This window comes from Solea senegalensis, linkage group LG6, assembly GCF_019176455.1.
Source record: "Solea senegalensis isolate Sse05_10M linkage group LG6, IFAPA_SoseM_1, whole genome shotgun sequence".
NCBI lineage: Eukaryota > Metazoa > Chordata > Actinopteri > Pleuronectiformes > Soleidae > Solea > Solea senegalensis.
In genome coordinates this window covers 21248322-21392500 of record NC_058026.1, presented here as the reverse complement: position 1 = coordinate 21392500, position 144179 = coordinate 21248322, and the positions used below count along the sequence as shown (strand labels likewise).

At 40.9% G+C, this 144179-nt stretch overlaps 2 protein-coding genes across 13 annotated transcripts; both read right to left on the bottom strand.

Annotated features, from left to right (window-relative positions):
• Window positions 1-26746: 26746 nt before the first annotated feature.
• On the bottom strand, window positions 26747-59167 carry mtnr1aa (melatonin receptor 1A a). The gene is made up of 2 exons (XM_044029400.1): window positions 58669-59167; window positions 26747-28313 (listed from the first exon to the last, which is right to left on the bottom strand). The coding sequence occupies exons 1-2, from the start codon at window positions 58850-58852 to the stop codon at window positions 27445-27447; spliced, it is 1053 nt and encodes a 350-aa protein (XP_043885335.1). The 5' UTR covers window positions 58853-59167; the 3' UTR covers window positions 26747-27444.
• Window positions 59168-70472: 11305 nt separating this feature from the next.
• fat1a (FAT atypical cadherin 1a) lies at window positions 70473-135631 on the bottom strand. Of its 12 annotated transcripts, XR_006360620.1 has the most exons (32): window positions 135463-135631; window positions 130684-133973; window positions 120306-120620; window positions 109693-109754; window positions 104558-104887; window positions 103331-103547; window positions 102300-102368; window positions 101522-101661; window positions 94870-95145; window positions 94449-94659; window positions 89851-93921; window positions 89067-89263; window positions 88800-88953; window positions 87357-87590; window positions 84196-84582; window positions 83479-83693; window positions 82458-82595; window positions 82114-82257; window positions 80504-80701; window positions 79204-79806; window positions 78498-78720; window positions 78276-78407; window positions 78027-78184; window positions 76895-77363; window positions 76281-76434; window positions 76077-76187; window positions 75307-75950; window positions 74613-74744; window positions 73989-74034; window positions 73315-73374; window positions 72822-72857; window positions 72073-72104 (listed from the first exon to the last, which is right to left on the bottom strand). XR_006360620.1 is itself a non-coding variant. In XM_044029236.1 (31 exons), exons 2-31 carry the CDS (start codon window positions 133943-133945, stop codon window positions 71425-71427), a joined length of 14022 nt encoding a protein of 4673 aa, XP_043885171.1. In that variant the 5' UTR covers window positions 133946-133973; window positions 135463-135630; the 3' UTR covers window positions 70473-71424. The 12 variants fall into 12 exon arrangements, 10 of the variants coding, with proteins under 10 accessions (XP_043885171.1, XP_043885161.1, XP_043885162.1 ...); XM_044029236.1 differs by lacking the exon at window positions 73989-74034 and having other exon boundaries at window positions 70473-72104; window positions 135463-135630; XR_006360621.1 differs by lacking the exons at window positions 73315-73374; window positions 73989-74034 and adding an exon at window positions 74287-74351 and having other exon boundaries at window positions 71877-72104.
• Window positions 135632-144179: the final 8548 nt, after the last annotated feature.

Below are 144179 nucleotides of genomic sequence, written 5' to 3'. Positions count from 1 at the left end.
AAGCACCATTTCACTCGGGTGTGACACTCTCTAGTTTGGTTCTGACCTTTGACTTTTACTCCATATCACTTTTCCCTCATTCTCTGGCTCCTTCCCATTTTCTTACTGGCATAAAGACAACAAACATATCTTGATGAAAAAAGTCTTGCTCGTCCAGGTTTAATATCAGTGAGAGGTGACTTCAGAAGTGGTCTCAGCGTCCATCCACAAGGCTTATCCATCCATGTCTGGACACGTGACCAGTCCACCACAGGGCCAACACATCACTCGAACACTCACACCTATGGTCACTTCAGAGTATCCAGTTAACCTCTGCATGTTTTTTTGGAGTAGTCCGAGAACACCCACACACGCACACAACATGCAAACTCCATGCAGAAAGGACCTTGTTCTGTCCGGGTCACAAACCAGGGTCCTTTGGCTACAAGGCAACAATGCTAACCACTAGTTCACCATGTTACCCCAATAGACACAGTTCACACCCAAACTCTCGCTACATCTATATTGTGGAACCTGTGTATGTGGCTTTCCATTACTGATTGTACGAGCATTAAACATTTACAGTCAAAGCCATTACAATACGACAGAACTATTTTGCTTTCCCTGGATAGCAGGTTGCGAGGTTAATTCAGGTTTCTAAAACCAGATCTCACGCTTCAGCTTGTGATAAAAGATCATTCAAAATGGAGGCATTTCGGGAGCATCTTGATTATTATAAAATATGACAAGAACACAACATATGTCGTTTGTGCTAGTAAACCATAGATGGACATATTCTCCTCCATCCCTTCTGAAGCCAAGCAACCAGGAAATGACAACATATTGAATAGCAACAGATGGGGTGACTCAACTGGTTGCAAAAAGACTAGTTTCAGGTCTTCTCAAATAGCATATGATGTAAATTGTGTAATTAATAATACAAAATTAGCAGTGTTCTAGCCAGGATTTTATTTTAGTTTAATGAAGTTGGTGTTGGTGATGTTGGTATGGCATGAAATTAAGTGATTTTGAATAGTCAGAATAACAGACAGAATAAAAACCTTACATTACAAGGTAGGAGCTGCAATCACTCTAAGCAAATTAGTATTTTACGGGTTGTGCTGAACTATTTAAGTTATACAAACAAGTAAAAAGGAATAGGTGAGATATAACCTGCCAAATATTAGCCCCATGAATGAAACATCGGCATGAGCGACTGACACATTTAAAGTAGTTAAAGGCGATATAATTAATAGACTTCAGCAAGCAGCATTCCAGGCCTTCCAAATATAGTTAATGTATACCTAACATTATATTACATCTTGGAATGTAATGGAAATTGCTACTGGGGATGGCTTGGCAGTTGCTATGCAACTTTTGTGGGGGAAACCTGGTGGCTGCTAATGTTGTGAGTTTTGTGGCTGAATTTGATGGTATTCCTGCCGATGGGTGCGCAATTTCTTGCAATAAGTGTGAGGAATATTTTAAAACTTTAAAATGTTCCGCGTCGGCCACAAATCTTAGCGCAATGGGCCAATATGCTACCATGTACTAGCTAGAACGCAGAGTATCATCCCATAGGTGCCTTTAGTTGCAGGTGATGCCTCTGAACTTCGGGTTGCAAATCATCAACATGGCGCTGGCCAAATTGCGATTTTGGAGGTTCATTATTTATTTTTTATGGACTGGATTTCTGCTGGCTGAAATGTAAAACGTTTTTGATGTACTTCATTTTTACCCTGTTTCAATGAAGACGGCAGCTGCACAAGTGTGAATGCACGACAATGAATGAAAAAAAAAACTGGTTCAAAAAGGAAAAAAAGCATGGGGCATTAGAAGTCCTTCTCTGTGGACTCTGGCCAACATCCCACAGAGCTGTCTCATCTAGGAATACTTCAAATTAGCATCTCTGTCCACAGGGCAGTGTCTGTAAAGTGGTGGCCAGGAGCTGCCTGACAAAGCCCAGAGGGCCCCAGCATCCCTCACCGCCCGCCTTTAGTTTGATGTTTCAGTGTGTGTGTGTGTGTGTATGTGTGTGTGTGTGGAAGAGGTAGAACAAGTAGATGGACAGTTTCACCAGTGTGAAGAAAGAGAGAACACCCAACTAGTTCTGGAGGGTGGCAACAACAATTAATGAAGAGGAGAGAGGAACAAGCACCACAACCCTGTTCCCCAACAAACATTCAAACTGACACACACGTCTCTGCATTCAGAGCGTATGAACTGTAAAATTATTAGAAACGTATCCGTCGAACATGCATGAGGTCGTTAGGTCGACATGATGTCCCGTTTCTAATTCGGCACATACATGATTTACGTTATTAAAAGTGTCAGGGCAGATTAGGCACAAATTGACCGTAGGTGTGAGTGTGAGAGAGGATGGTTGTTTGTCTCCATGTGACCCTGCGATGGACTGGTGTTGTGTGCAGAGTGTACCCACGCCTATCTCAGCATGTCAGCTGGGATTGGCAGCAGCCCATGGGGAGGATAAAGCGGTAGCAGATGGATGGATGAAAGTGTCGGGGCAGAAGTCACATTTTGAATCTTGTAAGTGTCTTTTTCGAATAATGATCATGATGTGAAACAGTTTTTACCTACAGTGGGTCATCACATCATTTGTTCAGATTTTTTTACATTTTTACACCAAAGTGTATGAAGAAAATACGAACTTGAACGTGGCAAATATGAACTGTATTTAAAGATGGACAACATGTTTTCACTTTTCCCCCAGAGGACAGAAATGAATCCAGGATATCTTGAATAGTACAGTGGCGTCATTTGGAAGCTACACAATCACAAGTCAGTTTTTACAAGATGTTTTTTTTCTTTTGCATCAATTAAATCATTGTAACCGGCGACAGAAGCTACTCTATGTTTGAAAAATAGAGGCCATATTAATGTGATGAGAAGGGACACAGTCAGTGCGGCACAAAGCATCTCTGCAAAGTCAGTGATGTGAGGACGCTTGTATAAATCATAACATAATCGTTTAAGCATTTAGTTTAATACATATTAGATATTTTTTATATAAAAAGCACCTCTAACAAAATGAGAATGGAAAGCTTTCATGCAGCATTTACACTCACAAACAGGGGAAACTGACAGGAATGTCATCACATGCTACACTCAGTGGAACAGGTGTGTCCTCAAGAGACATCATTAGAAAGTCTCACATTCTAATCCTGATTATTAGCTTGTTATTATAATTAACCAAAGGGCTAACATAGATAACACTCAGCATAATGGAAGACCATTAATCAGTCCCTTTGAAACAGGACAGCAATGTCATTTTAATCTTTTTTCCAGAGTTGGCAGACACTGTGCAGAGTTGAATATTAATAAAAACTCCTTCAGTTACAATTGGATCCTTCACCCATTGTGTGCTGGGACCCTAGTGATCAAAGAGTCCCAGCTCTGCCACCAGTTCTCAAAAACTGAAACCAAATATGATATTGTGAAGTAGCGATGCAGGGACAGAGATAATATTTAATACAGGATTTGTATTAAAACAATATATGATTTCTTATGACTGATGTGACACAATTGGAAATTAAGAATTCTTAATTTATCATAATAGAGGAACTATTCTTGACTAATTCTACCTATCACCACCATAAGTTTGCTATAACATAAAATTCAGCCGGCTCGATTTGAAGATAGTTTATTTGTACATGTGGTCTCTTCAATCAAGCCAGTAACTTACTTCTAATTATATTTACGATGCAAGATACATTATTGCCGGTCTACAGAGAACCAATTTTGTTCCAAAAGAACATTCATTTGTAACACATTGTTGTAATTGTACAATTATTGTGATTATTAAGAATGCTTTTAACAATGCTCGACTTTAAAGTACTGCTAACTATTAAATTCACATTATTTAAAAATGTTCATATACACAATGCTTAATAAATGTATTAAACCGCCACCCAATGTAAGGTTTATGCCATGACTGCCCTAAATTAACAGCGTTGGTAATTCTCCAAATCATTATTTTATGTTTCTGTGATGGTTTAAGCAGAACAATATTTTAAATGCAAAACTATTAATGTTAGTATTGAACTTTAAAACAAATCTAATAACACATTATTTCTTGATTAAAATGTCGAATTATAGTTATTTGCTTAGTTTTAGCAGTTGAATGTTATGCCTGATTAATTTCTGACTTCTCAAGTGGATTCAGTGTAAGAGTTCTAAAATATGTATGTTTTCTGGTCTTTATGACCGGTGGTACAATAAATTTGGTGTGACATGTGACATGAATGTTGCTGTGTATACAGTAATGTTTAACTTCACTCCATATAGCTTAAAGCCGTAAAAGAAAATAAATCTAAATATATATTCATGTTTATGTTTCGTTTCATCTGTTGATTTTGCAGGGAAATTGCGTCATAAATTCACCAACTACATAATGAATTTCAAATTTCACAAACTATTTGCAAAGAATCCTGTGTTTCGTCGTCAAGCTTTTCATTTCCATCTTCCCATTTCTATTTTAGGGCGAGCTCTGTGCTGTGCAGTCCAGCATAGCCTTTCCTTCCAGAGGCTTGTTACTTAGAGCTGGTGGGATCTGGGCACATGTGTCCTTGTTTGTTTCCGATGTATTTTCAAAGAGGTTAATGCGTGCTGACAACACATAAATGTCCTCTCATCCAGCTGAGAATATGCCAACCATGCAGCAAGCAAGCCAACTGCACACATGTACAGTCTCACTCTGTCCTTACCATCTTTTTCACCCTTTCATTACACTTTAGCTGTATCACTCTTTTCTACATAAATAAACAGGCTACGTTTCCTGCTTGATATTCCAACAAGTTCATGTGACAACAGGCACGGCATCATCTGCTTTTCATTCCTAAAGAAAATGTGCTGCAGGGTTTCATTACTACAACAATGCATTTGTATTCTAAAAGCTTAAAGCCCACATAGACCGGAAGCTCCAATTAACGCTGCGTTTGTGTGTGTATCTGTGTCATTACCTCGTTTATGAAATCCTAAAGTTTCAGAACAAACAGTTCAGCCACTGCTGAGAAAAGAGGGTTTTATTGTTTTCCTGGGCTCTGCGAAGCGGATCGGCACTTCCTTAATTTGATGTCGTCATCAGAAAACCTCACCACCGTAGCGCCTCCCGGTGCGGGCACTAGTCCGGGCACATCCGGTTGCGTACATTCAACCGCAGAAGAAGAACTACTCTCGTTGTAGCTGCTGAGATGCAGAGCATCCACCGTGCCAGAGGGGGAGCTGTGTATCTGAGAGCTGGCCTATCTATTACGACACTTCCAGGTACCTGGCCAATCACAGGACAGTGGGAAAGCTCTCGTTGGCTGGCCAATCACAACACAGTCCACGTTCTGGGGGTGTGGTTTTGGTCTGAAACAGCGCGGCTGACGAGAGCGTCAGTGAGGAGATATTTTGATCGGCTCGTTTGCAGCGACTAGGAGGATTTTGACCATGAAAACAAGTTAACATATGTAAGTAGACCTACATAACTAACATATATGTGTGATACAAGCATTCTATGTCGCCTTTGAAAAGCATGTCTCAGTTCAAATATGTAGTGTGAGTTAAAGTTCTTACTCCAGGTATTCAGAAGTGAATAATGACATGGAAAAAAAGGCTTAGAGGCACATTAAAGAAGCCATTTTCAGGGCAGATGTTCATTTGCTTGTTGCAAGAAAGAATTCTGTGACAGGGTCAAATGTTCTTGTGACACATTTATTCATTATGACTAGAAAAACGAGCAAACTATAAAACACAAAGCACTGAGGCACAACAAGGCTGCAAAGAGACCGATGTCTGAAAATGATAGCGTTTAAAGAACGCCTGAAGGTTCTAGGACAACAGTAAGTCACAATAGGCACGGCAAGTTGTGTGTGTCTATACTACATGTGATATCACAATTCAAAAGAGTCATATAGCTCTTGAAAAATGGAACAGAAGTCTACTTAATTAGAAATATATGCCTAATTAACTGGAAAGCCCACGTTTCTGTGGGTGAAAATAGTGATGTCACTCATAAAATCTTAATTAGCATTTAAAGGTAGGGTGGGAGATCTGCATTGCTGTAAAAACACCATCCAATCATATTTAATGGCCTGAGCGAATGAATTGTGATGCATCAATCAAACTTCATCCATCTTCCATCTGCCCCTTCCCTCCCCCTATTCCCGTTCCCCCCTTTGTTCACTAATAGTGCAGCATGATTCTTCGACTTTTTACAATACGGAAGCGACAACGCCAGAGCTTATGCTAGCTCTGCAACTGTCGGTTTGAACAAGTATCCAAAAACGTTAGCGTCACCGAAACATACCAAAGGTCACCAATGCTGAATCTGTGTTCATTGTGCGTTCCTGAACTCTGGAGGCATCACTTCGGAGGGGAGACTGAAGAAAGGGGCTTTTGAATTCAAAACATAGCCTGCTCTAACTGTTTTTCCATGATCTCCAACCCTACATTGCAAAGAAAAAAATCTCGTCTCCAGATTGAACCCCCTCATTCGTCAATTAATCTGTGTGTTAATAGGATTAGAGGCTGGGCGATATAGCGGTGGTAAGAGTTATACCTCGAGGTATATTTTTGAAAGCGATATGTAGCTGAGACAATATCGCCATGCTGGTATATTATTTTTATGCTGCCTTATGAACGCTATTTAATACGGCCGAGTGCTTCTCTCTGAGCCTACAAGCCAAGTTCAGCTGCTCAATCACGCCCCTTATATGTAATTACTACGTGCATTTATTGTTAAGAAGCCACAATAAATGTCATATTCTAAATTGTAATTGCTCACGATAATACTTTTAATTTTACTTCTAATACTTAAGTACATTTTATATCAGAAAATTACTTTTGATACTCAAGTACAGCAAATGTCAGGTACTTTAAACATTTTACTCAAGTAATATTGTAAAAAGGTAAAGTAATTTTCTGGTAAGATACTTATCACTTTCAAGTACTTTATACAAGATTGCCTGTGGTTTGTTATATTTCTCTGTTTTCTATATAATACTGTGAAGCTGTCGGCCTGTTTTTGTTTACATTTTTTGTTATTTGCACAATTATGCCTATAAGTGTAGGCTATTACAATAGATTTTCTTTTATAATACTTTACATGTTTCAAACAGGCAACACTATTGTTGATATCTTGAGCAAATAAACAAAACTAAACCTAAATAAATGGTTGATGGTGATTAGTTAAAAGTACACACTTTACCTGTTTTGTTCAAAATATCATTAAAATACCGTATATCGCCATTTGAACAAAAATATCGAGATATGAGTGTTGGTCCATATCGCCCAGCTCTATTGTGAATATTGGTATTGTTACTTGAAATGGCAAGTAGGGTGGGTATATGGTTGGAGCCATTGGGAAGTGGGACAGAGGAAAGGCAGCAGAAGGCATGAATTACTGTAACCCCTCCCACATCCATTAATTGTAAATGGTCTGTGTTTATAAAACACTTTACTAGTCTTGATGACCACTTAACGCTGCTTTACACTGCAATTTTGCCATTCACACCCTTCCACTCACACACTTTATGTGCTTTTTCTATCACACATCTTTCAAACCCATTCACACGCTGCCACGCAGGGTCAGGAGCAACTTAGGGTTAAGTGTCTTGCCCAAGGACACGTCGGCATATAGGCTCGCAGAGCCTGAAATCATACCCTCGACCTTCCAGTTGAAAGACGATTTGCTCTCACCACTCACTTCGTGAATGCCACTCAACAGCTTTGTCAAAAAAGGCGGCTTAAATCCGCAAATTAACCCTTTTAAGTGAAACTGCTACCATTATACGGTATATAAAACCGATCATTTCCAGCACAGTAAAACAGCCCCACATGACTTAATGAGTCCTCCCACTGTAAATTACGATCGAAAAGGCAGCTTCAGGTCAGGACTTATTTTTCATGTATGGTGAACATAAAACTATTTCACAACATGCCAGTCTTCCTATTGTTCACATATTTTTCCCCCCTGAATCAACATTGAATAGAAATACTCTGATTACAAAAGAAAAAATGATTTTGTCCCAATAACAGAAAGTCACAGACAGACAGACAGACTGACACACGTAGACACTTTTCAGAGTGTCACCATTCACAGTGGGAAACTAGACCAGTATCATGGCCGGTTTTAACCACTTGGACAAAAAGACAGGTGTTCCAAGAATGAGGACACATGTGTCCTGTGCGGCACAGTTCATTAACCCCATATGTTCCCTCAGCAGTGTGCAGTACAGCAAGTCAGTGCCATAACAACATGACAGTCAAACGTGATTCACTTTCATTTCATCCTACAGGGATATGAGGCCCCACAAAAACTGATACTAATCCAAACATTTGAAACAACGTTAAAAAGGTTTTTGCATTCTCTGGATATAATATTTAGTTTCGAAAAGATGTGGCTTTAAAGTTGAACACCAGAATAAACAAACTAAATTGGGTCATTCATAATAGCTATACTTTTAAAGGCCATAGAGGATATTCTAAATTAAGAATGCAATTTAAAGTATAATAATAGAAAACAATGTATGATTGTAGAATATACAATCATTATAAAGTGAACTTGTATGATAATGTATGAAATGTGTCACACTGCCGTTTCAGCAGCTCCTAAGCTTTGTTCTTGCTCATAATGAGACCTACGTGTCTGATTCATGCATTTAATTAACTGCCTTTATGGGTCTTCATTCATTGAGCCACCTACACGTTGTTGTCCTTCCACGAGTCTTCAGGTAGCACATTCACAGGTTATGTAGAAGCAGGCTTCATAGCCGATTGTCTGTTGAGGACAGCTGTGACGACACAGGTGGAATCGAGCGGACCCCAGTGACTATTGTCGTGACAACCAAAAAAATCATAAAGATATCACGGACGTGCCTCTGATTACATTTACATACACGGCGGAAACTTAACTGAAATAAGTAAACCTGAGTTGGTAGACATACCAAACTTGCTCTCCTCGTCGTCTAAAACATTCAGAACACACTCATCCATAAAGTGGACCAATCATTTCCCACTGACCCCAAAAATAAAAAATAAACTGTCAAGACTACTGTACTGTATAATATGACCAAGACATGGATGGATAGATGGATAGATGGATAGATGGATAGATGGATAGATAGATAGATAGATAGATAGATAGATAGATAGATAGATAGATAGATAGATAGATAGATAGATAGATAGATAGAAAAAGGTGTAATTATTTAACTAATGTAACTAAGCAGAAGCTGTTTGTATTTTACCTGATGCTGAAACTAAAATGCAGACCTGTGATATGGAACACCAAGGCTCTCACAGATCTGTGCTGCAGGTGCACCCATGGTTTACCAAGGAAATAATACACAACTTCTTATATGGACATCCTGTGGGTGTGTGTTTATAGGTCACATATTCAGAAACATGTGTTTTTTTCATCTTATGTGTTGTTGAGTCAACGTTATGATTCACTTGATATCACATTTTTAGTAGTGATATAAAGTAGCAATAATTGTGCAGAAGTCACAAAATAGACCATTTTTCTTTTGTTTTTGCTCATATAAACGAGCCAAGTGAACTTTGACTGTGATGCAGTTCCAAATTTCAGAAATTCAATCCAATCTTAAATATTTTTAAGTACTTTTCGCTCAGATGTGTTTATATAGTTGGTGAAAATGAAGAAAATTATGTTTCATCAGATTGTCTCGGTTGTGCTGAAAAATAGGATATAAGACACTAATTATTTACTGTATTATATACTGTATATAAGCAGCCGAAATTCTGTTGCATTATATTGTTATAATGTGATATGTATACACAGTCCAGCATTGTTAAAGAAACCCTAAAAGAGTAAATTTATGTATTTTTTATTCATTTGTTTTTTTGTATTACTAGAATAAGGGTAGTATTTGTGAAAAATTGTGCTTCACAACCTCAGTTTCCCCCGAGTCAAGAAATATCTTACACACACACACACACACATATATATATATATATATATATATATATATATATATATATATATATATATATATATATATATATATATATACACACACACATATATATATACACACATATATATATACACATACACACATATATATATATGTGTATATATATATATATATATAAGTAACATTGTTGCCCATAATTAGTCCACATATTCATTGATTGGGAGTGATGGGAACGTCATCTCAAACGCAGAGAAGAAGAGGAATGTCACACAATGAGAAATCGATGCGCAAGAAAGCTTTTGTACAGCATTGTCATCACTGTGACAGAATGCGGCAGACACTGGAAATGCAAAAGGCCAATGCTCCACAACGGGGTTCCGCTCCTCTGTGCACTGTGTGGGTGAGTGAGTGAGTTGGCGCCGCTTATGTGGGCATCTACTGTCGCCTGTAAGGTTTGCGAATGTTAGGAGCTCCTTAGTCGAAGGGGATTTGTTAAAAAACATAATGACCAAACCTTGAGGCCCAAGTGTGGCAGAGAGATCTGAGAATTCTCTCCCACTGAAGCCAAATAGCCTAACGGCGCCAAATAAGTTGTTTTGCATCGCTGCACATTGCAGCTACAATCCTTTTTATACCCTCTGCATTTAATTGAATCTGAAGAGCTTCCATTACAGCCGTTAAACTGACTGTTAAACTGCACAGTTCTGCACAATCGTGACAATAATACAATTGATTAGTATAGCACGTTATCTAAACACAGTTACAATGTTCTTCACAGTTCAAAAATGTGAAAAGAGGAAAAGGTTTTATAATGTGACATGAAACTCAACACCTGAAAATATCCTTAGATGCACAAATATAATTATTTGTGGAAAATTGACTCTGATCTTCTGAAGCTGAAGCACAGAAATCTATTGCAAACATAATCTACCCTCCTGTTTACCTCCCTGAATGTGTCTCATACCGCAAAAGAATTTCATAATTACAGCATTTATACCAATGTGTCAGTCAAGCAGGTATTCATTCATTAGTTTGTTGTGTGCAGTAATATTTATTTCACACAGCTGTAGCGTTTTAAACTGAAACGCAGTTTCACCACTCTCCCGTTTGTGCATACACACACGCGTGGGTCAGAGTTTACGCGAAGGATCACCATTTCCTGTGAAGTTTGTCCTTTACAAATTCCAAACCGTGGGTGGAAAGTGGCATATGCAAGCTTTTTAAATGAGGCCCCAGGGCTGTACCAGTACCTAGAAATTCCATAAAGCCTTATAGCCAAGCCAACATTTCAATCTGTCCCTTTAATCCAATCAGCACCAAAATATTTTGGATTCTTCACTGACTAACACCTCATCCTTATACATAGTGTTGTAAAAATACTTCAAGTCATTTGTCCGTGATCCTGCTATCAAAACAAACAGACACTATGGAAAACATAACCTCCTTCGACAGAGGTAATTAACATCCAAAAAAAAGGGACCAATCAGATTTGAGCTGGAGCCAGTGCTCGTTAAAACGCCAGAGTTTTCCCACTAGTATGGATGTAAATTTAGGCGACAGTTGTCACCTCAGCGCTGACCTTTGTTCCCACTGAGCCAACAGCACCGAGTCCAGTGGGGTATAGAAGCTTTTGCTCCTTTCATTTTTTGCATTAATCCCACACCAATGGACTCAAATGTGATCCGAGCACACACAAGTTTACTTTGTGCTTTTTATCTTTGGGAAGCCATTTTCGGAAAAGAAAAAAAATAATGGATATGAGCATCCACGTCAGCTTAAGAGACAGGAATCTGATTCCCCATTAAATCCAGGGACCGGATAGCTGACTGTTTATTGAAAAAGGGATCGAGGAACTTTCACAAGGACTTAGTTGTGAAGACTCTGACGAGTAAATCAAGGTGAAATGTCATCGCGACACGCGTTCAAACTTGGTCAACTCTGCACAGTTACAGAAGGAGATCTTCAGGGCTCAGTAGGGAGATGGAAAACAAATGACAATGAATAATGTTCTCCCCGAGCATGACAGATGGGTTGCAATTTAAGCAGCGGATATGGCCGCACCAGTGTGTCGCTCAAGGTATTTGAGGAAATCCTGTCACAAAACAGTGGAACACATCAGATCCAGTCAAGTTGGGGTAAGGTGACTTTGGATTTTCTACCCCCTTAAGAAACGCTCATTTGTGTGCAGTATGAGAACCTGGCAGGGACACAGCACTTGACATCATTTTGAACAGCTGTAAGTTCAGAAATGTGTCTTTGCCCAGCTCGGTTCCCTCAACAGTCCTGTGATTGATTGTAGATGCTGTGATGTCCTGTGTCGTCCTCAGGTCGTCTGGCAAGACGTCACGCAATTCTCATTATTTTTTAGCTTGAAGTAAAGCTCATGATGTGACTCAGGGTTCTAGCCAGGGTTTTATTTTAGCGTAATGCAGGGCTGGGGTTTAAAGATATGTTAACATGATAAAGAACAAAATTGGCCCTTAAGCAGCCTTGGTCATTGTGTGTGTGTGTGTGTGTGTGTGCGTGCATTGTAGCTTAAGAACAGTGTTGTGTGTTGTGTCTGTGGCAGATTTGATGCCTTGGAAAAAAGGCAAACATTAAGTTCATACTATTTACACTTCAAACCTGACTGTGTTTTCACTCGAAACCTATTTTCACACTTTCCCCAGTAACAAGAAACGCTATTTTCTGATTGGCTGACAGGTTGCTAATTCAAGACAGCCGTATTAATGAACTACACAGAGCAATCTGCCTTTGCATCATCGATTCATAGATTACTTATGGATGTGCAGTAAGTTTTATCACTTCTCAGCATAAGAAATGTCATGTGTGGCGTGGAATACGATGCAATACTAGACGTGCGTTTGTTGTTATTTCCACACTTCAGTGGTGGCAGGATTAGATCGAACACGGCACGGCACTTAGTCGCAGCACTGACGCGCAAAACTGAGGAGCATTGAAGCCACCACGCTAAAATGCACTTGCTAGAACCCTGTGACTAAAATACACATTCAAAGAATAAACGTCTCTAATCTGTTGAGTCACTTTGACTTTGGTAAGCTACATTAGCTGCTTTAATCCATTCATTTGTGTTAGCACCACAGTTTCATGGTGAAGTCACCAGTTCAGTTTGTGGCAAAACATTTCACAACGTGGTCACAGTATCGCCTCCTGTTTCTGAGTTTTAGATTCTTGAACAATAGCCAGGAATGCATTGAGTGAGCTGGGAGTTCAAAATGAACTTTGATGATATTCCCTCAATGTGTTCCTGTAGTATCATGTTCCAATAAAGGGTTTGGGCAAATTGACAACCCAGAAAACATCCACCGCTCTGATACGAAGCATAAAAACTTCAACATACTCCACAACAACAACAGTCAACGTCTGCAAGGACCCCTAATGCCTTGTTTGCAAAGTTATGGCAAATGGCCCTGAACAGTAGGCTTAATTAGAGAAAGATGAATGCAGAAAGTGTTCATTGTAAATAATTAATTGCGTTCACTGTAGGGAGGCGTGTTCAGAGTGTTTGGAAACCACACTGCCACGAAAAGTCAGCACAAGCCACTGAAGTTTAAAGTCACAGCTTTTATATGAGGACTATAGGACTGTTTGGCTTTGTTTATTCATTTATTATCAATATACAAATATTGATAGGTGATATTTCGGTCTAAATGGGATGTCCGCTCTGTGGTCACTTTGTTACTTAAATACCAGCTACATACTTGTGTTACAGAAGACAACATAATGAGGGACAATGATGACCTTAAGTGTCTTTAATTATAATGGAGTGGCTGTGCATAACAGATTCCACATCCGCACAGCAGCTGCTACTCTATAACTTTCAGTCAGAATTATTAAATCGAAGGCCACATATTAGTTTTAAAAAACAAAAACAAAAACAGAACTCTGACAGAAATGATAATGGTGGTTGTATAAATGACTTCCTCAAAGATTTAAACATGCTACCGTCACAGAGGTTGTCTTCTCCGCCAGCTATCTTAGTTACACTATCACAGCATGTCTACACTCGGTCTTACGCCCTCATTAGGAGAAAGAACCTTCACTAAAAAGGGACTCCTGCTGTGAACTGAAACAGAGCAGACCACTTTGTCTTCATGGGGCTTCCAGAGTCTGTCCGTCTCCCCTGTTCTCTTTAAAATCGTCCATCACCACTTTTCCCATTTTTGTCCAAAACAAAGGACTAGTTTTAGATCGGGCCAAATAACCCTCCTATCACCTAATAGCATTAATTGTGATGTGATGAGGAAATTGGCATTAAGACCCAAACTGGCACACTGCTTTGTTTCATTTTGATATCATGACGAACACCAGGGGAACATAACCTTGGAAAACAAATGACTGGTTTGTTACTGAAAAGAAAAACGACAACTCTGTCATCTTTGTTAGAGTCCTTAAAACAAATGTGTGAATGATTGTTTTACTGGTGGAAACTTGATGTTATGCTGCCAAAAACACAAAGCTGACTCACAGTGGTTTCAAAAGCAACCATGGCACTGATTTGTCCTTCATACTGATGACTTGTTAAAACAATAGAATGCCTGGCAACGCTATGATTGGTAACAATCTACTTTGTTTCCTAACTTTAGAAAAGTTAAAGTGGCAGAGCTTTTCTGTGGACTTTACTCCATAGTTGTAATTTGTTTCCCATAAAATTGTTCCTGTATCTGAACAACAAACGTCCCCTGAATGTTGGTACGCAACAGTCGAGAACTTTATCGCTCTCGTTTAAACGAGACGCGGAGTCTCTCGATTGATGATCACTGACCTGTTTAATCAGAGCAAGTGTACTATCTCATTTATTCATTGAACTGCACTTTGGTACAACAGTGTCAGCTCCACCCAACCATCACATAAACATACTCCTGGGTGCAACCAACCAACAAAATGTGCCAAGGCAGAAGGACCTTGCTGCCCTGCACTCAGCTGAACTCACACTTCAGACACGCTCGATAATCAGACACAGAATATGGACTCAAACAAAACCTGCATTCACCATTCATCAACGTTAAATGTGTCCATATTAAAGTTCTGATATGTCCTCTTCTTAAAGGCTAACATTATCGGGTTTCTTTGCTTCATATAACAAATAAATTAATAATATTGATTTTTGGACAACAGAGATTGAGAACACAATCAAGGCTTGGGAAACACTAATCAACATGTTATGGACCCAACAGATTAAAATGCAAATAACTGACAGATTAAGCCATTATGAAATTGTAAATGTCAGCCCTAATCTGATGCCCAACATTTACCATTTTTTATTATTTTTGGAAATGGTGTGACTACAAAAGGTTACAGCGAAGAGAAAGACGCTTTGAAATGGGACAGTCCTTGGCGACATGTGATGTATTCGTGTCTCATGAGGAAACTGCCGGTGAATTACCAAAGACATATTGAACAGACGGAAACTCATGACTGTCATGTTCAAGGAAACTCGTCTGATTTTAATGTGAGGGCTGTGAACATGAATTGATCCCAGAAACACAAATCCAATTAATTTTGCGAGTTATAACTTTTCATGTTGCATGTACCGCACCATGCTCTTGCTGTAACTGGACCTCATGCACATCCGTAAAACCTTAGCTTTTCTCTGACTCTCACATTCACAATAGTGGAACCCACACACACACACACACACGCACAGACTTGGGAGCACATGTGATCCCAATAACCTCTCTTGCCTACACCTCTCTCAAGGTTCTAAAAATAGCCCGCCAACATTAAATGAAATATGACTGCATTTCAATGTAAATAATGTATTGAGTGGTTAAAGACGCAGACATCTGTACTAGCATGGCGATCATACAGTACATTCACACTTCAGGCAATTACTGTATTTATTTCATGGCTTTGCTGTTGATTGTGAAATTATTGGACTATTACAGAACAGCACAATTATTCTCCCGATGAGGAGAGGTTTGCTCGACTGTGAGGACTCAATGCACCAAGACATCACTGTGTGTGTGTGTGTGTGTATACAGCATTCATACATTTAAATGTTGCACTACATAAAAGTTAAAGTTTGTTGTTGCATGCTTATGATTACGAGTGCATATGTTTGCCTGGAGGTAAACAATGCCTTTTGATTATGTGGAACACTTATTTTTCCTCCATGTAGAACTTTTTTTTTTTTATTTTGATGTGAGCTAAAGTTTTGTACGAGAGCCTGTGTGTGAAGTGGGAGAAAAATAAGTGCCAGTGCTTTTATCTGGATATAAACACTAAATGATTAGATTTTCTCCAGTAAATAAAACATACCAGAAGATGATAGTGATGGTCAAAATAACTAAAAACACATTTTGCCAATTTGTATATTTATAAACTTCAAGCACACAGTGCATTTCATTCGGTGTCCTCTTATGCTGTCCTCCAGGACATATCTCCACACATGAGTGAAACATTTCACTTCCAATAGATATTATTGTCCTTTAACCTTTATAGCTCACAAATTGCTGTGGGAATAATACACAACTCCTTACATGGACATCCTGGTGTGTGTGTGGGGGGGGTGTTTATAGGTCACATATTCAGGCTTTAAAAAATGTGTTGTTGAGTCAAATTTATGATTGCTTTTATATTGCATTTTAAAGTAGAATTACTTGTGCAGAAGTCACAAAATATTATTTTTGTTCATAAAAATCAACCAAGTGAAATTCAATCAGATTTTAAACACTTTGAGTACTTTTTGCCCAGGTGTGTTCACAGTATGTAGTAGTTTTCAGATTGCCTAGTTTGTGCTGAAAAAAAGGATATAAGACGCTCTATAGCGCACATTCTTATAGCCTCTGTACTGTATGTTTAAACAGTAATGGAATGCTCTGTGTTCTAAGGGTTAATAAAAATAAAACCTTCAGACACGAGAAACAAACACTAGACTCTCACGAGAACGGGTCAACGTCACATAGTGCAGCCTTGAAAATGATTATTCTGGGTCATTCAATCATGAATTGGACAGATAACCTCAGTAGAGTGTCAGCATCTCATGAGAAGTGCTGGTATGCAAAATAGTAAAATTGAGAAGTGCCAGTACTGGCCCAGTTCACCGGTGTCGGCTAAAAAACTGTCCACATACATCTACATGAAGATACTCCAGGCTCAAACTATGTCTGTGTCATATGTGAACGCCACGTTCCTACCTCATTCCACTTCAGTTGAGGGGAAATTGAAGACGGACTGGTCCCAATAGACCGTTACGCTCCAGAATCCTGTGAGAGCAGAGTCTGTGAAATCTAAGAGAAAACAAAGACATCACATTGAGGTTTCATGTCATTAATTGTCCTCTTAGTGCACCACTCCATGATTCCTCTGTGTATCATGATACTAATGTTGACCCATTAGCCAGCTGCATGTATATAAGAGTGATTCCACTACAGAAGGTGGCGAGTGACACGTTATCACACCGAGCGTGGGTTAGTCGCTCCTTATTATATGAGCATGCAGTCCTCCTGGTGTGTTAAGGCTTGAACCTTCGTGTTGCTAAGAGACACCTGTGGATTTCTCTTTTACAATTGCCTGGATTTAATTTTCTGTTTAGCCATCAAAATGTGTTTCCAGTGTGGCATTTTAGTGCTGCTTTGGACAATATGTGTGCTTAAAGGGCCACTTCACCCAAAAATAAAGAAAAATGTGTTATGTTATCATCAGACAGTGGATCTGAGATACATGTCTCATTCCCACAACAACAGAGGAAGTTGGGATTTAAAAAAACCAAACTGACAAACGTCAAAGTCACTTTATATATAAATAATATAAATATATAAATAAAAGCATGTGTTTCTGTCAAATTTTATGAGTAAAAGATACGGTGGCCTGGAAGTGCAAACCAGTATTACAAAACTTTATATTTACATTTTCCAAAACAAATGCAAAACACTTTTACAAATAAATTTTGTTAATTTGTTTTGTTGTTTGTAAAAGTGTTTTGCATTATGTAAATTAGTTTCTGTATTTGTAAATTTGTAAAGTTTTGTAATACTAGTTTGCACTTCCAGGCCACTGTAAAAAGATCAGATTTTTTATTTTATTTGGTCTTATTAAGAAAAATACCACAGCATGAAAATTTTAAGTTTCATCTTCATTTGACCAAGTGGGAAAACTTTAAAACTTTTATTAGCATATTAGACTGATATTTGTGGGGACACACTGAAATATTGCAATATTTCTGGGAAAATACACATACAAATGTGTATTTTCCCAGAATTATGTGTAAGAATGTATTTGTTTGTCAGGGACAAATTGAAGCTTTACACTGAAACAGTACAGTAACACGTACATAATCACCACAGCAACTTGATTGATGCATTTAGTAAAATGTTTTCTGCTCCTACAACAAGTCAAAAGAAAAAGCCTGCAGAGATAACTGACTTTGCAGCACGTGTGCCTGTGGGTGTCTGTGTGAGCGGTGAGCCTGGGTCACCGCTTCATGGCACACGATGGCATCGGCTGCAAATTGATTTTTAAATAACCTCTCATTATCTCAAAGTAAAAGTAGTATCACGCTAATTAGGGCGCTGACATGTCACCGGCGTTCTATTTAGATATCAGAATCAAACCCCCGTCCCGACTGTTCCTTGAAAACACCAAAGGTGTCCAGGCGCACACACACGGTACGTGTTCACAGTCTCAGTCGGGTCACAGTCTGAGAGAAAGCTGAAAAATAGTATACTCTGATTAAATACTGCAGGGGGGACAGTGTTGTACACACTCATACGAACAAGATCATAATGTCAAATACTCTTGAACCAATAGAGCTAGAACTTGACACCTTCAGTAATGTCTCAGTAAGTTTTCCTATACCTAATCACATTTAATGTCTCGACCTCTGCAAAGACCGACCACATCATAATTCATTCAGTGTTGCTTTTTGACTTCCCTGCAATTCAAGCCAAATGTCACATGTGTAGATTCTGTAGAGGAAAACATCTGAATGTGACGTGTTGCTGCCACTATAGGCTACATTCAGATTATCAGGCTGAAGAGACATATCTAATTTGCTATATTCACCTCCGAGTGACCAGATCTGTGTCACTTCAGTATGTCATTCTAGATCAGACACATTGTAATATGAGGCAAATACAACATGGACACTATCCATGCTGTGTTTTGCCTTGTCACTGACCTGCACCACAGAAGGGTGGCAAAAAGAAAAAAAAAAAAAATCAAATAAAGTTATTTATAATCAACAATTGAAGACAACAAACGCAGCTGGTAAATGTGTTCACTGGACACACACACACACCTCAAGTGAATATTATTATATTCCCCCCCCCCGCTGCACAAAGATAACCAACATGAACTCACGGCATTTTCAGCAGCAGCGATCTTGTCACGTCTTGGTGTCCAGGGTTCAGAGTCATCCGGAGTCCAGCCGGCTGCTGCATAATTAGAAACAAGCACCAGCTGTGTGTCAATCAGTGAGTCAATTATTAATGTCAACCTCATTTCAGCCAAAAAGCGCCACGAGAAGGCGCACACTTGTAGTAAATTGTGTTCATAGATGTGAGCTCACATGATACATACTTAGAGTTTGAACACGCCACTGTGGCCTCATTAAAACATGACGAGGCACAAAGTGTCATACAGGGGTGAAAGTGTTCACGATTGGCCCTCGCAGGTGTAAAATCTATATCTTCAGTAGTACAAGTCATGTTGCCATCATACTTTTTGACATAAGGAGCCCAAAGACATACAAAAAGTGCCTCGTTAGCCTAATATGGTGTTTTGAGTCATTTCTACGTCAATACAAGTTACACTAACACACAACACAATACACAAAATGTGTCGGGTTTGTCAACATGAGTTCATGTTACAGTCATTACCTTAACTTATTTTGAGTGAATGTGATTTTCTCTGTGTTAGGAGGAGGAGGAGGAGGAGGAGGAGGTTGGCTGAAGCAGCAGAGGAGATACAAGCATGTGAGCAATGGACTCAAGCCCTGATTGGACTGTACCATTCTCCCTCAGGATCAGGGGAAGAAGGCTGTTGTTTTGTTTTGTTTTCTTGAATTATTAAGTTATATTTGCAGTTGGTTACTTAATATTTGCTTTAATAATAATAACAATGAGTATAATTCAGTGTTATTTAGCAATGTTCTGACCTGTCTTGTGAGTTTTGTTGAGAGTTAACTTCATAGTTTGACTTACCTTTGTCTGGCCTGATCAGCCACATCTACAGTATACTTCCCTCATTTCTCAGTGGCCCTTTCTAAATACCCAAGTACGCAAGTATGTAGTTGCGTACTTGGGAAGTACAACTGGAGTACATGCTCTCCAAGTACGGGATCTCTTCAATTGGAACAGCAGCATACTTCCTTGTTCTACTGTTTGAATGGCGGATGGCGCCAAGTGCTTAAGTCTCATTACCGCCACCTACAGTGTTGATAAATAAACATATGAAATACTTTGTTATTATTTTCACAGTACAAATATTTCATTTATTAATTTACTTTTAATAAAATATACAGCACCATGTGGAAAATAGATATATTACAGCAGTGTAGAGTAGTTTATATACACAAGTATGCTCAAGTATGGACAGACAAGACACAAAATTACACCAGAAATCTTGGTGTAATTATTGACTCAAATTTGAATTTTAACAACCACCACTAAGTCTGACTGTTAGCGCCTGAGGAATTATTGCAAGGATCAATGGTTTCCGGTCCAAACAAGACACAGAACATCTTCAGCAGACTACGTTCTGGCTTAGGATATATTAGGATAGATTTTGAAATCTAAATCTTGGTCTACAGAGCACTTAAATGAAAATACAGCATAGACTTTTTAATTCCCTATGAAGCACCCAGAGCTCTAAGATCATGAGGAACAGGTTCACCCTGAATACGTGAGGTCTGCTCACATTGTCAGCTCAGGCCTTGTTTACTTCTTAAATTCTCAAATGAACATCTTAGTGTTCAAGTCATTCTTGTCTTTTAAATGATGTCTTGCTTTTATTTTGATCAATGTTTCTGATCAATTTAATGTCTTGCATTTACTCTATGATGTATTTCTATGTCATTGTAAAGCAACTTTGAGTCGCCCTGTGGATGAATAGTGCTATACAAATAAACTTGCCTTACCTCTTTTAAGGACACAATTTGTAACTTTTAAACTTATGGTTGTCAAAAATAAGCCCTTTATTCAAGAAAATATCTATGTGTCTAACATTATTGTGGTAAATAGTTACCATTAGGGCCTGAGCACTTTTCAGTTTATAGTTATAAAACACAATTTTTTGTTCCCACTTGTCACACAGCAGGCTTCCTCCCAGACAGATTCCATTTGCACCTTCATTTGATCTGTACACAAGTTACCACGGCAACCATAGTAGTGGCCAAAGGTGTATGTGCAGTAATAGCATGCAGCAGGCTTCCTCTCCTTTTGTATTCTTTTTTAGGGCTTTTAGATTGTGCTCTACATTTGCTTCACTCTGACATTACAAATGATTAGCGGCGTCTCTTTAGGGCCACGAATGTAAACATTCATTAAACATTTTAAATGAATTAAACACGTTTAAATAGAATAAAGGAAATCTAATTTCATGAATTTTCCAATAGTTTTTTAGTAAAGTTTTAACATTTAACTTTATACTATCCTTTTGTATCTTATACTTTTAATTTTTCCAACTCAAAATGAAATATTGTTTTAGCACCAACCCATTTAACATAAATCAATGCAGTCAATGCTGCAATGTGTTCTTTAAGCAATCTACACAGCAGTTAAACATAAACCTGAACATTTAAGCAGCATTTCAAACACCATGAAAGTAAATAAAACATTTCACCGACCATTGGCGTCTTTGGACTGAACCTATGAGTGAACTTGGAGGTCTTCTCTCTGAGGTTTGTTTCCCTGAGTCTCTCAGTGTCTTCCCAGGTGCTGATCAGGTGACAGGTAGCCAGTTTGCTGCTGCTGGTGAACTCTGGGAAGTGTAGTTCTCAAAGTCTCTGTGATGGACTGGTGATCTGTCCAGGGTGTACCCCGCTGTTTGCCCAATGTCAGCTGAGATTGGCACAGAAACCCCCCTTGACCCTCATGTGGAGGATAAAGTGGCCGAAGAATGAGTGAATGAATGAATGAATGAGCCAGAGTTCATGCTAATTGAGTTCTGAGCTAATTAGACCACAAAATCACAGCACTTTTCAATACTTTGATTACAATCCAAAACTTTGAGGCAACTTTTATGGAGTGGTTCAAATATTATAACTCTACATACATATCACATTAGCTGCTCACATGTTAGAACACAGGAAGTGTGTGTGTTGACCTGTCCTGAACTGATCGAAATCACACAACTGACCTTAAAATGTGAGCATTAAAGGGGCGAATATTGTCCGAGGACAGTTCACAGATTACATTCATGCTTCGAACATAAAGGAACAGGGAACAATAGCGGCTTTTTAGAGCACACATTTATTCAAACCTCTTCACTGTGTCACACGCTCTACATCTTCACACACCTACGAAGCACATTGTTTCCAGAGAGGAGAGCGTTCAACTTAAAATGAACATCGTTGTTTACATCGACAGGGCTTTTGTATTCTGGCTGTAATGGCACCTTCTGTGGTGACAAACCACAATGTCCTGGGAAAGATAATTAAACCGTCGTCATCTCTCTCACATCACCGTGCGCCAGCGTGTCCTCGATGGATCGCCCTCTTTACATGTTAGCACATAACAATGGGATGTTATGAAAACACCGTGTAATAGATTCAACTGTGTGCTGCCACTGCAGAGACTGTGCTCACTTTGATTTAGTCATTTCCAGTAATATGTTTGGTCCTAATCGTCGGGATTATTACAAATCACAATGCAGATGTCACACGACGATAGCGAGACATGAATACATTTAATCACATAATTCAAACAGACACGTTATAATTGACCACACAAAACAGTCGCACATCTTTTCAGCTTGTATTTGACATTGATTTCAGCTTTTCGTGAAGTTTTAGCGTGGATTGATACACGAAAGTGTGTCTCAATCTGATCCTTTTTACATTGTGGGACCAAAAATTCATCTTATTGGCTCATTCTACATGTTCTATAAGAGTTGATCTTTGAGCAGATTCCTGTTTAATTAAAATGTTAGAGTCTCTTTTACTACACAACATCACAATACTGGAGAATGATGTTGGTGAAGCTGCCCTTGAGTTGTTCAGAGACTGTAAAACAAATGATATTGATCAGATGAGTCTGTAGGGCAGTCGTAAATAAAAAAGTTAAAGGAACACAGCCTTGGGAGGGATTCCCACATTCGCAGAGAAGAGTTCTGTTGGTGAGAAACGAGGCATACCAGTGTATTAGACGGGGATTGAATTCCTGCTGAATCATCCTGGACGCCAGAAGACGTGTTTGTTTTCTGTTACAGGCCGAAGAAAGATCTCCGCTCTTGTGAATGTGTCGGGTTTGCCCAGATGTTTGGTCAGAATCGCCCATGCTGCCAAGTGTGATAGAGTCTCAGTGAGAGTTAAAGCAGTCAGAGGGAACGCGGGGTCATCTGGTGAGTGAAGCTCAGGACGGAGAGCCTTCACCCCAAAATGAACTGAGAATGAGACTCAACAATGGACTGTTTTTTCTAGTGAACCATGGCCTGTAGCAGAACATATCAAATGACGGTAAATGTTGACATATTTCCTGAACACTGTGAGCTTATGTGAGAAAGGCAAACTGTTACACAGAGACAACACGCTGCGACTTGTGCTTGAGGGAAGTAAAACTAAATATGAGCAAATGTGAAATGACTCTATTTTCCTTTTATGTCCGTGCCTTCGTTCTCTTTCTTCTTCTTTCTTTCTTTCTTGTTCTTCTAAGTCAGTTGAGGGGAAAATGTGGGAAAAGCTATGTGCAAAACAACGTCCATCACGCAGAAAAACTGATGAGAGCAAAGAAAGAAGACACACTAAGACTCATCATTTAGCAGAAAAGTAGAGGAACATGGAAATGATGCACACTGATGTTGTGTAGTAGATCCATGGTTGCATCTAGGTTGCTTATGGTTTTCCCCTCTTTTCAATACAACTCTAATATCATTTTGAGCTAAACGGCTGCTGCTGCTGCTGAGATCATTATGATCTCTTCATGGTCGTGTCTTTATAAAGCTGAGAAGTTGTTCCTTCTACCTCAGTTTTTCTCCACAGCTATAGGGAGATTTCAGGTGCCAGCGGTGATTCATCTTTGGGATTATTTCTCTGTAAGAGAACAGTGGGAGGACAGAGTGGCATTAACCAAGCATCATCTTTCACTGAGGCTCACAGCCGACCATAACAAACACTGATAACACAATGGCACCTTTCAGGAGAGAGACTTAAGCATGACCTCTTTATACAATATCAATTACAGTTTCACTGGGAATCGGAGAGGAAAAGTAAGAATTCTTCTGTGTTTGGAAACACTTTTCAAACACGTTTTTTTCCTCTTTTGTTCTCAGACAGAATAACAAACTAATGCAGTTGTGAGGTAAAACTGGAATAATCTTTTCAATAATCAACAGAAAGAAGTTTAAACGCTGTGATCGCACCCTCCACATGGCGAGCAAGTGGAACAAGGCCAGTTGTCACTAAGGGCTCTGTGCCGCTTCCGGTTCACGAACCTAAGGTCGAACTGGCCCGGCATGTTCAAACCGCAAAAAAAAAAAATTGGTTCCTGACCTGAAAAGTTGGTCCTCAGCTCATGAACCATGACATCATCAGTGGGCGGGTCTTATTCTGGGTTGTGAAGATGAGCAGGAAGTAAGGGGTTAGGGTTAAGTCGGTGTCGACTTCCCACTCTGGTTCCTCTTAAACTGGAACTGGTGTGAACGCGGACTGGTTCGCCGGGAAAGCACCAACGTTCTGAGACCCCAGAAGCAGAGCGGTGTCTGTCTGAACGCACCATGATTGACCTTTGTCTGTAACTTTGGTCACACGGTACGAGTTGGTTACGTATAAACCTTGAGGGGTATATCACAGTCACTGCTGTGTTAACAGTCAAGAATGAGGACGTTTATCGCAAAGCAGCGATTACGTTTGAAAAAAAAAAGAAACACAAGTCGTCTTTCTGGAAATAATGTGTCGGTTTCTCGGAATCAGTTCTTTATTTATTTGTTTTGCTATTATATTTTCCAGCACGTCAGACATATGGAACATATGTTGAGGCAGTGAGTGCACTGGGTGAACTGGAGGAGAACTTGACTTCAGTCTAATGAATAGATGTGTCCAATCTTTCCTCCAACAACAACATTTCTCAGAAATTTAGATCATTTGTGTCAAAGTTGACACACATTGGAGGGCTTAACTGTGGCAGCCGTGAGCTTTGCTTTGCTTTCCTTAAGATGTTATGTTGGCCCTCGTCTTGGTGGAGGATACATTCTGTTTTCTTTTCCTGGTATTAAATCAGTAATGGAATACAGGCTTGAATCAGTGCCATTGCTCATATAACGCCTGACTTTACTCTTCTATTTCGATGTCTGATTTCGAGGCTATAAAAATCTTGGGATTTTGGTACCACTCTGTTTGGGGCAGTGTAAATCCCTGGGATTTTTACATTTGCTCATCCCCGACCCATTCTGCCGTTTGCTACCACACGGAGCTCTCGGGATTAAACGGACAGAGAAGGGGTGGAGTGGGGGTGGGGGGAGGGGCCAGGGAGTCTGCGGAGAGCCGGCTCTTTCAGTTCTTGCTTTGGGGATGATGGTGAGCAGCCATTATGTAAGCCAAGTGGATTTCAAATGCACAGTTGAGCCGTTTTCCTCTGTGATGCACGATGCCTTTGTCTGTGTTCAACCAACAGGGCAGCCCACGCATGCCATGCAACACACATGCAAACACTGCTGATGTCGTCAGCTACACGCTATATACGCTCCCTGCCCCCCTATGCAATGCAGTCCTCTGCACTGTGAAGGACACCGACGCCTACCGACACTCACCTTGGAATTTTGTTTGCAGACAGAACCTGATCTTCATCACATCAAACGACAGACAGAGTCAAACAATAATTCATTGGTCGTGTACGCGGTTACTTCGACAGGACACATGACTAGAGCTGCAACTAACGATTATTTTCATAATCGATTAATCTGTCAACATGATGACGTTCTCAAATGTCTTGTTTTGTCCACAAACCAAAATGATTGATTTTTAATGATTTCTTTGTTATCCAGAGCAAAGAAATGAAGAAAATATTCACATTTAAGAAGCTTAAACAATCAGAAAGCTTCAAACCGATTATTCGATTATCAAAACAGTTGTCGATTAATTTAGTAATCAATTAATAATCGATTGATGACATCATTCAAAGGTGCAATCTCCTCAAACACACGTGTTAGCAGAAATAACTATTTTAATAACTATTCACATACAGGGTTGTTTTTTTTTTTACATACACTTATCTGAAATGAAAGCTGCTCATCAGCATTTTCTGAGATTGTAGCATCACATACTGTACAGTATATATATATATATATATATATATATATTCAACAATGACAGTCGACCCAATGCAAACATGAATACATTTTTACTGATCACATCATTTTTGATTTAAGATAGTTCCAGGTTTTGCTATCATTCGTCAGAGCAGTACAGCGTTACACTAATGAAGTGACCCTGAGCAGTCTAAGGTCAATTTTCTGGACTTAAGGAAAACAAGACCCATCACTTGGAGACATAGACCAACGTTGTTGTTCTACGTTATCTTACCAAGCCTGCTGCTATACTTAGTTTTCTTGTGCAGTGAGGAAAGCGTTTCTAAACTGGCCACTGGGATGACATTTGAACATTGCACATTACACTTGGCGTTGGTGATTAAATCAAATAGAGAGCTGAAGCAGATCCTCATCAGATTTTATTTTGCATATGAACTATTCCTGATATCCATGCATACAATATAATGAGCTCACAAAGTGGCAAAAAAAAGAGATAGATGAAGAGAACAAGAGAGAAAGAGATCTTTCGTATGAAAATATATAATCCACCTAATGATGGGGATACAATAAGACATCGGCAACCCACATTGCTTGCACTCAATTAGTGTTACAGTGTCACATACAAGGTTATTAAAATCACTTGATTTATAAACTTTGCGTTATTTAATTTAGTGTCAAAAGTTTGTCTTTCATTTCACCGGAAACCTGATATACCTTAATATTTATCTACATGACATTTCTTACAAAATAAATACTTATATATATATATATATATATATATACATATATATAATACATGATACATTTATATCTTCACTGTAAACATGAGAACAGAACCGGCATCATATTATTCACTGCACTACAGATACTGCAAAGTCAGACAAAAGTGCTTGATAAAACAAAAGCAAGAAAAAGACGATATGTGGCCCTGTTGTTCCCGTGATTGTTCAGAGGTCAAATAGCACCATATGAGTGTGTGGACAGCCCAGAGGAAAGAAGCTGTTACTATCAATATATTTGGTAATTTCATCAGATATATATATATATACGTCGCGTCATGTCTCTTCCATGTCCTCTTATGCTCCTCTGAGTTTCCTGGTCAGACAGAGTCCACTTTAACCTGGTTATTGTTAGTCATGAGTGGTGACGGTTTGCTTTTCAGCCGCTCCCCTGCGTCATTTGAGCTGTCCTGGAAGAAGATGCGAGCTGTGCACACTGAAACCACAATGCGCTTGTACTCCCGCCGGAAGTTCTGGTTGAGCACACCATACACAATGGCATTAAGGCAACTGTTGAAGTATGCCATGAAGTAGCTGGCCACAAACAACCACTCGGGGATGAGGGGGATCACCACCTCCGGTTTGATGGCCACCGCCAGGCCGATGAAGTTCAGCGGCGCCCAGCAAACAGCGAACAGCACAAACACCACGAACATGGTGACAAAGTTTCTCACGTCGTGTGGCGTCAGCTTCGGCCGGTTGTCCGGTTTGACCCGCCTCCTCACCTTAATGACCAGTATCCAGATGCGCAGGTAGCAGTAGGTGACAATCATGATGGGGAGAATGAAATGAAAGAAAACCACCGCGATGGTGTACGCTGAGCTGGCTGACTGTTCGAAAGTGCAGGAGTAAACCCGCGGGTCATACTGAAGTGAACCCACAAAGAGGTTGGGCACGATGGCCACCACAGTCAGAGCCCAGATCAGCATCACATAGCAGAGGGAGTTTTTGTCACTGTACAGCTTATCGTATTTGAGGCTGTGGCAGATGTAACAGTATCGGTTGATGGCGATGCCGGTGATGTTGAAGATGGAGCCGATGACACTGACACCCATGAGGAAGCCGCTGATCTGGCAGTGGACGTAACCCAGGTTCCAGCCATTGTGGAAGATGGACGTGAGAACAAGAGGGTAAGGATAGATGGCGACCACGAGGTCGGCCACTGCCAGGCTCACCACAAAGATGTTCCCTGCAGACACACACACACACACACACACACACACAAAGGACAGCAGGAGTCAGTGACAGCAGAGGTGGAACAAACTGGTCATCCGTATGAACGAGATAAAGAGAGCACAAATTATTGTGCACACAGAACCCTATCTGAAAAGGACTGAACCACCATCATAGCTTAGTTTTCTTTCTCCAACCTCTCCAGACAAAAAAAACCTAATAAGGCTAATAATAAAGCTTTCAAGCTTGGGAGGTTTTGTACCAAAGTAAAACTTGCACACTGAATGTGTTCTGTGTGATTAGCTAAACTTGTTGTACAAGGCTTTTCATGTTCCTACTACTCTTACATTTAAGGGAAAAAGAAAAACCTGCCTGGCAGGAGGGACCAGTCATTGGGAAAATAAAAGCTTGAGGATGTTTTGGAAGAGGGTTAGCAGTTCAGTTAAATTCAAGTGTATTCAATTTGTAAATATGCTAAAACATGCAGACACACCAGCACAAGTCCTACAAAGACATCCTTTTGTTCTTGTGACCGCTTTGTTACATAATCCACAGGAAAAAAAAGAAGAAGAAGCCTCAAGGCTGGATTTTTACAGGGAATGAATTTGCAAATTGTTGTACTTGTGCGAAAGGGTAAAAGACATTTGGCATGTTGTGTGAGTGTGAGTGTGTGTACAAACTTCAGCATCTCTGATGTTGATGAATAATGTAAGGCAGGGAGTCCCTGTCACTAAATAATACATGTTTGTAATTGACAGCAAGGACTCTCCATTGTTCTAACGTTTTCTTTGTCCCCAAACTGGTGGAAAATAATACATTCATACATTCATAGAGAACACACAAAGGTTCCCGTAGCTAAAATTACGCTTTCTGAAGATTTTACTTTGTAGATTGGAACTTTCTGGCCGAATCATAGACTTGGTGACACGGTGGGGAGGTGAGAAAGGTTCATCTATATTCCTCCCCCGTCTAAATGGGTTTTCTCCAGGTAGTCCAGCATTCTCCCACAGTCCAACGACATGTAGATTGGAGTCCCCATGGAAACCCTGTCACACTGACTGTTGCACAAGAGAAGTGACAGACTGTGATCTCCAGCCTCTCTACATATGAAATATGACACTTAATTTCAAGGAGCCAAGACAATATTATATCATTCTCTGTACAAATTGTCTCGCTTTGTGTCTACAATTTTCCATAATTACACAGAACTCTGCATTTTGCATGATTCACTGTCGAGTGGTCTTGTTTTTCATGACCCGAACATGCAGCTGCACAGCATTTTCCACAGCTGTCACTGAGACAGTCAGTGGAATGTTCTGCATGATTAGTCGCAAGTGCAATACTATGAAGTCCAACGACAGGCCCAGGTTCAGGTTTGCCTCAGCCGCGTGTCAGAGGAGAAGCAAATGTGTCTATCTAGATCTCTGCAATCACCTCGGTGCAAAAGGCAGATTAGTTGAAGCTCAGACGTCTTGTTTGTCAAAAACAGACATTGTCCCCGCAAACCTGCAGGCAGACCTGTCACTCTCACCTAAGCATCCGAAGTCCAAATCAGTTCTGCTCATTGGCCTGTTCTCTCCTTCAGAGGACCGTCAGTGAGACAGGTTAGTTTTACCCTACTGATGATGATGCTGTTACAATAAAACATCCATCAATCGATATTCTACCACTTTTATCCTCCACAGGAGGGTTGCGGGTTGGCGATAGGCGGGGAGCACCCTGGACAGTTCGCCAGTCCATCACAGAGAGACAAATAACCATTCACCATTCGGCATGATTTTTTTGCGATCTACCAACACGACCTTTGACGATTGACGTATTGGGCACCCCTGATTTAGAGTGTCCAATTTACCTCATCCCCACACCGCATGCACACATCGGGGAGAACATGCAGAAAGGCCCTTGTTCCACCTGGGGCTCGAACCCGGGACTTCTGGCTGCTAACCACGACCAACCATGGCCTCCTTTAGAACAGCGGTCCCCAACCTTTTTTGCACCACGGACCAGTTTAATGTCAGACAATATTTTCACAGACCATATAAATACAACAGTAAAAAATGATACGACCCGCATAAAAACTGGTATTTTCTAAATATAATAACAAACGTGAATCCACTGTGTATGCAACTTTATTAGCTTTTCGATCAAATGGGAAAATGTATCTTAAAAACATACTTTTAAGGCTGCCGTCAGCTGCGATCTCTTCTTGCGACCGTGACATGTGACCGAGGCAAGCATCTTGACATGCAGTAAGAGTGAGTCATAGACAGATGTGGTGGAGAGAATCCGGTAATTTTCCAAAATAAAACATCGTTCAGAACCAGATAATAAATAAAAGGGAAATAATCTAAAAGTTATGTATTCTTTCTGTGTGGCCCGGTACCAATTGACCACAGACCGGTACCAGTCCGCGGCCCGGGGGTTGGGGACCACCGCTTTAGAACACATCCACAACAAAATACCAGGGATCATATGCAATTAGGTTTGTCCGATCCGTTTATCTGTCATTCAGCTGCCCTCTGCAGGGAATTACTTGCACCTGCTGTTTTCATAGGATCTTGTGACTGAAATCCCACTGAGTGTCCCATTACCTTTGTGAGGAGTTTAGAAGGAAAAATAATACTGCTCTAAATGATTGTTGATAATTATACATCACATTGTACACATGTGTCAATTTATGTGGGGCTTTAAGACTTCATTCCAAGGTGCAAGAATATGTGAAGCTTAAAGATCCACAGGGTAAATGTTAAGCAGGAAAATGGCCCTGAGTGAGTTGCAGAGTGACCCCCTGTCACATTACTAATGATCATTTATGTGAATGCATCAATAGGTGTGGAGATTCACTAACATGTTTTTAGCTCTCCGGCAGAAACAAGATAGGCTGGTGACCTTTAGCAAATCTATTCTTGTTGCACGATTGGCTGTGTTTATACAGTACGATGCCTTGGTGTTAGTGAGGTTAGGATACGGGGCATGACTGAATGTCCTCCTAAGGGACAGTTATAAATATTTGTGGGGTTGTGGTGTGACGACTGGTCGGTGAAACTTCATTTCTGCCAAATGAGAAAATGTCATTTACTGTAACAACCTTGTTAAAGGACTTTTTAAAACCCCAACCACTCCTTTTTTTTCTTTTTTTTTACAGCCTTGACCTTGACAAGGTCATGTTGCGAGACGCCTTGACAGTCAGCTGGTTCTTTTACGTGTTGGATTCTCTCGCTCACCGTCTCCATCGCTGTGATTAGTCCTGTGGTTTTCATTTGGCTTGTGGGGAGATATGGGCTGAGCAATCCCAGGTAATCCCCACACTTTGAACCAGTTTCTGTCGGATTTGGGGACATGCGACGCCCATCCGGGCATTTCACCGCTGTAGCCCGCAAATGAATTCTGACTGACTGACAATATCTTCAAATTGTACACGGCCATATTGACTTTTTGAGATTTTATAAGATTGCAGCATAATCATAATTTTTTTTGACATGTATTTAAAAGAAATACTAGCATTCTCCAAAAGGACTTTTACCCATATATGTCAATAGTTCATAGCATATTTTGAAGCGGCGACACCTTTAAGACTTTATCAGCTTGAAACATCTGTATTAGGATTTGAGTCCCTCTTTGCGGAGCACAATTACTCTGGCTTAGTCGAGCTGAAAGTAAAGCATCTGCTCCACTGAGGTCTGTCCGCATATTTTCTAAAGGGATTTAAGACCTGGCTTTCACTGGGTCATACAAGGACTGTGACTTTCTTGTCCCGGAGCTGTTGCAGTGATACAGAAGGCCTGCGATTTGATATGGAGCTTAGTGTAAGGGCAGCCAGAGAGAGTCTTATTTTTTTTTATTCTTAAATCTCTTGCTTCTCCTCGTTCATTGACTACTTTCATTTAATCATTTAAGCTCCACCTCTTGGCTCTTGGCTCTTCTCCATTCACAAAATGTCTCCTCTTGTTTTGAATGAAATGTGGTAAAAAATAAATAAATAAAAGTCAACTCCTTGGCTCATATCATCCAGATGATTAAGGTTTCCTTTCATTATCCTCACCCACCAGTTAGGGTGTATTTTATTTACTCCTGTCAGCTCCTTCTCTCTCACAACACTGACCTCGACACACTTGCCAACCCAGCGCTTTGCTCGTTTATACGCTTATTCCCCTAATTGGCCCAAATTTGCCAAGACAAGATCTAGATTTAATCAGTGATAACCTAAATAATCCATAAACATACACTGTAACAAATTACTGTAAAAATACTGGATATTTTGCACAGTAGTGTACCGTTTTCCATTAATACAGTTGAATACTGTAAATTCTGATGTCTTTGAGGAACAAAATATTAACGGCAAGCTACTGTAAAATCTTACGGTAAAAAGCAGTATTTATTTAAAATTTACAGCAAGCTACCTGTAATTTTACAGTATAATATAGTATTTTTTTCTTTTTCCGTTTTTTTTTTTTTAAATCAGACTTGCTCTTTGGTCAGTTTAATCTGAGCAAAATAAAAAAAAACTCAGTGAAATTAAAACTAGCCCTACACATCAGTGTTTTTATTTGAGATTGAGGACACAATAACAAAAAGGTGAAGAATTAGTTTTCATCTGGACTGCTGAAAGCACCAAACTGGATGAAGCACTTGAGACATCACCTGCTGCTTTCCTCACCATTCTCTCCTGAACTGCGCAGCACACCCTCATCCATCCTGTCCCCGTGGCTTTCTTAAGAAGGTAAATATAGTCTTGCAAAAGACAACATAATGCTAATGTGATTTTGTGTTGGATTAACATTTTATTGACAGTTTGTTGCCAAAAAGATTGAGTCAAAAGTATGTGCCACATGCTAGCATACGCTAGCATACTCTCATTTAGCAACTATGTGGACACAAGTTTAGCTTTCTGTTGAAGCACAATACTTAAATTAGCACAAGTTGGCTTGTTGTCAGATCTAATTAAGGTGGGCTACAAGGTTCTGTTTTACCATTTGTTGTTTTACTTTTTCAAGTAAAACGGTTGATGGGAGTTTATAGGGAGACGCTTGTTATCCAGGTTTATGCAAAAAGCTAAAAAGTAGCTTCAAATGTGCACTAATGTAATATACAGTAGTTAAAAGTTAGTTGACTAGTTGTTGATGTAATGATTTCTTTTTCTAAAGATAGTTTTGCTGTGAAGGCTTGTAGTGAAAACATGATAACTTGCAACATACGTGGTAAAACCTGCAGGAATACATTTGCACATGTCAGGCACATTATCACACATAATAGTTGTCTGCCTAATGCATCTTTCAAGTGTGGTTTCCCTGAATGCACAAGAGCTTTTTCTAAGTTTTCGGCCTTTCGCTCTTACATTCATTGCCATAAATATATATGTCCATATTAAATGCAAATGATCTTTATCTTATATATTTTCTCTATTATTACATTTTAGGCGCCTCATTGGGATTAATCCTGAGAGGGGAAGAAAGCCCAGCCAGGGGAAGATGGTGTCAAAGAAGACAGGGAAGCTGGCAACAACGGTGAATCCCTATGTGGCCATTCTACTAAAACATTTGATGGATGACCAAAACTAGCAGTAAGGTTAATTGAAGTTGAATTGGCTGATAATTTGTATAAAATAAAATACAAAGTTTAATGAATGTAATGTTAGCCATCACTTGTCATAGTTCAAGAAAAAATTCTGACAACCAAGTAGTAATGGTGTTTTTATGGATTTTGCAGATACTGAAAATGTTCAGCTTTAATAAATGCCTAATGTTGTAAGGCCATCTCTTGTCTGAGCCATTTCTGTGATAACTATTTTAATTTATTATTATTATTAATATTATTTTTATTTTTAAATGTAAACATTTTAAATCATTAGTTTATATCACTGTGAAGAACACATTCTACAGTTTTACAGTAATAAGTTGTTGCTGTAGGAACTGTAAAATAACAGTATAACTGCAACCAAAGAGCTGACAGTATAATACTGTAATGTTTATTTTACATACAGCACAGTACTGTAATATCTTTACGGTACTAAACTGTTGTTGTAAATCACAGTAGGTACACTGTAGAATAACAGTTTAAAGCTGGCAACTGTAGCTGCCAGTAGTTTACTGTAATTTAACGGGAAATTTTGTTACAGTGTATGTCTCCTGACCTGTGATTGCAGATTATCCTGCCTGTGGGAGCGTCCATAACGTAAGGGTTAACATTTGGCTGCATTTATTCTCCCGTCAAGCCCATGAATCCCCTGACTGTCCTTCTCTGCTGATAAGAGCAGTCATAGCCTCAGACCATGTTTCACATCAGGGATGCTGATAGACTAAGCAGTTACCTCCAGATTATCATGCATCGCAGCACGTTACATTTTTCATTGTTTGAGTCATTCTGGTTTTTTGTTTGCGTGGTGACGCCTTTCAGTCCTTCAGGACACAAGTGCTGTTCTGACTGTGGTCATTCAAAATGTGCAATTTCAGCACAACCTTAATTCTGTCAGTGGTCCTTAGAATCTCCGCGTCACCCTTCACAGATGTGACCTGCAACCAGGCTCCCCATTGGATGATACCAGCTGTCAATCACACTGGTGTCCACTCATGTGTGCTACAGTATATGCTTTATCATCTAGTTTCCTGTAAATGGGAATACAATTTACAAGAACTGGCATCATGGGTTTTATTGAAGAAGACCTGAAACCATTACCTCCTCATCATCACAGTCCACCCAAACAATAGGACCCAAGATCCATGTGGACTCAGATCCACATTTTATACAATCACATGTACCTAAATCAGCTCCATGGGCACAAGCTTTCTTTATTATACTACAACTACAACTACAAATACTACACATTTTACATTACAAGTTAGTTGTGCTGCAATTTCAATCAGCCAGAGAGGAATAATACATTTAATGAGGATGGATTATAAGAAGCAGTTTTGGGGACCTGCGAAGAACTTAGTATTTGCAGCCTTTTTATTATAAGCAATGAAAAGCAGACTGCAAGTTTTTTTAAACAGATTCCTAGATTATATATATATATATATATATATATATATATATATATATATATATATATATATATATATATATATATATACACATATATACATGTAGTGCATGTTTGTATTTTGTAAAAAAAAAATAAAAAATCAGGAAATGACTACTAAACTTAATGTCATTCATAGATATCAATCTACAGTGAGCCGGGTTCAGACAGCTGTCTACCAACTGTTGAACGGATGAATTATTTAAATGCTTAACATGGATCTGATGACCAGCAGAAAGTGTGAGAGCATTACATTTAATTTCGGATTAGAAGCAGTCGCAGCACAGTAGAGCTGTTGTGAAATAAAACTGTGACATGAAATTAGTTTTTATCTCTTATTTTAGTGAAGCACTTAGTCCATTTTGAAAAGTGCTATTTCAAGTGCTAATAAAATCGCTTGCACAGAGTCCGGAGCTCCATGGAAGACGCCGCGTGCACGTGTTGAAACTTAGCAACAGCTGAAGCATCCTTTTTAACTGTTTTTTGTCCTGACTGGACTAATGAACGTAGACATTTCATTATCCATGGTCAGAAGCCAAATCTAACTGCAAAAGCCACACTTAGAATATCCTGCACATCCTCATTTGAAAGTATGGTAATGTATGGAAAACTACCCCGGGAATGTGAATACATTTCAATACATCAGGAATATGTTAATATTAATTGTAATTACCTTCTATATATTGTATAGGCCAGTGTATTCTCGTACTATGAATTTTAATTATAAAGGCTCCAGATTGATGGCAGTGCCGGCATTTCCATGACCTTGAACGCTCGTGGTGCTGTATGCACACAGTTTAATGGCCGTTCCAAACATGTGAAGAGTTCATATTTGACTGAAACTACAATAAGCTATATTTAATGTTCAGTGTGTAAACGTTAGTTTAATTTAGCAGATATATAAAATAATGATGAGTAAATTGTTGTTTTTCCATCACCTCAGAATGAGCCTTATATCATGACCCAGGTCAGCTATACAAAGACCTGTTTTTACAGCCCACAATGGACGAACTAAACATATCTATAGTTTTGATGATAACTGAACGCTACGTTATGTTTTCCAACACACTGAGAAGGGAAGTGCAAACCAAAACGCTGCTGAAAAGTCAGACTTTTTCCCCCAAACACAGGCTAATCAAAGGACACTGTAACAGCCAAGTTTTAAGCAGCTATTGCAATTTTTTTTCACAGAGAAACAAAATACTTTCCCTAAATCTGATCAAATCTTAACACCATTACGAAGGCAAAGAGGAAATGTGTTTTGTCTGCGTCCTTTGATTTGCAAAGTGCCACATCACAGTGGTGCCAGCACTAAAAGCTCAAATCTAAAAATAGAACTATTTTAAAATGAAAAAAAAAAAAAGTGCTTGTTCTCCATATTCAGTATATTGGTCTCTGCCATTGGGTTATCATTCAGCATTTTTAACAACTTCGTCTTTTATCATTAATGCATTGTGACGACCCATGATTCAGCAGTCCTGTGCTAAAGATGAGCCCTTGATGAAAGGACTCCTCTCTGTGAAACGATGTGATGTGTTTCTACCCTTCCTGTGCTGAGTTGTGTGTAATTCACACAAAAATATGTCACTGCGCCCTCTATGACGGAGGAAAACTGTCCTGCAGAAACAGGCCCGGCGGCTTCCAGGTGTACGTGCAAAGAAATACAATAAAATTAAGCCCGCAAACAACGATTATTTTCATTTGATTGGTCTGTCAATTACGTTCAATAACAACAAAAACAACTGTGAGGGTGGACGTTTATATGAACTGTATTATTAATAATCCAAAGGAAGCAGAGTGCGAAAGAGAGGAAAAAAAGAAGGATTAAAATAGAGAGAAAGAGACAGAGAGAGGGAGATGAAGGCATCCCTTTAAAGAAGCTAAGCGATTATGTCCCCGGGTCACTATTGGATTTGCGGATATTGTGTTCATGAATGAAGCCAGTGACAGGCTTGGATGATGAGACGCTCGGCAGGTTTTAATCCTCACGTCCACTGCAAAACCTATTTCAAGGGTGCGGGATAAGTGCAAGAACACAGAACATACCGTACAATAATAAAGCGTGGAATGTATCTATAGCCTCCTTGATTACTGCACAGAGAATTTGTTATCAGCTGATGACGGAACAGCAAAGAGTGGTTTTCTGCAGAAGTGGTTTATTCTTGCCCAGATGGGGCAAAGGCAACACAAACTGCCCTCGAGTGGCTTCTGCGCGAGGAGGAACGGGAGGCAGCGAAAGTGGAGAGCGGCATTAATGCACGGTCAACCTGATTCTCGTTCACACTCAACATAAGGGCTGTTTCACAAGACAAGTGGACCTAAGGTAGCCTCAGGGATATTCAGATGTCAGCGTTAATCACAACAGCTGACAACACTAACACACAAACAGCATGAGTTCAATAAAAATCTAAACAATGACTTCAATGATTTCTTTTCTGTTTTTTTTTTGTCATTTCCTGACTCATGACATTCAGGAATGTTTATCACTAGTGTATGTGATGTGGTGTCTTATCAGGCAAAGAAATCCTTCCTATTGAGTAGACGATTCCTTTCGAGATACACTCAAGTGAGCACACTTTTCTTTAAAGAGTGGTGTGTTTTCCAAATCCAATGAGACAAACATTGTACCCCCGGCAAGACAGTTTAAGTCTCAAATGAATGCCTTTGCTTCTGCCTTATATGTGGAAAACTAAAAAGGCCTCTGGTCTGCTCGTCCTGTGGGGTTCGAGCATCTTCAGCGAGAACATCTCAGGCCCAGTAAGGCCAATCGAGACCTCAGCAAACTTCAAGAACATACAGTATTTACGCGCTCTCAATCTCACTCAATCACTGCGCCGCTCCCCTTACAACCAGCACTGCAATTTTTGAGGCTCATGTGTTGTGAAAACACCTGTCCACCACATTTACTCTCTGTGGTCGGCGAGCAGAGATGACAAAACACCACGGGTGGTGTCACATTGGATGTCGGCCAGGCCCCCACAGCTGGTGGCCTGACACAGCCTGACAGGACCAGTGACGTCTTCCAGATAAAGCCCTCTAGACAAGTGGTCCAATGTCATGTTGTCAATCTGATTACACAGTCAGCATGTGTCACGAACCACTGGCAAAACAGTGTATAAAACGTGTACCTGTTAGACCAGGCATGAAATCTAACAACATCTCCATCTCTAATGTCTGTGTTAAACACCAGTACTGTCATATTTGCTCATAAATGTACAAAATGTTGCTTTTTCATCACACCTTATGTACATGAGGTCATTGGGTGAGGGTAACTGTACTTTAGACCCCCGAGGACGTGTGAGCTGAGTGAACCATGTGGCCACAGCTCTAGCTGCTGGTGGTGCTAAGCGTTACAGTACTGCAGCTGTTCTCCAGTGAGCAAACAGCAGCTGTTAAAAACTAAAAGATGAATCCACACAGTTCAAAGAACTGCAGCACATACTCCCTTTTACTATCCGCGAGGTCAACTGGACAACGTTCTAAAAGTAGGACAAACGCTTGTGGTGTGGTGTTTGCGTGGAGGTAGTTCCAATCAGTGACAGTGAAAAGTAGGTCATCCAAATTGCTCCTGATACAGATACTGTATGTAAATGAGACACACTGTAGGCTCCGTATGCAGATTCTGCTCCTACAACATGTTTTTCCACAATAAATGCACTAAACAATGGTCAAATTTAGAAGGTAAAATCAGGTAATTGCTGTAAATGTACGGGATGGCTTGTTAGCACAATCGCTGAGTTTTGGTATATTTTGTACTTAACAAATTGTGCTTATTGACATTTCAAGTGCAACAGGGGGGGGATATGGTTAGCACTAGTACCTCACAGCAAGAAGATTCCTGGTAAGATTCCCTGTCTAACTAGGGCCTTTCTGTGTGTAGTTTTTTTTTGTCTCCATATTTGTTTGGGTTTTATGTACTCTCATTTCCTCTCAAACTCCAGAGACACGTCGACTGAGGTTCGGTTAGATAAGAAACTCTAAATTGACCATAGGTGTGTATCAGTTGTTTCTCTCTCTATCTGTGCTGGCCCTGTAATAAGCTGGTGATTGGATCCAGCTCCCCCCACATCCTGCACTGGATAAGAGGTATAGATAATGTATGGAACATTGATTACCCTTCCAGCCACAGCAGAAATGATTATTATCAATTTAACCTCCTATTTGTTTCAGTAATTGTTTCTCAAATGTAAAGATTTTCTGGTTCCAAGAACCAGTTGCAAAATAACCTTTTTTACAGACACTCAAACGTGTACGAATCACCGCAATCACCAAAATATGGGCTGCAAGTTGTTTTTTTCCTGTGTGAACCTCCTTCCAAAGACAGGAAATGGAAGCACAGCATGTTAAAACACAATTTAGACAAATTATCGGCCAAAGACTGAATTCTGAGAAGGTTCTGACCCAACATGTCCCCACAAGCAAGGTACTTTTTTACACATGTACGCCCTGCCTGACTATTCCACAGGTGAGTGGAGTGAGTGTCTGAGCGTGGCAGGGGGCTGATGGGTTGACCCAGATGGGGGAGACAGACTTAAAGTTCAGCTAGGACACGTGGGACAGGTTTGACCGCAGTATTGTGGTGACCACTGCTTCCCCTTCTCTGTATCTCTTAAACACACACCCACACGATGCCGTGACAAATGTAATACTTCACCACCACGGCTGTTGCTTTCACCGCATACGTCTGATTTAACAGCACATCTGTGTTAAAGCTGTATCACTTATTTCCCCGAGAAAAGGAAGGAACAAAAGTCATACCAGTTACACAAGAGCATACACATCCAGCAGCAGTGCAGACAGAGCGCCATTGTATAAATGAACAGAGGTGCTGTCTGCAGATGGTCACATGGAAGCCGTTTGAACATCCAGCAGGTTTGTGGACGACAAAGAGCCTAAAGGTGATGGACTGGTGGAGTGGTGCCACACTTGAAATGATAAGCTGACAACGGTGGTGCAGTTCGCCTGCTTTATCTCCAAACCAAAGCAAAGACTACACAACAAGAGTTTGTGTAAAGGAACAGAAACCAGAGACTTCATTCTATCATGGTTTTCTATTCAGCAGCCATGAGATTAGAGACAGAATGAGTTGTGTTGCAAAGTGAACAACCACAGTGGTTAAAGCGATCACTTCAAGGGTCAATTACACCAGAAAGTAGTGCAGTAAAATTCTATTTATGGAACTTTTTGACAATACCATGTTTGCTCTTTCTTAAAAAGGCACATTTCACAACCTCCACCACTGTCATCGTGTTTGTTGTTGACAACAGTGACGCACAGCAACACGGGCTGTGATGTCTACATTGTCAACACGACTAATTGTCATACATGTTTGATGATCAACAGTCTGCATCATCTTAGCTTCTGATGTTGTCATACCCGCAGGGTTCATTGGTAAACTACTGCAGCTGGAAGATGCTAAGATGAGTCTAAATGTTAGCGTCTCCAACTTCCCAAAAGGTCACCACATTATGATGACTTACGCACAACTATTTGTGTTCAATAAAGGGAAAAGTGCATATTCTTCGAGCCCACAAATTAATTGAGGGAGAAAAAGTTAATTTGAAATGTTAGCGATGTTTTATTGGTTTGATGATTGATAATAAACCATCCGTGATGGTTGGTTATTGGTGACACAATGACATTAAATAGGCTACTATATCATTTTATTCAAGGAAATCAATCAACGTGTAATTGAATCAATAAAAAAAATATTTAAAACTGACACAACAGTACTTTGGCCACAGTAGCACACACACACTCACTCACATACACCAACCAATAGGGTGCTTGGATTCCCATTTGCAATTACCAAGCAGCTTGATCCTCTGAGAAGATTGGATTGATCCCATTTATGTCATTTAGGTCCCTGGACAGCAAGTATTTAATGAGGAGTTACTGCCACTCATTATGAAATGAGCACACTCATCATACTTCAAGGTCATAGATCTAATTGTATATTAAGAATCAAAGATGCAGCATAATCTGACATATTCCTGATTGAAATTACAATTTGGACAATATTAAGAACTGGGTAAATGACTTAGTAATGACTTAATGACTTAATAATTACTAGTAATTTACGTAATAGACATGTCTTTGACTGTAGAGCTCATAGAATTATAAATAAAGTTTCAGTCGTGCACCACACACAATAAAAGTCCAGCTGTGAAATTGATCGAGACACCTGTGGACGGAGTAAAGACCGGCCGAAAAGCATGAGAACGCAGTAACACAGGTTACCATCCTCTATTCTTATGAAGACCAAATCAGAGTTGGATTAGAAATGAACGTCCACTGAGTTTTGAAAGCTTCATCGATCTCTGCTTTGTACAATTCATTTTCAAATGTGTCAGTAATTTAGCACCAGAGACAAACGACAGGACAGCAGCAGACTCACCAGGAGCTCTGTCAATAACCACTGTAAAATATCCCACCACAGAACCACATCTGGGCAATCAGCTTTCTCCATCAAAGGAAGTCACATTTGGAATTCAATGCCTAATAAAATAAAACTGATACAAACTTTCACTGTAAAGGTCAACAACTGGCTGAAAACAAAACCAGATTGTACCCACTTTTAATAGGTCGGACTGTGTGTGTGTGCATTTTTACATTGTTTTAGGTAGATGAGAAATGGTCTCGTATATTTGGTGTTTAAACCATTTTATTATTGTCATTTTTACTGTACATGAGAAAAGCCCAGCCAGGGACAGGAGTTGCAAACTAGCAAACTGCTATGTACTCTATGTGCAGTACATCAGATGCACTTTATGTCCACTATGTCTCACTGCATTGTCCCTGATTAATAAAAATGAACTGAACCAAATTTTCTTCAAGTTTCTTCATGTCATGAGAGAAGGGAGGGGGAGCAATTGTCTTTCCAACATTTCCGTCTGCTGATGGGCTTCAACGACCGTGTGTCAATCAAATCTTTTCCCTCAGTTTCACGTATTTCAACTGAATGCAAATTTTGCATCTCTGCTTTGACTCCGTATGAAAAATCATTGAGTTACTCCAATGTTTTAGCCAAAATAACGCACAACATTTTCACAACTGCTAAAGCTACATGTGTAAGAGTTTAGGGTTAATGCTCAAACACATTCCATATTATTTGGTCCGAACACTTTAACTCCCATTTGTTCACATCGTTACTTCTATTTGAACTCATTAGAATGGGGCCAGTCTAATGGTGACCTTCATTAGTAGCTGCACTGGTCAGCATACTAATAAGTTTTAAGTGACTATTAGAATCCCTGTTATACATTTTCACTAATGAGCTGCTTATTAAGATAAAATGCAAGAGACAACGTTGACATTTTTACAGAAAAAAAAAAAATCAGCAACGAGTTGTCTAACTATGCTAAAGAGAGCTTAAGTGAACCCTTTCATGTGTTGATACTTTTTCGCAGTTTGCATGGAAAATTGGGGTCAAACCAGAGCTTTAACATGTGTTGAGTTCTATTATATATGATGAGTTTGTGCAGCAGTTATTTCCATCATCATCATCAGCTGACCCCAGAGCTCTCTGTAATCTCCTTACGCCATAGCTGGGATTCTTACTGCACTTTTTTTTAACATCATCTCGTAAATTTGAACAGATGAGCCATATTTTATTGCTGTTTTGTTAAGGGCTTTTTCTTAGTGTCACTAAGCATAAGCTCCTATTTACTGCATGTAACAGCTCTGCTTCAGAGTCACATTCACAATGTCACACACCCACTAATCATGTTTTGCGTGATTAATGCAATGATAATGCAATGGCCCTCGCATCCCTCCACGCACAGAGCCTTTACCATCATAATTATGATCAAAGGTTCATTCAAACATGCTACGTGAGAGCGGACATGTGCGTGTTGTGCATAATCACACAAACACCGCATCTGCGTGTGGAAAGAAGGTTCGTGCGACGACGAGTAAACAAACAAAGAAAAATAAGCATCATGTGTAAACACACGAGGCAGCGAAGACGAGGCAGACTGACATCAATCTCACACCTACGCTCGTCATTGGAAACGCGCTCCGCGCCGGTCTGCGATTCTCACACCCTCACAAACACACATCGTGATCCGCAACTGTGACACCAACAAGCTGGTGGCAGAGTGGAGGGACCACAAGCACAGTGATCCCCCCTCGACAATAGATGCATGAAGACGTGTTTAGCGTGTGCTTATTTGAGGTGCGTGTTAAACCTGGAGGATTTGTGGAAAAAGGAAAACAAAACAAAGTCAATCTGCAAACACAACTACAGCAGCAGTGAGCAAATATTTCCAAAACAACATCAGCTCTTTCTAATTTTTCCTTGAGCTGTTTAGTCTGCGTGATGTAGAACACAGAGACAAACACCTCTCATACAGCCCACACAGATGTCTTCAAACAGAGCAACAGTACAGACACTTTGAGGGAAATTTGGATCCTTACATTTAAAGAACCTGTGATTACTATTGATAGATGTTTATTTGATCACATGTTAAAGCTACCCTTAATCAAACATTTTTACACAGACACAAGCTCAAATGGCTCAAACTGTTAACAGAGTTAACGTGTCTCTCCTTGTTTTTGTAGAAATTGTCATAGAAAAATAAAAAAAACTATAATTAACCCACATGAAGGACAAGTTGATCTTCATTTAACAAAAATCAATTTCTCATTTTTTAGTCCAACCCCAACTGTTCAGAAGGAAGAATCAGAGAGAAAAGTCATCACTTTGTAAAAATTTGGTCAAATTGGACAAAATGGTGACACACACGCACGCACACACACACACACACACATACACACTAACCTGGCCTGGAATTACCACACAGGGAAGTAATGTGGACTCTTGACAGGATGCTGTAGCTTGTGCTAAAAAAGAAACGGTGCAACTTCTCAGCTTTCAGAAACGGTTTTGTGCATCTGTCGTAGCCAACATGTGGTTATTGCAGTAATTTCACTCGCGGTGTTTCAGGAAGCCGGAGAATCAGCGTCTTTGATGCCAGCGAGGAGAGAGTGGGATGAACGTTGGTGCACAATGAGAGACAAAGAAACATTGAGAGGCTCAAAAAATGAGATTTTATACTGTTCACATTTCAAATTTAACATGCAAAATCTGTTGTTCGTGTACAACTGCAGTGTTTAAATTGTTAAGAGTATTTTAACCTGCATTAAATTGTGGTGGAAGCTATTTTGGAGAAATGGGCAAAAACACTTAGTTACAGGACATTCTCTGGTCCTTTTATGGTTAAAATAAGCAAATAAAAGTCCAAATGGACATTTTGAGATTTTGGTGTTAAAGGGATAAGGTGTGGCAACAGTCAGCAAAAAAAAGTTTAATAAATTGGTGCAAATATATGCATCAATATCATTCATATCTACACGTATCTCCCATTTTATCGCAGTTCAATATTTCACATGAAATATATCATCATTTCCTCACAATGCTACGCACCACATTACATTATCCTCCTATTCCCTGAAAAACTGGGGCTTAGATAGGTCACTGAGCAGCACGAGCATCTGACTTCCTCCTGCATAATTCTCTACTGCTGTTGGATGGCGCCCAAGAAAACGCTGGAATGAACCCAACTGACGTGTGAATGTGCCTGAAAGTGTGACAGAACACACTCTTTTAGACAAATAATCACAGGCAGCACGTTTATGAGGTCATAAAAGAAAAGCACCCCGTGATAAGGGAATCTCACACACTAAGCTCCTGCTCATTACAGAGACGCGTAGGACTCGACTAATTACTTTATGAACGTGACAGGCCATGAAGACTGTCATAATCTGTCTCTTGAGAATTACTGTACATCTCTGCACTGCTAACTGGGACTCACCATCTACACCGGAGAAGGAGTGGCAGTGTAACTTTGCAGGTATACACTCTAAACTAACTAAACCCCTATATCAACATGTTCAGTCCTGACTAAGCACTGATAACTCAGACATGGAACTAAAATGTCAAGATGTGGACGTCTGCCATCTTAATTTGGCATTTGGTACTGAAAAAATTGCTGTATCAATGCTGCAATATTAAGGGTACCTTAAAAGGTCCAGTGTGTAAGAATTAGTGACATCTAATCATCAATCTGCAGGACTTTCTGCTCATCCCTCCTTTTTCCAAGTACATCAGGGAATGATGACGGTGGCCACAAACCAGAGGGGTCTTTGTAAAACTCTCCACTCCTCCACTTCACTACTCTCTCTGCCATTCCCTTCTTCTCCCTTCGTAATTTATGCATTAGGGTTTATGAGGGCAAAACCATTTGTTGTTTAGGGGTTCAATACCTCAATTATACGACTAGTTATTTGGGCCATAGAATGTCAAATCATGAAAAATGTTCATTTGTGTTTCCCAAAGCTCACAATGAAGTCTTATTTTGTCCGAAAAGTGGAATTATTCAGTTGTAATTATTGCTTTGTACAATATACCAGAAAATAGGAACACTTAAGAAGCTAAACTTTGAACAAAATAAAGATATTTTTGGGTAGTTTATTCAAATTCTGCCTATTAACTGCAATAAATGCTACACATTTGACCTTTAAAAGCGCAATGAATGTACTCGATCTTTCAGTTCTATTTGTTGTAACAAGTGCACTTAGATACTCCGATAACAACATGTATGAGATCGTCATAAGTTATTGAATCATTTAAATTCCAATATAAAGTGAATACTCTTCATGTTTTAGTTATTTCATTTCATAAAGGAAACTTTTTTTTTTCCTACTGTGAAAAAGCATAGTTTGACTTATATAATTGAGGAATAGCGCAAGTTCCCCTCTGATAAACATACATACTGATACGTCTTTATTCTTCTCCACAATGGATCAACAGAGAACAGCCACTGGTTATTACATCACGCTAACGTTTACAGAGGTTTCCTTAGGAGACTGAGGGTGAATCGTGTTTTGTGTGTACTAAAAGAACTCATGTGCATCTCCGCAAATGTCTCAGGAAATACAGTTTGCTTTGGTCCGACTCGTCGTTTTCCCTGTGTGTGAACGACAATCCCGGAATCTTCCTCGTTGATATTTCCTGAGGAGTAAACATCCTGTTTTCTTATTCCAGACAAAGCGTACATGTGCTCACCCATAGTCATAGACATCTCTGCTCTGATATTTTGGAGTTTTTTTTATGCATGATGACGACGAGGCTTGAACCACATTGCTCATTTCAAACAGACATCAGGCACCACTGTAATCTCAGGATTATTCATAGGTTGGAGTGTCCTCGCTTCTTTGCTTTGTAGTTAGTCAAATTTTTGTTCTGGCAGTCATCTGGGGTAAGTACGTATGACAGTGTTGTGTTGGAGTGATAAACCACTGTGACGACCCCAGAGGCAGCTGGAGCCAGAAACAGTGGTCAGTGGGACAGTGTTCGCACAGTGACGTTAAACTGTTCGCTTGTTAGTTAACCATTTAGAACTTTTAATGATGAAGGAGGAGAAATTTGAAGGATAATGAGGTCGGTTTGTTGCGTGTTTGTCCTCTAAAAAAGAACCATTACATCTGAGAAGGGCTGACTGAGCCTGCGTATTTTTCTGTTCCATGTCCTGCCTTTAACAGTCATCCAATCTGACGCATTCACAGCTGGAAGCTGCTGAGTCCGACCTCTTCTTCTCTTCCACTGTTGCCAACTGAATCGGAATGGTGGACTAAGTGCTTCATTCAAGGGCACGTTGAACTCCAAGAGGCGCACGTTCCTCGCTTTCCCTTCTGCAACTGGGATTCAAATCGACACCATTCCCATCACCAGCGAGCATCTCTAACCTTTGAGCCTCTGTGTGTGTAATCAAATAGTTACTGCTCTACAGTAAGCACTTTACAGTATGCATGTGTTATGCATAGTTCCCCTTGGATGAGCATTAGGTTTTACTTGATCTCACTGCCCTGAGCTTCCCATGTGCGTCATTCCAAGCTCCTATCGAGCAGAAGGAAGTTTCACTGTATAATATTGTAAATGATTAAAAATAGCAGTGGGAGAAGCATGGAAAGAGGAAGGGAGGGTCGCTGGAGTGGGGGATGGAATTTTAAATGGCTGCAAATATTCTGCCTTGTATGTATAAGTATTTATAGACATGATGTCTTCCTTTTGAAGTGAAAACCCGCGCTCCTCCTGAAGTGTATGAGACACGGGGAAGGACACGGACAGAGTACGCATGCACAGACGGGAGCATTAGCCGGATGCTTGTTCTTGTTAAACTTGTCATTGAAATTAGACATAGTTTAACAGGATCAAATTATTTTTGCCCACTTTTTGGCCATTAATCCATAATCCACAAGGTTTGTGTGAGATTCCCGTCTTACTGCGTCTGACTGTCTTCATGCATAGAACTATAGGCAGAATTCCTCCACAGGTATGTGGTCTGACAACACAACGTCCTCAGAGGACGGTGGGGGTGTTGAATCAGAGTGATCCAAACAGACAGGGAGTCATGGAATATGAAGCCTGGAAGGTTGAATTTGAGTGAATAGGAAGGAAAAAAAAACAGTGCATCGTGTGTGTGTGTGTGGAAGGATGAGTAAACTTGGATGAAGACGGAGGAGGAGAAAGAGGGTGATCAAATGAGATGCGGCACAAAACGTAGTAAGAGGGATGTTAAATGACATGCAGAATGCAAAAGCAGAAAAAGGAGAAAGATGTTTACTCATGAGGAATGTGGAAAAACCCCAGCCCATACTACTTATCATACAGCGGATGCAAATCATATGTACTGAATGGATTACTGCCGGCAGCTTTGTGTGCTCAGATAATCCTTCAAACATTAGAACATTATAGTAGCCAAGGTGCTGTGAAAGCCAGTCAAAAGTAGTTTTTTTTCTTTCTATCGTGACGCGGTAACAGGACAATGTGGCACCTGGCAGGCGTGAAATTGTTTGGTCAATAAAAAACAATTTTCTCCATCACGGCTGCTATTAATGTCACGTTAAGACCCAACCCTGTCGCTGGGCAAAAAAATGTGACTGTTATTCTATAGATAAAAAAAGAAAGCAGGCAGACACTGTCTGTCTGCTTTGCATGACAGGCTCTCACCAATCTGCGGCCTCCATTTGCACACACAGCTCTGCGTATATATCTCCCACCTAAGTTGAATACATCTGCCAGCTAATGTTTGAGAAGGGTTATCATCCTTCTGCGAGCCAAACGGCCCTTTGGCAAGAAATCTGTAACAAAAAAAGCGTCTCTCTAAGCTGAGGCGTAATTATTGAAAATGTATCCGTCTTCCATGTTTCTCAACACCCACCTGAGCAGTGAAAGCAGCAGTTATGCCGACACCAAGTTCTCAGGTACAAAGCAGCCGTGGGGCACACTCGCAGCCGCCCCTTTATTCCGTGTCCAGGCTGACAGACCGTCAGCCGGGGCATTAACTAATCTATAGCTGGGAGTTAAGTACCTCGTGTGGAAAAGATTCAGATCCTTATCCTCTCCCACTCAGTGCTCATTTATTTGGCTTGAGCAAACTATGAATTAATGGCAAAGTCATGACCTCCTGGCTGTTGTGGGTCTCCAATTAGTCTGCTTTTCACCCACTGAGGCCTCTTCTCTTCCAGTTCCTCTACCATTAAGCACCCCGCCATATAGTGATTGCTCCAAGACTTGCCGCAGAAAAATGCTGCCCAGTCGCCAGGTTACTTACTGACATCTCTACAGACCTGTATATCAGCAATTCTGGCACTTTAGGTGGATGTAAGGGAATAAACATCCTTTTCCTGGAGCTCTCTGAGGACTCTCAGTGCCAAATCAAGACACAAATGAACTCAATGAGCCTTGGCTGTCCTTGCTTGAACAAATGAATTTATAATGACGTAGATTTGTGTACAGACAGGATTCCTGGTACAGCTCACATGTTGACAGACTGACCGACAACCTTCAAGTACAAGTTCAAGTACCAAAGGAGATAACAAAGTTATGTCTGGGTGAGTGAAAACACTCAAGGTTCATCTCATCCTGTGGATGGCACCTTCACCTAATGGAGAACAGTCTGAATCTAGAGCGGGGGTCTCAAACTGAAATGACCTTTGGGGCCACTGAGCATCTAGTCTCGTCAGGAGGGGGGCGATCAAGTGAAGGGGGCAACTATTCAGTTGGGCTGGGCGATATGAACTTAAATTTATACAAGGATACTTCCATCATGATGTTGCAAGAACAATATTTGTGACAATAATTCACTCAATGTCAAAATAAAAGTGTTTATATAGTTTGTATAGTATACATAACTCATTATATCTTGATACATGACATCAACTGGAGGGCCCAATGTGGCCCGCAGTCCGCGAGTTTGAGACCTCTGATCTAGAGAACCTAATTTTACACTTCATTAATATATTAGAGACATTAACATATTTGAATATACTATATCAACTTAATACATATACTACACTTAAAGGTAAGGTGGAAGATCATTCATTTTCTGGAGCATTTTTTTACTGTATTGCTTAAAATCCTCGATTGTAACCAATTAATGAATGCATTGTCAAAAATGACAAATGTCAGTCACCTGTGGAACGGACAGCCCTGTAAAAACACCATCCGAATCATATTGAGTGGCCCGAAAGAAATAATTGGATCGTGATGCATCAATCAAACTGCCACTGGCCACTCCCTCCCCCCCCAAGCACGTACCCCTCTCTGTGCACCAATCGTGCATGCTCAGAAGACAACGCCAGAGCTTGTGCGCTAGCTTGCTAAATCCAACGAGAGAGTTGCAGCAACATCACGGTAGAAAAGTTCTGTCCATAGAAAAGACTAAAACCACAATTTACAGGTTTCTTTAACTTTCACGCAAATGCAAAATCGGACTTTTATCATCTGGCATTTATGTATAAAATAGATATCAAATTATTTGAAAATGTTTATAAAAACCATTGCAGGCCATATTGTCTAGCCCTATAGTCGGAAAATGACTTAACACTGGTTATGAACTGTTTATGTTGGGCACAGTGGTCAGGTAAAGGGACAACCAGCAGGATTTTCCTCATAATACCACAACATCAATTACCCCGACGACCCTTAGTTTCACACTGTGTTCTGTTGTTTGACAGATGTATTGTGGCTGTATCGCATCACCATGCAAACACTTCATTTTGTACAGAGCACACAAATGTAATGTTTTCCCATAGTTTGCAGAAAAATACAATACATACAACTACAATTTCTTCCTGGGAGACCGAGCTGGAATATGAACAGCTACGACTCAAATAAAATCATAGAACTACAGCAGGCAAATTCAAGTTTTAATTAAATATACTGTAGTTGTCCGTGCAGTGTTTGTTTCTAATGCTTTTCTTCAGGTTATCATGATCTGTGCAATAAATATTCAAAATGGTTTCAGATTCAAAACTAATATTTGAATGATGTGGCTGCTCTAAATGTGGGTTTATTTTATCAGACATAAAAATACCTAAAGTATATACAATGCAGTACTTATGTCAGCCCTCAGCACACACTCCTACCCTCTAACCTGTGGCCTCTCCACTTATGAAGGGCCTCTATAATAACAAAGGCTCTGAGGCTCACATGGACAATAATTAAATACTGTTGAGTTTTCCAGAAAATCTAAATCTGAAACATTCACATGAGAGTAACCTAAAAAAAAACCTCTTCCGACCTTTGTGCAACATTGAAATTGTCTGCTTTCAAAAATAAATCATCTGTAATAATGGTCATTATCACTGAAAATGTGTTTTTTTCAATAAAAGTGTTACATTACCTTGTTTATTTTCAACACCTCTGTAAGATGCACTTTGGATTATAATTATATTGCAAAGTCAGGTCACAAGTTCACGCCTGCAATCACATTCATCTCAAATTTAAAAGTAGTAATTAAAATGAATAGGATTGACAACAAGAAATGAACACAAAAATTTTCTTCAACGGTAATATAAAGATTGTCTAATTTGAATGATCTGATGTTGATTCATTCATTCATTTAAAATGAACCTTTTTCTGTGGAAAGTTTTGTGAGATCTGGCCTCATGTGAGCAAAGTGAACCTGAAAACATGGCAATATCATGGGGAGCCAAGAGGTAGAAAACTAAGAAGACAGAGACCGACACAAATCGTAATCGCTAATCAGAATCAAATCGACTCAGGAAATCAGTGGTGATAACCGGCCCTTTTAAAAACACAATTAACTGGTTCCTTCACTCACAAGCAAAAATCCATCTTTAATTATGTGACATGTATCGCAATAATTATCAATATTGACTAACTTAAGCCTTTTTATAGTTATAGTCTTTTTGGCCATTTTGCTCAGTTTTTGCATGTGCACCAGAGAGAACATTCATTCATTCATTGTCTGATGCTTTATCATCCACATGAGGGTCACAGTGCTGCTGGAGCCACTCCACATTCACTCTCACATTCACACCTACGGTCAACTTTAAGTGTCCAATTAACCTCTGCATATTTTTGGACTGTGGGTGGAAACTGGAGAATCTGGAGAACCCCACACACACACACACGGGGAAAAATGCAAACAGCTGAAACTATTTTTGAGCTCAGAGAACCATGATCACTGCTCACATCAAACATCAAAGATGTCGAAGAATACTTGGTGATCTTGGTGACTCTGACTGTGCCATTACAAGCTGATACCACGTGTGCCAGTTTGACTGTTTCTGAACCTGCTGTTGAAACTGGGTTTTTAACACAGCTGTCTCTAGAGTTTTTCCTCATAAGGATCCGTAATAGTGCTGTCTCCTTCTACCCAAAATTTGTATCTCCATTCAAACTTGGGAAGATGTTCAAACTCAAACCAAAATATACAACCTGGAAGTGCATTAGACTGTCTAAAGTAAGTATTTGCAGTCCAGCAGAGACCCCATATTACCCCAAAACTGGAAAAAGGGCCCGGAGGAACTGTAGAAACCTAGTTCTTCTCTCTTCTTTCAAATCTTCATTATTGTTATTGGTCAACATAGTGTAGGCCACATGGTAGGTGTAGTGGTTAGCACTTTCTGCATGTTCTCCCCAAGTGAGAGTGGACGGTTGTTGGCCCGGTGACCTACTGCAGAGTTAAAGCAGGTGGCTACAACAATTGAAGATCACTCCATGCTCCACTCCTGTGGCTGCAATGGACACAGACACCGTAACTGAGACTGAGGGCTATACTTTGGTCAACACTGCGAGTGATAGTGTGATGGAGTGAAGAAGCCTAACTAAGTACCTGCTGAGCGTAGTGTCACAATCGGCACACTCTGCCAGCGAAAGAGAAGGACTGTTCTGTCCTAAACATGAAACTACTGATTTGCTCTTGTTATGATGGGTAATGAATGACTGATGACTGAGTTTGCGGATACAAGCGGCTGAAATGGGTTTTTCTCCGCAGGGTGGCTGGGATCAGCCTTAGAGATAGGGTGAGGAGCTAAGACACCCACGAGAGGCTCAATGTAGAGACTCTGCTCCTCTGCAGAGAGGAGCCAGCCAAGGTGGTTCAAGCATGTCCATCTGAAAGGAGATGCTGGGGCAAACCCAGGACCTGCTGGAAAGCACATCTCTCGGCTGACCTGGGAAGGCCTTGGAATCTCCCAAAAAGAGCTGGTGGTTGTGGCCCGGGAGAGGACTGTCTGGGCTTCTCTGCAACCCGGACCCTATGCCGGATACGTGGCTGAAGATGATGATGATGATGACGTGACAAATTAATTGACACAGCTGAACATCCGGTCCACAGTTGGCATGCCCCCACAGCTTCTGTCCCGGACAGCACCTGATTCTCTGGACATTGTCCACAGGCATTGTCCACAGGCTTGCCTGGAGGAAGGCAGTTTCAGACACTGTTAGTGAAACTGTAGCGGCGCGAGCCAAAGGGAGCACAGCAGGGTCCAACAGAGAGGAAGCCTTGTCATCAGAGGTGGGAACATGTGATACAACCACCCGCTATTGATACTGCTGGCCGAGGATGTATTATGCAGTGAAGCCCAACAACACTTTTCCAAAGACACGTGTCTTCTCAGTGCTGCTGGTCCTACAGCTGACGTAGGCAGCATATGTTTGTGACATTATTGATGAACAATTCCATCATAACCTTTCAACATGATTCAACATGAGAGCTGCACCTCCTCTGTTTCCAGGTGAAATCTGTCTGATAGAAGACACAAGGTAAGAGGTGTAAGAGAAGAATATATTTTTACTAAAATATCAATTCTTGAAGGACTGTATCAATATGTAAATAAATATTCTTCATTTGACCCCTCCTTTCACCCCGCCCTCATGTGATAAAGAAAAGTGTATACTGTTTATGTCTATCCCAATATAGAGCAATATACCATATATGTATCGGTGCATGTATTGTACCGCCAGGTACTCGGGATGGGTCATGATTATTATATAATTGATAAGTTGTTTTATTTTTAAAAGTCGATTTACGTTGTCGTAAAAGTAGATTTACATTGTCGTAAAAGTAGACTTACATTGTCGTAAAAGTAGATTTATGTTGTCGTAAAAGGCAAGTTCCCTCCTTATCATAGAAACCGCTGTATTGTATTCAGCATCAGATCAGACAAGAAGGGTCCAAGGTAGAGGCGGGACTTAGAGAATATATGCTTGTGATCATGAGGCGTCTGTAATGTAATGTATTGTCCATGTAGGAAACACAACTGAAGTAAAAACTAGAAATAAAACCTTTTCTGTCACACGGAACAGATTTTTCAACGATTATTCGACTAATAGACAGTGTTTTTGCATGGAAAGACCATCTCTATCAGTCAGGTACTTGCCAATGCACAGCCGTAATCATACTGCACTTAGAGAGAAAGGTGCTCCTATTTGCTGTTCCACAAAGCAGATAGGCATACACACACGTTTGCTATTCAAATCCTCAAATCAAATAAAGGAAGAAAGGTATGCTGTTTGAGAACCACACTTGAGATGCCTGATATTTTAAGAAGAAAAAGAACAACATACAGTAGAAAGGCAAGGTATACCATATGCAGGGGAAATATTAGCGCAAATGAAAACAGATAAAAAACCCTTAAACCAACTTTAGAAGTTAAACAAAAGTCAGATTTCATCTCTACAGAGAGAAGACTTTAGCTTTGTTGAGAACATAACAAATGTAACCGGAGTTTCTCATCGACATCTCTAGTCCTGTCCACTTTCACCTCTCCAAAGATCCAAGCCTAAACCAAAGTCTCTGTGGATCTTTGTTTCTTACAGGCAATGACAGCATCCATTGGGCTTTCCGTTTTGATTTTTGGAAAGGTGAAAGTGGGTATGATTACAGGTGTCCATGAGAAACTTGGTGATGATTGATCGCTGTTTTCAGCTACATGAAGCTTTTTCCCATCACATTAACCTTTTTTTTTTGCTTATATTAACCATAAAAGGACCAGAGAATGTCCTGTAACTAAGTGCTTTTGCCCATTTTTCGAGAATAACTTTCAATATCTGGCAGTTATTTACAATTTTCTGCATGTTAGAACACAACTTTAACAATTTAAAATTGGTTTGTTGCAGTTGTACATGAACACCAAATTTTCCATGTTAAATTTGAAATTTAAACAGTATAAAACGTATGTACAATAACATTTTTTTGAGTCTTTGTCTCAAAAAAATGGAAATTATGTAAAGGTGTTCTTCCAACTCTCTCTCCCCGACAAAGATGCAGATTATTCGGCTTCCTGAAAGAGCGCAAGTGACATTTTTTATGGTGGAATTCTTCCGATAGCACAGACCGTCGTACCTGTAATTACAGTGATGCAAACGAGTCGTCAGCGATATGCTCAGTGTTAAAGGATTTCAGTCTCTCACACAAGTCTCTGAAACTACTTGACGGAAATAAAACAGGATGCAGTGTTTTCTTTGTTTTCTTTTCATAGACATCTCTTCATTAAGCTCCACAGTTAATTTCCGCTTTGAATATCCCAACAAATCCAATGGATATACATTTTAAATTGGAGACACATGCAAATTCCACCTCGTTCTGAATGAATGCCTGAAAATACTCTATCACGGACAGAGCAATATTCCTGGAGCAGACAAACAATCGGAAATAACATCCTGCCGACGAGCAGCAGGAGGAATGAAAAAAGGATAAACATTGTGTGCGTGTCACAGACAGCCCCGTTCCTCTGTGAAGAGGTTTGGTTTATTTTGCAGCAGTAAAACAGTGAGTACAGTGAGCGAGCCGCACACGAACGCTCGCCTCAGTCTGTCAGTTCAGACTGTGCACGGTACAGTAGGTGAGTCACCGCTTAAACTTCCTGTGCCTTGGAACCGCTAAAGTTTTCTGCTTTTGACAACAAAAGGCGAGAGAGTTTGACACAAATAAAAGTTGTTCAGATATTCTGCAGCATCTGACTTTCCTTTGGAGATGTTCACTGACTCCGGCTGACAGCACATGAGTGGGAGAAAAAAATACATCATTGTTTGCAAAGGAAACCTTCAACAACATGTCATATGTCAGTTTTTTGCTGTTGGACCAATTAGGAAATCCACTATCAATCCCACTTTTACTGTCATAACATAATCATGCTTAGTTGTGATGGGTCTTTATGTATTTTCTGTCTAATTTCCTTCTGATTATTATGAGGTCTTCCTAAAGGAGGGCCACACAACAAGCCATTATGGTTTCCATGTTGCATTTGTTTCTCTTATGTGAAGACGTAATAATGAAACAATAAATAAATCACCGTCCGACATAGACGGAGGCAAACGCGGGGGAGAAAAACTCTAATGTTTTCACATTTCAACTCCAGACATTTTCTGGAATTTGTCATTCACATACGAAATGAACAACAGCGGGAACGGTTCCAGAACATTTAGGTGACGAGGAGGCACAACACCGCGTTCTCACGTAATTTGACCAAGACGACGGAGTTCTATTGTCTCGTTCCAAAGCCTATATAATCAGATGTTAAAAATCACACAGGGCCGACATCTCTGCCACAACAGCCGCAGACAACCACCTCATGTAATATCTCCCGAATTAAACGGCGGTCCAAAAATGGCCAGTCGCGTCAATGCCTTGTTGGAACCGTTTGCTTTTTTTTCCCACAGAGTAAGTTAAGATTTAATTCTATTTCCACATAAACAATTAATTGGATTAATTGGCACCGAGCTGAGTTTACAACACTGATTCAGTATCCAACCATGCAGCTCAAACAGCTCGCCATGTGTTGTTGGCTTCACGCTCGTTTGGTCACTGGCCATTTTGTGCATTGGCAGTAGGTTTTGCAGAGACAGCAATATGTGACCACGATGCCTGCCAGGTTCTCTATTCAGTATACTTAATTACTCGTTATTTAATTTATCCCCTCCCTTGCTGTTGGACTGCTGCGCAAACTCTCACAGCATTTGTTTTGTGCAAATAAAGCACATGTAAAGCACTCGTTTTACCGCGGGAAGAGATTCCAATAACAATAATAACAATGACAGGAAACTGAGCGCTCTGACCACAGAATATATAGCAGGAAAAACCAACAGTGGGACGTTTCAAGTCAAATCTGTGGCCCCTTCAGAAATAATCATCCGTGACATTCCTAGAGATAATGTCTAATCAAATGAAGAGTGAACAGCCCGTCGGTCCACAATCAAAACATTCCTACAGTAATTAAAGTATGAATGGAAAAGTTTTCCTCCCAATCAATAAGTCTGCCAATTTGCCCACATTCGCTCCGGGCTTTTTGAACAGGAAATTGAAAGAGCTGCTAGTTAGACATGTATGTCTTCAGAGCTCGAACGGAAAGCAGCAAAAATACGCCTCAGAGGCATGATTTAGAGGAACCACGTCATCGGCGCATGTTGGCTTTATTGGGATTCATGGATATTTCTGCAAAATACAATTAACCCCCGTTTGCCCTCACTTCCTTTTGATCATACTTCTCTTTAACATGTCGGGATTTAATGTGTCAAAAAGCCAATTATACACACATGGTAAATCCAGCTGTCAATCGAGAATATATGACATTAAAGCGGCGATGCTTGATTAGATTTCTGCTGCTGCTGCTGCTGCTGCTGCGTTATGTCCTCCTTTACACGTAACAAGCCATAATTAATAGAACAACTTCAAAGATGAAGTTCCCTAAGTGCATCTTTCCCTCTCGTCTGGTTCTTTGTTCTTCAATGTAATATGAATCCCACGACAATTACCAAAATCACACACATTTCACGTTTCAGCTTCACCACGAGAGCAGAGTTGGCGATTATCATAAAACAACATCAGCCTGCAAGAAGCTCAGCGAGAGGAAAGTATGTAGTATCCGTGTACATCCGGGATAACAATATTCCATGCAGGGCTCTCCACTCTTCACCAGAAACATGATGGAAATCTATCCTGACCTCTAACATTTCTGCAGCCGGGAAAATGGTCATGTTAGGTGTGTGTTTAGCAAATCACCCCACTAAAGCCTCCAAATGATGACAGCCAGAATAAGTGTAGCTGCCAGTTAGGGTGTGCAGACCTGAGCTTGACAGAAGCCTCTCGGGTTTTCCCTCGGCAGCGCTCTGCCCTGTCACGATTAAATCAAGAGCGTTTTTACCACCTTCACTGAGCAAGACATACACAGCTTTTTCAACAAGTGAAAACTTCACGTGGTCATTATCATTATTAGAATAAAAGCTCATCGATAGAGGGAAGAGCCTGGAAATCATTAGTCTAAGCACTGCTGGGATGGACACAGGGCTTTCCCTTCCCCATGGCTTCAGACTGTGTCTGTAATTACTTTAGCGTTTCTCTGAGCTTCACTCTCCCCTGAACCTGCTTTGCTGCCCATGTGCTCGGTGTAGGTCAGCGAAATTATATCCGCTTCAGAAGTAGGCTATAACTGGTGGAGGTCAATACTGTCTATTACACTAAGCCTCTGTGATGAATTTATACAATAACATTAGAATCACTTTTTACAACAAGACTGTATGATCGAGTTGTCAGTGGTGCTGCAACTAATGAAAACTTCGCTCACTGATCCTTCTGCTGATTATATTCCAAAACTGATCAATTGGTCCATTTTATGGACGAAACAATTTAATTGTTTCGTCCATAAAATGGACCAATTGATCAAATTCCTCCACAAACAAGGTGAATTCTGTTTACTGTTATAAAAAAAACAACAACACAAGACTGAGTGATGTGGGGGAATTATGTCTGTGAAGTTAAGCTTCAGCTCAAAATTCCCCTTTAATGGATTTAAAAAGTGATGGAGCATCAACACATCAAAAATTAACAACTACTCTATATTCTGAATAACTTTAGGATGTGAATGTTCGTTCCAGTGAAGTATAAACTCTAAACTATAAAAAAAATAATGTGAATAATGTGAAATAAAGTCATTGTTCAGCCACAGAAAATGAAAACATCACGCTGTTTTGTCAAAGTTGTCACTTGTGTTACTCTGTGGAATGTTTGTCTCGTGAACTCGTCCTCGTGAGTCCACTCACCTGCGTTCCTGAGCTTCTTGTTGCGGTACACGGAGAAGATGACCAGCAGGTTTCCCAGGATGTCGACGACGATGGTGAAGATGAGGAAGCAGCCCAGAGTAGTGGTGACCCACGGCGGGCGGCTGAGCACTGAGTCGGTGGAGTGAGTGGAGGAGCTGTTCAGTTCAGACCCATTTGTAACCATTGTACACGTTACAGTCGCTGGAAGTTTGACAAACTGAGCCAAAATTCAAAGCGCCGTCACTCCCGGTGCCGTCCTACAACTACAACCGTCCGCGGAAATCATCTCCATCCTCCACGCGCTCCCTGCTCTTTTCTTCTTCTTCTTCCTCTTCTTCTTCTCCTCCTTCTCTTCTTCTTTCTTCTCCCTCCCTCCCAGCTGCCGTGGGTCAGCTCTGGTAGTCGTCTCCCCACTCCGCTGTCACTCGTACACCCGTGTGCCATTCACTTTGTCGGTACGCATGTGTGACATGAAGCCGCAACTTCAAAACCTTCCCCGCACGTGATCCCAACAGTCCAGGTTTGGTTTGTTTTTGTTTGGTTTCGGGATGAAAACGCTGACGCCTAGTGGCCAAGAGCAGGAAGCGCAGCTCAGCCGGCTGGAGAAGAGTGTCCCACTTCTTTCCCCATTAACCAGCTGCGCGTTCATTCATGGCTCCACCGCTGTCCCACTTTGATTTATTTCAGCCCATTCATGTTTATTTTGTTAAAGAATCATTCATGTTTATGTGCGTTTCTTTAAAACACCAAAACAACAGCATTCTCCACAGTGTTAAACAGAGGAAGGAGCATGTTTTGGCATTGTGACCAAGAAAAAAAAAAACACTTTTGTTTTAGTTTATCCCTTTACTAATTCAGCATCACATTTATATATAAATACACTTAGGTTTGAACTCTTGTCTGTGTTAAATTACAACAAAAATCTAATCTAAAATATGTCATATTTTGCTGAGAAACAAATTATTATTATTATTATTATTATTATTATTATTATTATTATTGTCTTTTGGAAAAATGAAGCACCTCCAAATGTACTTGCAATTTGTATGGGGGCATCTTTATTCAGAGAATTATGAGAGCTGTTGTTTTCCCATCTTGAGATTGTTTATGAGTATAATGCTCGTTGACCTCTGGATATCATGTTTTTGGTGTTTTGTTTGGATATCTTACTGCAAAAGAATCCTGTGTGGCAATAGATCCTCAATAAAATACAACACATCTTGTTATATCCAGTGAATTGTTTTTACTTGTTTCCAAGTCTCTCACCCCCTCACCCTCACCCACTCACTGGCTCCCAGTCCAACAAAGCATTCAGTTAAAAATCCCTCTCCTGACCCACAAAGCCCTCCACAACCAGCAATCCCTGCCATGTAGATAATTAGATTATACTAGATCATTTATTATTATTATCATTATTATTATTATTGTTATGATTATGAGTGTTATTGTTATTATAATTATTATTATTGTTGTATACTAGAACTTGTGTTTGTGTGAGCAGTCCCTGCCTGACAATAGATGCAGGAGTTTCTATTTCCATGGTGTTGTTGTTCATATTGTTCATGAATGATGTTCACAGTAAATGGGTCACCTCCCCTCCTCCCCTAAACAAACACACACATACATACACACACACATACATTGGTTTCCATGACTTCAGAGGACATTGCATTGACTTAGATGCATTTCCTGGAGACTTACTCTAACCCTAACCAAACATTAACCCTTAGAACACAGAGCATTTTGGCTGCTTTTTTACTCTATTATGTATAAATGTACAGTATATACAGAGGCTATAACAACGTGCACCATAGAGTGTCAGCACAACCTAGACAGTCTGATGAAATATGTCTATAATTTTCACCAACTATAGAAACAAACCTGAGCAAAAAGTACTCAAAATGTTTAAAATCGGATTGAATGGGTGAAATTTTGGAAAATACGTCAAAGTTCGAAGTTCACTTGGTTCATTTTTATGAACAAAAAGTAAACAAAAACTATCTGTCTTTTTGTGACTTCTGCACAATTATTGCTACTTTATATCACTACTAAAAATGGGATATAAAATGAATCAGAACTTTGACTCAACAACAAATAAGAAGATAAAAAAAATGCATTTTCTAAAGCCTGAATATGTGACCTATAAACACACACACCCCCAGGATGTCCCTAAAAGGAGTTTTGTATTATTCCCACGGGAATTTACCATGGGTGTCGCATGAGCACTAAGGGTTAAAACATTTTTTAATAACACCTTAAAATGTAGTAATTTATATCATGGGGAGTTGATTTGTGTCCCCATAAGGAAAACAAGTCCCCATAATGTGACTGTGTAAACAGATTTAGGTCCCCACAACATAAGGAATACCAGGTACACACACACACACACACACACAGAGCTTTTGTAGCCCATTCATGAGCCGTCTCCGAAAATGACACTTTGTCATAACAATAAAGTAAAACCATTGGTTTGGGATTTGTGTTAAAAAGAAAACAACAAGAAAAGATAAAATGATGTTAATCATAATTTCGAAAGTGACAGACCGTCAGTCATTCACAACCTCAGCCACGCTGCACATGTCATTTTACATCACAACATGCAGATAATTAATGGATTGTCAAGAAATGTTATTTCTCCATCTGAAATGGAAATTTCACATAATTGAGAAATAATCAGATGAAATGAATCATAATTGCAGTGGTTATGGGCTATTATCAAGGCAGGCAAATTATTCAGTATGGGGGGAAAAAGTGCAGGAATTCACATAAAAAGGCGACATTTAGAAAAGAAAATCTCTGGAAAAACATTTTTTTTCCATCAATCAATCCTGCAGGAGCTGCTGAACCACAGTTCTTTACTTAAACATACTGGATTATATATTTCTTTATGAACTAGTAATGCAGGTCAGTCAATGCCCTGAGAGGAGCAAGCATAAACTGACACACCCACTGTCTTACTGATAACTTATTGATTTCTTAATCCTCGCATTTACATTAATCATTACTTTTCACTGGTCAAATTGTGTGTGTGTGTAAAGACTAACAACACATATGTACATATCAGTCTCAGTATTCAAGACCATCATTTTGTTGTTGCGCGATAGGTGTCATCACTTATGTGAAAATGATAATAATAATTAAAAAAGCACCTGATTTGTTTCAAATGTTGTTTTATTTTATTCGAATACATGAATATTTACAATAGTGCAGACTTATAATAAATATTACTAATAATAAACTTTATTTGTATTGCAGTTTAAAGAGCTTCACAATAAAAGGACAATAAAATTCAAAAAGCAAATACAACAATAAAACACAACACAGGGTGGAATGAAGAGGAGCGAGTTGAAGGGTAGAGTAAAAAGACAAGCTTTTAGTGTTCTTTTAAAAATATCTAGTGAGCTGGCTTCCCTGATATCTAAGGGGAGTGTGTTAGGGCGTAATTAACAAAGGCAGCATCCCTAATATTATTTTAACTGTAGTTGGGAACCTCCAAGAAACCAGCAGCCCACAATCACAGTGTTCTTTGTGGGACATAGCTTGGTCCTAGCCCCTGAAGTCGTCCCAGCTGACCGTTCCATCGTTTCCAAGTCCTTTCAATGTCCTCTCGTCTGTCGCTAACGACGACGTAGCCAATCCTCTCCACGTGGAGGGTTTTCAGTCAGTGCGGTTCTCTAAGAGGTAAAAGTGGCAACATTTTCTTCTTCCACAGCACAGGAATGAGTTTCTTGGCATATCGTACATAGACCATAAGACAGAAGTCGTTGTTGATCCCTCTGCAGTCTTTTTGAACATTCTGACAGTACTATAACCAATTCCAGGGTTCGGAGCCAGGATTTTATTTTCACGTAACGGTAATGACGAGGGAGCGCAGTGACCAAGCGGGTGTTTGGTGCGGAGAGCAATGGCCAATCTAAGGGTACCCAAAGGGAAACATTTTTCTTTTTACACCATATATTCTTGATGGTTCATTTTTATACCTTTGTATCTTGGCAGTGTGTAACCTTCACAAATGACCTTGACACAAAGTGACAAAGTGCAACGCTGTCGGGGATGTTTTCCATGGGCTTGGCCGTTGCTATGCAGGGATTGACATCAGACCACCTTTGATGATGAGATCATTTGAGATGTTATGTGCTGCTAATGTTGTGAGTTTTGTGGCTGAATGTCGATGGTATTCCTGCCAACGTGTGTGCGATCTATAGCAAGAATCTCCAAGTCGAAAAAATGTGCAGAATATTTTTGGGACCGTTTCAACTTGGAAACAAGTAAAAACAATACACTGGATATAACAACAAACTCAATATCCCTGCACTGTAAATTGAAAACTGGTGACAAAAGGACTCCAGAACTCTATATAATGGAGGTTATAATGCATAGCTATGCAGTAAATCTGCATCAGCCTGTTCACCTTTCTCACATATTGGTGACACATCTGTAAAGATAACCGGGGCAAAACCCTAAACTGAATCAGACAATGTCTCGCATTCAGGGAAGAGAAGTTAACATAATTGGGGCCCTTGTCCCAAATGTCTTCACATAATGTCCATTCCTCGACTCTTTCTTGTTTCACCTGATTTGCCAGTGCAGTTTAATTAGAGGACAAAGCCCCGATTTTACGCTGATGAGGCTGTCGCCCGTGTCCCTTCACTGTCCCTCACAGCAGAGGTTATTCAGTGACAGTGTCCCAAAACCTTCACTCATAATAATCATGTGCTTTGTTTTCATTTATCGTCAAATACAAACATCTCATTATAATAATATTTTTTTTGTGAAGTGCATTCATGCAAAAATGTCTCTTCCCACACACACACACACACATTAGTGATGCCCACCTTCCATATCACTACAGGAGAGCGAGGAGCAGCAGGGACTGATTATAAATAATGACAGCAGTTAGAAAGGCAGCGTGAATAAAGGACAAATCTGAATCTTTAGTTTTTGGTTTTCTGTCTCATGTGAAAACATCCTTGCATTACATACAGACTGAAGATGACCCTGGATGACTGAGACGCTTCACAGAGAAGAAAAGAAAGTCAGCGAAACAGGCGTCTGCATGGCGCCAACAGTGAAACGCTTTATTCCTGGTTTTCATCTGATGGATAATTTATAGTTCGGTCATATCAAGAATATGTGAACAAGCCCCGAGGCGAGAAAAGAAAAGGCATCGGACAGAAAATGAGACATTTTGTGTTTGTTTTGAATGTGAAGACCACACACTGTCACATCGGAGTCAGGAGCAGGAACAGCAGCGGAACAGAAGACGGATGCACACTTTAAAAATCGTCTTTAAAAAATCATACTCAAAAGGAGCTTTTTTTTTACTTTATATGAAAAAGGACAGAGAAAAAGATGGAGGGAGGGTTTACAGAGAAACAGGTTAACAGTGTCGTGCAGCGAGGGAGGAGGCCGGAAAGAGAGGTGCTGTGTGTGGGGGAGGGAAAGGGCAGGTGCACCCATGATGAAGGTAGTAGGGTTCCCCCCTTGGACACTGCCGCACACACAAATTCCTTAGCCCTTAACCATCACAGCTAAGTGTCTGACCTTAACCCTTAATCTAACCAAAAAAAACACATTCTCAACCTCACCCTGAAACCAAGCCTTGAAACAATGTCACCACAAGGTCCTCACAAAGATAGGTTTTTATGGTTTTTTGTACCTCAAAGATATAAATACGAGTACACACACACTCACACACCTGTCATTTGAGAGCTGTCAGCAAAATGAAAACGAGAGGAGTAATGTAATGAGTGCGGTCTCGACACAGACCCAGCACGTCTCTGCCGCTTCACTGGTCATCACTACATCCCACAGAGAAACAAGAGTGTTTGCTTTTACCTCCTCCTCCTCCTCCTCTTCCACCACTGGGTAGGTTGCCATGACAACAGCGGCGCTCCACCCAGGAAAGAGATGTGAATGCTGGGAGAAAGAGGATTATTGGGGTCAGTGGTCTCTGCATGCATGTGCGTGCCTCTCATGCTCTGACACAAAACAATACAGCACCTGATTAGTGGACATGAACAGGGCCGGACAAATGATTTCCTTCTTTCTTTTTCTGTTTGATTCATTAACCTCCCCACAGAGTTAAACTGAGTGTTGACGTACATTCATTTCACTCTGTTCACTTAGTTTTCTTCCACATTAACGCAACAGTGTCACACTGATTTATAATGGCGGATTTCCCGACTTTGCGCAGTGTTTGTGATATATTAGTACACGCGTTGTGTGGAGACATTAAATTATAGCTGGAGGCAGCATTAATGGGAAACTAATCTTCCTGTCAAATGCTCTGGATTACACTGCTTTCAAAGTAAATTGTTTTGTTGTTTTTTTTGCATGAATCGAGCACATGTATGCAGAGCAAATATCTTTTGTTTTACAAGTGTGACTGTTTCGCTTCAGGGGTGAAATAAGCAGTGTTACAAATGACAGACAGAGTTGTGTGTGTGTGTGGGGAAATCAGGCAGTTTGTCTCTGCACGTTCACAGTGACTGATTTGTGTTACTTCATCCAGTGAGAAGATCCACAGAGTTAAAGCCAGATGTGGAAAGTAATGAATTACATTTACTCGTTACTGTAATTGACTAGGTTTTTAGTAATTTTACTTTTACTTGCGTATGTTCCTTTGGACATACTGTACTTCACTTTAAATCATATCTGTTACTGAGTAAAATAATGTTTAGCAAAATATAATGATAAAAAAAAATATATGTATGTACACATATATACACACTCACGTATATATACACACACATATATACACACACGTATATATACACACACACGTATATACACACACACACACATATACACGTATACACACACACATATATAGCGAATGATAACAGGTGAGTTGCTTTTAATTAAGGTCCCTGAGTGAGTGAGTGAGTGAATAAGCTAAAGCATTTGTGACCATTACCCATGTATTTTGTCAGCACTTTAACTTTACATTTCATTTTAGCAGATGCTTTTATCCAAAACGACTTACAATAAGTGCATTTCAACACTTAGATACAAACAAGAGCTTGTGTAAAGGTAAATGTTTGCTGTACGTCCCCGTAGAGTCCAGGGGATGAGGGGAGTAACTACGTCAAACAAAACCTTGGCTTAAGTTAAAAGAATAAAAGGCAGAGACAACCGGAACGTAGACATACATAAAAAGTTTATTTACAATGAATAAGCATAATGTAAACTTACAAGCAAGCTGCTTCAAAAGTAGCTGATCGGCAGCCAGATCAAACCAAACTTAAACCACCACAGTAAAACTAGACCCTTTCTCCACTGGAGAAAGTATCACACGTACCGTTGCTAACAGCGTGAGAAAACACAGCACTCCATTGCTCACGAGCTCACAGGTTATCATCATGGCCCCAAAGAAAGGGAGAGAATACATCCCACAGCTTTTCATGTCCACAGCTTGATTGCTGAATTGGAGGCACCTGTGGAACAAGCAGAATGGGAAGCACACGGCAAACCCAGGAAACAGGATGTCTCACACCCTGGCACGTAACATTTGCCTTTAATTAATATAATATTATAAATAGATAAAGATAAACCATACTGTACATGCGATGCGTGTAGTGCATAAAAAAAAAATACATACTTACATCCCACATACACCCCATTTGTACCTACGTCTATACACACACACATACAGCACAGTCACCTTTGTTGTCCTGTCCTCCCAACTTTGTGAGGACAGTTTGACCTTGTGAGGACATTCTGCCTGGTCCACGCAACTTCAATGGGCTTTTCGATGATGAAGTTTTAGGGTTAAGGATAAGGGTGAGGCATTATAAGCATGACTATGAGTAAATGGTAAATGGTCTGTATTGATTTATTTATTCGTTTATTTATTTATTTGTTTATTTATATATTCATTTATTTATAGCACTTTCTCAAGTCTTGATGACAAAGCTGCTTCACCCATTCACACAGTGCATCTATGTGCTGTACTCCTCTTTCATACCCATTCACACGCTGTCTTGCCCAAGGACACATCGACATGTAGACGAGCAGAGCCGGGAGTGTGTGTGTGTGTGTGTGTGTGTGTGTGTGTGTGTGTGTGTGTTAGTTAATCTCCAGATGATCTGATCAAAGTTAAAGGTCAACACAAGAATGGCCTAAAAATACATTTTCCCAGATTTCTCAGCTCACAAAATCATTCCTCATGATAAGTGACATTAAGTCACCATGAAATGACATCATACATCTTTTTTTTTTTTTAAAAAAAAAAGGTACATCTTTTAGGACCCAACGTAATTATATGGTCATCATCATAGATAACATACACAGCATTGTACATAAATCATGTCATATATGGAATAGCATTAAAAAACCTGAATCTGGTTGCGTAGTCGAATTATAACTTACTTAACATTTCATCCCAGTCCGTCCTCGTCTGTCTGAGTTATGCTGCTGACAAACAGACAAACAAGGATAAAAAAAACAAAAACATAACCTCATTGATGGAGGTCCTTCATCTTGGCTGAGTTCCATTCAGCTTGCTCACTTCCAGCGTGCGCTGTGGTTAATGTTTAAAGACTTTCAGAAGGAGGCATTTTATTGTTTTTCTCTCGATATTGAGGAGTAACAGCAACACTTAAGCACTTACTCACCTCCTACAACTCTGCATTTCTCTGAGAAACGATATTTGAGGTGTTCAGTATTTGCATAATTATTGCCAGAAGAGCACAGGTTTGAATTGTGCTCTGGATGTTACTGAGTGACTGAAGTCCATACAAGAGATCTCCGATCCCGGTGTGTCCAAAAGGATCCAAAACAAAACAACATGGTCCAACACCTTCCTCAAGGAATCGAAACAATTGGATTTAGCTCTAAAACTCTCACAGACTGACCCTCCATCCATCCATCCATCCATCTTTCATCTTAAGAGCTCCGGATGTCACATGACTGTTTGTTGGCAGGAAAATATCAGGCAATACATCGCAGAAGCTGACAGGCTGAATTTATCTGACCCTTGTTGACCCATGTTTGGGTTCTGTATCCGTTGCCTTGTCTATATTTGGAGAAAACTCACACACATGGTTGAAGATTCAATCCCCACACGATTTCAGAGCAGAAATCCTCAGTCACCCGACTCTCCTGTGAAGATCTACTTCATTTTTTGTCTTTAATTGTGTTTGAAATCACACGTTTCTGACTTAAACCATGTGAGGGAATGACTTCATCTGTCACTGTCCAACCACTCGAACCTCCCTCTGCTTTCCACGAGCAGCCTCATGCAGCCATCTTGTGGTGGACATGGTGTACTGCAGCCTCTCAGCTGAAACCCAACGACCACAACACCTCCACTTCCACAGACCTCCTCTCGTGATTACGTAACATGAATAATTCATTCATTGCTGCGGAAGTCTTAATTCATTTAGTGGCAAAACACCTGGTGCCATTTCCACACTTAATTGGATCCATCAAGCGTGACACAGCGTGGCACGAGTGGTTGCGTTTCGAGGCGGTTTGATGATCCGCCAGTGCTCGAGTTAAGGAGATATCTCGCCCACATGATCATTGAAGCTGTGCTGATTCTGAAAATGTTAAATCAACTGATGAAGAATTTTCCATTACCACCCTGAACACTAATGGACTTTTGGAATAATGATAAATGTGTAGTTTGAGTCTGAACTCATCAGACTCTCCTAAAATACCAGATACAACTCAGTTTCCGTTCAGTTGATTAAAAGACTCAAGGTCCAAATAATTTAAAGTACAAAAAAAATACAAGAATAAAAAAAAAAAATCATGTTTCAAAACACAAACCAATGGGTGACGTCCCAAAATATCCTTTTATTGAGGTCATGACACATACAAACACTCATCTCACACAGAGGTCGGACATGAAGTATGCATGTACACTGTCACTTTAAATGTGAAACTGTGGGCTTATAAGATAAGAATCTGTGATAGTTTATTAGTGACATTTATAACCGCAGCGCTATAATGTGAGTAATAATAAAGGATAATAAAGGACCTTCGTAAAAAACGCCAGTTAAAAGTTCTTCCAGGACAATAAACTATTCATGTCTGGCTTTTCACAGCTGCGTGTTTTGTATTTGAAAATGGACGTGAGTCCCAAGAGACCTTGGAGCCCTACTCGTCATATTAAACAGCAAACATACAGTATGTTCTTGCTTTTTAATCCCATGATTAAAATGCTTCCTTGGATCATTGGAGAAGATGTTTCTCCTAAAACGCATCATGCTTCACATCCCAAAACTGTTTATCGGTTGATTTGAACACTTCATCTCACCTTAGATGAGAGCTCCTGTTCTCACACAAGGTCAAAGGGTCACTCCTCTTCAGCAGAGCCCTCGAGGAGGAAGCGTAGGTCAGCACAATGCAGAGAGATCGTGAAGAGAGACAGAGTGCAGACTGACGGAGCCTGAAGGTTCTGTATCAGAGTCGTGTTGATTTTAGCAGCCTCATGTGAAACAACAAGGGTTTATGGATAGAGACAGCTGGAGGGAGGTGCTATGAAAGTGTTAGGCTCCTCAAAGGCCATGTGATGAAGAGTTCATGACTTTAACTCTTAACTTCTTATTTGGAAAGAAAAGTTAACATAAAGTGAAAAGTGGTTAAAAATGATGTGTATGGGCCCATCTTTTTATTTCACGATGTTAAAACTGTATTAAAGCAACACAATTAAACATTTTGGGCCACGCGGTGACATAGTGGCTAGCAATGTTGCAGCAAAAAGACCCGTGTTTGTGACTCGGCCCTGACAAAGGCCTTTCTGCATGGAATTTGCATGTTCTCCCCGTGTGTGTGTGTGTGTGTGTGCTGGTTTTCTCCAGGTTTTCTCCACCTCTCGTGCCGTATAAACTGGGATTGGCTCCAGCAACCCTCACTTGGAGTATTAAGTGGGAGACCTTGAATGAATGAATTAATGAAAACAAGTGGTTGTAAAGTCAGAGTCAGTTGAGCCGTTTCATGTACAGAAATCGAAAAACTATTAGATATTAAGTATTAGGTCTTTTTTTTTGTAGCATATTCTTTTAACTTGTTAAAATGAACTTGTTGGGTCAGACTCTGGCAGTTTGAGTCACTGACTATCACTTAGTGAAGACTGTACCAGGTCACCACACATACATTGCTCTAAAACAGGCATTCAGGATGCAAGGGAGCTCCATTCTACCCTGATCCATTTTAAAGTATAATTATATATGTCTATATCTATATATATAGATATAGACATATATCTCTATATATGTCTATATATATATAGATATATATATATCATTGATTATTGTGTAAGGTACAATCATATGGTTTTCAAAGCCGGAGAACAAGACTTTTATGGACTTTATGGTATGTAAACGGAGAGGAACAACATATTTTTGGCTAAGTGAAGGCCACTGTAGGTGCTGACGTGCTTAGAAAAGGAAAAGGTGAGCGGAGGACTCCTTCTTTTGTTGCAATTGGGCCGTCTCACCATTAGATGTCACTAAATCTTACACAGTGGACCTCTGAGTAAAATATTACAAGTTACGGTTCATTTTGCTGAATCTTTTCTAACCATCTAACACCCATTTTTTGATTCATCTGAATTCCCATCGCAATAAACACCAACAACATATCGTCAACATGTTTACTGTTACATCAGAGAGAACATGATCATATTTGTGAAAAGTACATGACAAATCCCCTCTTGTAAAAACATTTCGGACTTATTTGGTACCATAAAGACTGACTGTGGCACTATTGCCATACAATGACTACTTAGTATCTCACTTTGGGTTTAGTCATAAGCATATTTTGGAAATAAATGCACACAAAGACAGCGTCCATATTTTTTAGGAATAATTTATTGCCAGTAGGAAAGCATGAGCTTGTGGCAGTATTCAATAAAAACCTTAAACAAGACCATAGCATTGCTCACACACACGGACACCTGAAAAAGTCACGTGTCCATGGATTAACTCTGCACTATAAATATATTGGGTCCCATTTTCTTGGTGGAAAAATAAAGAGGTTCCAAAGTCAAAATTTACAAACAAACATAAAAAATAAAACAACAAACACAATAATATGCAGTCGTTCACTGAAGACCCTTTTTTCTTCTTTTTTTTTTGTGAATGAGCAGGAGACGATAAACTTTTACGCCGAGTACGCTGTGTGCGGGGAAAGCCACGCTCTTCTCTCTGTTTTTTGATTTTTTTTTTAACATTTCATTGATTTTTTTGTGAATGTAAGCACAGTAAGGCCGATAATGTCACACCATTTAACTTTCTTTTCTTTTTTTTGAAAATAAAAGCATAGAATATCTACAAAACCTATTAAACTTTGAAATCAAAACTGTACATTTAAATTTACAATGACAACGAGGACTTGTATAAAAACATTTTGCTTGGTTTTTATTCATAGAAACAAAGATATTGTGGTGAAATACTCTTTTTTTCTTCTCATGATGTTTTTTTTTCTGTTTTTCTCTTGTACATTGAAATGATCCTTCAGACAATCTACTTCCTGTGTGAGATGACAGTCACTTAAAGCAGCAGCACCACCAGCTGGGAGGCTCAGGAGTTGCGCTGAGGAGATGCAAAGATGCTACAGAGTCTCTTCTGTAATATCTTCAGATTTTCTCAGTCGACCGGCCTTCACCGTCAGTGTGTTTTCACTCAATTCACTGCATGCGTACGCGTTGTGTTCAGTGTGTCCACATACTGTGCGCATTCCGTGTGTGAGGGCGCTACCAGAAGGTGTAGCTGTGGTTTCAGGCACTTTTGTTTGGATCCAGTGTCAGACTTCAGTGTGCTGCTGGGAGTCCAGCGCTGGGATGGCCAGCCGCTCAAAGTGGCCCTCGTCGCCGCTTTCGTAGTCGCTTATCATCGCCTCGGACTCCTCGCAGCACGCTGACATGTCCGAGCAAGAGGCTGTGGACGTGTACAGAGACAGGGACATGTTGTCCAGAGCTGAAGAGTCAAAGTCCAGACTACAACCCAAAGCGTAGCCTCCTCTGTAGCCACCGGTGCCCAGGGTAGACGCTGGGGTGGTGTTGGCTGAGGTGGAGGTCGCCCCTTGGCCTTCGGTTTCACCGCCGTCACTTGGGTAGGAGTGCTGCGGCAGGTACTGGTTAAGGCTGTAGAGCTGGGGCAGGGCCGGGCGCTGTCGGACCCTGCCCGAGCCGCCTGGGCTAGACGGGGTTGGGTCTAAGTCTCTGCCCTGGGGCCGCAGTGTGTCGCAGCGGTCGGCATACTCTGGCAGAGGCGGTGGCGGCAGGTCGTCATTGGCAGTGAAATCCTCTGGAGGCGGAGGGAAATCGCTCTCAATGTCGAAGCCGCCGGGATAGTAGTCGGTGTCGATGGCACTCGGGTCACTGTACAGAGGGGCAGGCGACTCCACAACCTCATACTGTGGAAACTCCTGGATTCCAGGAAGCTGAACACTTGGCATCCAATCAGACGTGTCCCAGTGATATCCTGTTGGAGAAGAACCAAAGCAGACGTTAGCGTCACATCCGGTCATCGGTGCTGACCAAGTGTCATAATGTTAATGTTAAAGGCCCACACCATGCAACAGGAACACAGCACAATGTCACACCAACACCACAGGTCTGGGATCATTTATATTGTCTTAAAAACTATGTTCAGTTCGACAGAGCGTCGCCCTCTGCATCCCATTATTGTTTTAAAACTTAACCATAAGACTTTAAATCAAATCTATCATTATTATGCATCACCTACATATTATGACTACTGGAGATTCACTAATTCACTATTCTTCCCTCCACCACTTCAAATATAAATAAAAAACACAAAAGTAAAACAATAAATTCCAGTATTTTAAAAAGGTTTCTAGAAACAATCTTAACCGCACTAACACAGACCCACAAGTGAATATTTTCAGTTAGTTATTTAACAAAATTGTCGTCACACAACACAATGTTATCATCACACCAAAGGCACGCATGCAAATGTTTTTGGGGGTAATAATAAATCTTACAGAAGGAAGCTGTAACGACTTATGGGACCACTGTTGCATAAAGTGCTCAGTGTCGCAGCAGCTTTGGCTCACTGAGGAGGTCTATAACCTGCACGTCATTAAGCTCTGGGGGAGTTAGTGATTAAGAGTTAGAGGGTGGGAGTCGGGGGAACACCAGTGTATGTCAGTCAAACAAAGATGAATAAAACAGTCACCTCTTGGGTTCTTGAGATCATGAGCCAAAAAAGACTCTTTACATGAGGCAAGAAGGAGAAGAAAGGGAGAGAGAACAAGTCACATTAGAACCTGAGAGAAGGGAACAATGGTCTGAGAGGCACACATGAAATGAGGGGGATGAAACACTAAAAAAAAGACAAAATGATAAAGGTACAGAGAGAGTGGCTGTGTTAATTAATGAAAAGCAAGGTTTGCCATTTTCTTAAACTGACTTCTCGAGTTGCGTAATCATCGGTTGACAAAGATCAGTGTTGAGGCTCGAGGGCGACACTTGTGTGCCCGTTTCATTTCTTGTTTAATTTAATAACACATTGGTACAATTTTTAATTCGCAGGTTGATATGTAAGGGCTCACATGGAGGTTGGACTGGGGGGTTCGTCAGTGTAAGATAATGGCAGCTCTGCGACCAACAATTCACATCCCAACACCAAGGACACAGACTACCGGCAGACGGAAGCAATAAAAGAGTACCTTCTCCTTCCACCGTGTCAATAACACAGTTGACAAGGTGGATTACTGTCACTATGGAGGCTTGTGAGAGGTAAGGGGAGGGGAGAGTGGGTGGAAGAGACCAAGCATTAGTTCAAAATGCTTTAAGAATAATAATAATAATAATAATAATAATAATAATAGAAAAAAGGAAAATAAAAACACGGAGTGGAGTGCATGGTGGTGGGAATATGACGAGAGACACTTCAGACAAACTCTGCTGTCCAAGTTGCCAGACACACATTGGCATTAAATGTGCGGGGGTTTTCATGGCTGGGCACAACACAATGGTGGAAGTCTGTTTTTGTTGTGCAATAATACAAACACACAACTACAACATACTGGATGCTACGAGGTGCCACTGACAGGACAGATGGAAGAATCAGTGAAATTCCCTGGAGATTTACGACAAAGTTCCAACCGTCAACACAGAGAAAAGCCTGTGTGAGTGTAACGGACATAAACAATTACCCGTTCAGAACATTTCTAATTCATTTTAAGGGTTCTTTTAGGGTTTTCTTTCGAGGGTGCTGGTGCAGGATTTGATGACTTATGAGCGGCACAACCCCACATCATGGCATCCCAGTGATGACGCACGGAGATGAGAACACGGGAGAGGAAAATGGGGGGGAACATAACAACACGTGTGTATATACCCGTGCGATGTGCTCTCGGATGTTTTCTTTAAACATCTGTTTGTGGCTATGGCGTGAAGAAAAAGAACAGAGAACACACAAAACAAATAAAAACATGTTTGTAAATTAAAAAAAAAACAAAAAACAAAACAACAACACAGATGTCTGTCCAAGCTATTTTATGTGAGTAAGTCATCAAACAGTGACACCAGCTGAATGGAGAGTGGAGTCTGAATGTTCGTTTATAATCCCAGGAGAATTACACGGTACATGTGGTCGATTGCTTCCGTCTGTACAGACAAGTGACTGGGGGACTTACAGGCTGGACCCTCCCTATTTAAAACCTTGTTCTGGACCTGTGGACTGATTTGATCCATATGGGAGCTGAAGCCCCGCAGCAAAAAGAAAGAGAGAAGAACATGTGACCCAGAGTAACCATTCTGAGCATGCAAAGACGGGAGTTTTAGCGTTGGAATCAACATTTCTCATCGAAGGAGGTAAGTGCAGAACAAAGAAGAAGAAAAAAAAACAGTGGTAAGTCACCACATGCAATAATGACAAGTTCTACGTGTACTTTAAAAACTATGCAGTTATTAATGTTTTTCATTCAAGGGAATGGAGTGGCCATGCTGAATGGCAGCTTACCGTTGTCATCGCAGGACTCTGACTGGAAGGAGCTGAGAGACTGCACCTCAGACATGCTGCCCCTGGTGTTATAGGGGTGACAGGCACTGTCCTCCACAGGCTTCTTGCACGGGTCTAAGTCTACCACTTTAGCTGGTAAAGGAAACACAGATGAAGTTTAATTGTTAAATGAAATGTCCTGGAGCACATAAACACGGCTACAGACTTATTGTTTTGAATCGTGTGAAGTTTCTGTTTGGCAATTTTATGGTTCAGCAAAAACAAAATAGATCAAATCAGACCGGCAGTGTTGTGGTAATTACTCAGAGGTCCACAGGGGGCAATAGAGGTCCCGCACTGGAATTTAAATGGAACAGATGAGCCGAAGTACAACCACAGCCATTCTCGGAAATGCACTCGGGCAGTGCTTCATTTTCAGGGTGTATGGTTTCTCAAGAATGTCCTACCATTTACCGTTTCCTGGAGGCTAACTGCATATTTCTGCAAGTATTATCACGACATGGTTCAGCTGAAAGTAATCATTCTGAACTGTCCTCCGGTGTCAGGGATCACTTATCTTAAAATATGTGCATCAACAAAAGCATGAATGAATTGCAGGGTCAGAACAAAAGGTTATGTGGAACTAAGTCTTTTCCTCCTAACTGTCGCCCAGCAATGACACACGGGAGAAATAAAACACGGAAGCAAAACTTACTGTCATAATCATAGTCCCAGTTCGGCTTCTGGATGGAGTCGCTGTCTGAGACTGAGTTGGAGGGAGGGGGTGGCGGCAGATTGGGTGCCACGCTGCACACGGCCACCGTCTTGCGGTGACCGTGCACGGAGTCTGGGTTGAAGGTGGTGAACTCTGGGTGCTCCGGGATGGCCGAGCCCTCAAATGAGTTCCTGTCCAGGTTGTTCCGCGAGTCACTTGGAATGCTGGGAGTGTAGGAGATGGGCCGCACGGGGACCTGAGGCGGGATGTCAGAGTAGATGTTCTTGTTGAGTTTGGCGTCAAAGTACGGCCTCTGGAGGAAGGAGTGGGGCACGCCTGAACTTCCCAGATGCTTGTCGTCGCTGCCGGTCTTCGACCTGCGGCGACAGGCCTTTTTGCGGATGATGATGAAGAGGAGGACCAGGATGAAGATGCTCGAGACGAACACCACGATGCCAATCACTTCCTCCAGGCCGATGTTCCAAGAGGTGGAGACAAATTCATTGCGGACCTCGGTGCGGAGTTCACATATCTGCCCAGAGAAACCCACTGAGCAGTTACACTTGTAGGAGCCATATGTGTTCTGGCACTGGCCCGCGTTGGTGCAAGGGTTGTTGATGCACTCATCAATGTCACTCAGGCACCTGGAGAGTATATGAGGTTCACATGAGCAATGTCGGAAGGTGAAATACTGCTTGTTACAAACTACTTAAGTTACAAATGTTAAATCTCACGTTGAGTTTAGAAATTTGAACTGAAAACTGACGAACCTGTCGCCCTGGAACCCTGCCTCGCACTCACACACTGGACCATCCAGACTGTCAATACACTTCCCACTGTTTTTACAGGGGTTGTCTCTGCAGTATGGACCCAACTGGCACCTGAATTCAAAACAAGTTTTCGTCAGTAACCTCAAGAGAATGTGAAATGTTCCCCCTTGACAACTAAGACCAAACAGGATACATTTGTAATACCTCTGTCCAGAGTACTGCCCTCTGCACTGGCAATAGAAGTCATCAGCACGAGGGACACAGGTGCCTCCGTACAGGCAGGGGTTGGAAGCGCAAGGGCTTATGCCAACCTCACAGTGGGTGCCCATGAATGAGGCGGGGCACTTACAGAAATAACCTGCGGGATCACAAAGAAAACCTAGTTCTGAATATGTGTCCATTTCTGTGTTGGTTAAAGCAATCTAAGGTAATTGAATATATTGAGATCAGAGGACATCAAAAAGACAGTGACTTTATATTTTCTTCCTCTGTAATTTCTGTACAGGGAGGCAGATGTTTGGACTTTGCTGTTGTTATTTTCACATCATGAAGATGTTTTAGAAAAACACCGGGGATGTGAGAGGGATTGTGCCTTCTGGTTTTTAATGCTAAAGGAATGAGTTAAGGAACACAGTCACAGAAAAGAAACTATTGCTGATTTCCAGTTCGAGGCAGTGATAAAGGGGAGTTAGAACTCAAAATGTCTCTTAATCTCCTCCAGAACAGCAGTACAGAATACAAAATGAGAAACTGGAAATTCAAGTTAAGCAGCTTTAAGATAAATCTGAGTGCAATGAGCTGAGCAGGACATTATGTACCTCCATTAGGCAGCGAGGTGCAGCTCCCTCCGTTGGTGCAGGGATTGCTGGAACAACTCTCAGCAGGTGCAAGTGCACAGCCTGGGGCCACATCCATGATGTCCTCCAGCACAGCGTGGGCGCGGTGGGCTTTGGTGTTGAGAGGCAGCTCCTGGCCGTTCAGGGTGATGGCCTCCATGCAGCCACGGAACCCGTTGGTGACAGGCAGGCTGCGACCGTGGCGGGGGGAGGCATGCTGGCGTACGTGACCGCCAAAGTAAATGCTGTTGTCGAGGTTGAGGGTACGCAGGGTCCCCGGGGCCGTGCCTGAGGCGGCATGCACTCGGTCCAATACCAGCTTAGCGTAGTTACCGTCTACTTCCAGTGAAACTGTGTGCCACTCCCCGTCGTTAACCTGAGCGCTGTGGACTGACACCAGGCCAGGGCCACTGCCACAATCAAACTTGTACTGCAGGCGGCCGTTCACAATCTATTTTAAAACACGGCAAGAACACAGTAGATCAGACTTGATTAACATTTCACTGGACAGTGGTTTGAATGTAACAGGCATTTGTTTATATTTACAAGTTTAATTCATTCTTAATCAAACCATTAAATATCTGGTAGAAATCAGTCGTGGCACAAAGAAAATGAAAACAGGAACTTAATACAACCATATACCTTCTGTTCACACCTCTGAAATAAACAGACACACTCTAGATTTAAAAGCCTTATATGGCATCTGATAAAGTCTGATAAACAGGAAAAAAAAGCCTGTGAGCCAGCCAGGTTTCAGGTCTACAGTAAAGTCTGGCATGCAGACTGCTGTACCAGACAGACTCTAAAAGGAATCTGTGGAAAACTGCTTACTGCTTTCCTCCCAGTACCAAAATAGCTCTCGTGTGTGATTTTGTCAACCCACCACCACATTCCCATAGTCCCTCAAGTGAAAGAAGGTTAAAAATGGCTTTCTGAGCCGCATAGTTTGAATTTACACGTGGGTGGTTGTTCTCAGGGGAAGGCTGATGTGTGTGTTTAGTAAACTATTGTAATAGGGAAATTTGTATTCATAAATAAATACACAACGACACGCAGAGAGATGTCCACAATAGACCGTCATAGACAATAGACCCAATAGACCACACACACTCACCTCAAGGACGCTGTAGTCTGTTCCTTTGGCGTACATGACAGTAGCGTGGCTGGAGAAGGTCCTGAGCCTCAGAGACAGTTTCATCAGCTCCTTGTTCTCGGTCTCCATCAGATGATACTTCACATAGCCGCTGCCACTGAACATCAGCGAGTGGCCATCTGATATGAAATGAAAGAATTTTATTAAAAAAAAACAAAAAAGGACAAGGATATTTGGGGGGAAGCATATGAAAGAGGGAGGAGGTCTTACCAGAGCATTGGCTCTTTTTGCCCTCAGGACACACACAACTGTACATGGTGGCTCTAGGATCTGCCACACACTCCATACCCTCAGGACAGGGGTTGTTCTCACACAGGTTGTTCAGTACAGGACATTTGCCACCTAAATACCAGAGAACAAACATTCAGAATTGAGTCTAAACACACATTAAATGTGAAAATATATGAGTATATGGAGGTGTAATCAGTGTACCGTCACACTGGCAGGTTGCAGTTCTCTGGTGTCGTGGGGTGACGAAGCTGAGGCGAGCTGTGCTGTAAGTGGACATGGTGGACTTATCCAGGGAGATGACCTCATTGCAGAAGCGAAGAGGGCAGTCCAGCCCCGCACACAGCTTCTGCACCACCCGTATGATCCGAACCCCGGTCATCTCCTCAATGACGGCTGTAGACGAGTTCAGCTTACGGAACACGACCTGAGGACAAAATAGCACAATATTGATCAATGAGCTAGCCAGAGGAAGCATTAAAAGTGCAAGTCTCCACCACGGTGTCAATACACTCACCACTTTTGCAAGGTTAGCAATTGTTTTTGAACAATTCTAAACTGGTGCTTTCAGATCACAACCAAAAAAAACGTTACCCTAAGTGTGTACTTTCCATTTCAGTTCTCAGACGGACAGACAAGCAAGGCCAAAACCACAGCCTCTTTGCCGGAGGTAATTAACAGGAAATGAATCTGCAGTTATTCTGATATTTAATGGTTGAGCTTATTTAAAAAGAGAAAAATGCCCGTCAATCTGAGATAAGCTGACAGATACAGAATTTGTTTAAAAAAGTTGCACACTACAGTTTGAAATAATCTGCATTCATCTTACTTCAAAGTTTTTACAATAATTACAATTATAAAATGCTTAACTAACTAATTATTAAGCACTTTAAGACAAAATGAGTCTTACCTCCTGGGACTGATAGGGGCTTCCAGATCTCTCCAGAGTCAGCAGCACGTCCAGATCTTGCCCTGATGGCTGCAGGCTCACTAACTGTACCTCACTCCTTCTCACACCAGCAATGTTCCTCAATGCTCGCTGGAAATTGCGCCAGTAGTCTCCAATAAACTCCTCGGGAGCAATATTTGCAAAGCGCACAGCAATAGAGTTGTCGAGGGCCTGCGAAGCGACTTGGCGAACATGCACGGTGACATCAGCAGCTGTGGTGAAGCGCCCGTCTGTCACTGTCACATTGAGAGAGTAATGACCCACATCTAGTGGCCTAAGGGCGATCACTTTACCATCAGAGGCAGAAACTGAAAACAAAGCACCACTCTCGTCTGTGGATGAGGAGGAGGAGGAGGAAGAGGGGGCGAGGCTGTAGGTGAGCGTGTCGTAGATGTCCTGGTCAGTGGCGTGGATCTTGCCCAGGACACCACCTGAGTACTCATCACCAGCTGTGGAGATGAAAATGTCCAGAGGAAGAATGGCAGGAGGGTAAATGCTCTCCTCAATAATGCGTACGCTGATGAAGGCGGTGGAGCGGAGTGGAGGTTTGCCGCTGTCTGACACCTAATATGAGAAAGAAAAAGGACAAACAACCATGAAGAAATAATGTGCAATCCATTTTCATTTTTTATTTTTTTTTTAGTTATCTTTTCCAACAGCAGAGGGCAATCAAGCCTTTTCAGAGGGGACGTCCTCGCAGAAAGCCTCTCCACACTGATGTGTATTTACATCAGATTTGAAACATCACAGAACATGCACTTTAACTTGGAACGTGGCTTGTCATCAGTTCTGCAAGTAAAAGACGGCGATGACTTGAGAATGAGTGTGCATCTTGTGTATAATAAGATTTCACACTTACATCTCAAGTCCCATCTGCCCACTGTTTTTTTTTTTCTGCAATGGTGACACATCGACACCAAGCAACACATTTAATCTTGCCAACTCGGCGCCAATGTGTTTTATTTATGCTTCTGGTGTGAGATGTACTCTGATGCAGCAGCTTTATTGTCAATTTAAGATCTGCATCTTACATGCAGTCTTTAAGATGCATTTAAAACATATTTACAGGGAGTAAAGAGGGAACACGCAGAGGCCAACACTGACTAGGTTTAGAAGCTACAGTGTAAGAGATAGTAAGGGTGACAGAAAAAGTACCACAAGGGGGAAAAAAAGAGAAGACAAATAGATCACATCGCTATGGCTTGACAGCTAAATCAATACAACCTCTCAACTCAGCTTTATCCTCAGCGCTGTGACTCACCTGCGCTTGAAGTAGGTAGTGTTCTTTCGTTTTTTTGTTCAGCGCCCCCACAGCTACTAGAGCTCCCTGCTGATTGATGTGGAACGCATCACCCTCATTCCCATCCACGATGTCAAAGGCGAAAGGTGGGCCGTTGTGGGAAGCATCCCGGTCGGTTACTGTGAGCTGAAGAACACTGGTGCCTTTTGGTCGATTTTCCTGTGGGTATACGTTGGGAAGAGTTTAATATTTGTGGTGAGTGGGGGTGGCTGCCATAATGTGATTCAGCTCCGTGATGTTTGACTACAGCGTTCTTCCAGCAGCTTTGATTTGAAGCCACGGCACACTGCTGACATCAGTGACGAGTCTTCATCAAACATTGCTATCACTGCAGAAACAGATGTCAGTGTTATATTAGCACCAATCTACATCCAACTACTATCCTCTCCAGAGGATGATTCCATGTCACTCACGCCACCAAGAGTTACTACTGTTGAACATGTTAAAAGTCACTGGGGCGGAGCATAGGGACTTAAAGTGGGTCATCCACAAACCATAAGATTGTGGTGAGTTTTGTATGATCTGCCCATTACATCTGTGAGTGAATGATGTGTGATAGGATTGTTTTGCATGTATTTACCCCATGTGAACGTGTGTGTAATGCTGCAATAACATGGATAAGTTTAACTTTTAACTAAATGCTAGCGTCTGGTCATGTTTTTTGATGCTGTATTCCAACAAAAACTGGACAAGATCTCAAACGTTCGAATGCTGTGGCGATCAACATAAAAACACAAATCCAGTTTCAGCCATCTTGTAGTTACTTCCATAAATGAGATATTCACTTGAATTGAGCTAAAAGATGAGTTGTGCACTGGCGTTTGCCAGTGTCGTCCTTGTCGGGCATCTGGTCCACGTCGTCGTGTCTGAACTTCTGATGAATGGCAGGTTAGAGGGACCGTATGCCACTTTCACAGTAAAGTCTTTGTGTTTTGTTTTTCCTGTGCAGGAACGAGCTTCAGATCTGTCCCTTCTGTTGACTCTTTCAAGTCATGACTCGTAACTCTCCTGGTATTCACTGCCGGTGGTGTGTATGGCATGTGCAGATCATGCATGTGTGTGTGCGTGTGTGTATTTTCTTCTTCTTCTGTTTTATTGTGATTTTGTGCCTCTTACAGTGTCTCTTAAATTACTTCTAGTTTTCTTAACAGACGGCAAAATTGGACATGAATCACCTTCCCTTGTTATCTCCACAGCCCTTTTACTTTTCTCCTTTGATTTCCCAAACAGGGACACAATTGCAATCATTCATCTTTACAAATTCACTGCGGTTATCCATCCCTTATCAAAGATTCAGATAAATCATTATCTTACAGTTCTACTTAAGATGCAGCCTATGTCTTTCAATTACCCCACCCTCTTCCTTTCTCTCCTGTCTCCTCACCTCTGTTATTGCTCCATCCTCCTACTTGCTTCTTGACATTCTAGTCGCACAGTCTCCCATTATTCCTCCTTGTTAATCCCTCACACCGTGTCCACTGCAACCCCCCTCCCAACACCTCCCCCTCTCTTTCTTCCAATCCATCTCCCTCGATCTCATCCTCCACACACAGATCACTGTCCCTTCTCACCTGGATGATGAGGCTGTAGTTTGCCTGGGAGAAAAGGGGCGGGTTGTCGTTGACATCCGAGATGTCGATGTTGATCATGGCACTGCTGGAAAGAGGGGGCACACCGTTGTCTGAGGCAACCACCATCAGAGTGTACCCCGAAGTCTGAGTGAAAGAGAAAGAGGAGGAATTAACATACAGGCCAAAGCTGCTTTTCTAGGCAATAATGCAGCAGAGATCGGTAAACAAGCTTTCCTATTAGGCCTGACATGACTCTGATTGGATTCTGCATGCAGTGCAATTAGTTCCACGGTGGATTTAAGTCTTCTGTGTACAGTCAGCATTGAATCTGCCATTTCTCTTACCCTCTCTCTGTCCAACTGGCGAGCAACTTTAAGCTCCCCTCTGACCGGGTCGATGGTGAAAGGACTGCCTTGGTTTCCGTCGACGATGTAGAACCGCACGTGATTATAGGAAGGTCCGTCAAGATCCTCAGCCATCACCTTTGAATCCATCAGTCAAACCAATGATCAGTCAACAACTTCTGATAGGGGCTTTGAACGGCAATGTAATACATTTGCTTGTGTATCTAATTCAAATTATGCATTAAAGGTCCTGATCACTAAGAGTGATGGGGTCCTACGAAATGTGAACATGTAAATATCGACTACAATGATCTGGCAATGATTTCTATAGGCTCTTGTTTGTGTCTGTTTTCTTTACTATTCTGAAGTGGGCATGATGAATTGGAATCAATTCAAAAATGGTTTATTAATGAGTCAAAATGTGTCACACTATGACACATATTTGTAAGGACTTGAAAGCACTAGTGTGCTGACTGACATACTCATCAATAAATCCCACGACGTGATACGCCGGTGAAGATTAACATTTAAAGCCCACCAAGTGACACATATTGAAAGGATTCCCTTGGGAAATCAGCAGACAGTGAGGATTTACATGTATGAAACAATGCTGGGTATCCAATTTTATGATCATCTATATTCAGACACATCAGAGAACAGATAAAGGGGGGTTTTATTTTGGAAAGGAGGTGAGCGGAGGTGGACAGGGATAGCTAGAGTGAAAATTTACATAGTAAAGGAAGAAAATGCCGTATTGGAACTGGATAGGGGGCTTAATGAGTGAAATGCCTTTTAATTAAAGCTGTGTAAGTATGTGTGTCACATAATGGAAGGCAACAGAGATGCAGCGAGCAGGAACGGCACTGGTCCTAATTCTGCTGTGCCACCAGATGGTGTTTTGCCACAGGTGCACGCGTATGATATTGTATTCCGCAAATGAACTACGCCGCGGGAATGCGAATACGTCGGCAGAGCAAAGGGAAAGTTAAGACGTCGCTAACGATAGCGCGCACACTCTTACCGCCATCACGGTCTTTCCCAGTTCCGTGTCCTCACTGACGACCGCCGTGTAGACATCCTGGCTGAAGGCGGGTCTGTTGTCATTGACATCAGTCAGGTTGATGTTCACAGTAGCCATGTCACTGAGCGGCGGGGAGCCCCCATCTGTGGCTTCTAGGGTGATGTAGTATTCATGGGAGACCTCATAGTCAAGTGAGTCGATCACAAAGATGTCACCTGAGGACAAAGACACCGAAGGAATTCAGAAAAGGAGAGACTTCACAGGTTACATTACTTACGTCAGTATCAGAGCACTTTCATGTGAAGGTAAAATCACCATCCCTCACTGATTCTTTATTTGATGCATATTTGAATACTAATGTTCAAGAAAAAAAAAACACTGAATACTGAAACAAAGATAATCACACTCCAGTCTGACATTTGAAAGTTTAAGCTGCATTTTTGCGAGCTGGTGGTGCAATTTCTATCCCCACTGGCTTTTAGCACGATGCCAAGATCTACGATGGGACAGGAATGCAGACTGCGATCACTCAACAACAACATTCATGGCGGTATGGCAGACGTGGCCTTAGATAGTTCACTTCACATGTAAGTAACTGTGGTGATGATGGGGGAGTAGAATGTGTTGAAATTCTATATTAGTTGGACTAAATGTAATACTGTGTTAGCACTAAGCTAAGAGCAAAATGAAAAGGAGCCACGTGATGTAATGACATACCAGTATGAGGGTCCACACTGAACATTCCATGCTCATTTCCACTGATGATGCTGTAAGAAATCTCTCCAGTGGCCTCCATGTCCCGGCTGGTCGCCTGCACTCTGAGCACCTGTGTGCCTACAACCACATCCTCCGATACAGTGGCTGTGTATTCACGGTGCTCAAACACCGGTGGGTTGTCATTGATGTCCAGGACTGAGATCACCACCTGACACAGCGAGGAGAGACGTGGCGAACCCTGGTCACTCGCGCGGGCTTTGAGCTCGTACACCGATTGCACCTCGCGGTCCAGGAGACGCTCCAGGCTCACGACGCCAGTGTGCTCGTCGATTGAAAAATATCCGTCGGCGGAATCGGCTAATGAGTAGAGGATGTCGCCGTTGAAACCTGCAATTCAAGAAAAAGAAGAATTTAGATCTGTGGTGTAGCGTGACCTCGGCATTTGACTGATGCCATGTTGAGGTTTTGCAACTGGAAAATTCACAATTGTCACAATTCACAATACAAGCTCTCGATCACCCCGGTGTCCAATCACACACCAACACATGATCGTCTATCTTTTTCAACAAGCATTCAGCCCCTGTTGGCTATTCAATATATTCTTTCTTCCTGTTCCATGTGGTCTATGTCTTTAACCTACAACCCCCATCTAAGCAAACAAAGCCCGAAATAAAATTATGGCCACCCCCAACACAAATACAGTAGTTAAACAAGCACATGGACTATTTTATTGATTTATTGATTCGGACTTCTCTCTTCTGTTCTCATTCTGAAACATTCATCTTTCAAGCAGCCTCCTCATCCATGTTGTTCTCATAACTCATGTCCTCCCACTAGCAAACGCTCTCTGCAACAAGACAGAGACAGATCACAATAATAATCATAATGCCTTTCTGCAGGTGGCCCCCATTTGAAACCCGCCATTGCATTCCCATTCATTATCGTTCGGAGAAACTATTGCGTTGAGTCCTGCTTTGATCATCCTTTAGTAGAGCTGTGTTTAACTTTGATGGCTTATATTGAATTTATTCTAATGCTCTTCATTTGCAGATTTATTCTAAAGAATAATGTATTAATGGAAATCTTTAATTTTGTATTTATTTTTAAATTTTTTTTAAGGGAATGCCAATCACAGATGAATCTGGCAAAGCACAACAGTGACACAGCAGAAAACTATTACATTTCTCTACCATGGAGCAACGTGAAAACTTAAATGAAGACAATAACAACACTGCAGTGCAGAGGGCAAAAGGAGACATTTGGATCCAGGAAAAGCGATAAGGGTCAACGTAGAATCAAAGGAGGAATGTGGATTCGCATAACTTAAGTTTATCGCAGATCAAGGGTACAAGTCTGGGTCTGTTTGTCTTGTCTGGTTCATAACTATTCCACACTGATAAGTGCTGTCTCTCAGAGATTGTGGCAGCGAGCTGAACTGAAGAGCAGGAGCGATGTGGGTATCAAACGTCTTCAAGCACAAGTGGCACACAGCAACTCGAGCCAAGAACGAGTCCACACAGCAATATATCGAGTCAAATATCAATGGAAGATAGGGCCTCTCTTCTCTCTGAGGAGAAGGGGTTACGTTAGGCTTTGAATGTTGATGGTTGACTCCAAGACAGTTGAAAAAGTAAACTGGGTCAAAACTACAGCGCCTGTTTTTCTTGTATCCTCTGTGTGGCTTTTTGGGGCTTGCCAGTTCAGTGCTTCAAACTTGATAAATAAAAAAATAAGAGATACACATACTAAAAAAAAACCTCAGTGTGCCATACCCATGTATGTGAGAGAAATACTAATCAAATGTCTCTCTGCTTTCACTCAGTGTAAGCTGAAATAATTATTGCTCCTGGCTAAACTGCAGGGAGCAGCTTTTTTCCTCCACCCTTCCTTCGAGTATCTCTATCTTTGATATTCAAAATGTGAAGCATTTTTTTTTTGCCAGCAAAACCTTTCACCATTCCATTCTCACTGAGGGACCTAATACTACCACCCCCTTCATTCTGTCGAGCTGTCAGTCCAGCCAAAACGAGGGACGAGAACATCGGACAGAGAGCGAGTTCATTCTAACAGCGAACATGCAGCAATGTTTCTACAGGCTTAAATATCCCGCTACACAAACTAAGTGGTGAAAACTTGGACAGGCAGGTCCAGTAGCTTTTGTGGATGAAGTCTCAAGTGTCTGCTAAATTGCTGGGTTTAATTTCTCTGTCTTATTCATATGTAAACCTCATAGTGGCTGGCAACGCTTGCTGAAAGGTGAAGACGGCAGAGAAAAATATGTGGCCCTGTGGCTTTGCACCAGGCAAATGGAAAATTACAATCATCCCTTTTGAGAATTCAGCATGAAGAGAGAAGAATTTCATTAAAGTGTAATGGAGCTTTTAATTTGAGGGGTTTATCATTCATGAAATTCCACTTTTGTTATCCACCCCTCGTGCAATTTAGTATCACGCATAATGGAAGGATAATAACTTGTGCTTTGTTAGTCACCACTGAACCAGAATACATATGCACACAATATACAACGGCGCTAAGAACCTATTCTTGAATTATAAGTGCATGCTATTTTATTGTGACACTGAGTAATGCGCTGGGATGCTGTTGATTGCATTTTAATCATAATGCACAGGCCTTATTGACTCACAATTAACGTTCTACTGCCTCAGCAGAAACTAATAAAGCTGATTTACCTGAGCCTCTACCAGTATCTCGTAAGTTTATCTAAGAATATTCCTATAATGCACAAAAAATCTTAAAAGAAACCTCGAAGAAGAGAAAAAAAGTGACATTTGTATAATATTTACTATCCTATATACAGTATCTAGCATATTTACAACCCTTTAAAACAGGATAACCATTTTAAGAAATGAAGTAAGCGAGCTAACCTAAGCTACATTAAGTCTAATTACACAAGTACAGCAGGTCCATGTTCATATAATCGGAATTTATACAAAAAAAATCAGCGGAAAACTGAAAGCAAAGCAAGACTAATACTGCTATCTGACTTCAGGCAAAGGAGTACACCGCAAATGAGTTTATTAGATATTCATTCAGCTTCCCTTTTTTTTTTTTTTTGTTAAAAAAATGGCAACAGTCTGATTCTGTTCTTAGTGCAAGTACAAGATCATGGGAAACGTGTGTCTGACAATTAAATTGCTCACCAGTGTCGACGTCATTCGCCTGCAGTTTTGCCACATATGTCCCCGTCTCTGTGTTCTCGAAGACTGTGATGGTGTAAGGGTCGGATGAGAACTGCGGCGGGTTGTCGTTGACGTCTTCTACGGTGATGTGGATGTCAGCCTCACAGTACCACCCTCCACCGTCCACTGCCCGCACTTTGAACCTGTGCTCAACTTGCTCCTCTCTGTCCAGAGGCTGTAAGGTCTTCAACTCCCCTGGAGATGAGACAAAAACATGTTGTACATAATTCAAAGAGACATCATTTCCTCTGGGAGCAGGATGACTTCATTTGACAGAAAAAAAATAAAACAAATCAAAGCCTTTTTTTTTTTTAGTGGGTGAAGATTTAATCTGTGTAAGCAATTTATCATGAACTTGAGTTTGTGTTTAAGAGAACAAGTCGTGTATACTCTGAAGCACTGGAACGACCTTGTCTACTAACCAAGTAAAACACATCTAAACAACAAATGGCTTTCAAGGGAGAGAAGACAGGGAAATAAATAAGTAATTGAAGCACAAGAGGAGGCAGAGAAAGGTGGGGGCGGGCTTGGTGAGTATGAAGAGAGACATCAGTGCTGGCAGCTCAGATCATTTTTGAAGTCAGGCAGCCAACATTACCGCAGCCCCTGTGGAAAACTCCAGAGCCATTTTGGCGGTCCTCATCTGCAATAATCCTACTTGCCTGAACTGAGAAAAATATAACCCTCAACTAACACTAGCCTTTGCTGTTTGAAACTCAACACTCACAGTTGCCAAAACAGTGCTGCATGGCATCAGTGTCAGTCTTTCAGCGTATTAAGGCTGCACTCTGCTTGTCCTTTGGGATTTCATGTGATAGCAGATGTGTCGTATAGCTGCAAATCTAGTGGCTTAGTTTGTTTTGCCATCTATTGACTTTACTTTGCATTCATTTTAACGTTGGTGGTGATTAAGTGGTGCTATTTTTCTTTCCAATTTCCTCATGTTTTTTTTCCAAAGAAGCCAGTGTCTGATTTAGAAGGTCTCCCTGAAGAAATTATTTGCAGGGAAGAAGTACATAAGCCATAAATTCAATTTAAGTGCAACTCTGTAATATCATTACTCAAGCTACCATGGGCCTATGAGTTGGCCTGCAGGGAAATGTTGTAGCCTCTTTTAGAAATGACTAAGTAAATAACAACTGGGCAAAAAAAATAAAAAAATGGAGAAGTAGTAACAACTCAATATCTTAATCTTAACGGTGTAAAATGAAGCCGAGGGCCATGAGTGTTTGATACAAGACTCCAATATACTGCTCCCTACTGCCATGTGTTCAAGGACACACATGGCAAATGACAAATAATATAACAATACGATATATGACTAATCAAAAATTAAAGATATACATTTAGATATTGCCACATCATGCAAGACTCCTTCAAGTCCCATGTGAACATGACACATACCTGTATCAGAGTCGATGACAAACAATTCCGATCCAAGTCCCTGGAGCTCGTAGGAGATTTGGGCATTTGAGCGAATGTCTGCATCTGTGGCAGAGACCTGCAAGATGAGTCTGCCAGCAGGGGAGTCCTCTGGGACACTCTCGCTGTACAGAGACTGAGTAAGAGGAAAGCAGAAGAGATGATTAAATATAAGAAAATACCAGGAAGGAGAGGGAAGAAAAATAGAAATTAGCTGCTATAAAAAGAGGCTGGGAAGAAAATAACTACCTTTTCGCATACTGGGCTGTTGTCATTGGCATCCAGCACTTTGACCTCCACAATGGCTTTGGCAGTGAAGACGCCATCACTGGCAGTAATGTTAAGGAGATAATTGTCCCTCTCTTCACGGTCCAAGGGCTTCCTGACAGAGACTTTCCACTCATTCTGAATATGTTCTATGGCAAACTGGCCGAGAAGGTCCCCTCCTGTTTGGTGTTAAAAGGAACACAGCACTTCAGAATTATCAACACCACAGAAGCAAGAGTCGAACACATCATTAAAAAACATAAAGAGGAAGAATTCACATGTGATTATCCGGCACCGCTTAGCAAAGCAAATCCTTCTAAATCAAGTGTTTGGTACAAAGGCAATCTTTCAGACCAATAAAAAAATCTGCACAACTTTAAACAATGAACACAAATAAACAACAGTTATGGTTTCTGATTAATCTTCATATTTCTAGACTCAGTATAGTTATTTACACTAATTAACACCAGATGAAGTATTTTCCACAATCTATTTCAAAGCACCATTCAAACAATTCTCTACTATTATGATCAAAATACTTGCTGACAGCTTGGGCAGATCAGGCAATAACTCAGACTCCTAACAAATGGTAGGACTGTGTAATGTTTCAAAGATGAGATATTATCATTATATTAAATAGTATAAGTGGATAACACCCCCATCCCACCCCCTGAGCTCTGTTTATGAAAAACAGACACACAAAGAACTTGGGAGTTTAGCCTTTTGGCTTACTAATTATCTATCTTGCAAAACAACAAATGCCCACCTGTGATGAAGTAGTTCACTTGCTTATTGATGTCCTCAGAGTCATCATCTGTGGTGCTGAGAATAGCGATCACCCCACTGGGAGGGTCATCTTCACTCACTGTGCCTTTGTAGATCTCTGCGGTGAAGCGGGGTGGGTTGTCATTTACATCAGCAACTGTTACCTCCACTCTGGTGCCAGTAGTATGTTGAATCTTATCCCCTTGGTCTGCGGCCAGAACAGCAATAGCGTATTTGTTCAACTTTTCACGGTCTAACTCTTTTAGTGTGGTCACCCATCCAGTTTCACTGTTGACAGCAAACAGTTCACTGATCTCCGGCAAGTTTTGCTTGGGATTGAGGCTGTAAAGGACGTGGCCGTTGGTTCCAGAGTCTTGGTCTGTGGCTTTGACTTGGATTACTTGAGTCCCACTTGGAAGGTTCTCCACAATGACAGCCTCATATGGATCTGACTCAAAGACCGGCTTGTTGTCATTGAGGTCTTTCACTTGGATGTTTACAATTACAGATGAAACTATCTCATAGTTCTCTTGTTTGGTTTGGGCGAGCAACGTGAGTTGGTACCATTTGGTAGTTTCATGGTCGAGGCTTTTTTGAAGTTTCAAGGCACCACTGTCTCTGTCTACAACAAACACTTCGTCTTCATTGCTCTCAGGAGTGTTTCCTTTCACGAGGCTGTAGACAACTGGTTGCTCACTCACTGCCTGAATCACATCGATTTCTGTGCCAATGGGAAGGTCTTCAGCAATAGTGTAACGGTAATGTGATTCCGCAAATTTGGGAATTGGGGTCTCAGGTGCAACAATCCTGACGTAAACCCGCACAACTGAATTTTTAGATGGGTTCCCAGTATCCTTTGCCCTGACAAAGAATGCATACAGCTCATTTTCAAGTCCAATGAGACTCTCTTTGGTTACAATGACCCCAGAGATTGGATGGATTTCAAAGTTCTCCTCCACATTTTCAACATCTGCTTCTATCGAATACTGAATGTCAGCATTGCTTCCCTCATCCATGTCCGAAGCGGCAATTTTAACCACAGAGGTTCCCCTTGGAACATCCGATGAAATAGTGGCTTTATACTCAGCTGCTCTGAATTGTGGGGCATTGTCATTGACATCTGTGAGAATGACATTGACAATACAAAATCCCACTTTTCCGCCGCCATCTTTGGCGACGAGAGAAATTGGAATGACCTTCTCATTGTTGTTCTCACGATCAAGACTCTCCAAAGAAAAAATCTCGCCATTGTTATTGACAGAGAACTTGTCTTTTGCAACATCATTGACAATTTGGTATGTTATTTGCCCATAAATGCCGTCATCATCATCTGTTGCCTTTGCTTCTGCTACCAAGGTACCGACAGGTGAGTTTTCAATGAGCTCCACCACATAGTCCATCTGAGCAAAAGTAGGGTTGTGGAAGTTGGCACCAATAATTGTGACCATGACAACACATGAGCTTCTGAATACACCGTCAGTAACCGATACAGTGAGGTTGTAAAGAGGCAGCATATGTGGCCTGCGGTGGTTGGAAATAACAATCGCTCCTGTGTGCTTGTCTATAGCAAAGTTCTGATCTTCGTTTCCAGATACAATTGAGAATTCCAAGTTATTTGAATCTGAGGTATCAGCATCTGATGCTTGGACTTGGGTGATGAAGTGTCCACGTGGGGCCAGATCACTGGTAGAAGTTTTGTACGTTCTTTCTGTAAATTTTGGAGCGTTATCATTTAGGTCCGTTACATCTATTGTCACAATGACATCACTGGAGAGGGCTGGAACGCCTCCATCCACAACACGAACTCTCAACCTGTGCTGCTGGATCTCCTCGTAATCCAGTACTTGAGCGACAGAGATCATTCCTGTGTCACGGTCGATGGTGAAGTACTCTGAGCTTTCGCCCTTTTCCTCGACCAACTGAAAGAACAGTTCCTGGTTGTTACCAGTATCAGAATCTTTGGCGTCAACGTGCAAAACTGATGTACCAATGACAGCGGCCTCAGAAATATTGGTGTAGTAGGTCTTTGAAAGGAACACAGGGACGTTGTCGTTCACATCTTCCAGTATGATATCAACAAACACCTCTGACTGTGCTCCAGTCAGAGAGTCGGTGGCTCTCACATTTAATTTATAAGCAGGGTGTGTCTCAAAGTCCAAAGGCTGAATCACATGAATTACACCTGTGTTAAAATCAATGGAGAACTGTTTAAAAGGATCTCCTTCAGAGATAGTGTACACAATACGAGGGCTCTCTGAGTAATTGGCCTGAACATGAAGCACAGGTGTGTGTAACTGAATGTTTTCAGGGATTTCAATGCTGTAAAATGGCTTCTCAAATATAGGCATTGCTTTGTTCACCACGGTTATTGGGACATCTACTTCAGCTGAGAGAGGCATGTCTCCATTATCTTTGGCCATGACAACAATGACAAAGTCTGTGTTGAGTGATTCCTTCTCAAATTTCTTTTTGAGGGATATTTCGCCAGAGGGGCTAATTTCAAAATGCTCCTGATGCTCCTTTAGGTAATAATGAATTTCTGCATTTGAACCCATGTCCTTATCTACTGCAGTGACCTGCCTGATGACCCGGCCTTCCTCTGCATCCATCTGAACTAGGGCATGATAGGGGAGGTTCACAAACATAGGTTTGTTGTCATTCACATCTTCCACCGTTACAGTTGCCACAACATGGGAGACATCTTCAGTTTTGTCCTCTTTAGTGACCTCAACAATGATATCGTATGTGTCCTGTACCTCCCGATCAAATGGTATCCCGGTAGTTGAGATTACTCCGGATGTGTGACTGATTTCAAACCTGCTGTCAGGGTTTAAAATCTTGAAGAACAAAGGCTCGTTCACCTGGTTCCCAACAGCAGCAATGACAGCTAGAGTTTTCTTCTCAGATGAGTTCTCTTGGACGGTGGCTTTGTAGGACTCCCTGGTGAACTTAACCTTATTCTCTTTGTTTTCTCTGACATTTATCTTTACTGTAGCAACAGTGGCAAATCGACCATCTGACACCCTAACCTTTAATTCATATCGACTCCTTAATTGTGTGACATTCTGAATGGAGATTATGCCTGTGATCGGATCCATCTTAAATTTATCACCAATATTACCCTCAGAGATGGAGAAAAGGAGTTTGGAGTTAGGAGCAGAGTCGGAGTCTGTAGCGTTAATTTCAATGACTTCCACCCCTTTGAATGTTGGCATTATGACAGTTGCCTCGTAGAATTTTTGGCTAAAAACTGGTGGGCAGTCATTAATATCAATTACTTCAATGGTCACATTGGCTGCTGTCTCTGCAAACAGGCCTGGCATTCCCAAATCATGGACCTGAACAGTGAACCGGAAAACACTTCTTTGTTCATAATCCAGAGATGTTATAATTCTGATGGCTCCAGTGCTGGAATCAATGGCAAAGTAGTTGTGTGCAAAAGGTTCGACTATTTGATAGATTAGCATGGCATTCTGATCACAATCAGCATCAGAAGCTCGAATGACAAAAGGAGTGTTCTCATGGGTCAGAACAACACTGTTAATGGGAGCAGACTCGCTGATTACTCCTTTGAATTCCCTCTGGAGAAAGATTGGAGCGTTGTCATTTTCGTCCTTTAGATGAATCTGCAGTGTTGCGTTGCTAGCCACTCCAGCCATGTTGGTTCCCTGTATGATGAGCGTGTAATGAGAGGTGGTCTCATAATCTAAAGCTCCCTGGGTCACAACCACTCCGGAGTTTGGGTTTATATCAAATGCACTGTTGATATTGCCACCTTTAATTTGATAGAAGACGGACGACTGGCTGACAGCGGTGACCAAACTCACAAAACTTCCTGGATGAGCGGCTTCACTGACCTCGGCTGAAAACTCCTTTTCACTGAATCTGGGGGCTGCATTGTCAGAAACTGTTACCACAATATGAACAGTGGCTGTAGTTGAGAGTAGAGGCGTTCCATTATCAGATGCTTTAATGGTAAGTTCAAACAGGGTCTTGCTGCGGCGATCGAGCTCTTTGGCTACTGTGATTGTTCCAAGCACGGGGTCAATGGCAAATGAGTTTGCAAAATTTCCTGCAAGATACAAAAGAGAAATACATTTATGTGACTGTACTCGCACTCTAAATCAGTCTGCAGAACTCAGAATTACAGAATTCAGTGCATGGCAACAAAAACTTATTCTACAAGAAAGTACAAGAACGATGTTATTGATGAGGAAGTTACAGCTCAATGAAGTCATCTAGTTTCTTTTTTTTTTTCCAGACATGCATGTTTTTGAACCACAAGCTATTGACTGTATGTTTCTTGTTCTTATATAACAGCAAAAGCATTGTGGGAAATTCAGAGGGGGAATCTGTTCTTCTCCCACGTATATGGAGGACCTTTAAACAAAGTCTCCAATCTTCCTTGTTTTTTGTAAAATATTCCATTCATGATCAAGATGCAGTGGGTAGCAGAACTCAGAATGACTCATGCATTTTTTACAAGCTGTTTTCTTTTGCATTCTTTTCCAAACAACATGTGCAGCTTGGAGGGAAAACAGGGGGGAATAGATCAGCAATGTGGCACTTAGCATATATATATATATATATTTTTTTTACCTGATTCAATGTTGTAGACGATCTCTGCATTGTGGCCTTTGTCTTTGTCTAGAGCGGTGACCTGAAGCACAGCTGAGCCTACGGTGGCTGATTCAAACACACGGCCAGTGTACGGTGTGCCAATAAACCAGGGTGCATTGTCGTTGGTGTCATCCACATTGACTATAACACGTACAAGGTTCCTCTTTACTGGAATGTCCTGGTCTCTAACCTTAAGAAGGGAAATTTAGAAAGAGTCAGTCAGCTAAAAAAAAGGAAGGTCGAAAACAAAGTCTGAGAGCCCTTAGGAGATGTTCTTCTTCCCTTTATATTACCCTTCATAGTGTAGCTATTCATACTTACAAAGAATAGTAAAGTTTCATTTTCTAATGCATATAATTAAAACAATAACTCAATTAAAAATTGTTTTACTTATTCATACCATAACAGTGAGGATGTGATGATGCATAGTCTCATGATCCAGTCGCTCAGCAGTGTACAGAGTGCCCGTTCCTGGATCTAATCGGAACTTCCTCAGGCTGACTGGATCTGTGCTGCTCAGGAGGGTAAAGGTCAGTTTGTTCTTCTCGTCTCTGTCCACAGCACTGATCTGCATGACCTCACTCCCTTCTGGTTTGTCCTCAGGGATGTTCACAACATACGTCTGCTGCGAGAACTGCGGCCGGTGGTTGTTTGTGTCGATGACACGAATGAGCACCTACAGCAGAAAAAGGTGGGGAGAGAGGAGCATGTTTTTAACAACTGCCTTGAGTCATGCATGTGGATTTCTTCAGGGCTACACTTAAAAAGCCACTTCTAAACTTGACATTGGGTTACTACGGACTGCCAAGTTTTAGAGGATAACAGGGTGAATAAAGAAATCAAATATTTTTAGTGGTACAAACTATTCTTGAGCGTCTATTTCAGAATAAAAGCGTTAAGAGGGCAAGTCCATAACAGTGATTCAAAAACTGGGTTTGACATGCTCTCACAATGCCGTGTTGTGCACACACATGAACTAACTACACATATGTCACACACACACTTGTGGAATAGTGCAGATATTGACAGATTCAATACATATGATGGCAAATGTAATACTTTAATTGAATAGTCATTCGATGGTGTTAACAGTGAAACAAGAAATCAATGTAGAACAACCACAAGTCCCCTCTGTCTACACACAAATGATTACATTGACAGTACAGTGGCAGTTGTTAAAAATGACAATGAATTAAATAATCTGATTGAATATTCTTGTATGGTATTGACAAGCAACTGTCAGACTCATAACACATAAGTGCTTCTTACATTGACGAACATAAGAATCCATTGCACTTTTCTCCCACACACAAAACAAAGAATTGGACATCCCCGAACTATAAAATTCCACTGGGACATGTTTTATCAACACCAGCCATTCGTCTACTGGACTTCCGACAGAGGATTATGGAGAGCTGCTGGAATGCCAGCTCTGCTTCCCAGACCAGCGAGGAGCTTCTATCGTTGCCAAGCATGGGGAACAAAGGGATCAACCCAGATTAGACACCTGCATACCAGACACCAGGGGGTGATGTCCCATAAGGAACCAGTCAAACCCAAGCTCTATAGTGAAGGCAGAATGTTGGGGGGGGGCGAAAGTCACAAAAACTCTGACCAGTTAACAGCTCGATAGCTGACCAGGATTTGTGAGATCTCTGGTCAACACGACCATGGTGTTTGTTAAGCTGTGAGCCCCATATCAGAAACAAATATAGACCCAACCTGACAGGACTGATAACATTTACAATCTGCTGTGTGCTGTGATGTTGGCAGTGCTGCCGAGCCTCACAGATGTCATCTTGCAGGGGGAGCACTGGGCTTCATGCTGTCTATCAGTGCCGTAAAACTGGCTATTTGCCACTCAAGTCATGTGTCACGAGCAACTCGCATCATGCCGCTAATCATGAGACATAATTTAGAATAAATACGCTTTGTTCAATAAGACATTAAGCCCGGAAAAACAATACTGAATTGAGCCTCTGGTGTGTGGTGCACCCCTAGAGGCCTAACTGTCTGTCTCATTCCATGCATGTCTTCTCATGTCACTCTAGACATCATATAACACCAGATCCCTGATGTCTCACAATCCATGTTTTACACACACTGCTGCACACATGTGCACCCTCATACACACGCTCATAAAATGTGCCCTTCCACACATACATCCACACAAAGAGGCTGTCCAGTGTGTCTCAATCTGGCTGGTGTCAGATAACACATTATGTGACTGGTGAGAAAGGTGGCTGCGGCTGATTGTGTTGTCAAGAAGCAGAAATAAATACAAGCACGGAAACCTGGTCAGTAGTATTCACATCTTTCCAAAACTATTTGGCACCTCGCTCTCTCCCCCCTCTCCAACATGCACACAAACTTGGCTCTCCCTTTGCGCAGAGTCTCTTAAATACTTCAAAGGAACTTTGCCCCTAAACATCACAAAGCAGCATTATACAGCCTGACTGCAGCAGAAATACTGGTGTGGAAGAAAAATCGGTAGTTTTTGTATAAAGCTTCCTCCGGGAGTGTTTGAGGAAGAACGAGATTCGGAGTGAGACGCAGACGTGACAGATGGAGATACTGAAAAGAAAAAAGACAAAAAAAGTGCTGGGCGGATGAGATGAGAGTGATAAAGAAGAATGACAGGGAAAGATCAAAGGTAGATAGAAATGGTCAGATTTCACAAAAAAAAAAAATAATCAAGTTGTGGTTGAGATTAAAGCACTAAAAACATCAGCTCAAAAAACACTAACTCACAAGTCAGTGAGCGAGGTGCACACTTGAGTGAGGCATAAAGAGAGTCTTTGTAATGTGGACTGAGAAAACATGAGAAATGGGAGACCGGGGACAGATTGTGAGCAGAACAGCTTGAAGTACTTCTGCACAGCGAACAGAGGATGGTGTATCGGTGGATATGGGGGAAGGGCATCTGGGCTGCATGATGAGACTGCCTTGTTGGCACAGCTCCTAGCTATGAGGTGCCCGAGCTGGAATGCGGCACCCCTCGTCTACATCAGCTGATCCTTTAGAGACGCCTTCGTGGAACTACAACAGTCAGATGGTGAGCAAACAACAGAGTGGCACACGGTTTTCCATAGACCTCCCACAGTGGTCTCTAAATCTGCTTTCATACTAAAATTAGTAGGTACATCCAGGATTTTTTAACCCAGGTGAATCATGTAAGCAAAGGGATTAACACAATTTCCATTGCATCATCTGTTTGCAAAATGCAACATCACAATGGAGCTTTGTGACAATATTACAGCCATTACTTTTTTTGTATGTTTTATTGGTGTGCCTTGTTCAAACTCAACAGCAGTAATGATTAGAAGGCACTTATAAAAACTCTTTATAACTTTAAAGTTATAAAGAGTAAGGTTCACTAAAAAAAATGGATAAAGGCTGTGCTGCCGAAATTTGCAACACTGTCAAAGATGAAGCAGATGTGGAAGTTAGCCGATAAAAAACCCCACATGCATTTCAGAGTCATTTGACCTGAGATCGAATGGCAATTAACAGGTAACAGGGAAAATATGCATGAAGAGGAACAGCTATTGTTGTGATGCATCGAGCCCAGTTAGTTCTTTCTGAGGCTCAAGTAAGGTATGGACAATAAAATGGACTCCAAAACCAAACACTGATCCTAGAGAGAGCCTTTGTGTTTCTATGGTTCCTGAGGGTCACGTAGGTTTACCAGTGGGTTCACCACTACATGCCGATATATCTGTTTACATTTTTACATTGAAGTACGGAAGCCTGTTGCCCTCGGCAGAAGTGAAAACCTTCTGTGTGGTGTCCCAAACAGGACAACTGGGGGCTGCTATTGTGATCATTGTCCTCCTGTTCCGCGCGTCGGAGAGGAAGCCTCCCTGCCAGGTGGCAGGTTCTGGGCGAAGGCAGGACACTGGCAGCGACCACTCCAACATGTTCCCAATACAGGATTAACACAGCTCACTGCCCACAGAGGTCCAGGGCTCTTGTTTGTGCTTTATTTTACCCAAACACAACAATCATTGCCGATGCATGCCCGGCCAATAAATGCCGGGTGTTTGAAAACCAGATAAGGAGTAATCAGAAAGAAAGATAAAGACAGAGAGACATGGAACACTGTGCATGAGTGTTTAGGCAGATCTAATTTGCAATGCAACGCTGTGTGACTTAAAGGTAAACAACACAGAGTGCCTGGGGAAACAAATCCATAATCAATAACACTAAAGTAAAAGTAAATATTTATTTATACATGTTCTTTTATTGAGTACAAACATAAGCAGGGGTGGGGGATGGCTGACCTTTTCATTGACATTATAATCTACAAATCTGAATGGTGATGTATGATTGTAATCATGTATCGCTGCGGAGCATGACTTCTGGTGATTTTTTGTTGTTGATGTTATTATTCTGCAACAGTTTGGTCTTGGTGAGCAAAAACCAACATAATTATCTGAAGACTGACTCTGTCATGCATAATACCTACAATATGTGACCTGACGCTTTGATGCTTTTATCCCATCAAACCACTGAATGACTCTTCTTTTTTTTTCAGCTGTAAAATTCTGAAACTTCTCGCAGGCACTCCTTTGTATGTTCAGTCGTATCCCGACCTGTTCTCACTTTACACGTCGCTGTCTTAGCATAAAATAAATCACTTCTTCATCACCAGGTGACAGGAGATGTAAATACAGCTGCACTGGGAAATAAAGAGAGAGTCGTGTGGAGATGGTTGGCTTCATCATCACTGTGCGGACTCATTTGACTATGGTTTGAATCTTACAGACATTTATTTGTATTATACGTCATGCACTACAGCTTTAAATGATTCATTATACTGCGTTTGAGCTGCACACAATAATTAGTTACATGCCACTGTAACACATATGCAATTCTCAGCAGGACGCAAGAGTATGTGTATGATAACAGTTTGCTAAACCCCCTGCTAACGGAGCAAATGCTGACAATGCTGAACAATGTTTTCACATAAACAAATTAGTAGCCAAAACACTCAGATGGCTTTCCTGAAACACGTTGAGACACATTACTCTGAATCCTCAGGACAGTTATGGTTTCCCCAGGGACATGTGTAAGCAAACCAACTGGATCTGTATGTGACGTATTAGACATGTACTGTAGGTAATACGAAGGCAAAAGACACACGATATCTCAACAGTGGTCTTCAGAACATGAAAACAAAACAACAATAATGACAAGCACTGAGGTGAGTACAAGTTTGTGGGTTTTTTTTTCTTTTGTTGATGGGAAAATAATCTGTAAAAACAACAACTTTTCACTTTCAGGGATTTATTCAGTACACGGCAACCACATTTTGGTCACATTGCTCTAGTCTCTGTTAGTTCTGTGTGCATCTTTCAGTCACCGATTGGACTCTCAGCATATCCTAGCCAGCTGGCCTACATCGCAAAGTGTGGTTTATGGAGCATACAAATTCACTAAATCCCTTCCCTCGACGACAGAAAACGGCTGACCTACAGTGGTGAACTGGTTGTATTATGTCTCACACTCACGTGTAGGAGCCACAGCAGCCACAGCACTAATCATTTGTAATGATACACTAAACAAAGGCATGAAAGCAGAAAGTAACTTGAAAATCAATTAGGTGATCCAGTGTTTTTCTTTTATGATCACCGAGTTGAATCATTGTCTGCGAGGTGAAAGGGGTCGCTGGTAAATGTGGTCCCGCTGAGAAGCGAGCCCCACTGAGAATTAACCTTTCAATGTGATTAATCTGACCTAAAATGTCACAGCAAACAGTGCTGCTGAGATGCTTTTAAATTGTCTGTTGCCATGGCCTTTATGAAAACGCTTTATGGTGGGGAGAGAAAAACATGGGTGAAAAAAAGGTACACTGTGTGCTTTTTTTGGAGGGGTCTGCACTAAAATAAAGGACTAGCTGCTTCCGCATGTGAACTGCAAAATGCCAGTGAAGGCGGTGCTTTAACCCAGGCTCAGTAGAGCACAGCAGCCCCGATGATGAAAGGCTTGATTCATACAGAGTGACAACAAATAGATTCTTTTCCAGCTACAGTTCTCTGAAGCTCCCCTTTGAGGACAAAGGACAAAACATTTCGAACGCTGTCATCCGATATGACCCAAACTACCATGTAAAAGTGTTCAAACTCTCACAGACAAGGCATGAATGCCTGAACAAAAACTGGCACAATGGCAGTTCAGCTTTGGGATCACTTGTGTAGCAGGATCTACTGTATGCACACATGATTGTATTTTAATGGTAATATATTCAAATGCAACATGTTTAGTAGGTAACAGAAAGAAGGTGAATACTAAAATGCATGCGGGTAAAGTTGGTTTGCAAAAAGCCTACTTAATACATTTTAACTATACAACCGACCAGATATTTTCTTTCTCGGGTATGCACTAATTTCATATTTATATGCATCTGCAGCCAATGACTAGTTTGGTTTAGCATGAAGACAAAGAAAGAAGAAAGAGATCAACCTGGCTCGGTTTGAAGGTAATAAAACAGTCAGGGAGTCTTGCTATTGCCATAAAGTTACCAAGTAACTACAGACAACTCCAAGAATGTCTGCATAATTCTTGTAAAAGCACAACTCGTCATTTTATATTTTAGTTTTTCGAAAGGTTAAACCAACAAGATACTGTGTTCATATTAGTTTGCTTGAGAGGAGCTTGTTGAGCTAACATAATCACCTGTATCATTTTTAGAATGTAAAAATATTGACTATTTCAAATGAACTCTCCCCATTTCGATGATAATATCATACAAAAAAACCAGAACTCAATCACACTACTCACAGAGACAGACAAAGCAATTCCCGTTTTCTATCATCTGTCCATTCTTTTCAAGGAGAATACAGTTAGAGGTTGTGTCATGTCAGGACGTCGCGTAACAAGACTCTGAACATAGCCAGTGCCGTTTCTCCCTGGTCAGCTGAGAGCAATGATCGCTTGTCAACACACATACACTGCGTCACTCATTAGCCTTCCGTTTCCTCCCACATGAGAAAACAGGACCATGACAATGCCTCATCAGCTTCCAGCCATTTCATTAGTGTTTCAATTACCTGGGTGCTGACAGTTCGTGTCCCATCCGTAGCTTCCACTGTCAGGTTGTAATTTGATTTCTGCTCAGCATCCAGACGCCGCGCTACAATCAAGGTTCCGCTGGCCTTGCCCACGTCAAAGCGACTGTCATAATTACCACCTGTGGAATCATTTTTTTTTTTGGGGTCCAAACAAAGGAGAGAAAAGATTAGTGACAAAACATCGGTGCCAAGGTCACACAGACGCAAAAAACTAGGGCTGGTGTACAAACATCAATTTTCTGCCGATGATAAATAATGAACGGATACACAAATGTTGATGATGTTGATTATGAGTGACGATTTTTTTGTATGAACAAACACGACATCAACATAACAGCTTTTATACGAGTCACGGGCTAGGTGATATAAAAAAAAAAGACTATCATGCTAAAAATGTTCAAATTAGTCAGGATTATGATTATCACAATAAGTGTCAGATAACGATTTAAAGATTTTTAATTTTTTTTGAACAATTGTAACTGAGATCAGTCATATTGTGATAATCATTGTTTTACAGCCCTAAATATCCGGAAGATAAACCACACAAGAATGGATACAAAACAAGGCTGCGAGGAGACGAGGTATTCCTTACATTTACAACATTCTGTATTAGGTTACAGCTTTAAAGAGAACAATGTGGAGCAACATCAATGCCGTGACACAACACAGTTCAACCACAGCCAACAGGCAGCAACGGCAGGCAATGTAGGTTGATCTCTTAATACACCACAGCCTATTAGGAGATCCCAGCAGCTACCTTCTGCTGTACAGTTGTGGTCGCAAGCCATCTGAAGGATGTAAAACATCTCAGAATCCTCTATGCCGTCTTGCAAAAATCCAACCAAACAGAACATTCCAGAGAAAAGAGGAAAGCAGTGGCAGAACACACGGAGAGAAAGAGAGAAGAAAAGAGACGTGTCAGTCAGACATTGATTAGAAGAAGGACAGACTGGGAGGAAGGGAGAAAAGGCAGGCACTTTTTGAAAGGAGTTGATCATGCACATAATACACAGCATAACATTATAAAAAATAAGGCTTTAACACTTTGTGGGAAAAATAATGCCTCTAAATGACCTCACACTGAAAATCTGGGATAATGGCGTACTAATTCATTACAGACTCCTGTTATCTAAACTACACAGGCAGACGGTAATTACAGCACAAGCAATACAATTAAAAACTGTTTAAAGTTTTCAGACCGGGCAGTAAAATGCATAACATTTAGGATTTAATGTCTTCATTGTCTTTCTGTTTAGGTGAAGTAAGCACCGCTTCCCATGAAACTTACATTTACATTCAAATGTGTCATTTTTAAATAGCTCATCCACAGGCTACGAACGCTCTGCCAATCTAGTTAGGTTTAGTTGACCATCTCTCTTTTTGTCTTCATGGAGATTACATTAAGATTTAGAGTAAGTCTTATTACAGCAAGAGAAAAAACAGCATTTTCTGGCTTACATTTTACAAATGTCCTTCTCTCTGTGGTAAACTAAAGGGCTGTTTTCACAAGCACAAACATACGCTTTGTCTTTTTTAATATGGGAAAGGACATTTTGACCAGATATTAAATTACTAGCAAATATGACAAAAGAATTTCCAGGAAAAAGTACAAAGTTATAGTTTCTTTAGGTTGTTTTTTAGTGTTGTTATAGTGCTATATGCCATTTCACACACACACAAACGCTGTTAGTCCTTAAGTGTGAGAGTTTTTCCATCCATGACACAGAGCGCTTCCACAGTTTGCCTGCAAACATACGACGAGAGAGATTAATGTATAGGTGGCGGTACCTGTGATTTCAAACCACACGGGGACGTCAGATGACTCAGTGGCAACGACGCCCACCATGTGTGCCACAGGGTCGCTTTCCATTACGGAGAAGCTGAAGGGAGACTCTTCAAACAGCAGGGGAGCTGCGTCAGCTGGCACTTCTGGTTTGGGAATCCACTCGATGTGCAGACGACAAGTGGAGGATTTCTGAGGACGTCCATTGTCAACGGCTTTAATCTGACAGATGCAGAGAATGAAAGGCTGTGTCACACCGTGTTATGCAACACAAGCAGATCCTCTGCCCCAATCTCATCAGAAGTAAATGTAAAAGTTCGGTTGGGCAGTTTCATAACGATTGCTCCCAGTTATAAATGATGACAATGAATCAGAAGCATAAACCTACAGAGCAGCCTGTGTTTCAGTCTGTGCCCTAAGCAGTCCACATGGTGAGAAAACCTTGCATTGGGTATAACAAACCACCTTTTGTGTGACGTTCTTTTGTGATTCCACCTTTTGTCAAGACTCCAATTACTGTAAACTGTGGTGAGTGGTGTCTTCGGGCAGCAATAGAGCCACATTTCAAATACATTAATCTGGATAAAATTGCTTTAGGTATCACAATTAAATGTATCAAGAGACAATGACATTGGAAATACATTTTGACTTCCTGCCTCAGGTAGACCCACGGTAATCCAAAGTGACTCTTTTAACTAGAATTACTGCCTTGAAATTGTATGCCACCATAAACAAGAGGGGTTGCCGATCCCATCTGTGTCTGTCCAGCCTCGTAGGAGACACACAGCGGAAACTTAAAAGGAATCATAATTAGCAGTGACCGTGGCCTAAACTCACCGAAATGTAAAGGGTTCATTTTTGATTCGGAGTGAATTTTTAAAACTCCGTGCTCACGAGAATGCAACAGACAGATGGGAGTGACAATCCGACAAAACAAAATACCTCTGGCAACAGCTGTCGCAGGCACAGAGGCATTAAAAACACTCATTTTCCCCTTGATAACAAAGGTGCACGGTAACAGATTCAGAGCGAAACGAAAAAGAAAACATACATCTTTGTAATTTATGTAGTCTGATTCATTATTGTTGGCAGGTGTCTGGAAAATGTGCCCAAGGGTTAAAAGAAGATGCTTTTACATTTACATTTCCGACTGGAAAAAAATAGCAGCAAAAGAAAGGCGGTGGGGAGCTAAGGAGGATGTGAGAGGATGGGGACCGTGTTTAGTTACTTACCGTGAGAATGTCGTATTCACCAGCAGAAGAAAACTTCTTGGAAGAAACGAGGCCGGTCTTGGGCTCTATAAAGAACTTGCCATGTTCGTCTCCCTCCTCGATGCTGTAGGAGATTTCAGCGTTGGGCCCATCATCGCGGTCTGATGCGATGACCCGGTACACTGGGTCCCTCTTTGTGACTCTCTCTTTCTCTGGCTTCTCGCGCTCGGGCAGTCGGATCTTGTAGATCTTCTCCAGGAACAGCGGCCTGTTGTCGTTCTCATCAAGTACTTGGACAATGATACGCACCGTGGTGGATTTGGCGGGGACGCCGTGGTCGGTGATGGTGACCTGAGAAAAAAAAACGAAAAGAGAATACATTGAATCGAGATCACCGACAACAATGGTTATCTCAATTCTATACAAAACATATGACGTTATCATATGAATTATTAGCAATTTAAAACCCTCGACTATTAGGTAGATAGTAAAGACTTGAGATGGGAATGATACCAATTAAAATGATTTCGCGATGCATTCCACTTTGCAAAAAGATGCACGAATATAAATATACATATCTGTCAGACTGAAGAATACCAAGAGCCCTGAAAAGGTTAAGTGCAGCATCAGAATTATTTTCAGTGCTGCCCTTGTTATCCTGCTGTCAGCTAGTTAACTTCCATTCACCTCACGCCTATGTTATAAGTATAATATCTATTTTTGGTGCCAGCCTGTTGATAACTGTATGTCACAAGTGAGGATGACGGTACCCTGTCACATCTACATTTTGTCCCTCCAGCAGGAAGAGGTGGTAGTGAAGAATGTCAGCAATATCCCTTAATATTTTATAAAACTACCCAGAGAATTAGAGAAGATCAAGACTCTCCATTAGAAATTCATTATTCCAAAGACGTAAATTAATTAAAGGACGGATGAAAAAAAAAGGGAAGCTGCGCTTTTCTCCTTCATCATCCTTTCATTCCACTTTGTTCTCAGCAAGTTAACTGGCAGCTACAATTAAAAGTTCCCCCTGAGACTTTCTGTCCAAGTCTTCTCTGAAACACTCTTACTTAAGAAAACAAATACACATCACCAACAGGATGTAGTACACCGCTCACTTCCTGCGCGCAGTGCTGGAATATCATATACTAACGCGAGATCTATGAACCGATATATTGACAACATTTTGCTTAAAAGTTACAGTTTTGGTGAACAAGATCTGTGATGTAATGATTATTCAACAATTATCAAAGTAATGAATTTATATTAAAAAAATGTCAGTTCTCAAATGTGCAATACTGCTCACAGGTGAATATGGTTAGCTTCGTATTGTCTAAGATGTTTGCCTGTGATTGGAATGAGTTATTTCTAATTAGCTGCACCTCTTCATCTTGTTAGCACCAGCTGCATTGACTCTGCTGTGTCAAATTAACATAAAAAAACTTTGCACTCCTAATATACAACAAGACTTTCTGCCCACACCTACAGACTGGGGGCTTTTTTCTAAAACCCCAGAAGGATTCAGTAGTCACACATTAACAGAGCCTTAATCTAAGTCTTGACATTAAATGTTACGACTGGCATCTCATAACTAGGAGTGTAAGCAAATGCAAAATACTGCACATAGACCTAAACAAACACAATTTACATACACGTCTTGTGAGTGTGAGCAAGGGCGGACATGTGAGGGTTTTTAGTGGCACAATACAATCAGAAAAAAAACATATAGAAGAAAGACGGGACTAAATACCACAATCATTTAAACCATCTGCAAAGTGCTGCACTAAACACAGTCAGGAGTCCAGGGCCAGGCACACACCATTTGGTGCCATAGTTTCAATTATAGAAATAATGTGTTTTTGTTTTCCTCACAGTGTCTGCAGCTGTCCATGCAATTCACATGAACGGAATTAATTCAATGGGTTGACAAGAAACCCTAATGTGAATGTGTCTCTCAGGGAGATTTTGGGAGCCCGTCCTGTGCTTTGTGATGAATAATTTCACAGCTTTTGTGTTTGATATCGTGAAAAAATGCATTTTTAAAGGAAGCACAATATATATATATATATATATGTATATATATACATATATACATATTTATATTTATATTTTATTTATATAATTATGTATAATAATAATGAAAGAAAGGTTTTAATCACAACTGCTGTTCATCACCACATGGCTTCCTTTGGAAGGTTCTTTTTTTAAAGCCTTTTGTTTGATAATTAGGTAAACTACACAAAAGGCAGACAAGTTAAACCAGGCAGGGGGATTATGTCTCTTTGCATCAGCTGCAAACTGAGACAGTGCGACAAAGAGACAGTCCATTGTGTTCCGCTTCATTGTTGCATAACGTTTGGCTTAATCTGACCAACCATATGAAAGTAACACGGCTTTAATTTATCCACTGTTAATTAAAATAACTCTGGAATCCGAACACGTTATGTAAGGTAACATAGAATTCAACTATATTATGTTGACTATACTTTCGTATAATACTGAGTGAATTCAGAATTCTCCAGATGACGCAGTTTGTTTTCTCATAGAGGCTTCCTTGGGCATTCTCCAGAAAGTTCAGAGAAATCCTGTAGACATTTGTGGATACACAGCATCTTCCATACATGTTTGGAAGCAGCTTAAGATTGACACTCCTAGGATAATGATTCCCCAGCAGGAAAACTTCCAAAGGAAACAAGAATGCATGATATTTACTTTCCATGTGGTTTGTGCAGGAATGAACAGTTGATTAATCAACCAGCAGCATGTTATTATTTTTAACGAGAGAGCATTATAACAATAATGGAGTATTATTATGGAAATAAAATGAATTTGTTCCTGGTTATCATGTGTGAGGATGTTTCTGGTTCTCTATCTCATCTTAGGATTTTTGACATTGGACAAAGCATCAAATCTAAAGAAAAAGGTCACATTGGGCTGAATTATGAGGCAGATTTTCTCTTTACTATTGTCTGCCATTTAAAACACTTACCGATGAATCAAAAAAAACTGAACGAGGCAATATAAGTCAAATACCATAGGCCAAACTAGCGACCCATCCCTGGTGTACTGCTTGAGTCTTAATCGCCAGCTGTTTGGAGCAATAGGCCCCAGAGAACAGATGTGAACAACCCATTTACCTCTGCTTCAACATTCTAATGTGTTCACGACCATCCCAGGCTTCAACTGACAACATGTCCTGGCATGTCCCACTGCTGTTTACCCATCCCCCTCCTCCCTGGGACGGAGGTCTCTCATCCTGCCGCTAGAGCCTCCACAGACCACCAAGAACAGATTTGCCTTTTCTCAAATTCCCCCTCTGCCTTTAACTCTCCCTATCTATCTTCCCTCTTTCACACACAGGCACACGACAACTCCCAACCCCCACCCGCCAGACCATAAAAGCCGAAGCCCCCCTGTGATCCCTCCACCTCCTTTTGGCATTTGGTCCAAACAATGCTGACACAGCCCCCACCCTAATTGCTCCACATGTTCCACATGGCCCCACATGTTTTGTTTCTTCTTCTACACCAAGCGAGCGCAAAAACCTTTAGCAACAAGAGCGAGGGCTTCAATTTGATTTTCCTCTGCCGGCACCCAGTCGACACACAAAGCCTGTGCATGCACAGAGGTATTTTATCGGAGTCATGATTAACCTTTAATTAGCGGCTCCGAGGATACAGCAAGACGTGTGGGTGTGGGGAAGTCTGAAGTGAAGGTACAGGGGGGTCTGTCTCTGCGAATGTATAACCCAATAAAGTGCTTCCTGCTGGATTCAACATAAGCAGTGGCCAACACATACAAACTTCTCAAGTTACCATAGATACACGTCTTTTGCGGGTGCGATCACTCAGCCACTTACGGCTGAATACGTTCAGCCTTATTTTAAAAGAAGTTATCTTTTAAATGATATTTAAATGAAATAAAAACTTGCTAAAGAGAAACTTTAATTAGTTGTTTCCCTGGAAAATTGTAATTACGGCATCTGAATAATCACAGTAAGCTTCAGTAATAAACATTAGAAAGGAAAGCAAGTATATTAGCATGAAGAGAACGGGGGTGTTGAATTTGGCGTGACATTAAAGCGTAACAGAGCTCGAGCTGAGTGTTTAATGTGGTTATTTAATGTCTGTCTGGGGGCATTTTGTCAAATGAGACAAATGGACAACAGTCTTGAATGAAACTTAGGTTGGGTTTTTTTTTTTTTCCATTTCTTTCTAAAGAGACAAAGACTTTGCATCAGACACTAATTCAGACCAAGTAATGTAACAGCTTTCGACCACATGTTGGAAGGAGAAGTTCTACGTCTACAGAAAACCACTTGATGGAGGAGCTTTGGGTTTGAATAGGAATTCTCTCCTGACCCTGATATTCAATACTCTTCACCAATTTAAAAGACAAAGAGCCAAAGATTCAACTGAATTTTGTTTTTCCCAATTTCATTCATCAGCTAAACATAGTCTTTCCTTAAACCACACTTTCTTCTCTATCATTTACTCTCAGCCCTGTAGTGCAGTGCAGTGTACAATCAGAGTATGGCAGACAACACAACTCTGGCATGAGCTACAGCAGCATTTACCGTAACAATGATCACCGAATTGTGAAACGTCTAACAATAATTAAAAGGTGTCTAATCTGCTCTGCGTCAGCAGCGGAAACACAATTAAAATGCCTATTATCAGCCAGGAGCTCTGTGGTGAGAAAGAGGGAGTGGAGCGTCAGGAGAGTAGAGGGCTGAACTCAATTAAAACCCACAAGTTTAGACATTGACCTGTGAGTCTGATGGCAGCGTCCTGTCCCAGCTTGCTCCATCCAGGAGATGGAACAGTGGAACAGAACAAAGGAACAGTCACCAGGATCTCCCACACAACTCCCTACTCTCCCTCCCACCGCAGCCGGAAATCAGTACAAGGAGAAATTATTCCGAAAAGGGCACTTCTTGCATATACAACAAGACTTTTCTGTTGGCAACATGTGGCGCTGAGCCAAAGCCAAAGTAACAAAGATCAGAAACAGGAAAACACGAAAACAGAGCGGCTGACATTGACGGTTTCTAATTGTCATGTTAGTTATTCATTCCCAGTAAATAAAGGCTCAAGTTGTCATGTCTACATTTCTTTCTGTCTTCCTGATGAAAATCAGCCAAAACATGGGCTTACCTCAAGAATGTGCTCATCCTGCTGTTCTCTGTCCAGTTTCCTTGAAGTGGTAGTAACCAGACCTGGTGGAGACAAAGTCATAACACACATAAATAAACCAAGCAGATATACAGTTCTCCATTGCTTCAGCAATCATAACACAACAACTGTCATTGACAATGCTGAGGTCGTCATCTGAAAAAAAAAATAAAAAAATATATATATGTATGTAAAATATATATACATACATACATACATACATATATATACATATACATATATATATATATATATATACATATATATATATATATATATATATATATGTGTATATATATATAGATAAATAAGAAAAACTTTATATTCTTGCTTTTGTCTTCTCTTAAGAGACACTTCTACCAAACACTGGGTCAGTTCTTAAGTTTATAAATGATATTTCATAGTAAAACATTTTTAAGAAGTCCTCCCATGCACAAACTCGGCTGGTTATCTCATCAGTCACACATGAGTTAAGAGTCTGCATCTGGAGGAGTGCCGTCCCTGTGGGCCTTCCCTGCTTTTGGTCAATCTCATCGCCAGCCAGAGCAACGCAGTGCCTTACATATGGGAAATATCACAAAGACGTGCAAATGGTGCCCAAACAGTAACACAGTCCTCACACTCTGCTTTTAGCTCTTCCACAAGCTGACTAAATAGACTGTCAGTCAAAAATCACTCGCAGCCCCGAGTGCCGTTTTGTAACAGAGGAACGGAAACTACAGAGAGGATCCCACTGCTGCCTACAGTCTTTCAAGTCATTGGGGTCTTTTTGAGCTATGTTCTTTATTTAAAGTAGGAGGGTTGGTGTGTGAAATCAATCACAGACAGTTCTTTGATTAGCCAGGCTTTATAAAAAAAACCCACAACACTATAAATAAGACAAACAAGCTTGAGTTCCGGGCTAATTTGAATCAAATTCACAAACAAGGGAAGGGGAAAAAAGGGGGAAGGATACAGAGCTACATTATAGGCAGCGTTCAGTTCTCACTCCCAGCGTAATTGCAACTTTGCAGACACTGAGTGTATGCATGCCAGCTTCAACCGCACCACAGCCCACTGCTTGCCACATTGTCAATGATTAGCATAAGGCAAAGGATTTCCGAAACCCAAACCAATCAATGGCACATATGCCTGCAACAAGAATAGCAGGCCACAACTTACAGGACCTGAAATAGGCCTTCCTCTGCACTGCAATTGTGGCGTATAAGTGAAGTGCTTTTGCCCCCCCACACAAAATGTTTTTGTATCGTCTTCTGAGGCTTATTTAATATTCACACTGCGATGCCATTTCCTTTAAGTGTCAATCTCCTTACCTTATGATTAAAGATTGATGGGACAATTAATGAAATGTAAATTATAATTGGCCATTTATATTTGTACACTTGGCTAATGCTATTTTAGATACACATAATATAAAAATATATATATTTATATATATATATATATATTATATAAATATATTATATAAAATATATAAATATATTTATTTATACATATAAATAAATATATATATAAATAAAGACAAAATCTGACTCTATGCTGTTACAGAGAAAATAGTGTTTCAACATTTAACAACAAATCAAAGTTAAATTTATACTTCCTGCAGGAATCCCTCTTTGTTGCATAAAGTCTGCTAAAGTGTTAGCAGAGGATCAGCACGGGTTCCATGATCTAGCGAGCTGTAAATTATTATTACCATCAAAGCTAATGGTTCGGCTGTGTCACATCAAAACAGAGCAGGCTGACTAATTATTCATGTGCTTTAGCAAGGCTGGAGCTGATGGATGATAATGTTTTTAAGCTCCCCTGTGTGTTAGGTAACTACTCACACTCTACATGCATTATAGAGCAGAATACAGATGACAGCATTAACCGTACCAAGTCTAGGTCTCTGATTTACGATTCCTCTGCAAATCGGGTGCCTTATCAAAAGTTGACAAGGTGCCCTAACATACACTGTGCTTGGAAAGTAAACTGTGGCCTTTCAGCGCCGAGGCATAGCACTGCAACAAGTACAACACAACATTAATTAAGTCATTTAAATAATAAAACGTGCCTTTATATAATTCCAACTAAAGAGAATGTTGTTTTAGTTCAGCCTATTTTGTTTTGGAAAGATGCATTACAAAAAAAACTCAGAAATAATTTACACCTTGATGCCGCCACAGTGGCTACACCAGAGGGCAAGTTAATGACATGAGGCAACAATGCTATTTACCTTTTGCTTCAAGTATACTCTCTCTCTGTTTCTGTACATGAATTAGCAATGCCACCTCGAGTTGTAAATAAGCATGAGAATGTTTTTGTTACGAGAAGGTTATTTAGTGCCTATTTCTTCGTGGTTTGCTGGCTGAGATGAAAAATAGGCAACAGCTTCAGCTCTCAGCAGCCCTACGGCTGAGAGCAGGCTCACGTGAACTACACCCTGCTGAAATTTCAGTGACCAGAGTGACAAAAGTCAGGAAGAACTTTGGCAAGGACTACTTCCTGAGACCGTTGAGCCTTTGGTGGGGTGCTGACCTTCCCACCCCGGGGTGGCAAAGACTCCTGCCAACATTTGGATCCTGAATACACATCTCAAACGAAGCAGATAATCCTCCCATATAGCGAGTACCCCCGTTTTAATCCATTGTCTTGCCTGTTTCCTCTTTTTAGTAAATTTAACAGGTAATTGTGCTGTATATATTTTAACTGGGACGTCTTCAAAATCAATTAAAAATCTATTTGTCTAGGCTATCTATTTCACTAGGCATTATATTATGAAACCAGTTGCTGTACAGATATCTAATATGAGAATCACACATCTGACATGCAAACAATGTCATTTTACTGCATGACAAACGTTTCATATTGAATTTGCTCATATTTGCATTTGTTTCATGTCCATTCGACCCATTTCCATCGAACAGAATCTAGCCAAAACAAAACTATTTAAACTCATCCTGCAAGGGTACATAACTCCCGAGGAGCAGTCCTTTACTTCTGAAAGTAGACATTAGCGTTCAAGTAAATAAAGGCGCATACCTCCCTGTCTCTACCTCAACATTAAATAACTGTAAAGGGATTGGTTGGTAAGTCGGAGCTCACCAATGAAGTCTGTACTTCCAACCCATAGCTTTTGTCACAACGCACACACACACAGCAGCCATCCTTAGGCGTGGGCTGAGCTGGGCCAGCAGTAATTATAGCCATGCTGTTTTGAGAGGGGAAAGAAAAACAACAGCAAAGCAGCAGTGGCACTCTCAAGCATGTCCTTGAGCGCTACAACCACCGCTCCAAAATGGAGGCCTGGAGGGAGTTAAGGAGTCTAGGATATTGTTGGGCTTATTCATACCCACACATTGCTGTTGTGATTAGCAGTCTTGAGAGAGGCACACAAATTTGTGTGACAGACATTTAGCTATGACTCCAGACAATCGGGAATGTGTTTGGTGTCCGCTGTGGTTGTGCAATTGTTGGTCCTTAAGTATGACAGTCGGCTATGAAAACTCATTATTTAAACGCTTGTCATTTCTCTTGAGAGGAACAAGGTGGAACACAGACTGCAACTTTTCTAAATGCAAAACCCCATGATCAACCCCATTACAACTTCAGCATTGGTGTCCTTGAAACATACAAAATCCAAACTGTGGAATACAAAACTCGAAAGGACAGTCGGAGTTTATGGAGGGAATGGTGTATCGAAGTGGGAGCTGTTTGTTCCTTACTTTATAACGGAGACTCAAAAATACTGCTAAACAAGAGCTACTGACCACTCCCTTTGTACACAAGAAGGAAAGCAGTGCATTTAAAGCACTGACAGCATAGTCCATAAAATTTCCTGTACTGACAACTACAAAACTACGCCAGCATTTGACACATGCAACAGAAAGCCCATAAACGCTGATGCAAAAACACATACATATATACTTTAGGTCTTTGTAAAATCAAGTAAGCAGGCACCAAGGTAGGGGGAGAAATCTCAACCCTTATGTTATTTACATTGGGATTGAGATATCTCAGCACCTCACAGCTGCCAGGCTTATTTGTAATCTGAAAAGACAACAACGTCATGGAAGACTCGGGGCTACAGGGGATTTGGGTTCCCAAGTGCTTGGGAAAGTGAATGTTATGTGGTGTGTAAATGGATGCGTTATTTTGAAGCTGTGGAGCAGCTGAGGTGCAGCAGCAAGATTGCAAAAAATTCCTTCAGATAATCCGCTTCTAATACACACTGCTCGGTGTGTATTCCAATGTAGTGCACAATTAAAGGTTTGGTAGTTTTAACACGATTTGGTATCTGTCAAACTCATGATAAGAAAAAACCAGCTAAATCCCCAGTGTTGTGCTTTGTCTTGACAATAAATCCCCAAGGCCAATTAGACAGTTCACCTAAGTTGCCAATGAAAATGAGGAGTTGTGGAAAGGTAGATAAAAGTTACACCAGCATTCACAGCATAAACTGCAGCAAAATCTGCTTAAACCAGTCCCATTTGGTAGATTCTATCACCCAGAGGCTAAAAATCCATTTTAACTTGCCGTTAGCAGTCTTGTTAATGTGGACATCTTCATTTTCCTCTCCAAAAGCAAACCTCAAAAATGCAGTGCCGTCGGAAAGATAAACAAATGAATGCCTTTGTGGTTAAGATAGGAAACCTACTTAAGATGAAGTTGAAGGTCAAAAACATAAATGTAGCGAAATACATTGTCACATTCAGGTTTGCACCTGCAATCTATCCAAAGCATAAGTACAGAAGTTTCCAGGCACGTTCACACCCTCCACCTCTGAAATGCTTGCTCGTATGGTTCACTTGAGTGGGAGAGAACATCCTAATCGCATTTTGATGCGCACCAACAGGACCGACCTGGTCCATTAAACGGAGAGGTCTCAGGGAATTTCCACATCAACCCCCGAGGGAGAACATTTTAAGTGATAAGACACTCAAATGAAGACACTGGACATTATAACTTCACTGTGTAGTGATGGCATAAGGTTCGAGGACATGGTTTATCTGCGCAGCTGCATGTTAGCCTCAGATTACTCCTTTGTGAGCCATGTGTCAGTACAGTTTGCCGTGAACACACTCTCTATCAACACTGCCTTTCAACATATGATCATCATGTGTCACTTGATCTATGTTGATGCTACAGATGGTTGTGATGCCTCGCTTTGCACAGGTTTACTGGTACATGATGGTTGGCACACTGATTTGTCTCTGAACTGAAAAAAACAACACACTTCTTCAGTCATGTTTTAATGAAGTGGGAGTCTAAATTTCAGCTACTACAGGGGAAATGTTTTTATTCAATTTATTATGAATGGAAATCGAGTGACAAGAAAAAATGTCACAAGCATGTTTGTGTTTAAGTGCTTTAAAATAAAATAAATAAATAAAATTGTGACCGTGACCCGACTTTGACTTTCATTTTTTTATTTTGGAGCAGGGGCTTACTATACTATATACAGTACGTTTCACCTACATAAACACAACGCAAGAGTGTTTACATCAAAAATGGAGGGGTGAGCAGCCATTGGTTGCATTCAGCAGTCTCAAAATTAGAAGTTCTAAACTGAATTTGATTCACAGAAACTGTGGTTAAACAAAAATCTCAGCGAATGAAGCCTCCATGTCGTCACTTTTGAGACGTTTTGAGAAGAAAATACGCCATTTCCACATTTCCTTCACACTATCACTTTTGAGAGAATTGTTCAGCCCCCAAATCACAGGAAACATCAAGTTGGAGGCATCTATTTTATCTATCTCACTTGTCTTGATAGTTGTTTCGGCTTTCATAACCCACTGCAAACAACAGTGTGTGTTTTCTCTTATAAATTGAGAAGGCGTTACTGAAAGTTGATATGAGTGCAATGAAAAAAATGGATGTGTCGTCGCTGCAAATCCCAGCGGCCATTCTTCCCTTACCTTTTCATTCAACATCTGGATGACAAATGCAAAAAAATCCTGTTGAAGGTATGGAAGCTCACCAAAACCTCACCCATGGCGATCCTATTCAAGGCATGAGAGTGAATTGATGGCTCCATGAAAAGAAAAAGGATAGGCTAAAATTGTTTAATATACTGCAAGAACTCACTTGGGTGTATCTGTTGTCATGATAGTTTCACCACAGGAATTAAAGCTGTCATTTTAGGGCAAACACAGTCAGGTAGAGACGGCTCTATTATATTAAACGCATGAGCTCATCGGGTATAACTGCATCACTGTCTAGTGACAGGCGCTGTTTTAACAGGGTGGAGTTTTCAACAGGATCTTAAATACTTCAGTAATCCCAGGGGGGAATATTTGGTAAATAAAGGCCAGATTGGCCAATTATGAAATCTTCATTAGGCAGTAATATGACACATAGAAAGGTTTAGAAGAAGTTTAGCAGGAAGTAGATTAATGAGCCTTCAGTGAGATATGACAGGTAGAGCTAGTGGCCCTATAGTGTGATCTTTGCTCCTGCTCGGTCTCTGTGCAGTGAGTGTGAGTCAGTGATGTTCTGCTTGGTTGCCCTTTCCCAACACATGCATGTGCTGGCATTAGAGCACCGTACAGAGTCCACTGGAACAAAGCACAGACGTTGGATTTCAAAAAAAGAGTGGAGAGAGTGTGTGTTTCACATGGTAATAAAGAGAGCTCTCGCTGCCACAGAAAAGGTGGGTAACCTGTGTCAACTACTCAAAATGATTGATCTCAGATGGCTGACAACTTCTTTAGAAAGATAAAATGAAACCAGACAGTCTGTGGGCTGGCTGTCTCCAGAGCTGTAAGGGTGGACACACCACGCTTTTCTGACATTTACACCTAGTAAAAGACAGCCTTTGATTACTCTACAAAACAACCAAGGGACATTTTACACAGCACAACCGTGTATCTGTCTCACACCCTGCTGACCTCTTAACTAAAAGATTTTCTCTTTAGCCGTCAAAGTTGCCTGAAAGAACATGGAATAACAGTGGTTTATGTCACTTAGTCCAATTCAATGCACGGTTAGGTGGAGCCTGTTTTTCCTTTTACCAGTACGAAACACTCGCAGAGAATAGATGTATTGTGTGTCTACCTATATTGGACGCATTCCTATGCGCTGTCCACATGCAACGCACTCTTTGCACACGGTTCCAAAATCTTAACTGCACACACAGCCTGCGCATTGGGTCCTTAACTGTGGTAGTAATTGCAGGAATGATCACTTTACTCCACCATGTTAGCAGGAAATACATTGGAGAGTACTAAGAATGAACTGACACACGCACTCAACTGTGCGTCTCTCTCACTAGAGCACTCCTAAAAAATACTGTTGTATACCACAAAACCATTGAAATTTTAAAAATGACCATATCTTGGTCATACCGCCCAGCCCTAGGTGGAGGTGGAGCCTCACAGTAAAAGAGTCCTGTAGCACTGGTGAATCTGAGTGTATAGCACGTTAACCAGGACAATAACATACTTTATTTTATTTATTCAAGGAATGTTTTAATTTAAAAGAGTGGTTATTTCTGGACATGTTGATACTCTGCAACAGTCTGTAATAAAAGTGCCTGTGTGACATTTAGCACACGCGACTTTGACTTGGAACTGTCTTTTGTTGTATATTGCTTCAATGAAAATCGAGATAAATATTGAGATATAACTTTTGGAACATGTCCCAGCCCTAGTATGAGGTATTTTCTGGTTGACCTAAACAGCGTTAGCTAACGGCTAGTGGTCTTCCTACCATTCATGAACTTGAAAGCATTCTTTGAGCCGGTATTTACTTTGTCTCCTCGTCAGTCCAAAAACGTACCGGCCTGGATTTTGCCATGCTTTTCTCGCTGTTTTCTTCTTGTGTGGACCAGCTTTTATTTCTGGGTCATAGCCCAAGGGTTGAAGCTGTGGAGCATGCGCAAAGTGCCTAGGCCAGTTTGAGTCTGATTGAATGTGCAATGGTAAATTGACTCACAACCGGATCATCAGGGAGTTTCTGACTTTCCATACGAGACACAGATTGAAACAATATTATGACATCGATATTGTTTATGTTGCATTAAAATCATATTAGACCCGTCGCAATGGACTTTTGAAAAATTGAGTTGGATTAACATGTACACGTGTATTGAAGGAGGTGATTTGTGCCACCAGACAAATGTAAGAACTTGTTCATCTTGTACAGTTTAAGACCTGCATCACATTACTCATATTCATTGATGGTATACTAATTGAGCACTTATAATAACTTATATCCAGCTGACTGGTAAAAGTTTAATCCAACGTGGCTCTGTCTCATTTTCTCTCTCTCTTTGGAGCCCTTCAAAAGTGAAGCTATATCGAGCCATTACATTCTGAGGTCTCAAAGACATCAGGATTGTCTGCTAGATGTCTGCTGGAGAACAGAGCTGACCATGCACTGTAATCACAAACTCAAGTCAGAACAGCCAAAACAGCAAGACTTGTTTACTTGGCAGAAAAAATTAGGACTAGGCCTTTCATCCTGGGCTGTACCGAGCCACAGTGGGGCTGTGCAGGAAAAAAGGGCAACCAACGCCACCCAAGGCGTCAGGCAAAGCATTCATATGTGTTTGAAACTTGACAGGCTATTTGGAAAGCAGCACAAGGCCATTGCCCATGATGGAGGACTAGCTAGTTAGCTTGGAACACATGCCTACAAAGTTCTAAAACCCACACACAAAACATAGGCTTTAACGTCTTTTCCTATTTCCCACCCCTTTGCAGAGCTTTGTAGATATGCCAAAACAGAGCCTATGCTTCCAAAGCAATTTTAGAACATGTAATTACAGAGACTGCATGTTGTAAATTTAAACATTTCAAAAAACCTGTAATATGCGGGTAAATGTCATATTGAGTTGATAATGTGGCATGATATCAGGCCTGTTTTGACCTTGTTTAATACCGCAGATTCAAATAAACATAATATGTAATATTCTCTAATCCTCGGGGAAAATCAGTTTATTCATGAGGCATGCTGTCTACGTAACCAACCATCTTCATAAATCAGTTTTGCTTTCAGCTACACTTGGCTCTTTTTTCTCCCCCCCACCTACCTCTGTTTTCTTTAAAAAAAAAAAACGATGAAAAAGAAAAAAAATGGCCCGCAATGGACCTGACCATAAGCTTTATAATCAGTGATACCGGGAGTTGGAAATATTTACTCCGGTTTTGGAAGACTTGTTCAACTGCTGAATAAGTGATGTAAGCGACAGTAAGATTACCATGGGCATTTGTCATGGAAAATTCTATGAACAATTCATCAGAATAAAAGGCCATCCTGACGTGGAAAAAAGAGAAAAAGAGAGGCTTACAGTCTTGCAGCTAAATGAAATACCAAGACAAAACACGTTGCCGTTCAGTTTAAGAGTGGTTACGTTACAGTTAACACACATAAATATATATATATATATACCCCACAGCTTGTATCATTAAAACAGTGTTATACGTGACTGCTCTCTAACAAGATAAATATGGAAATTGAAGTTTATTGAAGTTTTCATCCTCCCACTCACTTCTTATCCCATGCAAGCTGATCATGTCAACTGTGTAGACAAATCAGTGACCTAAGCTTTTCCCCTTTCTTTATCATTCTTTTTTTTCCTCCTTTCTTTTCATGTACATTGGGGAGAGCCCAAATTTGAACGGAGTCTTCTTTGGGAGGCATGCTCCATGATGAATCCTTATTTGGTCAGAAAAATTCACATTGCCACTTCCAACAAAAATAACTCCAGTTTGTTGATGTGACTACCTTGGGAAACAGGACCACACACGGCAGGGAAGACAAATTGGAGCAACTGCTTCACAGTACCACCACTCCTCATTTCAGTTAAATGAGCCCTTGCATTCAAAGCAATAAGAGGTCAGAGAGTAATCAAGGCGAGGAAGGAAAACAAATTCCATAATTTGCTTCAAGGGACAAAGACAGAGTCTCTTGTCATCTGTTAGTCAGCAAAAAAGTCACTTAAATCCACACTCAATCATGAGCTTGATTTATCTTAGACTTAGATAAATGACATATATTTTATACCTCAAACATGGCGGATTCCGACGACAGACTTTAACAAGAATAAATCTGCAATTTTACAAAATAGCTCTGTCTGTACATGGAGCTTCACTTTGCACCTATTACAAGTATCTTTTCCTCCGCTGCTCAACTAAACATAGCCTGAACCAAATGAAATATTAATCATCACACCATCTCCAGAGCATGCATTTGAGAACACACTTTGTGTGTTCGAGTGGAAAACACCCCGTAGGCTCAACTCACTTCTGTCCTGGGTTAATATATTATGTTCACACTGCTCTTGCTCTACAACAAAACGGAAACAGGTATCCCGCACTTTGTCAAACATACGCCATACAATGAAGCATTCTTCCAAGCCTAGATCTGAATCCCAACGCACGACAGAATTTGTAAAAGCAACTTCTTGTGCTTCTTGTGCATCCTTATTTTTAATTTGGACTTTGGATCAAGTGTACACTGAAGAAAATGCATTTTCAAATCCAAGCCATATGAGCCAATTTCTATGTGTTAGTTAAAAGTTTAATTTTCAACCTAGCAGCTATATTCAAGGTTGTCATTTGTCCTGCTAGCAACATGAACTGCGGCGCCATTTACAGTAATCTTACCTGTCTTGGTGTTGATGGCAAAGAAACCCTGAGGATTGCCACTTGTGATCCGGTATGTGAGTTTATCACTGGCCTTGTCATCTGGATCCACTGCATTTATCTTGATGATTGACACATCTTTCGGGGAGTTCTCCACAACAGAGGGGTAGTAGACGGGTTCCGCGGTTTGCGGCGCATTATCGTTGACGTCCTGCACTTCGATGTAGACCTCGACGAAGGCAGAGAGTGGCACCACACCGCGGTCCATGGCGTAGACTGTGAGCCAGTAGTGAGGTATTGTCTCGTGATCCAGCGCTTCTTGCGTTCGAATAATACCTAAGAGATGAGAGAGACATAAACAAACTCCTCAGTCTACATCATGTCAGGGAACATTTTTATGTGTGACACATGCCTCTCGAGTGTCACATTACTACCTGCAGCACCAGTGATCTCTGAAATCGGAAGAAAACAGATGCTTGAATACCAGCTGCCTCTGAACAGGCAGATGTCGGGGTCGGTGAAAGCACCTCTTCTGTAATGTCAAGGTGGCATATTGACAACAGTCAGTCAGCGCTCTCTTGTTTGCATTCACTGGCAGGGACATTTTTAACTGCTATGTGGGGGCTGTAACATTCAGCTGAGAAAACAGAAAAGCTTTCAGAAACACGTGAAACCCAGAAGTTTTACAATGGTTAAATGGGAGAGGGGAGGACGGGGAAACTACGCAATTTGAAAAAGTTAAAAGGCCGAGACCATAAAGAAGTCCAAATTTGTGTGCACAGAGGATAAATAGCATTAACAAATGTGTGTTTTGATCAATGGCATGCTTAAGTAATTGTAACATCTGTCAACACAGGTTTAGAAGGTTAAATGGGGAAAACTGGTAAGCGAAGTGCCTGTTCTTGGTTGTTCTTTCAGGGGATAAGCTAACAGGAGTGTATTTGTTTTAGTGCTTTTCATCTCCATACGACCCCACTTACAAACTCTAGCCAGGTGATCAGTATGTAGATTCTAGGAAAGGTTAAGAATGCATGTATTTTAGTTTGGGGGAGAGGATGAAAGCGCTACAACATGAAAAATGCTGTTGTAGCGCTTTCAGAGGACATTAACATTTGTTGTCACTTCTCATTAAGTTTGTAATTTTTGTTTTGTTTTATTTTGTATTGTGCTGTCAATCTTCACATGGCTACAAACTAATCTTGTTACAGATGAAATGAAAATATTATGTCTTCAAATCCATTAAGTCAGCTATAGCAGTAATCTAGTTAGTCTCTCATGGCAGGCTATGAGGTAAACATAAACTAAATGAACAACGCTAAATGGAGATGTCACAATAATCTTTTATCATGTAAGGTTCTCACCGTACATTAGTTAGATAACTTGTGAGATCCCATTATTACAACATGCACAGTTCACACCAATATCTTCCAGATAAAGAAAACAAAGCACTTTCACTTAGTGGTAGCCATTTTTAAACATTATCAGTGTGTTTTCTGGTGTGAAAAGTCAAAAACAGGCCTAAAACTTTAGTCAATGCTGTTCCCATGATCACTGCTGTGGTAATGTATAGTATCGTCTGACTGTTTTATTATCTAAAATCTAACATAAGTATATGATGGTATGAACACAACAGTATCATTACTAGATATGGGTGTTGCCCATTTGCTACATTCAGTAAGAATCTAGGACACACTTCAACTCGCTGCTAGCCCTGGAAGTCTCCACAAAACCATACACAGGACAAAAAGACATATTTCCAAAGTTCAAATAGTTTACAAGAGTGTCTCTTTGCTGCTGCTGCCATTGTTCACATACTGTAACTTGATGAACTGTAATGGCGTGTAACCAAGAGCAGCCAAACCTCTAGCCTTCAGGAATGAACACTTTCTCAGGAAAAGAAAAACACCCCAAATGACAAAAAACTCAAATGTATCAAAATAGGGTAGTTTGGGGATGTGACTTATTTATTCCCTTGCCCTGCTTTGCATTATCATCCCTACATTTTCTGTCTGGGGTTCTCTCTTGTCATTAGTTATCATTACAGCTCTCTCAAACTCAGCTTGAGGCAAGTAATAAAAGGAGGCATGGGAAAACCAGGTAGTTCCTAAATCCAGGACTCCCATGGCAAAAACAGAACAAGTTAATAAATCAAGAATGCAAATGAAATGACTTAGCAAACTAATGACATAGAATCTACAAGAGACTGAGTGTTTGCCCACGATAATGGAGAAGAGGACAGTGCAGCACATGGAGAGTGTTTGATATGTAGACATATATGCTCATGTACAAGTGCAATGAAGACAAAGCGTGTGTGAGAGAAGAGAAAAATAGGAAAGGAAGGGACATGCTCATGCTTGTGTGCTCATCTATTTGACAGGCCGACACCAGCATGGCAGACAATTCCCCTTTCACGAGGGTTGTGCTTTTTGTACTTAGCTCTTTGTCTTGTATCTATCAGCACAGATAATGCCATTACTTAAGTTGTAACAACTACGTCTGCCAGAGGAATGTTACTGTTCACACTTTCGTCTTCTCCAACTTAGTGTCAATGCCAAACAGTTTTTTTCTTCATATTTATTACTGAAGATACTCAAAAACAGGCCAACTTGACCTTAAATAAATGGTATCTGCTGAGGCATTTGGGTTAAAAGGCTCTAATAAAGCACATGAAAGGTGAATCTGAAGAATTCAGTTGCCACACCTACCCCATATACCTAGCCTACTCAGTAAAGCAGAAGCAAAACCTGCCCTAGGGCCTCAAGAAAAAAAAAACAGACCGTCTTTGCCAGATTTGCTTTCCGCTTTTTTTCCCTGCTCTTTTCTTTCCCCTCTGGCTTTGTTCTTCAAAGTTACTTAAGCACAGTGGCAGCGAGGTGCAATTCTCAGACAACCAGTGGATCTTGAGCGATCAGGAGCAGCAGGTATTTTTACATACACAGTGTACATCAATCAAGGTCTTGTGCAGACACACAATGTGTGCATTCAATACAAAACCTACAGTCACGGTAAAGCCAGTTTGCTACACTCTTAGGAGGATGAAATTTGCTTTGGAAAAGCTGTTCTCTGCATGTCACAACTGGTCCAGTGAAACAAAGTAGAGTGCTACATTTGCTGACAATGCAAAACCAAAACAGTTTGATAAGTTGCTTTGACAATCAACCAGTGACCCTAAAGGCAATGGTACTCAAACCTCATGTCTCGTTCTTAACATGATGAACTTGAGTCTTTGAACTACCTTAACTTAATTCTACTCACCCCTACCCCACATTCCTCAGCCTTCTCAGGCCTCAAGCTCACATGCTTCCATAAACTTTCTCAGTGCAACCCCCCCCTACACCTTTCTCTTTCCACAGCCCTTGCAAAATGCTTTAAATTCCACCACCACACTGTAGGGCCTAGCGTAATAGGAAAAGTCCTACACTAAACTTTGTTACCCAGCAACTTAATGTCACATTATGCCAAGGTTCCCAGACATCTGTATCTTAGATCCATATTTCAAAGAGAATAAGCATACTTGTATTTTTTTTAACATTGTGTCAGGAAATCTTTTTCTGTGTAACACATACCAAAATCAAATGTTTGGTTGTCGGATGTTAAAAGCACTGCCTGAAGTATTGACTTTATTATGTCAGTGCAATATGATCAAACAGTCGACAAACAGTCCTTTGCCTTTTGAATTCACAGATATATTTTTAGAGATGGAGAAAGATTAACAGATAACTGCATTTCTCCAATCACCTCTCAAAATGACTATGGACCTGCATTTCCCACATTATTGTAGGGGCCAGCTCCACAGTAGGGGGTATTCCTGTATAGATGCCCCCTTTTACATTTCATTTTTTTTCTGTTGGCCTTATATAATTACCATGTTGTTGTGCTTTTGTATAATGACATGATATAACAAAGACTTAAAAATGCTGAACCACTAATATGTGAAAAGCCTCTGTGAAATTTAAAACCATGTGAGGGCTCAAACTCATACACTCTATGGTGAACCACTGCCTGGGTTTCATTTCATGTTTCTATCAGCTTCATTGACTTCTGAATTTATACAACAACAACAACAACAACAACATAACAATCTCTGTCCATATACAACAGACAAAAATAAAATCAATAGTATAAATATCTTCACTGCTCCATTTCATACAACATACTACTACTAGACCTAAGTTTATGGTTAAACTTTTAGAAAAACATAAACTCATTAATTTATGTATTCATTTGAAGGGCACACCAAGGTCATAACACATTTGTCTCAGAGATAACCATAAAGATGACACAGGATCACACCAAAACCATGTCGAGTATATCTCCTTCAATATCCTAGACAAACAATTACAGCTTATTGAGCCGGTGAGCCATTCCCACTTCATGCATCACTGTGCACACTGTATACAGTCATTACTGGCAGAAAAATGGCTGTCATCTGCTGGCTTAGGGGAAAATGGTACTGAAGGGAAGCTCCATCATTTCACCAGCCTAACCACGAAGAACAACAATGCTCTGTGTATCAGTGTAATCCTATTGTTTTTAGTTTGTTTATTTTACAGTGGTATATAAATCGATTTCGCTGCCCGTCCTAAAAATACAAATGCAGGATTTCTTGAACCATGAACAACTCACCCGGTGAAAATGTGAAGACCATTTATTTGTGAGCATTGGAAAGAAAAAGTCTTGCGATGCAATTGTTACATGTATGCAATTTGTAAATGAATTGGGATTTCATTCCACTTTTCTTTTCTTTCTTCAAATTGCCTATTAATTCCAGTTGAGATAGCTTTGGGGACTTCATTCTAACAATACAAAGTGTCCATTGTGACTGGGAACAGTGTTATTTCTAAAGGCCTTTGAAAAGGCCACAGAGCAGTTCTCCTTGATTCAATATCTCAGAATAATTTAGAAGGATTACTTCACTCCTTGTCCTGAGGTACTCTCTGTCTGTGCCTCTGATAACAATGAGGGGAAATGCAGGGTCATCTTCCATTCATTTCAATATAACAACACTATGGCTATTCATTTGTATGTCTAGTATCTATATTTGCATTGTATGCAAGAACCTATGCAAGCCTAAACAGGATATACACTTTCAACTGACAACACACAATTGCTCCAGGACAATATAATGCTGGGGGATATTCACACCATCTCTCCCATATATCACTCCACTGGGCAGGACATGATACCCTGCTGGCTTCCCACCTGTCATCTCTATTTATAGTCCTACCAAAAGAAGAAGAACAACAACAACACAGAAGGCAACAAATTAAAACTTTGCTTATTCATCAGGAACAATTAAATAATTCAGCATCATCCTGCGATGAAGATCTTGTCCTCCTCATTAAACAAAAAAAGGAAGATTTTGCACAACAGGCTCTGGATATATTGTAGGGTTTCATTTAGAGCATCTATACCGACCAGGAACAGCATCTGGCAGCCTCTCTGAGGTGAAATACACAAAAATAAGTTACTGGTTTGTGCTTTCCATCATATTACAAACGGTGGTCATATTGATGAAAATGGAGTAGTGCTGCTGAAAGTAGTGTCAGTGGAGTTTTAATGTCACCTACTGGTTAAAATGCAAATCAGTCTTAATTGACAGTAATAACTTGGATTTCATTTCCATGTAAATAATTGCTTGACAAATGCATTTTAAATTTAATTGTATTGCCCCACTTCATGATACCCTAGTGTATATGTCTGTGTGTATTTCAGCAACTGAAATAGTTGCTAAAAATTGAATGAGAGGATAAAAGCATGTCGGCATCACTTATATCGCTGCTATAATTTTGCAAATAGAGCCTAGGGTCCTGATGCTTCAATGCGTCTGTTGGGAACATGCAAGGTTTTCAAAACATTACTGCTTTTTGTACAACTAAGTGCTAGTGCTAGACTAGAAGTGGCTCTGGTTCCCAGTGCTGACGTAAAGTGTTAAATAATATAAAACTACCAATAAAAAAAAAAAAAGTTTTGTTGCATTGTATTTAATGAATGTAAAGAAGAAGAATATTCATTTGAACCCACTCTGAACTTTAAAGATGTATAGTCTGCATAGCTATTCACGTCAACAGAAAATTATAAATGTAATTCATGAGAGCATGACATGAATTAACACACAATGAGGCACATCCTCTGCATAAGGCAGCCTCAAGTTTCTTTAAAAAAGATTTAATGGACTGAGAGACCGACATACTTTTAACTAGGGAAAGTGTGTTTTTCATTTAGCAACCTACAATCAACTCTGTCCCGCTGCACATTCCTGGTCCCGTTTCCACAGTAACAGCACTCAAGCAAAGACTATTTGGAATCATGTGCCACTTTGCAGCCCCCCTTTTATCTAAAGACACACAGAGACTCAATACAAAGGCAGGTACAGTACACGAGGTAGCAGTTTGTTAACTATTACATATTACTGATTGCAAAAAAATTTATTTTTAGTATGCTTAAGAGTTTGCTTTATTAGTTGAAGTCTGGAAAATAAAGTTGCACAGAACTGTTAACTTGTTAACAGGACTTTGTTATTTTGAATCAAACTGCTCAATTTGCTTTCACAAAGAACGCTTTTGCAGCACATGCAGCAAATGGATTCAAGTTAAAAGGGCATTGCATATATTATCCAACAAAGAAGGACAATGCATACATTATACAATCAGCATCTGTGTCTCATCTAGACTGAACACAATCTCTGGTCGTCTTGTTTGCTGGATGGTTTCACAAACTGAGAAACAATTTGCTTTGAACAGCTGTACAGTCAAATCTAGCTCCATATCATGTGAAGGAGTCAATGTGTTGAGCAGACTTTAAATAAAGCTTAAGACCTCTGGTGCTGAAAATGACCTCCTGTGTAATGGCTTATTTACACCGGCTCTACTCGCCTCACCACGGTTTAAGTAGCGTGCTGAGTAGGTACTATGCGATGGTTGGTCAGACTGCGGACCACTGAGTAGCCAGAGTGCCGTCACAGGAAGAGACGTCCTACTCACAAATCAAGCCGAACAGTGCCAAACTGTAGATCACTTAAAATTACTTAACAATCCAAAAAACGTGGGTTAAACTCCAACAACTACAGGAGCCTGGTGTAAAGTCACTTGTCACAATGTGTATGTGTGACGCGTATAAAACGAAGTCACCACTGTTTCACTCGGCCATGCAGTGATGACTCCGCCCACGTTAAGTGAGTACTTTTTTGTAGTGGAGATGCAGCCTAATTGTTCCGTGCCGAGGTGAGGCACGTTCCCTCCGACGTTACTGTGTTACTGCTACCAGTGCTTTTGACTCATTTGGGCTCACCCATACTTGCACAATCTTTCCAGACGGAATGAAAAGACAGTTACTCACTTGCAAAAAAGCACCTTTTCCATTATGTCCCTGAATGTAATTTGTGTCAGGTTCAATACCAGCAAAGTGAGGAGTGGATATCATAATGACAAGCATTGTTTTATTCCAGGCTTTGTGTTTTACAAATGAATACCGCTGCAAATGTTAGTGGTGTTCTTTTATATCTTCATTTTCTTTTGATTATTTTTCAAATCTTGACGGTGATGTGTGCAAGATTATCATTTTAATACTGTGGTAGGCAAGTAGATGATAGCTGAGTCTCTTGTTTTGTCATTCATTCGTCTATTGTTAAATATTGTTAAACTCTCACTATAGTCCGAGCTGGCTCTCTGAAAAGGAACTGGGTATTGTATTAACATTTAAAACAAAATGCCATTACTTTGCCTCCTTGCCTTGAAAACCAACATCAGTTAACCTCTAATACCTGCAACACAGCACACACAAGATAATTTATGCTTCCTCTCCAGAACAAAATGGAGGATAAACAGAAGTACACTGATGCCATGGAAAAACCTCCTTCAAACTCCTTTCTCAAAGTTGATGCCGGAATTGCTTTAGACAGCATCTTGCTTTGTTTATGCTGAAGAGCCTCTGATATATCAAGGTTCTGTGTCAGCGCTCAGAGCCTTAACAGTGATTATTTGTCAAAAAACATTGCTCTACTAATAACAAATATTTCAACTGAATGGAGGAATGATAAATTTGGTCTAAAGCATGGGCAGGGGCCCAGAAAAAGAGACCTGATAAGTGTAAGTTTAAATTGAGATGGCACCGAGCCAGTGACCACAGTGCTTTTAATAACAAAGAGAATGTCTGGGCAAACAGTTGCCATGGCCTCACTAAGCAAGCTGACAGAAAAAAAGAGCCATATTTGGAAAGAAAGACATGGCTTGCATTTAACAATTTCATTGCATTTAAATGGTGAAAATGAGAGCAACATTACAGCAATCAAGGACACCATTCTTAAATTTAGTTGCTTATGTCTCACAAACAAAAGACAAGCTTGTTTTTTTCTGCGCATGTTTTGGCAGTCAAGTGGACAGCAAGTATGGCCTGTTACTAAATACATTCTCTGTTCAGATTTGTTAGATACACCTACTCCATGAACATCAGTCACTGTCTTGTTGCATCAGCGATCACAGAGTGTAATTCTTTCCACAGCAACACTTTGTTACGCTCAGAATAATACTGTTGTTCGTGTATTATTATGAATGCCTCAATAGGAGAACTGGCAAAGGGAATAGTAATTTATATTGCGGTAATAGAACCAACAAAACACTGCATCACAGATGAAGACAACTGAAACTGATGTATACTTAGCAAACACATGTGCAGGGGTTTAGGATTTCAAGCATCAAGTAAAACAGGAAAAGGCCCACGTTCTTTTCTCCTCACTCCTTCCCACTGGGAAAAGCAAATTCCATAACTGAAGGTGTGTGGCTCCTGGCATTTTTCCTTATGCCGCTATTTCATTTGTCTTCTAATTTTAAACCATTAAAAAAAAAAAAAAACTCTCTGGTTAAGATTCACAACATGCAGCTGCAGAACACAGTATATGGTGGGGTGTGCACCCATGCTTACATTTTCCTTTAGGAAGCATAATATTTTAAATGCATATGGTAGCCTAACACACCACACCCTTCATCTTGTGAAATCATAGGAGGAGCGTTACCACCTTGGCTGTATTTAGTCGTCTACCGACCCCAGACGTAATCCATAATCACAAAACCAATCCAGAACAATCCTATCATTGAACCTCCTGATAATCACTTAATATGAGCCCTGTGGGATTAAGTAGACAGAGCTTTTAAAACTACACTCCACATAAGATGAGACATTTATATCAGTTGGCTGCATGTGTTCAATGCAGTAGTCTATTAAAATATTAACAACTCGTAGCACAATTGCACTTTACTTGTACATGCATTTAAAAAACGGTATATTATGATTGCCGAACAGCACACGGAGGAAACATAATCACTAGTCGAAGCATATCTGTTCATTAAACAAAATCATACTGCAGACCAGCCACAGAAGGGATCACCTCATCCCAGAGCTGACAAAAGACCACAGAAAACAGATCCTTTAAAAAGCCTCTTCTACATCACATTAAAGGCTCAACCCCCATGGTAAATTGACCATGTAAAAGAAAGTAAGTCCCAATATCCTGATGTTATTTTCTGTCAACTTCTTGAATAACTCATTTTCTTCTCTAATAACCATCTAACTGAAAACATTGCAACTGTAAAGCGATGAAGCAGACTAATATATATTCATTTAATATCTAGCTTTTTTTTAAGTTGCCAATAGGAATCTATTTATTATGCATTACGTTCACAGCCTAATTTAGACCTTAAACATGTATAATGCAGAGAGACATTCAATTTCAAATACGAAAAGAAAAATCACATTAAGCTGTCTGAGAATGTTAGTTAGAAAGGCCAGAGAGCCAGGTCCAAAACATTCAAATCAGGTGATTACAGGGTTTTTGGGTAGGAACTCCTGAAATTCCAGACTGCTCATTTGGATATAATTTGAGTCAGATGTTACAGACATTCTGTGCAGCTGAGCAATTATTAACATATTTTCAGCAACCTAAAAAAGGAGCCTGCAAACAAATCATTGACTGCATTACAATACTGTACCCTTAGGTCAGACAGATTTCATTGTGTTAGGCATAGGATGACAAAAAGCCTTCTATTCTATTTTAACATGAACATTTTAATTGTTTTAAAAAGCTTGTGTGACAAGGTGAAAAGAAAAGAGGCTGAAGTCACTTGCAAACTTATAAGTACCTCAACAGTTACTCAAGAATACCCACTCAGGTCTGAGTGACAGCTGGCCCATCTGTTCCTGCCGTCATTTCTCTCAAAGAAGAAAAATGACTGGAATCATGAACCTTAATCCGTATCCTGGATCCTCATTGTTCCACAGCATGACATGACTAAATAAACTTGGGCTGCATAAAACTTTCCTACTTTTTTTCGAGTTTTTTTTTCACATTTCATACATAAACAAAAGCTCACATCACTCTGTGAAGACCTTGAGAAAAGAAACTCACCTGTTTGCTCATCAATGGTAAATATCCCCAGGCCAGAGCCATCTCTTATGGAGTAGCGGATCTCTCCATCTTGTCCACTGTCTTCGTCCTCAGCTGTTACAGTCATTACCGAAGTCCCAACATCTGCATCCTCCTTTATAAATCCCTTTTCCACAAATGATCGGAATAAAGGCCGGTGCAGGTTCTCGTTCACATCCACCACATCCACCTCAATGAAGCAGGTTGACGACAAGGATATGGGCTTCCCTTTGTCTTTAGCCTTTGCCGTGACGTTGTACACCTGTTTTGTCTCATAATCTAGATTTTGCACGATCCGCACGGCTCCGCTGACTTTGTCTACTTCAAATTTCCCACCTCCGTTATCAATAAGGCTGTATCGTACCTGACTGGAAGGTCCAATATCAGGGTCATGAGCCTCCAGCCACATAATAACAGTACCAATAGGAAGGTCTTCCCTCACCTTCACATGGTAATTAGGGGGGACAAATTTAGGTGGATTATCATTCACATCTTCTAAGGTGATCCTAAGTTGCACAGTGGACACTAGCTGTGGCTCATTCACTGCCTGGTCACGTGCCGCAATCTTCAAAACGTAAACTGGACTGAGCTCCCGATCCAGTGCCTTTGTCACAGTCACTACACCAGTCTCTTTGTTAATAGCAAATTGATCCGTGCCTCCCAAAATTGAATACTTGACAATGCCATTACTGCCCTGATCCTTGTCTGTGGAGTCTACCTGGATGATTTCCGTTCCAACTGGTGTGCTCTCACTTATTTCAACTGAATAGGAATCTTGCAAAAATTGGGGGCTATTATCATTGGCATCTAGGATTTTTACATCCAAGAGGCGTGATGATGATTTCTGTGGAATGCCAAGATCATAAACTGTGATGTTGAGGGTATAATGGTCCGTTGTTTCTCTATCAAGTGGAGAATAAACCAGAAGCCAACCAGTTTCCATGTCTACTATGAAGCGGCTTTCTGTGTCTCCCCCTGAGATAACAAATACTAGTTTTCCATTGAAGCCACTATCTGAGTCTGTGGCACTTAAATGGACAATCCGGGCTCCAACAGGAAGGTCCTCTTTCACTTCAATAACACTGGGGAAAGAGTCTGCATACTGGGGAGAGTACCGATTGACTGAGTGAATGTCCAAAAAGTTGTCCTCTGTCTCGGGTTGCGTGTGGATTTTGCTGCCCTGAAGCAGCTTCTCAGCCAACATGGTAGCAACACCAGTTTCAACACATTTTATCTGGACAGGCTTACGTGCAGTAATGACGGTTATGTTCATGAGCATTGGCTGGGTCTCACGTTCGCCATCGGTTGCTATGATTTGTAAGCTATGAAAGGACACTTTAGCTGCCTCTCCCTCACTCAGCGTGTGCTTCAGCGAAAGCATGCCAGAGTTTGGGTTCAGTTCAAACAGGTCAAGATCATTCCCGCCTTTCAGTTTGTACCGTACAAGCTGCAGTTCATCAGCATCTATGGCAGACACAGTTGTAATCTGCTCTTCCACGCCATGGTCCCTTGGCACGGTCACTTCACAGTCTACATTTTCAAACAGGGGCTTATTGTCATTGAGGTTATTTAATGTTATTTTGACTGATGCCTCCACCTCTCTCCGGAAAGGGGATCCCCAGTCTGATGCCCTGACTTTGAGATTGTAAATCCTGGGCATGAGCTCATAATCTAGGACTTCTGAGGTACTGATAACACCAGAGAAGTAGTCAATGACAAATGGTTGCGGGCTCAGATTGGTAATGCTATAAGTCACGTAGCCATTCTCACCTCTGTCTGGATCGGAGGCTTTAACCGTTACCACACTGGTCCCTACGGGTACATTCTCATCAACAGTGGCATCATAAGATGTCTGCTTGAACTCAGGTGCGTTGTTGTTTACATCAATCACATCAACAATCACTTTTGTTGCTGCTTTTCTGTCACTGGTGATCACATCTAGCTCATATTGGGGGACAGAATCAGCAGTGATTTGTCCAGCAGTGCTGATTAAGCCAGTATCTGGATTGATAATAAATTTGCTCTTGTCAGATTTGTGTCTAAAAGCATATTTTATCTGTGGATACTTTGGCACAGCTGTTACCATAGTGACAGGTGTATGAAGAGGGGCAAATTCACTCAAATTGACTCTGTACACTGCCTTTTCAAAGACAGGAGGGCCCACTTTGAACTGTGCTGAAGTGACATGCACCAATTTAGCAGAAGAAAATTGAGGGGGGCTGCCTTTGTCTTTAGCCTGTAAAGTAAGGTTGTATCCAAAAGGCTGGCTGTCCCAGTCAACATCTTTCACTGCTTTTATTTTATACTCTTTGCTCCCGGGGCTACTTCTAACAGCTTTAAACTGTTGTAGCGGGTCACCAGCGACAATGCTCAATGATGCTATCTCTCCATTTGGTCCCTGGTCATTGTCTTCCACTGTCACAATAGCATAGGTGGGGTCGTGGTCTGTATCGGATGGGGCCAAGGATACTGCAGTAATGACGGGTGCATACTCGTTGGCCTGCTCCACCCTGACTGCAAGCTTGGCCATGCTGCTGAAGCCACTGCTACCGTACAACTTCATTCCTCTATCCACTGCTAGTATCTCTAACTCGTACAGCTTTGTCTCAGAGAAGTCCAGTTTGCCAGTCAGCGTCACCACACCGCTGGTTGGATGAACCGCAAACATGTCCGTCCACTCTCTGAAACTATAGTAGTATTCTCCATTCGTACCGATGTCAGCATCAGTGGCTGTGACCTTGGCCACGCTTGTGCGTATGGCTGTGTTCTCTGGCAGAGAGATACTATAGGATGTTGGTGAGAAGAGAGGCCTCAGATCATTGGTGTCCAGTACCTGCACCTTAACTCTAGTGCGACATTCTAAGTTGGTGCTCCTCTCTGAGGCTTTAACAGTAAGCATGTAGTGGTCTTTAACCTCCCGGTTGAGAATGGCAGTGCTGCCACCTTTGGTCCTTATTCGCAAAAAACTAAAATCTCCCAACAGGTAGTCCTCGGCTTTGAATAGGTTCTCGTTGTCTCCAGCAATGATTTTGTACCGTACTTCCCAGGCTGGGTCTGTGATATAGATCCCCATCTTGGTGTGACTCTCTAAATAAGTCTTAGCAGCAGAGTTCTCATAAATGGTGGCATTGTAAACGGAGTGGGTGAATTGCATGGAGGCAGCCCTTGCCATCCTTTGGTTCCCTGCGCAACCACAGAGCAGCTGCAGGAGCAGCACAAGCAATGAAACCAAGCACTTCCCCATTATCGTACCGTGATCGTCACAGAACCACCTAGAAAGAGACAGAAATATATGAATTAATGTTACGACACTTAAATGTGCAGCAAGTATAACATTTACCATAATTGCTACTGCTCACGTTTAAAAAGCAAATCTTTTTTCTTTTTTTTGCAGGTATCCTGACAAGATTTAAAGTGCATTAATGTTTCAAATTTAACCTCTTTCTAAGCAGCACACTTTCCTGGATTTTTTAAGACATATGTGATGGCTGGGCTGATACGTGGCTAAATAGTCTCCTATGGAAAAGATGAGGCAGAGCAGTCAGCCAGGTGACAAGATTTAATCCTACACTGCTGCCATGTCTGCACAATGCCATTTGGCAACCGTGTGCATTTAATTTATCCAAACATCAGCTTAATGAGCTCAGAAAAAAAGGGTTTGCACTATGGAAACATTTATTTTTAATTATCAAAAACACATTTTGAACGTAAACTCACACATTCTAATGCTGCTTAATTTTCTCTTCCTTGAAAATCTTCACTTCTACTCATCCACAAACGATTAAACAATCTAATATGAGAGTGACAACTATCCGCGCTCAACTTCTCTGCCAGAAAAACCATCAGAATAAATAATCTGCCGTTTTAAATCAAACACACTGCTGCTCTTTGCAATCTCGTCAAGCTGCAATCACGATTTAAATCAACCGGGGATGAGACCAGGAAAGTGCAAAAATAAAAATAAAAAATTGCAGATTCATCCGTTTACAGCCGCTTTACATCATCTCTGCAAGCGAGTGTGTACAAAGGCAAATAAAAAGGGGCAATAGGTCGTTATGTTGGCAGCTATGTCGTATGTGAAATAACCCACATTATTTACTTTTGGCGTGTCAAACCAAAGCCGACCTGGGTTTCGTTATAAGTGGTTTATGTGCGGTTAATAAGTGACAAAGTCGAGCCGCTCAATCCACCTTAAATCTGAAACTATCGCCTGCAGGTACAAAAGAACCATCTGCTCTTGGACGACCATTGTAAAAAGAGAAAAACTGAAAAAGTGAAGCTCTTTTGCAAACACACACCCAAAACAGACCATTCCGAACTTGTTTTAACACCAAATACAGATTAAAACATCTTAAGAGAAAATTAAGTGGGGGGAAAAAAATGTGAGTAGTTAGTTAGCTGCTTTCAGACTGTTTCATCTCCAACCCCCATCCCCCAACTGAAGCCGTTCACTTCACGAGACCAAGGCAGCCTTTCGCTATCATAAAACGCTCCCTACACCTTTCTAACGTAACACTGGGCAGCGCACAAACTGCCGTCACACCGAGTTTAACGCGTTTCAAAAACGACGACGACGTGAAACTTTTGTTTTCTGTTGAGAATAAACTTCTTCGCAGAGGGTGAGGGAATCTTGTGGCTCTCGTTTCGCAGCCTCGCCGCTGCTTCACAATAGCCGAACCTAACTTTTTCACTCGTTTACATTGAGGCGGCAGCTCAGCGCCAGTGTTAGTGAAAATGTGGGAAAAACGCACATTCACATACCTTTAATATTGTCGGTCTCATAGATTTGGAGGTTTAGCATGTGGTTTATGTGGTAGTCCAAATCCCGGCATGGTAATACATGGACTTCTCTCCTGGCCGTTACTCCTGCCACCACCGCTAGGCAGCTTCTCAGTCTCTCTCCCACTCTTTCCCTTCACTGCCTCCCTTTCTCTCCCGCACCGGAGCTGCCTGGTATCTCTCCGCGCTGCGCACGTCCGGATCTACTTTACCGACTGGCACGCATGGTAAACCCTCTTCGCTCTGATCTGGACTTTCTAGACCCGAACTCGGCACATTATATATAAGAATTATAATATTTTACATACTTGTTGTTGTTTTTTTATCCTATTCTATTCCCATTTTGTTTTGTTTTTGTATATATTTACTTACTTATTATTTTTTACTATTTTATCAATAAAGATCAATAAAGACAAATGGATATTAATCTTCACCTCCTCTCCTCACCTATAATAGCAGCAGAATTTACTTTTATTTCAACTTTCAAACCTCATACATACTTTATGATCATGGCTACACCTGCTATTGTTTTCTGCACACACACACAAACACACACGCGCGCGCGCGCGCTATCTTATTGTATTACTGTATTTCATATTTAAATTCCATGCAAGTTTGTTCAACTTTGTTTAGCGCTGCAATTATCCAGATTAAATGTTAGGGACACGTGAAGTGTCCTTACATGTCCTAAACATGTCCAGCCCATAAGGGACTAACCTTAATTCAATATTCACATCTGCAGCTGCTGATGATGCTGCACATAAGGTGAAAAAAATGCATGTAGCACCCAGCAGTTCGCACCTGGGTCTGCATTCTGGCATCAGATCATCAGGGTAACTGATGATGATGATGACGACGACGTGTAGAGAGAGAGAGAGAGAGGGAGAGAGAGAGAGAGAGAGATCCGCAGGCGCTCAGGACTCAGGAGTGTGGCTGCTATGCGATTGATGGCGCTGTCTCACTGCACTTTCCCGGATTGCAGTGATCCAGCTGGTGCGCCTGCAGGAAGTTCACTGCTTCTGCTGCGGCTCCGAAACCACCGTATGCTCCATGTCTGCGTGAGCGAGCAGCAGTAGTGTGCTCTTTGTGCGCAAAAACCAACCGTGCGTAATTGTGCACTTGGTTGTCACTTGGAACAAGTCACACACAGAAGCCCTCACTTTAAAAATAAAAATAAAAATAAAAAATACCATAAAGATGCTTTGACTTAAGCACCAAGTTGTTGTTTTTTTTTCGTTTTTTTAAAAAAGGAAGAGAGTGCAGCTTCCCGTAGAAACAAAACCGCGCGTCCTTCCTTGTCTGCTATTTTACTCACCAGACCAGTTTGATGACCGACGGCGGCCGCTCCAAAACTTCCCCCTCACATAAATCTCAGCAGTTTTTGGCGAGTGCCGGTCGCGAGCATTTCCGAGATCACCGCGGCTTCTGTTCCGTGTAAATCTGTCACACTGTGTTCCTCCTCAGTCCCTCACAGTGCCGGAGCCTCGTGTTCTGGTGCGATCAGAGCCTCATCACGCACGGTGGTGGGTTTACGGTTTCGCCTCGCTCCTCTCCTCCACAGAGGCTCAGGAGGAGTAAGGCTTTGCATACTATACTCTTGCTGCCTTCAGGTGATAACGGGAAATAACGCTGTTCTCATTGGAGCTCACGATGGGGGGGAAATACTGAAGGAATGGCAAAGTCGTGATTTACTAATCTCCAGTTCTCTTGTTGGAAAAAGTGATATTGAGGCGAGGAGTGAAAGCAAGTACCACATCACCTACTCATGGACAAAGTTGTGTTTTTTTAATTTAATTTTGGCTTGTGTTTTTATTTTTATACAAACAATTTCATATAGCTCACATAAATATCTACTCAACTAACCATTCCAATTAAGAGTCTCATTTTGAGCATAGAGCAAGGGTGTCAAATAGAGCTGAAACAATTAATCGATCACTAAATGAATCGACTATTTTTGATAATCGATTGATCGGTTCAAAGCTTTTTGAACCGAAGTTTTCTGATTGTTCATTTCTTTGCTCTGGATAACAAAGAAATCATTAAAAGTTAATCATTTTGGTTTCTGGACAAAACAAGACATTTGAGAACATCATCATTTCCAGGTTTGACGAACACTGATCAACATGTTTTAAGGTTTTCCGATATTTTATGGACCAAGTGATTCATCGCGAAAATAATCGACTGATTAATCGATTATGAAAATAATCGTTAGCTGCAGCTCCACTGTCAAACTCATTTTAGTTCAGGGGTCACGTGCAACGCAATTTCATCACAAGTGGGCTGGACAACATAAAAAAACAGCATAATAACCTATAAACAACAAGAGCTCCACATTGATCACTTTGTTTTACATATAATGAAGTATCTTTTTATGTATTATGTGGAATTTCTTGAGAAAAATAAGTGCAATTTATGGGCCAATTTTGGCCCATGGGCTATATGTTTGACCCCCCTGATATAGAGCCTATTTTAATCCATCTTTATCTCAGCTATTCAATCACTTCCTAACAGGGTAACGATTTTGAAATGATCTTCAATATAAAAAAGGCCATTAAAACTCCCCCTTTGAAGATCCACAAAGTTTAAAAGCAGGGACATATCAAATGTCCTTGAAGGCACACCGGATCTGACACAGTCACTCTTTGAGGAGGCTCATGAATTCTTCTGTCCTTCCACACATGCACAGCCCAGTGTGCCTCCTGCAGTGAGTGTATGCCTGTGTTTATTCTGTCCATAAATACAAGCACCCACCTAACAACACTGTCAGTCAGCGTACCGATGAACAAAACACCGCCTATAGTTTTAATCGTCATCAGAGACTAAATGCCCTTGGAACATCAGAGAAGCAAATGTGTTCATTCGGCTCCACGAACATGTGGTGAACAACTAAACTTGACACCGAGCTGTGAAGTGGCTGCCAAAAAATGCCACAGCAGAGAGGGAGAGAGGGGGGAGAGAGAGAGAGGGAGAGAGGGGTCCTGGAGCTGGCAGTCCAGCGTGAGAATCTCTGCCTAATGTCCATTCAGCACTGGTTCATTAAAGTCAAATTTGCCCACAGGCTGAGTAAACGGATGAGACCTATGGGCACAGTATGTGTGTGTGTGTGTGTGTGTGCAAGAGGTATAGAAGGAGGAGGGGGTGAGAAAGATAGAGTTTGTGTGTCACAGAGTATGTAGTGTTTCATCTCTCTCTCTCCTCTCTTGGTCTCCGCCTTCTTACTCTCAGTTTTGTCTTGGACAATGTTCGGTATCTGGAACAGCTTTTCTCCCACTCTTTCCTTCCCTCTCTCTCTCTCTCTCTCTTCCCCTCTCTTAGCTTCTCCTCTGATCTGCCTGTAAAGCTTTAATTGAATTCAGGTCAGGTGATGCCCACGGCTGGTTCCACTGCTTTGATCTCACCAAATGTTTGCAGTCTTTGCTGCTGGGGGTCAGGTCCTTGTGCATGTTATAGGTCTAGTGGATGTATAGGGTTTGAATTAGGGGGGAGTCCTGCAGCCCCTTATCTGCAAGTCCAATTAAATGCAGTGGGAGGATCAAACATGAAATTAGGAAGCAGTAAGGAATAGTTTTTGGGCAGTAGCCTGTTCCATAATTAAGCAATAGCTCACAACAGGCCATGATATGGTTAAGAGGCATTTTTCACGCCACACAAAAACTTCTCCTCCCCCTCACTTTAGAAATGCTGTGTTTGTGTTTTAGTTGTGAAAAATACAACAAATGAGCAACAGGAATGTGAAACCTTACACCAAGGTGAAACTGTTACCTTGTCATGAAGTATTGGGAACAGTTTTTGCTAATTGTAGTGTCAGGTTACATTCACAGCCTTCCATTTTCATTTAAAACAAACAAACAAAAAACAGCATAAATTCTGCTCTGAAAGCTCTTGCATCCACGTTATAGAGCCCTGAAAACTGAGAGGTCTGAAAATGTTGCAGCCGCTGTTTTTGTGACTGCAACACACATGGGGTCACGTGACACATGTCCTTATATCGCTTTTTATACAAAGCTGAAACATTCATCTGGACACAGATCTTTGGTAGTTTGAATGTAGGCTTGGATTAGATTACATCCAAACTAAAACACAGTTTTCAGAACTAAAACCGATCTATGTATTGCCTCGTCGTTGGATCCTGCGCCTGTGTGAAAGCTTAACGAGGGAAAAATCTGCCTCTGCATCCTGCACTATACTGGAAGAAAGGCATCACCATTCAGTCTACATGCTTCTTTATGATAGAGTGCAGCACATTTTCTCCCGTGTCACACACTACAGGCTCAATATCCTCTTCAAATCATACTAATCTGCCTCAGATTGTCCTCATGTCGTTGAGAGAAGCTGGGAACAGGCATGGACTGGCATGCTGAGTGACTTACATCTCCGTACCCCATGACTAATATCATAACCTATAGGTTCCCTTGCAACTTAAAACTGGATAGAGATCTGGGGAAGATACAGATGATTTGTAGTGCGCCTGCAGCAATAGAGCAGCCAGGTATCTGTTTCTCCCACCACCCAATCGGTGTAGAATCTGATTCCTGCGGCAGAGCTTAACTGTAACCGAGATAAGTATAACTCAATATCAACCCAGCTGAAGTGTCCTCAGGTAAAGACACTGACCCTTTTCTGAGCCAGTGTTACTGTTCACACGATGTGCCTTTGTTCACAACAAGAATATGTTATCGCAGATTATTCTGAGCGTCACTCTGTCAACAATGCACCTGACACTATTTTGGTACAGGTCTTTTTTTTTTTTTTCCTCCCCAGAAATTCTAAAGGAAGTAATCATAAACAACTGACATTTCCCCTGCAGCTGCAGACAAACTGCTGTGCTCGGAAAATAAAGTCTTCTGCTGCTTCAAGCAAAGCAGGAGATTATCATAGCAAAGCCCTGTGGTTGTAGAAGCTTCCGTAATTACCTAAAAAAAAAAAAAAGGCGCATGAATACACTATGCTGTGTCTGGAGCAACCCATTCTGGAGAAATGTTTTTACTGCAATATTTGTAGGTGGCGTTGCATTCAAATAGGTTGCAAGTGAAAAAAAAAAAAAAGTGTGAAATTGATGAAAGCACTTAAAAGCTGTCACTGTAAAAACTTACACCATATCCTCAGGGAAATCATAAACTCCATGCTCGACTCAAACTGTGCTGCACATTCAAGCTCTTTGTTATTCACTGATTCATAATCCAAATAAGATGGCTGCCCCTGGAGACGTCCCCAGGTGCATCAGTGAAGTGCATTCGTAATGTATTGTAAACACAGGCTGTTCACCTTATTAGCCCAGAGAACAAAGTTCATCTTGTTGCTCAAGAACAGGAAGGGCAATGACCATGATTATAGACATGAAATCAAATGACTGCCCACTGTTTTATGAGCCTCTGTTACTCAGAGCGGTTACTCATTCAGCATTTATTTCATCTGTTGGTGGGAAAAACAAAGAACGTGCTGTTCTGTAAACCAAAGAACACCAGGTTTAAAAGCTGAAACCTTTAATATTTAAATTGTCTTGAAGGGATTATTATAGCACCTGAAAAAAAACTCTCAAAAGCTCTCATTAACAAAATCTACATTGTTGTTTCCAAATGATCACAATCGTAACTTGGTTATGCTAATATCCATCTGTGTATGACTGTATTGTTATTATTAGAGCATTTTACAGTTGCAGTTAACCCCGGCTCATATCAGTGCCGCAGGCGAACCCTTGTAAATTGCCATGGGAATAATAGATAATAATAACTCCTTATATGGACATCCTGGGGGTGTGTTTATAGGTCACATCTTCAGATTTTTTCGTCTTCTCATGTGTTGTTGAGTCAAAGTTATGATTAATCACATATTTAACGATGATTCATAACTGTTAAATATGTGGTTATGATATATCGACGATTGTGTGGAAGTCGCAAAATGGACAGTTTTTATTTTCAAATTTCACAAATTCAATCCAATTTAAAAAAAAAAAAAATACCTTGTACCTTGTTCTCGGGTGTTTATATAGTTAAAATTTTTCATCAGATTGCCTATAGATTATGCTGAGGACACTCTATATTGCACATATCGCCTCTGTATATACCTTTTAATATAGTAATGGAAAAAAGCAGCCTAAATGCTTTGTGTTCTAAGGGTTATGCAGATTTTCAAATGTTTGCCAGTGTATGTGTAACAGTTTTCCCCATAGACCCTTTTGGAGGGCAGCATTACACCTCTCAGTGTACAGCCTGACAGAAAATTATTATTATTATTATTTGATGCTGTATGACAACACAAGTGAGCGCGAGTGGGAGAGGAAGTAGAAAAATAAAACATACAGTTTACTTTTCAGAATAAAAGACCCCGTGTTGACCACATCGTATTTCACTTTACTGCATCACGGAAAGAGTCCTCGCAGGCTCAGCGTGCTCCCGTTTATTTAGTCGATAGAAATACTGCTCTGTTGTGTTTACAACGTTTACAGTGTATTTCTTTGTGAGAAGAACCACTAAAAAACATAGTCTCATAGTCTGAATGCAGCTCTACGCTGCCACCGGAAATACCACAACAAGCTGCCACCGCCGCAATTTGCGCTTGCTGTCACTCGATCATCACGCCCCCTGCGGTGCTCAGCCGCGCCTCCTTCCCCTCCCCACTCACTGATAACTCCCTGCCCACTTGTAGATTTTCAAAATCAGGCATTGGGCGGAGTTAGCTTCAAACGCTCTTTAAAAAGCGTTAAATCATTCCATTGTATTTATCTAAAAAAGGTATAATCGTATGTGGCTCATACACTGAAATATCACCTCAGCTCGTCTCTCCTGGAGAGTCAGAAGTAGTCATTGATTGGCTGCTGGAGTAGGTGGCCTGGGTAGATAATGTCTCTGAAGTGTGCCAAGCATATCTCACAATATGCCGCAACATGAGTGCTCTCACCACAAGCACAAAGCTAGACTGAAGAAGGAGAAATTATTATGATAAAGGATAAAAGTAATTTAATATGTGGCTCTGTACAATATATGATACCGTCACCTATGAGCAGCTATCAGCGTGGAGAATTTGGTTTAAATGTTTCTGGAGCAGACGTTGTGAGTAGCCGGCTCTCATGTAATATACAGTATATAAAGATGGTGGAAGAGAAAGGATATTTTTTGATTTACTGTACTCCAGTCATTTTTTTCCCCTCTTGATAAATCCTAATCCCGCATAAATTGTGTCAGGATTATACATAAAGGCACGTTTTGGACATGGATTTGCATGGATGGATTAGTAAAGCCTTGTAATGGAGGCTTGTGTTTGCAGAGAAACCTCCATATTGTTTGTTGTTGCACATTAACATGATGCTCTGCTCCACTTTATGTTAGCACATGTCACTCATCTCCCACCCTGGGAGCACAGATCATTTCTTGCCGCTATAAAAGTTGCCTATTTGCATGTATCAGCAACAAACAGATGTCCGAGTCGGAAATATTCCGCTTTACAGCGACAGTTTTACATGTCAACGATCCACTGAAAACAACAGACACCCATGTTCATTTACAGCTCAGGGCTCTAAGACAGCGATACAGAGGGCTGGAAGTGTTTTGAAGCCCTGAGGAGGAGGAGGCCTTTCACTGTCACCCAGCCCACATTTTCCCTTGAACGAAATGATGCTTTCAAAACAGAGAATTGCAAATAAAATGAAACCATTAGGCACGTCACGGTGCATTCACTCAGGCTGCACAAGACAACAACAAGCTGATCAGCAACAAAAACAAGCTGGTTCTTTTGGCATTCATGTATGTATTTACAGACACATTATTGTGCTTATCTAACAGGAGCCATATCGCGTCTCCGATTTAGACAGCTTACCCAGTGCCCTAAGGCCCTCATGCTGCCTTCTAATCCTCGGATCTGAAGGATGTTAGATCACCCCAGGGACTAAATAAAAGGACGTTTAAGGACCTGTAAGTTTCCCTTGTTCTCTCTTTCTCCCTATTTTATGTACAAAACTGTCAGCATGTGTGTGCATAAGTGCTTGAATGGTGTATTTACATCCTTGGCAGAGTCACAGAGAATGGGCAGATAATATTGTGTGTAATCATATCACTGGCAAACAGACAAGTTACTGTGTTCCAACCATATCCTTTTTCACATCAGGTACCGATGAAAAAGTGTGCGGACTTTGTAATTGCCGGTGTCTCGTTGCAGTGATCTGTGCATCACCAGTTCTTTGTCACAGGAAACTGAGAATTGTGGATCACTTTTATGCTGAATTAACCGCTGGCAAAACAAACAGCACTTATACCCAGTCGCGGCGGAGCACCTGTAACATGGCATGGCAGGCCTGACAGCTTTGGATTGCTCCACATGCTGAGTGAGTATGCATGAGGCTCAGCAGGAGGGACACTCAGCATCTACACATTTTTTGAGGTTGTTTTCTTTTTTACAACCAACACACGACAGAAAGGATTGTCTTAAATAGAGTGTTTTTCCAGGGGCATTCAGGGGAGTTTGGGGGCCCCAGGCAAAAAGGCTGTAGGGGGCCCTACCTTGAAACCAAAGCAACCCCAACTCCACCCTAGACATTATCAGACATGAATGTTTGGGAAACTATTGTTTGTGCTTTCGACAAAAACATGAGAGACCAGTCGGTGAATGTCCAGGACTTCCAGGTGAGGGGTGGAGCCTGGCTTGAACACTCACTGTGTGTGTTTTTTCAAACACAATGATCAATTTACCTTTTTAACTTGTATCCA

Coding starts and splice junctions, on each gene's coding strand:
- mtnr1aa (XM_044029400.1), bottom strand. CDS start 58,852: ATGGTTACAAATGGGTCTGAACTGAACAGCTCCTCCACTCACTCCACC. Junction 28,314..58,668: donor CAAGAAGCTCAGGAACGCAG/GTGAGTGGACTC, acceptor GTGTGTCTGCAG/GGAACATCTTTGTGGTGAGC.
- fat1a (XM_044029236.1), bottom strand. CDS start 133,945: ATGGGGAAGTGCTTGGTTTCATTGCTTGTGCTGCTCCTGCAGCTGCTC. Junction 120,621..130,683: donor TACCATTGATGAGCAAACAG/GTGAGTTTCTTT, acceptor CTCATCTCTTAG/GTATTATTCGAACGCAAGAA. Junction 104,888..109,692: donor AGGATGAGCACATTCTTGAG/GTAAGCCCATGT, acceptor TTTTTTTCTCAG/GTCACCATCACCGACCACGG.